Genomic DNA, 117816 nt, shown 5'->3' on the forward strand with positions numbered 1-117816 from the left:
CTCCCCTTCACAAGTGTGGACACCCCCGTCTCACCCGTCTCCATCGCCCTCAGCCTCACACTACAATGTGTCGCACCAATGATATTCACTCTGATAAATGACTTGAGGTTGCCCCAGTTGACAGAAGCAAAACAGGGGTGCAGAAGAGCAAAAACAAAGACACATTCAGGAAAATCATCTGATGGCTTTAACGTCTGCCATGTAGCAGAAAAAGATAAATACATTTTCAAATCTTCCAACATAAAGATTTGGAAGTGGAATTAATCGTCTCGAGCAAATCTGTCACTCTGAGCTGCTTAAATATTAATATCCGTGTTTTTCTTCTGCTTTTTTCCCAGCCTGCCTTTTGTCTCTGTGTGTGCCAGTGTTTGGTCCTCAGCCTGGGGAGGGGCTTGGAGCGCCCCCCTCCCGCCCGCCTTATTGGCTCCTGCGTCCTCTTCTGTCACCAGAATGAAAAGGAGGATTGAGCAGCCCTGCACCAGCCCTCAACTATCACCCTCGCCCCACTCACCCAGCCTCCCCCGTCCTCTCTCTCTCTCTCTCCCTCCTTTCTTGCTTTCATCCTCTTGCTCTCTGACCGTGGAGATGGGTGGTCATGTGACGTTCTAATACCCGGGGATTTTGTGCGGGGCGTGCTCACTCCAGCCTCCGTCAGAACAGCCTCTTGCTGTTCAGTCTCCAGCTCATCTCTGCTTCCCTGAAGGATCTATTGTTGGTGACGTCACCTTGGATGTACCTGACAGATGGACCTGTGTTCCAAGCATTTCATCGAGTGACAGCGCGCTGTTGACCAAGAGGACGTGGCAGTACAGGTGGCAGGTGAGTGATACTTCTTGTCCTTCAAACCGCAGGGCTTCAGCTCAGTGTGGGTCAGGATGAACGGAATAACCTCCCCAGTGTTCCTGCAGTCAAAGCTGCATCACTCCAGACAGTTGAGGGGAAGCAGTGATTTGGATGGACGAGGTGCATCACGGCTGAACTTGACTCAGATGGCAGGGAACAGTGGATACTGCTGTCACACTGGCAGTTGCAGAACCTCACACTGAAGTAACGGCTCTGATGGATGGCCTTTGTTGCTCCTCTCATCGGGTGCTTCCTCAAACAAGTGAGCGTCACTGGACACAGCATTCACGTGTGTTGGCAGTGGAGATGAACATTGCCTTCTTGTTGGTGAATAAGCCTTCGCCAACAAAGCTTTGCCCAGGTGTCCCCGAGACCATTTCCCATGGTCGTACACCACAGAGGGGGAAACAAACCCTAAGATTTGGAGCTTGGTCAAAGATGCCTGTGTCTGTTTTCTAGTTTATATAAATGGAGGAAGTCAGCCGGTTGTTCTGTTTGCGTCTTACGCTGATAAACTACAGTAAATCAAGCCTAGACAGATGAGAGCTCTGCTCTTCTGAGAGCCATCTCTCAACAACTCTTGCCCTCCAGCCAGGATCACGAAGTGCTGAAGCCACTCTCAGCTTAAATGGTGCAAGATAATAGCTGCCAAGTGAATCAGCCAGTTCTGATGAAAGAGAGACTGCCTTCATTCATGGAGTTTCCCAGCTGTTATTTTAGGGATCAGCAAAATGAAAAGTTGTGGCTGAAGTCGAATAACATTTTAGTTTTTAAAAAATAAAATTTTTTATAATAAATGCATAAATAGTGTGGAATACATTTTATCCATGTTTTTCAAAGAAGGGGGTTAGATTATTTTTGAAATGAAAGTAGACAACAAATGAATTGTTGTCCTCATAGTTCAAGCTAGCTTAGCCACAGTGTCAGGCTAACATTGTAAACAAAAGGCAAAAGGTTGAACACACAAACTGCAATTCTATTGTTAATATCTGAAAAGTTCAACACTGTATGCAGACACTGGATCACACGTTGGACCGAAGTGTCGCCCTGACAGCGCTGTCATGGGTGGAAAAGTCAAAATCATTTCCACTTGTGTTGAAGCGCTCCTGTTCGGCCACCAGCCGAGCGGGCAGTGAGCCGGGGAGTCGGAGCTGTCACTGCTGAAGTGGGGGTTGCCAGGTTTCTACAGCGGCGCCTCTGAGAATGGTGGAGAGGGTTGCCAGAAATCTGACTATTTTGTCCATCCCTACTGTATTTAAAAGACTCTCTTGAAATAAAAAGGAGACTTTGCAGACTGCTGATGGTAGCTGATTCCAGTTTTGTGTTTTGATAAAGCTTAAATATATAGAAAAAAAAATTATATATATATATATATATAAAAACTTGGAGTCTTTGTCATGTCCAGTTGACAGACAGACAGACAGAGGGATTGATAGATGGATGGATAATAGATGAACGGATGGATGGATGGATGGATGGACAGATGGGCAGAAGAACAGACAGACAGACAGAGGGATGGATGGATGGACAGACAGAGGGACGGATGGATGGATGGATGGACAGACAGAGGGACGGATGGATGGATGGATGGACAGACAGACAGACAGAGGGATGGATGGATGGACAGACAGAGGGACGGATGGATGGATGGATAGACAGACAGAGAGACAGACAGACAGAGACATTTGCCGCTGGTGGGTCCTTCTCACGCGGGTACATGAAAGTAAACAGCCAAATGTCATATCGACTCCGGAGGGCTGATATTTACACTGTTTTTGATTTGCGGATTCATCTCTGTGCTGGTTGCATGTCACCATCACGTCTGGGTGACGTCTGTCGAGAGGCTGCTGTCAATCATATGCATCCATTTGGGCCAACACGTCATGTTACACAACATTGTTTTTGGTCAGTGTGATGGACAGTTCAGTCAATGGGCAGCAAGCATTCACCAGAGCACTGCTGTTAGCTCCCACCAGCCTCTCTGGATCTGAGTTGTGGGAGCGGATGGATCCATCCAGACCTCAGGAACAACAGCTGAATGGCTGGTGAAACGATATGAGTGAAAATAAAATGCAGGCACATTCACTGGGCTATGGCACGAGGAACAGATGTCACTTGTGATATGCAGGTATTGGTCAAGATTCTTGCTGTGTTTTTGCCCACCAAACAAAACTTGGTGGTCGTGTGTGTGAGCAGCATGAACTTCTTGAACCATGGAAATTTTATTTATTTATGAAACTGAAGTTTAAATGTGTTTCACCGTTCAAGCCACCGATGATGTAAGAAGGAGAAACAAACCTTCAAACAGAGAAGCCCGGCCTGCTCCTTCCCAAGCACGCTCAGGGACTCCAACCATAACACCACGCACTTGCAGCCGTTTGCTGGGCGAGACACCTCTGTTATATAAAACCCCACGAGTCCTGCTAGACTCTCACCTCCGTGAAGATCATTTGGGTTCACCTGATGGAGCGGGGATAAGCTCCTGCTCACCTGTGATCTCGGGTGTACTACAATGGCAGTTAAGTACAGAAGATCAGCTGCTTCAGACAGACTGGAAGGAACAGCCATCACAAGGGCAAAGCATTTTCCCCTGTTCTCGCGTTCAGCCGTGTCAGCAGTTTGTCCAGCCGCTGCAGCTGCTGTCGTCTTAGGAATTCATGTTTCGATATCTTCACTTACCAAGTCACGCATAAAAGAACAAATAGTTTCATTTCCAAAATGTAAAAAAAACCCAGCAGCTCAGGTTTTCATTGATGATTTTTGCAGCCGGAGATATGGTGGTGAACGATTGGCAGAATTGTTCAAAGCTACTCGCCGACTGAAAGAGACCATTGACAAGAACAACTTATGTAAATGTTGATGCAAATGGGAGAGTGATTTCATGTTCAGCAGGGAATCATCTGCAATTAGAAGTTTGTGTGAGCAGATGGAGGGAGGTTGGTCGCATCCATTCAATTACAGCCCGCTCATCAAACTCACAGAAGGGACACCCCCCCTCTTTTTTTAACCCCTTGTGGAGCACAACAGATCAATAGGCGGGAGCCATCTGCATGCAATAGCTCAGACCTGGCCGACCCGCGGCACTTTCCCCAGTTTCACGCAGCTCTTTCCCCAGTTTCACGCGGCTCTTCACCAAATGAGCCGCCGAACTGACTGCTGTTTTGGTCAAGTTGCTGTTGAGATGATGGTTTATACAGGAAATAAGAGGAAAAAGTCAGAGCTATCCCAGCGAAATGTCAGAATATTGTACAAAGACTTTGACTTATGTTTAACTTTGAAACATAAACAATAAACTTTGCCGCACGTGCTCCAAGGCGGGACTTGGAGCAGGTTCAATGGCGATGTGAGTGGTGGTCCTCAGCCTCATCAGATCCACCATCAACACCACTGACATGACTCAGTTCCACGTCAGTCCTTCCCTCAACTAAAGGTCTGGCATGTGTTTCACCTGTGATTCACTGTTGATGGAGGTGAAGTCCGTTGAATTCAGTGGGGTGAAGATGAGACGCTCCAGTCTGCAGCGTGGCTCACACACACACAGACCGGGGCCACGTTATTGGTGGCATGAGCCACGTCCAAACATAGAGGAGTCAAGTCAATGGCGCCCACATTTCTATCAATGTCGCTTGATATTTCCAGGAGGATCAGGGTCAAATGGAGGGATTTGAAAAACACATGCACAAGAGACGTACGCCGGACGTGAACCAGCAACCTGGTGACACACAGGGAAGAGCTTTAACCGCTATACTGAGTCAGGTGAGCAGCTGCTCAGGTGAAGCCTCACAGCCTGACGTGTTTGTAGCATGTGGCTTTGTTCAACAACACAGTAAAATTACGGGGCTCTGAGCCTCGGACTGGTTGGCCAGCCCTATAGACAGCCATTTATTCACCAAAATATAAGCTGTCCTGTGATGGCGCGGGATTCTTCCACATCAAGTTGTGGAGTAATTACAGCTCCGGTTGCTTAAGTCAGAGCGGCAGGCTTCTAGATGGGCGTGTCTGCAGGTCATTGGCTGCGATTGCCACATGGCAGCGTTGAGCTAATCCCAGCCAATTCTTCTGCAATCCCACTGGTAGAGCTTACCAGGGGCAAAGCAGGATGAGAAGGCTTTAATTCAAGCTTTCAGCACCGTTCTCTTTGGTGTGTCTGCGAAGAGGTGCTGACACTTAGGAGACGCACAAACACAATAGCAGGAGGGCCAGACCCGGCTCCCCGCGCCACTGATGGGGAGGCTATGCCCTGCTAATCTCTCCGTCATAAGACACTGAAACGTCTTTGCTTCCAGTGGAAATCTTTCAATGTGGAGGATTGCTGTGCAAGTGCATGTGTGAGAGACACTTGAGTATATTTTGGTTTCTTCATTTGCTAATGGCTGACATGTGGTCAGGATTAAGAGGTTAAATACCCAGCCACACATAGATAGTCAAACTCTCTCTCGCGCGCACACACACACACACGCACACACACACACACACACACACACACACACACACACACACACACACACACGGTTGCTTTGTCGCCATGGCAACGTTTCCATTATCATGAGCCTGTCCATTCTGGATGGAAAGGAAAAGGACAAAAGAAGGTGTGGAGGGGGGAGTGAAGGAGGAGAAATTAAGCACAGAGGAGAGAGAGGGGCAGGCGGGATGAGGCGAGTGGTCGTGATGGAGAAGTGAGAACTGTATATAACTGTATATGTACAGTGTGTAAAGCTGGAGAGTTGTGAAAACAATCCCTACCAGACACCTACCATCGCTATATATATATATATATATATATATATATAAATATATATATATGTTTTTATATATATATGTATATATATATTTTATATATATATATATATACCCCAGAAAAATTAGCTCTAATTATACATGAACGCACCTCAGACTGGTGTGTGCGTGTCGTGTTAGTCACAAAAACACACAGTTGGAAGGCAGCCATTCGCGACACAGAGAGCTTGCAGCACGCTATGAGACAAAACCTATTAACAAATCTCTGGAGACAAGAGAAGGAGGAGGCAGTGAGATGTGATGCTGGAGAGGCAAATGCTCATGATCCCATGGCTTTTTCATAGACTCATTAAAGGACTAAAATCACTGAACACGAGTATGTTGCACAACTGAAATGTACCTGGAGGCTTTTCGAGCCACTTAAAAGACAATTAAAAAAATGTGTTTTAAATGTGAAGTAATTTTAGAATATATTAGGGCTGTCAATCGACTGAAGGTTTGAATCTTATTTAAAGTGACAGCAGAGTTAATCGGAAATGAATCCTCCTTTATTTTTAAATCTGACTCAGAGGAAGACTTCATCAACCAAATAGTTGAATTTGTGATTGATCATGAGTTAACTCTGCTTTTGTGGGATTTGTTTTTTTCCTGGAAAAAGTACTTGATTGATTGAAAACACTACAGCTTCTTTCAAAATAGTCATGTCTCCTTCTCATTACAGTATCCGCTGACATATCTACCCATGTATTACTTGATGGATGTTACAAGAGTTTAAGTTTCATACTGCTGTTATGTGTCCGCATTTCATTGAGGAAACAATAAGGCTCTTTTAAATGTCATGAAATCTTACCATGAAAACAAGTGTCCCTTTTGAGCGTTTCTTCTTTGCCCAGTGACGGACGCCATCTGCAGCAAATTGTCTTCTAGCTTACCGCTAAAATAAGTACAGTATGTCAAGTCAAGAGACAACCAAAAACGTCTTTAAAAGCTGACTGTAGCTCAGCACCCTGCTCTCATGTAAGTCATTCATCTGGAGCTGAGCTGAAGTTAACCTAGATCCGTTGGTGTTCTCCTGACCCACATATGAAATTTTTATATTGAAATGAGCCTTACATGTTAAAGCACCAGCATCTATATTTCACCAGAATGTACACACATGGGACTTACCAGCCTATGCTCATGCTAACCAGCGAAAGAGGAGGTGGTGAGCAGAAAGGACAGCTAAACGTTAGCTAAATGTCGAATCCTACAGTCTGCACTGAAACATTTATCTTTAAATATATGTACGTATACGGGTAATATAATATGATTTATGCTGGGTTTGCAGCTTCTCCTTCCATTATGAAGGTGGACTTTGTAATGTCTTACGTTTATTTATTTGGTGTGTCACACCTGTATAACATCCATTAGGTAGTAATTCAAACGTACGTAGGTAGACATTTTTGCGACACCTTTTCCATGTCGTATAACAACCTGGTGTCGTAAAGTCAACCGCGCGACACACGTAAAACAAGTCAAACACACATACCGAACTTCACGTAATTAACACAATGTGAAAATGCCGAATCCATCAAAAGATGAGAACATATATGCGAACAGTTTATTATCTAACACCATTTTATAATGTCGAAGTCCTCCGTTTCCTCGTCATTTCGCGGGGTTTCTCCCAGATGTTGGGAATTGGTTGGGGCTGGTGGCGATGACGTCACTTTGTCCCATCCGTTCAGTAGTTGGTCTGAGTCTGCCCCAGGTGGAGTTCGAGGACGAAAACGCGTCACTGTGGATCAGTTCGAAGAAGGCGGACGGTTTGCTGTGACTGCTGGAGACCGCGCTTCACGTCATTTCGCCGGACTTTCAGTTAGCCGTCGTGAGGTGTCGCGACCCGAGGCTAAGCTAGTTAGCTGCGCAGACACCTGTCTTGGGCTCGCAGCCTCGCTCTCCACGGCTGTCCTGAAGGATTTCATGGCGAAAGTGACCGAAAGAGTTCACTTCTATGGCACGAACGTCCCCTGAGCCCGGCGGCTCTCAGAAGCAAGGATGCGTTTCTACCTTCTACTGGTCGTTTCTGGTGAGTGGGATGCACTTTATTGTCAATGTTGAGCCCCGTGACAAATGATGCTTACAACATTCCTCGCGGACCCTGGAGGTGTTTGCTTATTAGAAGATGTGTAAGATCCACCCACTCAATTCCAGCAGCCAGCCTATGCCTGTCTCACCATAATAATAGCTACGAGTTACATTCACTTTTCCCGGCTTCTCCTCTGACGTCATGCCATCAGACGAGCATTGAGTCTTGTGTTCAGGTCCAGTGTGAAGCTCAGTGGTTTCCTCTCTCTCTCCATCATGCACTCTCTCACACATGTTGTTGGTTGTACTGAATCTTTAATTTTGGCCTGTCAGTGCTCTTTTTTATGGCCTCATAATGACTCACAAAACATATTGAGATTGAACTGGAAAAAATACCTCTCCATAGAGAGTTTTCACAGCGCGTCATCACCGCATCATCCAACTGGGACGCCGCCATGTTGGAGATGCTCTTTGTAAACATCCCCAGAGACTGTGAATGAAGTGGGATGGAAACACACAAAAACCCCCAGAAAGGCTTGTCGAAACGAGTTGGGAGTGACAGGACACACAGAGAGGGACTTAATGAACAGGAAAATGCGCGACACTTGGAGAAGTTGAGCTTTATTGGTGGTGCAGACCCATGTGAGTTGGCTCCGTCGTCATGGGTGAACGAAGATCCGGACACTCTGCCGTCGGTGACCCATCCTGATATTGTCAATGACCTGTTTTTTCGCCTATTCCATCCACCGCCAAGGACCTGAACTGTCACCGGAGTTCAGAGGCGTATAACCAGATGGGGTGCGGATGGGTCAGGGAACTGTTATACCGAGTCATCGATGACATTTGCACCTTATATGAGAATGTGATTTAAATAGTTTTGTGTTTCATTTTGAGTGTGTGTGGGAGAGAGATAGCTTGTAAGGGAACATTCTGAAGACTGTGTGGGTTGGCATCAATAAACTCTTCTGTGTATTCTCTTCCACCCCAATACAGTGCAAATTAACAGTCATCGGCTATACGTTTTCTTTTTTTTAATGAGCAAAATATTCGGATGTCATCCACAGTTTCGCCACAAAGGTCCTGGTTCAGCTTCGCTAACCACAAGTGACTCCTTTCTTCCGACAACTTCTGGCATTGTTCTCCTTGATTTTGTCATCGCTTTTGGAAGTTGATAAAATTCCAAATGTTTTTCACGATCGGAACGATTCATACAACCCAAAACACAACCATAATTCACCATTTTTTAAGGAATCGCTGCAGAATCGCCTTCAGTACCGCTCTCTGCTGAGCAGTGAGTATCTCCAACATGGCGGCTGCTGGGTTTGATGATGCGCCGTGAAAACCCTCTGTATCAGTCCATGCAAACATCTGGGGATGAAACATCACTGGACTTTAAAATAATCTTCCCATATGGAACCAATAATGCCTGTATGCACTGCACTTACTGCACCTTTTATCTAACCGGCCTGCAGCCATAGTGATCAATTATTTAGTGAAACAATTAGCAGACCACATTGTGCACGCATGTATCTGGCACGAGGCACATCGCAGAAGGAAACTGTAGCAGAAGATGCGCTCTCTTGTGTTTGCTGCAGAGCTACGGTTGTGCACTGTCATTAGGTCTCTAGACTGTGTGCTGCGCCCGCACTCCTCCTCCTCCTCCTCCTCTGACCCCCACCCCGGTTACATAACTCCTCACACACACACACACCCTTTGCGCCAGTTCATCCCTCAGTCTGTCCGTGAATGCAGATATGACTCCCTGAAATGTTGTGTGTCTAATCCCGGGAGACAGATTAGCCCATCCTGTTGTGACACTTCCTCTTGGGATTACACTCACATCTGACGCTTTAAACCCTGTATTGCTTATAGCACCGGAATTTTCCATCGCTCTATATCAGTCTGGGAGGTTTTGTCATGTAGATTCTTTGCTACAGTTGCCTGACCCTAAAACTGGGTGTGGACTTCAGGAGGTCAATAAACTGGACTCCATGATGTGGTTGACTCTCTATTATCAAGGCTGGCATTTTGTATGACTCTGGTGCGATCAGTCATCTTCTTTGAGGGTTTAGGGTTAGGGTTAGGTGGAGCATCTTCCAGGGTTGTGTCTTGAGTTCTCATTTTAAACAATCATCTGTCCTCTATATCAGACGTGGTCAATTAAAGGGCCACATTAGAAACTCAAACTGTTCTGAGGGGCCATCATCAAAAGAAAGAAAGCAATGACTACAAAACATGATAAAAAAATATCCAAAATATATACTTAACAAGGACAAAAGTGAACCTAAAAAGATTAAATGCAAGTAAGGATATGAAAAGGTGTAAATATGCCATGAAACCTATTGAAATATTCAATTTTATATGTATTTCAATTGAATATAAAGCAACATATTTATGGACCAGAAGGTCATTTATTTCAAAATATACTTTCAATATTCCTTCAATGTATTTTGAGGAACAAGAAAAGCACACAAGAACGGCCAATAAAAACAAACAAGAGCATGCTATATTTAGTGTTGAAGTGGTGGTGGTGGTGACTAAAAGAGGAGGAACAAAAAAAAAACAGAAAAAGTACAACATATGAGTTATAGTATTAGTCTGACGCCAAAAGGGCCACGAAAATACAGGCATCGGGCCGCATATGGCCTCCGAGCCACACTTTCAATCATATGTGAGCAGCTCCTTCATTGACAGACTGAATCACTTAGAGGACTGATTGTTTTTTGTTTTGTCCAGATTTAGAAAGGCATGTACCTCTAAGTGCAACACTGGACAATAGAAAGGGCTCCGTCTCTGTCATTTCAGCTTGATCTGTCACCGTGACAACACAAACACAAAACACAATAATGACAATATGAAAGCATTTCTCCTATATTCAGGTCGAAGTTTTGTCATGAAGTAATTTGTCTGTGAGGGTCTGACTTCTGGCCCGAGCTCATTCACTCTTCTTCATCATCGTCATCCGGTTAACTCTGTCAAGGTCAAACCTTTTTTATCCGCACATTCCAGAGCCAGGCCACATGATTCATATTGCTGTAAGACTAATGACAGTGGAAACTATCCAGCGAGCCCTCAGCGTCGTACTACTGGGTTCTCAAAAAAAGCATTCTAGTAATTTGCTGTGGTTTGTTTGATAGGACAGATAGAAAGCCAGAGATGTGTAGAGGTCCATCTATCTGTTACTTCACATCCATCCATCCATCTGTCCGTCCTCCCTCACTGATGTCACTGGGTCGCGGGGGCAGTATCTTCAACAGGGAGTTCCAAACAGGCAACATCCACCAGCTCTGACTGGAGGATCCTGAGACGCTCGCAGACCAGTGAAGAGATCTCCTCCTTCCACCTGGTCCGGGGTCGACCCCTGGGTCTCCTCCCAGATGGCCGTGGGAGTTAGCACTTCCTCTGGCTCCTGTCAGCGCAGAGAAGCAGTGGCTCTACTCCGAGTCTCTCCCGTGTGACAGAACTCCTCAGCCTATCTCTGCCATGCTTTGTTTTATTTCCTGCATATCCAGTGTTGGAGACGTTTTGGAAATGACAGCTCCAACGTTTCTGCAACCTCTTGCATCAGCGCTGATCATCTCACTTGGTTTGGTGAACCAACGGAGAAGAAATGTGCGGAGCCTTTGTTGCAGTGATAGATGTGTCAGAGGTGTGAGGATGCTAACGTTAGCCTGGATGCTAGCCCACTGTTGTTTGTTCAGGAGAAATCCAAATCTACTGTTGAACATCCATGTTGTATTGTTCATGTTGTGGGACACGGTGGAGCATTTGGCTGGCTGACGTGTGACACCAGAGGAAGTCAACTAAGTCGAGTCGTCCTGGCTACTAACAGGTCCCTGTGGTCCATTCCAATTATAAATCCTCTATTTCACTCTTCCAACCAATTGATATTGTGTAATTCAGAGATAGCTGAAGCAAAATTCATAAGTACCATGTTTACTGAGAGTTCTGTGTTGTGTACTTCCTTGTGGGATATATTTGGAGTAAAACGTGGTGTGTTGTGGAAAACTCCCGAGTCCAGCAACGAGAAGCTGCCAGTCTAAGCCTGTCTGAAGATTATAGGCTGGGTGAACACGCAGGACCTATTCCTGGGGTTGCACAGTCATGGCACACGCACTCTGCAAACCCTTTTCTCTTCATTTCTCGACATAGAACATTTTTACTCAAAGCGTCATGTGTTTAATCAGACATACGACGTACTCTAACTTTAACTACATTTAAACAGTTAACATTCCATACAGATTTTTACATGTAGACATCGATAACGCACACCTCACTCTTGTACATTAACAACCGTCTCATTTACACATCACAACTAACTCAATATTGCCTCAACATTACTGCAACTATTAAAGCTAAAGCCACACTTTGATAGAATGTGGGGACGATTGTTTCTGTTGTGTTCTGATACCAGAAGATTTTGATAGGTTCCTCAGTGAATTTTCAAATGAATCCTGTGAGCTTATTTTGGAAATGATAGTTTTCCTGTGTTTGTGTTGCTTATTCTCTAAGCAGGCAGGGTGATGCGATTAAAGCTTTGTGTTCGCGTGTGGCATGTATCGTCTTGTCGACCAGACAAGCTTGACTTGGTGCCCTCCAGTCGTGTGCCTCATCCAGTCCCCCCAAACATCTTTCCTCTCTGTCTGGCTCCCTCCACGGCACCCCTCCCAATACACCTGCGTTTGGCTAAGAGCCCCCTCATGACTATCATTGAGTCACACTCAACTCCTATTATTGTGCAACTTCATTGTTCATTTGGTCCACACAACACAGAATTAAGTGGATAAAATCAATAATGGGGAAATGATTTTGGTTCTGTGTCCTGGTTCTAAAAAGTATTTGTAAAAGTAAGGAGTACCCCACTGTCAAAGAATTTATCAATTCTATCTTACTATGATCCTGATATTTTCTGCTCAACATGACATTCACACTCTGATGCTTGAATATGCATATCAAAGTCTGTCTCTTATTTCAAGTTCAGAAGCCGTTTCTCTGCTTAACCTGCATCTGAATCATTATTTCAGGGAGTTTGGAAAAGCAGTGAAGACTTGGCCAAGATCAAGAAGTGTTTTACAAAACAGAGAGCTAAGAGAGAACTTGATTAGATGTGGTGATTTGCCATTATTTTTTTAATGAAAATACTACCTCTACGACGACTTCAGCTCTTTGGACGTGGAGCATCTTCAAGTGTTATTGCAATTGTGCTACATTCCGTGATCTTCAGAGGAACAGTTTAATTGATGTACCCAATGTAAGCTAGTTTTTCAGACAAGTGCCACTTAGCGAGAGCAATGCGTTTGTGCCTAATTTGTGTGGACCGGGGAGAGTTTTTAAACAACCAAGTGTAGCGTAAAGGAAGCTGTTCTCAGCAGCAGAGTGGCCAATAATGTCTCCTCTTATAAACGTGTTTCCCCCAACAGTCCAACAGATCAGATACTCTCCTAAACATTCTTCAGAAGAACCTCAGAGGCTCAGCAACATGCTAACAGCAGAGCACTGAATAAAGTGTAATTGTACACCAACTCGTGGTTTTTGTTTTTTAATTTCAGGCAAATAAACGCACTTTCAGTCTTTTTTGTAACAGACAAAAACAATGTTAATAAAGCTATTCTAAGTTGATCTCTATTACTTTATTTTTTGTTTTCTTTAATGTTAACAAGGATTCAGTGTTATGCAGAGGTGTGCTTATGATAATTTTATAGACAAACGATACGCAACAGAAAATAATTGGGAAGCGCTGCAGTAGAGGATGGGTGTGTCAACAAGTAATGGTGGCTGAGACACCGGCTCCTGCAATCATGTGGAGGTGGAGGTCCAGCTTGTTGGAGGCAGTGTAGCCGAACCACTGTGTTAACTACGAGCAGAAAATCATTACAGCACACTTCTAGCTACAAAACTATTGCGAAACACCCAGCAACTGCTCTCTTCCAAAAAAGGTCAGCGGCTGCACAAACTGTCTGTATTATTGATTCAAGCATGAATATTTTAAAGCCCAAGGTTGACATGAGATGTTATTTTTAAAAGTCCAGCTGCAGAGTGTGGATATTCCTGGAAAACTCTGGATGTCTCCCAAATCCATCCAAGTCTTGACTATGATGTAAAAAATGGTCCTGTGGACGGGGAAAAGATGGCAGTTTGGAGAGAGATGGTGTGGAGTGAGCAGATGTCCCCCGGTAAGGACTTGTTACCTGAGTGGAGAGGGAGAGGAGCAACGAAGGAGATGAACAGTGAGAAGAAAGAGGGGAGGGAGGGTAATTGTTTCGGGAGCTTTGGAGGTTTCAGATTTCTCTTTCCTTTCGATTCCAAGCATGCAGTTTGAATCACTCCTACTTTCTCGTCTCTCATCAGACCAGTGGGGCTTTCTGCAGACGAGCCCATTCCAGCCAAGCCCCAGCATGTTGTAGGCTGCTTCTACCGACTGGAAACCCAGAGGAAGGAGATAAACAAAGACGCCACAAAAAAATCTGAGGGGAGACTGAGACTCCGAAGGTAGGCACTGATACATGTGGTATTTATTTCAACGATTGGAATGGGGTGGAAGCATGGTGGCTGGGGAACTGCTAAGTAAATGATTATTGATGAAACAACGTTGCTGACAAGATTTTGTGTGTGATAGAATGAGCCTGATACATAACCAAGTTTACTGGTTCAACTTCTGGTCGTGAGGATGTGGCAGTTGTTGAGTGTGTAGATGAATTCAAGTCCCATAACTGAATGCAGCTTCAGTGAGAGTTTGCTGAGGCTGAGGGCACCATTCAAGCACTGGTGGTCAGGTTTCCTGCCACAGTTTGGCTCCAGCTTAAGTGTGACAACAGACCACTGCTAGATTAGTGTGCTGGTGAAATTGTGAGTGTCACAACTGGGTCACAAGCTTTTTCGATTGAAGTTGCAGCTATTTTATGCAGCGACAGAATATTTATGTCAAATTAATCCAGTCAAGTTGACAGATTAGACCGAGACTTGTTAGCCTTCAATGTTGCACTGAATCCTCCGCGCATCACTTGCTAAACTGATTATCTGTTTGGTATTAAGGTAGCAGCTTGGGCAGGAAATCCCCTATGTTTCAATCTCACATCAGACCGGTCACCTCCTGTATCACTTTGATATCCAGATGATGTCCTTTGATACAGGCTATTTGTCCCTTTGAAAGATGCAAACCTTTGTGTTCTCTCTTGGTTATTCATTTTGTACATTTTCCAACACGAGCAAATGACTTGGATCTACTTTTCAGCCACTTGGAGCTGATCTATCATGAAATGGTAGAGGTTTTGTTTTCCGGATCTGTTTGATCTCTCGTTTGTGTTTTGATTTGATAACAGAATAACTCCAGAACAGATGCATTTCATTCAAATGGGCTGATTGTATAATGGAGAGATTGGATTGGTCTGTAGACTTGTTTGGATTTACAAATGTTTATAGTTTCCCTGACTGGTTTTCTGACTCAGTCGATGCAGAGTGACCTCACGTCTCGCGTGTCTTTCATGAGCTCCATAGTGCTACTTCAATCTCCTGTATGTTTGAGCTTGCTTGGCATAAAATAGATCATGTTTTGGAGGCAAGTGAGTGGCTATGCCAATGTCTGCTCCGTAACAGTGCTTTTCCAGTTGTGTAGTTGGATTATGGAATGAGACTGTGAGATTCTCCTGCAGCACAATGGAAGAGACGTGTGTCACTCAGTGTACAGTACAAGAAGGTTAGTTTAAGACTATCCAGTTGTAGTTTTACACAGGAAATCTCATTCAAACACACCTGTCACATGTGAAATTTTTAAAGTCAAATACAGAAAACAAGCCATGGCTCCATTTAAAAATTATCCATGTTGTTAATAGCATTTGCTAACACTTTTTATTTGAACTTTGACGGGGAATAAACAGTGGGGTTAGGTTCACCTTAACCCTATCACGTAAACATTTACACACAATTAATGCAATCACAACAAAAGAGCTTCTCTGCGGGACACAATTATCTCTATCCACTTCCAATCTGGAGAAGCCAGCCCCCCACTATGTTGGCATCAGTCTGTGGATGTTGGAGACAGCCACGCTGTGTGCCACCCGGTCCACCTCTTCTCTTGCTAGGAAACAATTTCCTCAGAAGGCTGCCTGGGGTGCCAGCCGTGACATTTTCCTCTTGTGCCTTTGCTCCCCTCTTAGATGCTGCCACTGTACATTGCACTGGTCAAGAATACACACTACAGCATCCAGTGTCTAACAATGGTGAAATAAACAACTTTTTATATAAAAAAGAGAACCCACGCTTTGATATAAATGTATGCTGAGTTTTCAATGAGCTTTCAGTTTATTAAAAATGGCTAAACATTGCCATTGTTTGAATTTGATGGCTTGCCATTTATTCATCATCAGATTTCTATTGAATTAAATTCACAAAGCAAAAGAATCAAAAGCTCTGATTTCTTACACATACTGCAATTACTGTACAATTCTGATGGTGCATTCAAGGCAATCCATAAATCCTCTTCATATTTATAGACACTTTTTTATTAGATTCAGTACATCCCAAGTTGTCCTAAAAAGGGCAGTGTTGCTAGGTCAGATTCGCCTCTTCAAACCTCAGGTTCAAAGGTTTCCAGGTCATGACTGATTTGCATTGAAATCTAAGTGATTGTACTTACTCTTGATTTATCCTGTATCTTGAATGCTGTGTCATTATTCCAAAATACCCAATAAATATGGTCGTCCTAATCCGCTTGTCTAATGTCAATTGGTTCACTGTTGAAGCAAAACCAACGTACCTGCTGCCAACTATCATTTCCTCGAATATAAACCATTAAATTCCCAGTGATTAACTGCTGACCTTACCGCATGTACGACTGCTTCTCAGTGGAAATCCTCGTGCCACCCTGTCATGCAGTGGATTAGTGTGAGAAGATGAAAGAATGAGTGTATATCATATTGCTGTATGAAACTAGATAAATGGAGCGTCATGTCTGTTTGAGTGGGAGAATTGTTGACACCTGTCTCCATGCTGTTTATTTCAGCTGCTCGGATTGTGGTGTTTTAGACCTGAGCTGATCGGCAAACTCAAAAAAACAGCATTCTCAACCACAAGAGATTAGATTAGGTTTAATCTGGATGGTTTATTTTTCTTGACTGGTTTAGTATGCACTTTACTAATTACAATTAGATCAGAACAATGGCTGCAGTCTGATTACTTCTCGTATGTTTAAGCTGAGCCCATAATTGCTTTCGATTGCCAAGTGACTGGAGTCTTATTCAACTGGTCTTGTAGAGCGGTGATTCTTAACCACGGGGCTGGGGCACCTCCCAGAGGGCCGCTAGTTGTTTTCTTGTTTCCCACCTCTGGGCCGTGAGACGCTCTGTTATAATACATCAACCTCGTATGGTGGCAGTAGTGTGTCTGTGAATTGACTTGACAGCTGCAAATCTGTGATAGTTACCAACTATAGAGAAGTCTTTGAAAAGAAAAAATAATAAAGAAAGCAACTGTTGAAGCAGTTTTGAAATGGCAACTTTTATTTACACTTAATTTATATATACTTTGGAGTTTAAGTAAAATGTATTATTTTTATTTTATGATATTAACACATGGTTTTATTATATTTATTTTATTCAGTATTCTATTCGGTTTTTCCAATTTTCAGTTTGCATCAAGTGTGTTTTTTTTATTTTCTGTAAATTTGATGAATATAACTCGCACCTGCTTCTGCTGCTGGTTGGACTTTTCCATAACAAACATCTTTGCGCTGATCACATGGTTTCATGTCCTTTCACAAGGTATTGTTTTGTTTGCGTTTAAGTAGATTAAATATGATTATTGTTCACATATGAAATCAAGAGTAATGAATCAGTTCTATTCCTTGAATGGGCCACGTGACCATTTGTTCAGGGAAAGGTGGGACCTGAGATCAGAAAGGTTAAGGACTGCTGTTGTAGAGTAACAGGTCGTTGTCCTCAATATTCTTGCTCAATGATTTATGATCATCTAACTTTAGCTTTGACATGTCAATTGATGAGTCAAAACAGGAGTCAGGTTCTCGTTTCACTGACAGTCTCTGCTCTGGGTGATTTTGTCTGTCTCCTGCGGCCTGTTTGTCTTGCCTGTTTTGTGTTTTGCTGGGTGTAAACAAAGTTCATGGCACAATCGCGCCTGGTCAGTGTAAAGTTGTCTGGTCTGTAGGAGAGACAACACGTCATTCTCCAGTCAGTCGTAATGAAGCAGAGTTGATACAGGTGCGGGAAGTTGAGTGTGTGCTATGTCTTTGTCATAAACTGTGGCGCTTCTGTGCACCTCCTCCCTGGTGTGTGTTTGGGTGGTCTGTCCTTGCTCCAGGTCTCCATGGAGACGCTGGCACATGATTGGAGGTCCTTTCTGCTTGACATATCAATCCATAAACACCAGTTCCATTTTTATTCAGAGTGTGGGCCTTCTGTAGGCTTGCCTCTGATGACGAAGGCATTGCGGCTCCAATATAGTCAGTTCTGAAACACATATGAGGACATTCACACACTTCACTGAAGTGTTTTGTCAATTTTAATGACTGTTACAATTGCAGTAATAAAAAAAAAATGCTAAAAACCTGGGCCAAATGACATCACCATACTCAAAACCTGGTTATGACTCAATCTTTTTTTCAATCTTTTTCTTTTTCTGGGGAGGAGAGGAGAGGTCTTAAGTTGAAGAAAGCAGATTGTTGCTGATATTTGTGTCTTATTTTATTAAAAGTAGTTTATTTATGGGGCCCCCAGTATCATTTCAAAAGCTCTTGGAATGAATAGAATACATATAAAACAGAGTAACAGACTGAAATAGGGTGTAACGGTACACAAAGAATTGGTATAGCGTTTTTACAGCTTTGGCTTGCAAACAGTTCTATTTATTGAAACAAAGTCAAAACAATAAAAATGCGTGCACTTGCATTTATTAAAGGAATGATTGTTGATGAAAATATGCCAAATCAAACCCCCATATTTTGGCCATCAATTCCGGTAAAGTTAGTCTCTTTATTAATGCGTGTGTTACTGCATTTAACATATCAACACTTTTGTCTTGGAGATTTTTATTGATTAATTTATTTCAGCAACACATTAGAACTAACAAAAGAGGCATTGTAACCCTGCTGCCCTGGCTCACCTAAACATACTGATAAATCTATGATCCAGTTGAGGTATTTCTCATCCGAGTGAGACATCACAGGACATTTTTGCTTCACCACAGTAAGCAATCCAAATCATGATTTGAGATTTTGGACTCGTCAGAAGTGCTAGTGTGTTTGTAGAAAAAAAGTGGTTGAATGGTGGCAGCTACCCGGAGAACAAATCTAATCCATATGTGTGATTAGAGAGTGTTTCCTAGGAGGTAAAGAGCAAATCCTTTCCCTCCAAGACTGGATTTGCTTTAGCTATTTCCCCTTGTTCTAATTCCTCCCATTCAGGACACGAGCTGCACCTCTGGAGTGTCTGAGAGCCAGTGTGTTTGTGTGGGAGTGAGTGGGGAGGTGAGAGTTAAATATTAAAGTGATGGAGGGCAGGGAAGGCTCAGACGGAGAGGGAAGAGGAGGGGTGGCATGTGTGTGACGCTGCAGTGGAAGAAATTTGGAGGGAAAACACAGAGGGGTTTGGATAGAGGTAGGTTTGTTTGTGTTGGTGCATGATGTGGGAGGAAATGAATGACAATAGTTGTGATGTATGTGGAGCTGTATACGATTTCAGCGCTGTACGAAACTGCTTGGCTCATACTGCAGAGAATACACAGCAGAAAATGAACGAGTGGATGAAAGAATGAAGGATAAACATAGTAGCACATGGTATTGATTAGTTGTCTCTGACTCCTGGACTGCAGTGGCAAGGGTCATTACCCCCATGAACCCCCACTAGGATTTTGCTATTAAGACGTGAGGCTGTTGGTCCCTGAGATTAGAATAATTGGCGTAGTTACTCCAGAGACGGCAAAGTAGCAGTGTGTACGGGATAAGATAAAGCAGCATGGGTGTGAGATGGATAGTGAAGCTCAGCTGTTTCATTTCTCCTCAGTGCAGAGCTGCCATGTGCAAAGTACATTTTGCGCATTATATTTAGTCATTGAGTGTAGTTACACGAAGTCATACACTTTTTTAACTGGAGTGGATCAGCATTGTTTCCAAAAATAATTAGCTTATTCATTGAAATAAAACTGAGACCGTTCATTTGGTAGTGAATTTTTATTTTTCCCCCCTCTTATGGTTCACTTTTCTGAGTCTAGTTCCAGTTTTCGCTTCTTCTTTGATCTTTCTCTTTGTTCAAATGTTTTTTTTAAACTACAAAAACAAACTGCATTTGACTTAATGTGGCTCTCACATTTTAAATTAGGGTTAGAAGTTGTCTTTGTATTACCACGACAACATAGTAATTCAATGTTAGCTACACTGCTGCATTGAAACACACATGGGTGGCAATTCCCACTTTGAATATTGAAGATCATTGATAATAAATAGGTAGCGCACTGTTTACAATATAAGGAAGTCCTGAGAGTTGCATGCAAGTTAGGATCAAATTGGCAGCTAAGCGTGTGTGGGTGGGTTCCTGCTCCGTCCACCAGAGGACACTATGACTCAGCTTTCCTCTCACCATGTAAACTGGATGTGAGTGTCTGTTGCCAACTGGGCCAGACGTCTGCTGTCTGTTTTGTGCTTCTGCTGCTGTCAGAGGATGAACACAGAGCGGTGGGTGATTTATGACACACTGCAGAACATCACTTGATATTTGTGTAGTTGCAAGTGTAAACAATTTACGAACATACTTGAGCTCATACACACTGAGGCAGACAGTTTTATTCGCTGTCTTTGTCAGGGAGTTAAATGTTTGTCAGCCAGTTGGTTCCCATCATGACCTGGGATAGATCTAGATCAAGTTGAAGATGATAGTGACAGCATTAAATGTTTATTGTAGCCATATGATCTGCCTAAGGAAATGCTGGAAAAATCCCTGAAGGAAGTCAAGGTGACATTGTGGTCAGATCCAAGATCCAATCTGAGAGCTTAGCTCCCTGCTATACCTGTGACTTGACCTTATTCATGCCCCCTGTTAAACATCAGAAATTGGGAGCTGACTGACAAGCATGTCTCAATATGTGTTTACATCATAGACGCTGGTTCGGTGGGTGCATTGGAGCACAAGCACGCGCAAAGATTGCTGAGCACCAGTGGCGGAGCTTCAGGGGAGCTGTGACCTAACTGAGCAGTCACACACACACTTCTTAACTATGACTCTGCTTCAGTCCAGTCAGACTGAGTCATTGCTCCTAACGACTTCACATAACTAAGTTTTGTCAAGACTTGTCAAGGCACCTGAGTTTAAAACATTGAAGACAATGTTGTGCTACAAAGTGGTTTCTTAATTTCCTTCAGCTAAACCAGTCAAAAACAGAAATATCAGTCTTTCCCTCCCAAACACTCCCTGACAGCAGCCTCCGTCCCTTATCCAAAAACATTGCTCCTTCAGTCTGAATTCTCTGCATCCTATTTGACTGTTCATAAAAAAAAATCTCAGTCCTATTTATGTTAGTGATGAAATTATATCTAAAATTCCACTCATGCTTTCACATACCGACTTAAGAAAGCTGGAACAGTATACCAGAGGAGATCAGAACATGTACCCCCAGCTTTCATTTTTATAGACTAGCATTTATGTTGGAGAGACACTCAAGTATACGAGGTAGATGAGGCGTCATGAAACAGTACTGCAGGGTTGATGAAATATTGTCTGAGTTTTCAGAAACCACTAGATAGTGCTCTTGGTTTAGAAGTATTGTGAGGTTTCATTGAATGAGTTGTGAGCCTCTGAAAGTCAGGACACTGTTTCATTAAACCTCACCAACCCTTCAATACTGTGTCATGAAGCCTCAATTACCCATCACAAATAGCCTCTCTGTTATACTTGTTCATGCTTGTTCTTGTCTAAATCCTGATTTGTCTGTAAAGCACTTCTGTTCTGATAGTGCTATGATTTCTTTCCCTGATGAGACAACCATGACCATAGTGTTTAAACTTCAAAGTGCAAGCAAAGAGCAAGAAACAGTAACACTGCAGAAACTGGACACACTGTTTGTTGTGCAGATTCAGATGTTCTGATGTTGTATCAAGTACAGGCACTACACTCCTACAGAGTGTGAGTAGTTGGAAACTGTCTATGGCCGTGACTGGACAGTACCCACGTTTCCCGGTTGCTGCTCTGGTATCTGGATGTGCGTGTGCATTTCTGTCACGCAAATGAGGCTTCTAGCTGAGTGAATCAATAACTGCACTCCACGATGCAGCAGGTCCAATGAAATCTTTCAGCGTAGTGCAGCACCCCCTGTAGAGCTTTGAGCACCCACTGACCTAAACAACAATCGGCACCCCTGATGAGCGTCATGTACTTGTTCATCAAGTCTTTTTCAATTTCTTCTGTAGTCATCAAATGAACTCATTAAATCACGGGTGGCCAACCAGTCCGAGGCTAAGAGCACCATTGTTTGACTGTGTTGCTGAACAGAGCCACATGCTACAAACACATCAGGCTGTGAGGCTTCACCTGAGCAGCTGGTTACCTGACTCAGTATAGTGGTTAAAGCTCATCCCTGAGTGTCACCAGGTTGCTGGTTCACGTCCGGTGTACGTCTCTTGTGCATGTGTTTTTCAAATCCCTCCATTTTACCCTGATCATCCTGGAAATATTAAGTGGCGTAGATAGAAATGTGGCCGCCATTGATTTGACTTCTCTACATTTGGACGTGGCTCCTGCCACCAATAACGTGGCCCCGGTCTGTGTGTGTGAGCCACGCTGCACACGCTGAATTCTGGGGAAAGAGCCGCATGTGCCTTGCGAGCCGCAGGTCGACCAGACGTGCATTAAATGAAGGAAAGAGATGACAGAAGGTGCTCCATCAGCATCTTCTTTAAAGAGTATTAATGATCTTGTATTTTCCAGTGATGTCATAGCACTGCCTCTCAACTTGAATTCCAAAGGTCTTTCCTTGAAAGAGCTCATTATATAAGTAATTCATATCGATATTCGAGACATTTTGTCTAAGCAGGACCATTATATCAGGAGTTCGATGTCCCCTGTGTTTACTGCACACTGGTGAGCAACTGCTAATTAACTCTTATAAGATGTTGCTTCAGGTTTAAACTCTGCAGAGCGTGACTTAGATCCGGCTGCCTCATTAGAGTAGAGAAGCAGAGGCCTGTTCCCACAAATGCTTCTTATCTGACTCCTCCTTCTCCGGCCTATCACTGGGCTGATAGATAGCTGCCAGAGAGATGGATGGGAACCACATGATGCTGGAGATGCAATTGTGAAGAAATGCTAATGGCCTGCGAAGCAATGTGAAATATGCTCTTACTTAAAAGACATATATATATATATATATATATATATATATATATATATATATATATATATATATATATATATATATATATATATATATATATATATATATATATATGAGACAATTCTTTTCAGGCATTGATGCGAAGTTTTTTCGACAAAGTTTAACAATGCAGCTGTGTGCATTTTCAAAATGCCCCGGGATGATCTGCTGCTCTTCGCATGGCACAACACCACACCAACGGAAATGACATCTTAATTAGATATATATGCCATTGAGCTGCTATTAGAGCCATTCAAATTAAAGCATGATCAGCAGGCATGTATACAGCACACTGCCAAAATCAATACCTGCTGACCCGACTGTGGAGCAGACTTGTTCCTGTCTGTGCCTGCCAGATAAGTCAGTGGAGTTGAATTCATCCGGGGTCTCACTCCGTTTATGATGTCACGGATCTTGCTGGGAAATCATTACATCTAATCTGAAAAAAAAAAAAAAAATTATAACAAGTAAAATGATTTCTCATCTTGTCATTGGTGGATGATCAATATCAATGGACCTCGTCTGTTTTCATAAATCATATCTTAATGTTGTTAATAAATTGAAAGATCGAGTTGAATCCCTTTCATGAAAGTTCTTTGCAATAAGGATGATGCTGATTCTCACGTGGACACAAAATATAAATTGTAGTAAAGATTTTTTTCAATTCTTTAGTGTTTGTTAACGTGGGTTTGGAGACCACACGCTAGGCCTAGTTACAGCTTATCCTTGTTTACTGGTCCAGTTTTCTCACAATTCTCCCATGCCAACTCTCACCCTCATCACAGCTGCCAGTTTTCCTCTGTCTCTGACTGACTACCTTCATTTTAAGCGATAGCTGGCGCCGCCTCAGTATGAGAGTATGCTGCATCATCAACTAGGTAATGTGAATAATAGTATTAGGTCCAGTCACATTGGAACAATGTTGACAACATGATATGCTAATGTGGGAATCTTGCTGACCTCCAGCAAATTCTTCTAAATAATAACCTCAACATATGGTGTAAATGTGGGACCACAAGCCCATCAAGAATCATGGAGTATGTTTCTGGACATTTGTGATGATACGATGTTTGCACCAGGCTGGGATATCTGAAAAAACAAACAAAAAACAAACAAACAAACAAAAAAAACCCATCTGATTATTGATGGTTCTCGCTTGGTTGGTTTGCCTGTTCATTTGAAGACTCATGTGTTCAGTGGTCTTTGTGAGCAGCAAAGCTCGCTGGAGTCTTCTGGAAAACACGCTTTTACTTTCACTTTCTCACCACTTTGGCAAGGTAAGTGGTCAGGTGAAGCCTGTAGAAATAGTTTGGCACGTGACGTGAGCGTGATGGATGGGAGGGAGGAAAGTAGTCAAGGCAGCAGTATATTTAATTTAGTCAAACTGCTTCCAAGTAAATTACATCTGAAATTTCCTCTCCAAGGTCACAGAACAAAATTCAGCTGTGCTTCATCCTAGTAAAGAAAGCTCTGATTTTTATTCCGTTTTGACACACTGTTTTCCCTTTTCCCACCTTTGGTTGGAAAGCCGCAGCTGTGAGGTGACATCTACAGTAGATGTAATTCTGTTTAGATGGAGAGGAGGCTGAGGGAGATATGGAGCGTCATCAGCTTCAATCCGCTGAGTGTTGCACTTCTAGGCGGAAGGCTGAGAGTGTGTGTGTGCAACAGAAGAAGGGTGAGACAGAAGGGTAGAGAGAGGTATACAGGCATGTGGTGTGAAGGAGAGGGGCGAGGACAGCAACGTGGATCTCCCGCTTCATCACAGTCTGTCCAGCTTCGCATTGTCTCCCAGCTGTACTCTGTCTGGACGACCCGTCCCCTGCACTGCTGGTACATGAGGGAGGATGTTGAAGTTCCGTGTGGACAGAAGAGTCAGGTAGGTGGGAGCAGGGGCGGCTGATAGCAATCGCAAGTGTTGTACGGAGTGAAAGAGGAGGGGTGGGACGTTGACAGGGGGTTGTATACCCAGGAGTTGGAGGTCAGGGAGGACTGCAATGCAGTGCCAGGAACAATTCATCCTTGTGTTTGCATTTGTGTGTGTGTGTGTGCATGGGTATGTGTAAACACTTGATAATATGTGTCAAGTGAAAGAAGCAGTTTGGGCGTGTGTGTTTTTTTTCTTCATGTTTGTCTGGCACTGCCCTCTGAAGGCCATTGCTGTTAATGATCACATTTTGAAGTTTCATTATGGATGGGCAAATCTATCCTTGGCCAACTCAAAGGAAGGGAGCGTGAGGCATTCCAAGGCATGAGGGTGTGATTGACACACCTGCACATTATGCCATTATTTATTTGTAAAAAGGCCAGGCGACCACCAACAACAACAAAGTCCAAGACCAGCAAGGCGACTGTGAAGTCTGTATTGATCATGTAGCTCTTGCACAAAAGAGGAAAATGGAGGCAGAGTTGTAGGTGGTGGTGGTCGGTGAGGCTGTAAAATATATCACGACAAGTCATATGTGATCATGTCTTCTTCGTTTCTCATTACTGCTACGTATCGGATAGTAACAGCAACACTGCCCACCAAGGTTTCCTGTGGTACTGCTCTGTTTTGCTCATATCTGTAAGCTTTGTGGAAATGTGCAGAAATCCAGAGGAAATGAGGACTTGTTAAACTGGTCTGACCAGTAGTCACATTTGTTATTACCCAAAACAGCAAATCAGACTGCTCATCTTTTAAATGTTTTAAAAAAAAACAAACCCAATGTATCTTACTCTCTTTTGCTATTTTGTTCATGCAGTATCTATTTTGATTCATAGGTTAATGATTTTCTAACCGTTGCTATTTAATTTTTTTTTGTGCATCAAAACATGGCAGCAATGATGCAAAGTTTGAAAATCCTCCTTTCCCCAATTATGATGTTTGGTTTCAACCTCAGCAAGTTGTCCTTGCCACATCTACTGTCTATTAAACGCATGCAGTTTCTGCCTTGATATATCGTGGATGTTCTCACCATTTTCATGATCTTGCGTCTGAGAGTGGAGGAAACAAGTTCTATTCATGCTTGCTTGCAACTGTATTGTTGCTGACCTGCTTTTGCACTGTTTGGTCTGTTGACTCAAAATCCACTGCTGCATCTTATCTTGACATACTCTGTGTTTTTACGTAAATGCCCTTCAATCCACCTGAAAATAATCCCTTCTTTATTCCACTGATAAAAAAACAACACGACAAAACTGTTCCTGGCATCAGTCCAGCTGCTAAGCTTGTATCAAAGTCTGATCTGACTGGGAAATTATTTTATTGTATTTTTTGTGTGTCTGAGGCGCAGAAATGCTTTATTAACTATCCTACCTCACGTTGTCTGTGTCATCTGTGTTGTGAATCGCATTGTCGTATATTTTGATGTTGCTAAAAATATGTATTCCCACGCAGCTCATGTGCCTGACCATATTGTGCCATTAATGTGTAGTGTTTTGCTCTGTGTTAACCTACAAACCTACAAAGCCACAGCTGTTGTGGACTGTAAGAACTGTGATGCTGTACGTGGTTTCATATATATAATCTCACACTTGTCTTCCTGCTGTTATGGGCATTTAACTCGCCAGATGCAGTAAAAGGAGTAAAATTAAAAATGGAGTAAAAATGCCTTTTCATAAAGGAGCATTATGAGTTGGTTTGATGATGCCGTAATCTAAGATAAAGCTCAGACATTAAAACTGTGTTGTAATGAACGATGATCCTGATCTTTTTGAAAACTGAAATACGTCCACATTTGTGATGCTGGTTGTCTTTTGGGGACTTTCATCCGTTGCTTCCTCCTGTTCCCTCATCCTCATGAGCTGAGGGGGCGGGGCGGGCTTTGAGCAGAGATTTTCTCAGCGATGTTTAACTGACTCTAAGAGTTGAAAAGTCTGAAAAAAAGTAAAATAACACACTGTCCTGCGCTGTCACTATTGCACATCATGATGATAATGTTACAGATAACTGATTATCCTGCTGCCCTATTCTAAATGTCGAGAAACATGACTCCAATGTTGGTGCTCCCTCACCCGTCAGTCAGGTAGGACTCCGCCTTTTAATGTAGCACCTTAAGGAGGACAGCGGAGGATGTACTATGCCCTCTGCCATGGTGTTCCCTGTCGTCAAAATCAAACACATCGCCGCCCCCACCCCTGATCGAGACACCCACTGTGCTGGGAGGGAACCCTGATTATTATTCTGATGAATGTAGAACATGTAAACCAAATGCAGGATTCTTCATTTAAAATTTACAGTTGAGTTTGAATATGAAGTGGAGACAATCCTACCGTGTATTTGTCTTTGCCCTTTAATTTGAAGTTGATACCAGTTTGGTTCTAAAACAGCATATCTTTAGAGCATGTCTTTATTAAAGGGATATAAAATCTTCAAAAACAGTGTTTTTCACTGTCAAGCTCCTTTCATATGAATATATGTCAAAGCTTTGATTAAGTGATAAAAACATTGTATCAACTATAAAATTTGTTGTGAGCTCAAGTTCAATGACTGAAAAAATATTTCAGTGTAAACACCGACAAAATCTTCAAGGTGTTTTTGTGTGAGGGCGTGTGTGAGACTGAGGTTATACGGTCGATGTGTGAGGATGCCTCATATATACCTCGTACAGCAAGAGCCGGATGATGAATGTGTGGTCGCTCTCTAACGTATGCCTGCAACCGCATCTGAGTGTTCAAGTGAGGATGGATGACTAATGCGGACAGTGGCAGTGCTGCTGTGCAGTTATGTCATCACAGCTGTCACAAAGCATGTAGTAACTCAGTGTGAATAACATATTCTGCATGACGTCAACATGTGTCGGTGTGAACACCTTTCATTTTATTCATGTCGAAAATTGAAAGTCGATATTACTCAATACAACAAAAAATAAGACAATGTTTAAAATGTATTATCTTAACAAATGCAAAATAAAGATGTAATTGACCTTAAAGCTATTGTACTTTCCACATGGCTTCAACGGAATCCTTCAGGAACCTGCACACGTCTCTGTTTCAGACCTTCAGATCTTTTCAATTATTATGCCCTTTTTCTTGATGATGTTTTCTTGTTGTCCTTTCAGTCAGCATGACAAGAGCAAACCAGCTGGACCCGCAGTGAGCACCCTCCAGCTGGAAGAGTCTGCACAGACCCCTGCTTATCCCCAGTAAGTTAATAATAGTGCTGTACATTTCACTTATTCATGTCCTGAGAGGGGTCAGTGGCCGTGAAGGCAAATTCTTCAATTGAGGGTGAAACTTTACAGATAACAAGTGAACAGGAACTGAGCCATTTATGACTGCAGTCAGATGAAGATCCTTGTTTTCATCAACACCTAACCAAATTGCTGAAGGGAGAGCTGTAGAACAACTCTTAGACTGCAGTGTGCTGCAGTCTAAGAGCACTTGGTTCATTGTAAAAATCCCGAGGCTCACTACCAGTGGAATCTCAGCCAAAGCACAACTGCGCTTCGTCGAAAGTCCTGTAAAAAATGCCTTTTAATTTGTGAAATATTGTAACTACTGACTCTCGGCTTCTTTGGCATGCTATTTGCAGAAACAAGTTTCAGATAATGTATTTGTTTAAAAATGTCTCCTGAATGGTGGTGGGAAATATGGCAAAATATATGAGGATTTATTTATTTGAATCAACTGTTTACATTTTTATCACAATCTCTGGTGTTTTTGACACTAACTTGCAACTTTCTGGTTAGTGTTAATCCTCAAGGAAAACTAAAATCTAACTATTTAGGCCAATGAACAGATGAGAGCCAATATGTTCATGGAACTTGACTGTAGACATGGATGTTTGCTCTCTCTCACAGTCATTTTAAGTGAGAAAAACACTTAAGAGCTTATTGAAAGGGTCAGATGAAAATACAAATTTAAGACACGATTTAATTGTAGTTTGGGGAATTTACTCATAAATCTTTAACATTTTTCGCCTCAGCTTGCTTCATAAGAACAATAATTCTTTCTCTCTTCAAGTTGTGGGGCACATTTATTTGGTTCTGAGTTTAGGTTTTGGCCAAAACTCTCATGGTCTTCAAGTGTCGATAAAGTTTTGAAATGAGGCGTCAGGTTTGCCATTGGATTTGTCAGCTCTGCAGTGCAGACAGTCTTTGGCGTCCCGGCTCAGACAAGGATCACTCCGTCATTCTGTCATGACGGTGTGTGGTCACGTTAGAGGCACATCAGGTTTAAAAACAACTCAAAGGTTGCGCATTTGACTGGCTTCTTCGCTGTGAATGTGTGTGAGAAGAGGAGCACCAAGCACAATTATCCAATGTCTTAGATTATTTCTTAGATTATACCAACATGACTTAAGTGCAAATGTCCCATCATATACTCCTGAGCTCCATTGCTTTCGTATTGATATTTACACTAAGTGCAGCTTCTTTTAATAAAGCTGCAAAAATATGGAGTCTGCAGTAGGTGGGTTGCTGAGGAATCCTTTCCTGCAGCACCTTGCTTGAATACTGTTAAAAACATGGCCAAAAATGTAATTACAGTTGCGCTTATCTCACACAGAATATGATAAGAGAGTTACCAATCTTGGTCTTCACATTGGCAAACTGGTTCATACGAGGCAAGAAATCACATGAAAAGTTTCCCCTTCAAATTTTGAATTGTGTCATCATAGAGACAAGTAGCCAGCTGAAGGAAAACTAGGCTGGATGCAGACTCCTCTCTCTCTCTTCATGCAGCGAAGCCATGCGGGTCTTATGTAAGACTTGAGGATGCTATAAACATTCCATACTGCGTTATCATGCAGAGACACTTGCTGTCATTAGAACCATTCATTATTCACAAGAAGGCCAAAGACGTCCAAGCAGCTCGCTGTCCATCTACAGTAGATCGGAGTGGAAGAGTTATCTGTCCCCCGGTCAGCAGATCAATGGACCGCCGTCACCATGAGGCACACAAGATGTATTATTCTTTAAATCTGCCGCAGTGCTTTGGGCTGGTCTGGATTGATGTGAGCTGATACAGATGAAGCGGCGGAGAATGCAAGTAAGGTAGTTCTCCTGTGTAACAAGGTGTGAAATGCTGTTTTCTGATTCTGAACCTCAGATTGCTCCTTAACCTACTGACGCACGAGTGTTTCTCAGAGTTCAGATGAGGCTGTTTAATCCATTAAAACAGGACACACACCTGTCCAGATTGTGACGAACCAAGTCATGACTAATGTAACCCCCCCTTTCTCATGTGCAGGCACCTGGGTTTGGATATGAATGGTAAAGTGAACACTGCCGCTGAGAAGAATCCAAAGAGTCCCAACATGGTGTCGGATCTGTCCCCGGATGCTCAGCCGTACACCCGGGTGTGTACCGTGTTCCAGTGTACCATCTGTAGACTCAAACACCACAGTCTTTTAATGTGTCCATTTTCATAGGTTTCTAGAAGAGAGAGAATCAGTGAGCTAATACATGAGTCTATGTTTCTGTTTTCTCTGATTTGCAGACGACCCGCACTCCACGGAAGGCAGCCACATTTGGGAAGCGCTCCAATTCCATGCGCAGGAATCCCAAAGCCGAGGTCACCAAGGAAGGATGGCTCTATAAGCAGGTCTGTCTTTATCCTTCTTAATTTTGTTATTATTGTAACTGTGGTCACTGTATATGCTGAGTCAGCAAGATACTGTCCTCTGGTGATAATGCAGGAGGTATGAATGCTAGCATAAAACTGCCCCCTTGCGTCTCTGTCATTCAGTGTCCCACATTGCTTGTTGATCAAGTCTGGCGTCTTTCTGTTCGGAGGCAAGTCAAAATCAAATTTGAATGTTATTTGCCTTGCATAAGGTCAGCCTGACTCTCTGCAACTATTTTTGCTTGACCTCTTGAAACCACATGTGGTTTAATATTAAAGTAATGCAGTAGAAAGTCATGTTGGGTATCACAGATGCTGTATCGGCGTAATCACGTCTGACAGCGTGATGCCGTCTGATCCACTAAAGAATATGCTTTCAGCAAGAATTGCTTTCACTGCCAGTGTCTATTAGAGGCAGAGGAAACAGATTGACCAATGCACACTGAAGTGCAAATGCAGGGCAGTGAATTACATGTTAATTCATATCGCATCTCATTGTCTTTCAACAGTTTCGTCCATTACGGAATTAAAATCTGTCCGTGTTTGATAAGAGCGTCACATTGAAGTTCTGTACCTTGTGTTCCCTCAGGCCAGCAGTGGTGTGAAGCAGTGGAACAAGAGGTGGTTCGTCTTATCTGACCGATGTCTCTTCTACTACAAAGGTGTGTATGTGTGTCAGTACCTTACCCAAGAGTCGTTTATATGTTGTCAACTCAGATTAAACTCACCCACGGTAATCTGTGGTTTGCATGGTCCTCAGATGGCCATAAACAAGTGTTTCCTTTCTTCTCTAATCTTCCTTGATGGTCAATTTTCATGATCAACTGGATCGAAGGACGTCTGTTTGGATGGGTGATTAGTTTGACTGATGCTCTCTGGGTGAGATGGGATGCATGGATTAATGAAAACAACTTATTGTGCTGTGTGTGTTTGAGTCGGCGCGTGTGCACTAATCGGTACTAAGCACATTAATGGGTCATTGAACATTACCACTAGTGTAGCTTGCTGTAATTGTGTCCTCCTCCTGCGTTGAACCGAGAAGGAAAAACTAATTAGTTTGTAAAATGGAAAGTTCAAAATGGCTGTTTCTTATGTTTAAATAAATAACAAATCCGTTTTTTTTAAGTTTTCAAGAAAAACGATAAAAAAAACAAACACATTTTTACTTGCAAATAAATGCAGACCTGGGATTTGATGTGTTATCATTGGTAGAGTTGGCTGGAATTTCTGAGGTTTAGTTCCGGGTCAACTTCCCTGCGCTTCAATCTGCTTCTGTGATGGGCTACAGTAGCCTGCTAGCCACAGCTAATAACAAAAGATCATCTGTAATCCGGGATTTGACATCCAATAATCAGTTCAATGCAGCAAGGGAATGCAGCAAAACGGGCGCTTGACTAACCTGTCGGAATTCATCGTAAAGGCTGGGCTGGTGTCTGTGTCTGCCTGCTGCGCTGCCTTCACCATAGTATCAATAGCTTAGCAAGTTAGTACTCACACTCAGTTGTTCCGGTTTAAAGTCGAGTGCATAAAAATCGTATTTTACGTCATCCCACGAGGGCCTAGTTGGTGAGCGTCTCCTGTTACTGAGGGCTCAAGGCGGACGCTTTCGGAACAAGAGCACAGACAGGAGACCCTTTCTGTTGTTCTTGTACGTGCGACTCCTTTCCTCAGCCTCTCCTGACCGCAACCTTTTTAATAAAACCAAACTGGCCGCGCAGCATGACAATCGCTCCGCTCAGTGAATTGTTCCCTGCCTGCATTTTTAGTCATGTTTTTTCACATCAATTTCCTTGGTTAGTTGATGCAGAAACAGAAAGGTTGCAATCATTTTGACTCATTAACAGTGTGAACCCAACTGTTTTCATTGAAGGTCTGGTGCACCGATTATCCGATCCCTTCAGAATTAACGGCTCATCTTGTGCCAAAGGCTTCACTCTCTGTTGTCTCACGACTAAGTAGCAATGTCACTAAATAATCCTGGCCCTCGCTTCACAAAACATCCAATTAAAGGCCTGGCCAGTGACTTGATGTGTTGCCCTGGATGCTGGTGCATTTGGACACTCTCTCTTTATTCTGAACACGTTGGTTTTGTCCCCGACTTTCCTCTTCCTCGGCCCAGCCAGCTGTGAGAAACCAGGACAGCCGAAAGAGAAGGAGCGATGGGGGAAAGAATGTTTGACAGTGCAGTTCAGCATCGCCATTGCTATGCCAGTGAGGAACGAAGGCTGAAAAATGAACACACAAGATTCAGAGAAGCTTTTGATAAAAGGGATTACTTGATGGACCAAATGTGCTGAGGTCTGAGAGTCTTTGAAGCTCAGTCAGACTTAAATGGAGCATAGGGATAAATGAAGCTGCACTTGTTTTAAATGAACTTTTGCATATTAATCAGTCAAATCGTACACAAGTAGAACACATATTTTTACTTGTTTAAAATTTTATCGTTCATTGCCGTTTTCCTAGTGACCAACAGTGACTTTTATTTGACATGTTTAAAGCCAGAATCCTGTGGCTTACTCCGGGCTATACTTGGGGCAAATTCTGGGGCTGTTCTTTCTTTACTTTGATATCCGTTAAGTTGCTGAATCCCTGCCGACTCTTCTGTTTGGACGTTGCCATGGAGTGGTGATGTTTGGGTTCTCATGGTGGTTACTGTAGTGCTTTTTAGGGGTCGGCACAGTGAGAACACTCCTGTGTGGGACAGTGTTGTTGTTTGAGATTACATGCTACACTCCTGCACTAGATCCAAGCTTCTGCAGGGAGTATACAACTACTTGAATTAAAGACTAACTGACTGACTTGGGTTTTACCACAGCCGAAACTCAGCTCGCATTTTCATAAACCCTGTTGACCTGTTCCACTAAGGATGAGCCAGGTTGAGAAAATCCATCTCAGTCTCTGTTAGTCTCAGTTCCTTCATGCACTCATGCTTGCCTGGTCAGAACACACAAGAACCAATGTTCTGCAAAATATGATATTTCACATGATGTAATAAAATGCATTGTCCGAAGCAGGTTCCCTTTGAGGACCGGTTTAAAGATCCCTAAACCTATACCTGTTTATCACCATGATTTAATCCATTCCATTATATTCACCTCTAAATGTCTAAAATCCCTCAATTGTAATTTTCCTTTGAAATGTGCGAGCATGACAGTAGAAGATGAAGAAGAAGGGCATTACATTTTCCTCAGATATGTCACAGCTGTGCACCACCGCGGGAGATAAAGAAAGAGGTCACTATTTATAGTTAACAAAGGATTGTGTTTCACTCCCTTGTCCACGCTCTCGATGCAGACAGGTTAATGTTGGGTGTGTACCGATGAGGTCAGAGGTCAGAAGTGCACAGGGAGGCCTGTCTGGTGAATCTGAGTATAACCAGTCAATCTTCACATTTCCTTTGAGTTATCCACCAGAGAGCTCATTGCCTGTGTTATCTGCTGGCGGTAAAGTGAATGAGGAGGACAGGGTCATAGTGATCCACTTTGATGAGGAGACACTGCTTGCACTCAAACCTCACCCGTCAGAATGGCGTGTATACGTGGTTTCTACGTCTGTATTGTGTGTCTGCTGGCTACTACAGGATGTGGTTATATGCTTGTGTGCGCATTATTCCCTCTCTAATATATGTGCATGTGTTTATGTATCCTATGGGTGCGTATCATTTGTGCTGTGTGCGCATGTTGCCCTTGCTTTGTGTGTAAATGTGAATCACAGTGGCCCAGGCCTTTAACTTTGTGTCATTAAATGCTGTTCATCAGATAGTTGTCCAATTCTCCAGTCAACATGCTGTTTAAGAGTCATTTTTACTTTAAGATAAATCACTCACACAGAAAACCACCATGATCCTGCGTAGTGCATAGATCCTGCATTTTTAAAAAGAGAGATTATTCTGAGGGGATGGTGGCTTTTGTTCAAGTCGTGGCCGTGCGCTACGATTGTTCACACGTAGTGGAAATCCTGCCAGCTATCTGCAAATCAATTAATGTATGGCTGTCTTTGACTTAATTTATAACTTCAATGAATATGTGAGTACTCATGACGTTTATTCAATGCCATAAGCAAGAAATACCAGGATCAGACATGTCATGGACTGTTTATCATTATTATTTATTTATTTTGTAATTTGCATTGGTTCCTTTGTTGTCGCTGGTTGCTGTTTACCTGCTGAATATTGAAACCTCTCTTCCAGTTTTTTAATATTTGATGACTTTTTTTTATTTATAGACTCTCCGTACATATCTGACCTGGGTGGTTTTATCTGGCTTCTTTTCTGTATGCAACTCTTCTCGTCTTTGTGGTGCCACCCATTGTATTTATTGTAAATGCTTGCGCATCAAGCCCAATATTGCTTCTTTCTATAATATATTTGAAGCCATTATTTTGTCATTGTAAAACCCCAGCTCCTTTTCCTTGTTTTGAAATTATAAAAAATATTGATGTTATTATTAACAACAGCAATCAGTTTTCTCTTTTTCTGATTCAGCCTTATGTTAGATTCTACTTTACAATGTTATTTGGAAGTGCCTTGTCAAGGCGAGGTAAAGGCAGGTGGAGGCGTGTCCTACATTGTTGTCCGGCCGTCTCATTGGAGCAGACGGAGCAGGTACATTTGGCTGCAGGCCCAAATTCCTGTAGCGATGACTCACGTGGGCTGATCACACACACACACACACACACACACACACACATACATGGGCGTGCTAACACACTGAACGGTAATCGGCGTATTGTACAATTGCACAAGCCCTTCCCCCTACCTCGGATCTCCCTCTCTCTCCCTCTCTTTGCTCTCATCACACACACACACACACGGGTAATAACCAGTCAGTGGCTGAGCGAGAGCCGGTGTGGAGCTACATTCAAGAAACAGGAGGTAGGATGACACACTGAAGTGCGTTCCTTGAAACTGCTGTCTGAGGAGTGTTGACGCTTCATTGGTCTGACTGCACCTGGTCTTCTGTGGTGCTCCTTTCTAAGAGCCCTGGATCCGTTTGTGTCGCGTGTGGAAGCCCTTATATGTGTTTATCAGAGGGACCCTCAATCCATCATGGAGATCTATTCTAGGAAGCTGTCACCGTAGGCGAGCCAGAGGTGCTGCTGTGTCTCCTGCCTTTCTGCCTCTCTGCTGTGGACGTGCTCACACTTATGTTTCCTTCTTCCACAGATGAGAAGGAGGACAGCGTCTTAGGGAGCTTGCCCCTGCTCAGTTTCAGGGTCGGGGGAGTGGAGCCCTCGGACAACATCACCCGCAAGTTTGCCTTTAAGGTGGGTGGACATCTCTGTACGGGGGGGTTGAACTAGGGATTTATTGGGGGCAGCATTTTGTATTAATTGCCATTTTCTCTGCCATCATTTGAAATTTGGTTTATGAGCTGACTGTTGGACACCTTTGACCTGCTTGGTGCCGGAACATGTGAGACCAAGCCGAACGTCTCATCATAGATTTATGAATGTATATTATGAGCCATATATTTTTGTTTTGACTGTTTCATTTTGAGCAATTTCAGCTCCATGGTTCACATGCTTCTACTGTGCATTCTTTCGTCTTCTCATCAGGAACAATTGTTTCGTGTGCGACAACGTGCCTCTTGCAACAGAAGTGTGACTGATGTATGAACTTGCTGCTCACTTGTTTGGCTCGTGTGTGGGTGTTGGTTTGATCCCAGTTGACTGATAGTCACGGTCACATGATGTTATTTACGACTGTCAGAGAAGGCTGCGAGGACAGGAGGGAATTGAAATTGGAGTCTCCTGGTCTCATCAGACCGAGGGCCTAATTCGATTGTCTGTGTTGACATGACCCGTAGTTTGGGTTATTCCTTAGCTGCTTCTTAGACCCGACGTGTCCGTGTCGTGGGAGGGTTTGGAATATGACGGAGTATGTGAAGGTTCCTGGTGCGTGTGACATTAACGCCGCACTGATTTACGTTCTAATTATCTCCCACGTCTGGAGAAATCACCTTGACAGCCATTTTTGGCTGAAAGCAGTGATTAAACTGCTCTTTGGATCTGCAGGCAGAATGTTAAAAACATACATCACCCAAGTCGGTGTTACATATGTTGCCGTGAGATCCTGGTTTTTATTGTTATACTCTCAGCATGTATTAGATTAGATGTTTAGGCGTTATTGGTCCCACGGTGTGATGGTGTTTTGGGTAATGATATGCAAGTGGTTTGCTGTGCTTTTCACTGATTTAGTAGACCAGTTCAAATGTGGCTGGGATGAGAGTCGGCATCTCTGTCTGAAGTTTGTGGACGGCTGCTCACATGTACAGAATGATTTGTGCTTGGTGTGGTGTTGGGTATGAGGGGACCAGGGAGGTACTGTTGTTACCGAACTCTGGCTCTCTTTCAGTAGGTGTGTGCTATTTTAGATACAAAGGTGCCTGTCAGGCTGTCTAGAATGAGCTCTTACCTGGTCGTGTTCCTTTTGAAGTTAGATTAGATGTCCTTTATTTGTCCCACAGTGGGGAAATTCAATAAGAAGTTGGCACCTCCAGCGAGGATGAGCCCCTGAAATGGAACGATTGTATTTTGTAAATAATCTCATGCAAATTTTTCCTCCATGTGACTGAAAACATGATTAATTTATGTGGGGGGAGGTTAATCAATAAGTCCAGGTGTGTACCATGGACCAGCTCTTTAGACTTGCCCAGGTCCCCTCGCCTAGACCACTTACAATATGTTCTGACAAGACAGTCTTCTGCAGCGTAACAAAGCTCCTCATTGATTTAAGCCACCAACTCTCTGCCACCTCTGTGAATAGTATCATTTGTCTATTGTAAGTACACCTCTGGATAACATTGTATCCTTGTTAACATTAAAGAAAAGAAAGAAAGAAAGTACAATATAGAATATCTTTATTAACATTGTTTTAATCTGAAAGTGCATCAATTTGCCTGAAATTAAAAAAAAATAAATCAGGAGTTGATATGCAATTACACTTGGTATGTTCCCCAGGTCACATGCGGGGAACATACAACATGGCGGCCCGCCCCGCTGTTTGAGGAGGACGGGTCTAGCTTCATTTACGCCGACATCTCCAAGTGTTTGAATCTTTAGCAAAAACCCGAAAACCTTTGTTGGTGACTCATCAGTCTGACCCACTTAGTTATTCATTGACATGATTTCGCTGCGACTCCAGCTGCAAGCTTGGTCTGTGTATTCATGATATGCTGGGAGGTAAGGACAGCCACAGACTTGGTACAGAGCGATATGATCGCCCTTCCCAAAAACTCTGTGAGCATTGCAGTGCTTTAACATCAGTATGAAAATGTCAGACATTAACTGTGAGTTAGGTTTTATATCAGCGAGAGAGTGAGCCTGGCGTCCTCTGCTACATCACCATCTCACACAGTGACCGTTCTCCCTCTCTCTCTCTCTCTCTCTCTCTCTCTCTCTCTCTCTTTCTCTCACCAGCGCTTACTGCTGCTACTCCAATCAGTGTTTGTCATTATGAGCTCCCAGGACTTCAGGACACTTGGTGCTTTTTGCCCCGTGCTTTTCTTTGCATTGCGCCTGCTGAGCAAAGTCCATGACATGTACTGAAGCAACACACACACATGCACACACACTAAACAAATACACTGTCCATGACATCCTGCCAACTATCCATGGTAATGTTCCCACTGTTCATGTTGGGTTTGCACACCAGCCGCTCCTCCAAAGAGGGAGTGAATATTAACAGAAATCAAATATATTTCTGCACAATCATCCTGTTAGGAACATGACAAATGTGCACTGAGGAATGAAGATACAAATCCTTCAGTCAATAATTAGAGGGGTTGTAAATTCAAGCAGAGACAGATTGAAAATGAAATTTTTGGTCTGAAAAAAGGAAGAGATTAGGAGAACCTGTGTCTAACCTGTTCTGCTGAAATTAAAATAGAGTCAAGATGGTGGGAAAATATTGTCACATCTCACCCCGTTGCTTTTTCCCAACCTCTGTTTCTTTCTTTTTATCACTCTCTCTCATTTATTGTAACTTAACGCATATGTTGCTGCCAATTAGTGTTTTTCTTAAAAAAAAAGTTTACAAATACATTTGAAATCAACTTATATTTATTAAGGCGAGAATACATTAATGTATCATCCAGTTGTCAGTTCTAAGTTGCTTGATCCGAGTCGTGGCTTGCTGCGTGGTAACATGTAGCAGCGGGTGTCAGCTGAGATACAGAGCCTGAGTCGGCCTGTATCACTTCAGTAGCAACTGGTGGAGACACATGAGTAGCGTTTTGACGGCAGGTGAGGCCTTCTAATCTCTAGGTCCACTCATCACGCAGGTATGTGGCGGCCAACAGACTGGATTACATAACCACACATAAGTGATGCTCAGAGCTGCTGTGGTTTTCTGGACAAAACAGTTTTCTTTGGGTTGGGTGTAGAGTGAACAGGTTGCTCTCGAGTCCCAGCATGTCTGTTTGGCTGCTTGAGTTCAGGAGACGGAAGAGTTCTTTGCCTAAGATGGCTCTGTCCCTCTCCAGACTGTAGGGAATAGTAGTATGGAAGTAATCATGAAATAAAAGAACATCTAATGCCGACCTGGGCAAAGTGCGGCCTGATGCCTGTATTTTGGTGGCTCTTTTGATGTCAGACTAAAGCTATAACTGAGATGTTGTAATTTCACCGTTTCAATCTAGCATGTTCTTGTTTGAATACGAGCATTTTCTTCTTTTCATTGGCCATTTTTGTGTTTTTCTTGTTCCTCAAAATACATTGAAGGAATGTTGAAAATACACTTTGGAAACTGCCTTTTTATCTTGAACATCTTGTTCATCATAGTTTGTGGATTTATATTCAAATTAAGTTCATATGAAATGAAATATTTCAAGAGGTTTCATGGCATATCTACCCTTTTTACTATCCTTACTTACATCTAATAGGTTCATAGTAGGTTCATTTTGTCATTATATATATTATATACGTATATATTACGTATATATTTTTGATATTTTTCTGTTATGTTTTGTAGTCTTTCTTCAATAGCCCCTCACAACAGTTACACTTTCAAATGTGGCCCTTAAGGAAATTTAATTGCCCACCTCTGATCTAATGCATTTAATCGGGATAATGGTGCATTGTATGCCATATCTGTTACTTCTCAGAATTCTCTTTTGATGCACCACATTTCCCACACGCACTTGTAGTGTCACTGTTTGGTTCAGAGACCAACTAACAAAGTCTACCTTCTCATCGGATTCTTCCATTCTTCTTGCTATGGTTCCCCAACTGTGTGTTTTTGATAGTTCAAGTAGTGGAGCTGCAGGGCTAGCTTACTCTGCTGTTGGAGCTGCGGTAGAGTGAGCTAATAGTTTGTCCCGTTGTGGTGACGGACTGATTGTTTCCCTTTGTGCTTTTCTAGCTCTGCTTTTTGATATCTGGATTGTTTTGTGATTGTTTTGCTGGTGTCATGCAAACGCCACGGAAACAGCACTTTTATCACCTCATCTTAGTTCCATTTGTTCCAGTTTAGATTGCACCGCTGCTTTTGACAGCATTACTCGCAAAATTTTACTTCACCTCCTCCCACCGCTTTCGGGTGACACTGCTGTTATTTGTCTTAACAATCAGACAGGACGTCTGCGTCCACCAATACAGTAAATTTGCCTGTGGCGTTCCTCAAGGTTCTATTTAGGACCTATTTTTTATGTGTTTATGTTTCCATAACGCAAAATTTTCCATCACCGTTATACAGTAACGTATTACAAACATGCAGACTTGCATTATGTAATATCTTGTTTACCTGCCATACTACTGCTTCTTTTGAGCTGTTAGCCAATCACCTTCATGTCTCTGTGCATGTTTATACATGTGCATGTGTAGACACTCCAGTCTTTGCACGTTCTTGTTTATGTGCTGTCCCTTAAGCACTTTGTGAAATGTGTTCTGAAAGGTACTCATTTTTTATTTTACTTGATTATTTTTATTATAACCACTATTTTGATTTGGGTTTCTTTTTGTCCTTGTGTATTAATGTGTAATAATGCTTTTGTTGACAAAAGTTAGGTAGGTCAGACTCAAGTTGTTTCGTTGTGTATCATCGAAATACTGGGAGAAACAAAAGGAGAAGTGGAGGGCTACCATCCAGGTTTGTGGATGTAGAAACGGAGGAAATAAACAGGACAGGTGTGAGTTGGGAGGATGCCCCTGATGTTGTGTGTGTTGTTGTGTCTTCTCCCGACAGTAAATGCCAGAAGTCAGACATAAAGAAGAATTGCATGTTTCTGAATTATTTAGTAAAAGTGTTTAACAGTTCAGTTTTTGTTTTGAGCTGCACATGGTTTTATTTATCCTCAGACAAGAAGCGTGGGTTACTTCAAAACTGGCTTTTATGTCCTTTGAGGATAATAAACAGGTAGAAGGAGTGTTGTGAAGCAGACATGAAAATAAGAGCGTTTTGAATTATTTACAAGCATTTCATTGTCTACCTAATAAGTAGGACTATCAGGCTTTTAGCATGGATTTTGGTACACAATGTCCATATTTTGTATTTGGTGACTACAAATGCTGAGTGCTGAAGGCTCGCACCCTCTGGGGCAGTCTGTTTTTTATTATATGAGGGGCATGTTTTGTCTCTACTGCTCTCCTCAAATGCAAATAATGTCCAGTTTTATTTGCATCTGCACAGAAATATCACCAGTAAGACTCCCAACAACTACCTGCGCGATGTGCATATCCGCAAGATTTCACCTGAAAGCCACAGGTTCATGAAGGCTTGAGAATCGATGAGCTTCGAACTAATGCAGCAAAATTGCAGAGAAATCATGGAAACCAGTATGATGGTGCTACAATGAATGCTCCATATAGGCCTGTGTGATGTGAAATTTAGGGCATCCTATTGAAAAAAAACAGGATGTTTGCCATGTTCTTCAGTTTAGGGTGCCCCAGGACACCCTGACGCCTCTCCAAAACTCTCATGACTATATATTATCAGTACAGGACAGGAACTTCCATTTCGCTCCAACGAAAAAATCTCTTGTCTTAAGTCTCATATGAAACAGTTAAAAACCTGAGTTGATTTTTTTCCCACATGAATGGTTTGACAGCCAATCGTATTCATCATCTTCAGACAGAACCTGGACTCTCATCTGATGCAGCACACTCAATGACCCAGTTTTTGTGTGACACATGGCCCATATATAAAAATGGAATATCCATTTATGTGTTTTCACAGCAAACTGCCATCCTGTTCTGAGAGCAGATGCAGACGCTTTTGTGACAAGCTTGTTTTTGTAGCCTGTTGTCATATGCTGGCTCAATATAGTCATATGTTTTACATTTTAAACAACAAATTGAAGGCTTGAGTGTCTGTTTATGTATGGTATGCAGGTTGGTCCTGGGATGAATGGGTGGAAGAATTGACAGTTTGAATTAAAACACTCCACAATGACCATATTTTGCTCCCATTCTAATACTTAAAAAGTGATATAAAGTCATGACTCTTCCTCGAAATGATTCCAAAGCAAACAAAGCTTGGTGCTCTGACGCTCAATTGCACTGATTCAGTCTCAGTCAGTATTGATATGTGTCCATCAATGGCTGAATTACAGCCACTTGCAAAAACTGGTGTGTTGTCTTTCATGGATAAACGGGACTGCTGAGGTTGAGCCATACTGCAAATCTCTTCCTGCCTGGATTTCCCTTGTCACCTAAAATCTATTCTAAACTTTTCCGGAATGTTTCTCTCATGCCTCAGGACAGGAAAACCTGAAACCCAAAGAGCAAAGTTTACGATCCTCACAGTGTTGACTCGGATATGACATGTACCTATACAAATAAACTGGACAAACTGACTTTGGACAAGTCAGAAGTCTTGTGTACAGTACTTGTTATGTAAGACATAACTGTCAGCACAGGAGTTTAGCTCGTGTAAAGAACCAGAGGGACCTCAATTATCTGTCTAGAAATCGGAAAGACCATCAAAGCAGATCATATAGATCATATCATGTCAAGTCTTGGGTGGTTACCAAAAGGATTATCTAGAATTTCGAGCCCTAGTTTAAGATCCCTCTGAGCTTTGTTGCTACTCTATCATCTCTCTTTCCGTCTTGTTTTCATTCTGAAGCTTTGGCAGGAGGCTTCAAAACCAGTTGTACCTGCAACTTTAGTTCCCTGTTCTACAGACAGAGGTGTGTCCACTGCCTCGAGACATTCCGAAAGGATTCCAAAATCACAGGCGGTTACCTTGTGTCACCGCTCCTCAATCAAAGCCGGAACTTTGGAAGTCATATTTATGAAGGATTCTGCATGCCGTGACGCTCATTGGCTGCGTGAGGTTTGAAAACAAATCCAACAAGTTAATAGTTTCAACACCTTTGGCAGATTCATTATCCTCACTTAAGCTAAATCATTAAACAGGGCTATAAAGGTCTGTAACTGAGTCAACAGGGTGTGTGGGAATGGTCTGCCTGTTCTTCTTCAAAATACTTCCTTGTGAGGACATTGTTTTGCAAAGACCCTTTGGCCGCTCCTCACAACATGAAGACGCCATAATAACTAGGTTACTATAGTTGGGTTTAGGTTTCATTAGGAGTCATGGTTTGGTTTAGCCCTGTGTTTTGGATGGATCCGTTCAGGGTGAGAGGCTGGGGAAAGGGTGATGGCAAGAGTGTCCTGACAAAGACAGAGAGACAAACTTGTGTGTGTGAGTGTGAGAGTTCATGGGTGTATTGGCCTGACTCTTGACTCTGAGCAGTTCTGTCAGGTGACTGTGAAGAGATAAGTGTTCTTCCTCAGGGTCTTTTTGGTCTACTTTTCCTCTGTTGTTTTCATGTCACTGACTCGGAGCCAACATCTATCACTGTCTCATGTTACAGAGACTCTCATACACAGTTGAGCGCAGAGCAAGGACTGGGACATTTCTGTAGCCTTCTTGCAGTATGATCTTGGTTGTTTACTGAAAATATTAAAGGCCTCTCAAAATAGCATCCCAAACCCTCTTTATTTCCCATGACCACTTGAATTACACTGCCCCTGATGGCCAGAAACTAGTAGACAGGTGGTCTCACTCGTGATCTTTGTCTACACCAGGCCTGGTCAACCCGCGGCTCCCGAGCCACACAGCTCTTTCCCCAGCCGCCGAACTGGCTGCCATTTTGGTGAAGTTGCTGTTGACATGATGGTTTATACAGGAAATAAGAGGAAAAAGTCAGAGCTATTCCGGCAAAATGTCAAAATATTGTTCTTTCACTTGCGTTTCACTTTGAAACATAAACAATAAACCTCGCCGCACGTTCAATGGCGACGTGAGTGTTGGTCCTCTGACTTGGAGCGTCATCAGATCCACCATCAACACTGATGACTGACATGTTTGACTTCCACGTTTGACTTTGTCCTTCCCTAAACTGAAGGTCTGGCATGTGTTTCACTTGTGATTCACTGTTGGTGGTGGTGAAGTCCGTTGAATTCAGCGTGCGCAGCGTTGCTCACACACACAGAGCGGGGCCACGTTATTGGTGGCATGAGCCACGTCCAAAAATAGAGAAGTCAAATCACTGGCACACATTTTTATCTACGGCGCTTGATATTTCCAGGAGGATCAGGGTCAAATGGAGGAATTTGAAAAATACATGTGCAAGAGACGTACGCCGGACGTGAACCAGCAACCTGGTGACACACAGGGAAGAGCTTTAACCACTATACTGAGTCAGGTGACCAGCTGCTCAGGTGAAGCCTCACAGCCTGATGTGTCTGTAGCATGTGGCTCTGTTCAGCAACACAATCAAACAATGGAGCTCTGAGCCTCGGACTGGTTGGCCACCGCTGCACCACAGTATACGCTTCCCTCTTAAGTGGAGGGTCAAAGGGCTTGGAGAAGGCCAACATCAGTGATTGTTACGTGTAATGAGGTTAGTGAAAACAACTTTTGGTCTCTTCTCCGGGCCAGCTGAGGCTAACGTGGCAAGGGGCCAGTTGCTCTGGCAACTTTAGCCTGGCCTTGTGCACGTCCTTGCATGGCTGTAAAAACCAGTTGACAGACGGGTAGGTTGGTGGGAGGGAGAGACAGATGACCTGCTTTCATCCAGGCCGTTCACTATCTGCACTGCTGACGACACTTTGTCTCCTCTGGCCCAGAAGAACAGGACACATATTTCCACATTCTGATACCAGGCTGACCCACAGCACACTGTGTTCTGCTTTAGTTGCGAGGTGTAACATAAGATTCTAGCTGGGTGTGTGTGAGAATCATGTGAAGCCAGTGATGGGGAAAGCAAGTTGTCTGAAAGAAGTTGAGTGAAAGACCTTTTCTGGTTGTGTTACAAGTGTTGGTCTTGAGTGGATTTTAGAAAACTGCTGCAGGATTTCAGGGTGAGCCTCTTTTTACTCGACGATTCTGTTATCTGCTAACACTAAGTAATCGTTTTTGACTCTTTATTAATGATGTTACTTGAAGCTGTCATTGAAAAACATGTCTGATTTAAGCTCTTACTGCGCATTAACCTTCCTTTGGAAAAGGAAGTTAAACTCTGTGACTTTCTAGAAGTCAATGATTATCTTATTCATCTTTCTTTGAAAGTACTTTTCACTTGCTTGGGTGCTTTCAACCACTTGAGTTATAAAAAAAAGTGTCTCTAATCCAAGTCTACGCTCTTATGAGCCAATGTGAAACGTGCACAAGACATTCTTCTTCATCTTCATCATCAGTAGAAACAACTCACTACAAAACCTTCTAAACACTCCTAGCCTTACACTATTGATTTCCAATCAATGTCTTCCTCATGTCTCAGTGACAGGGTGACGTTTGACCTAGAAACATCCCAAGGTAGATAAGATGTCGTCTGTGTGATAGCTTCACTTTTCACTGTGGAGTTTGAGGCGAGCCGTAAGGGCTACATCAGCACAGTGTTATTGGAGGGCAGACTGCTTGTTTGGAGAAATCACCGTCCTCTGAACCAATAAATCTTCCTTGTATTGGCACAAATGAAAGCTGACAATAATGTGGAATCTAAAGAACATATAATTTTCACAAATATTCTCTTCGGTCATTGAGTTTGGGGTCATCCATGCCAGATACAAACTTCATTTTCCTTCAGTTCATTAATCTGCATCAAAATCATCTTTTTCCTTCCTGTTGTCCTGAATATCAGGTCCTGTGGGAATGGTTGTCATGGTTTCCACAATTTTAACGACACCCCAGGAACATTTTTTTCAGGGACCCATTAAGCTCCAATCACCTCAGATATTATCCAAAACTGAAGAAATTACATGAATAAAATAGGTGATCTGAGGTTGCAGCAGGATGCAAACACCTCAGCAGCTGCAGCCTGTTCATGGATTCATGGATTCTCCACCAATATCAAACACAGGTCCCATCTTTGAGTACAGAATGTTGAGAAATGTGTCCCCGCTGCAAGAGTTACCTTTCATGAATGCTTTAATAAAAATTACACAAAAATCACGTTATTTCCGAAACGGTCATTGCTCTCACTTTTTCAATATTGAGCTTGTTACATTAATTGTCAGGTTGTTTTGTGATGATGTGGATCAAGTGGAAAATGACACGTAAACACAGGTTTTCTGGTGTATAGTTACGGCTGCTCATTTGATATGCAAGCTGAGCTTCACAGGAAAAGGCAACTCTGCTCCGTCGTCTTAGTTGAAGATCTAACAACATCGTGGAGAACTTATTCCAGCCATGCTATCTGTTCCAACTTCTGTCCTCATGGAGGTGGTAGAGGACAGTCTGACAATCATCCTATCACAAACCCGTTGCAATGACAAATACATTTTTAAATTCTGGTATTTATGTCAAATGTGTAGGCTAGGTCTTGCAAGAAATCCTCACACAGGAAATGCCTCTTCATTGAACTGCCGATTGTCCATTCCAAGCGTTGAATGAGTGTTTTCATGGACTGAACTGGAGTATAATCCCAAGAACGGTTCTGGTTCTGTGAATATATTTTTGTGCCTGAACTCCAGCGCCACTCTGGGTGTGAACTGCTTCACCAGCAGGGGGCAATATAATGAAGCCGTCACAAGAAAACATTACATGGCTTCATGTTGTCTTCAGTTTAGTCAAGTTCAACATATTTTAATGTAGTCACTGTGTATAACTAGAATCAGGAGTTGAGCTCTTACTAACTGAGCTGTCATGCGACCTTCAATTGACATCAAATTCATTTTGTATTTGATATGTGAGTTATCTTTTCAGAAAGATAGCGTCGCCTGTTGTTGGCAGGGATTTGGTAACATTTCCTTCGCACTTCTGCGAGCAAACTTCACTGGGTATTTAGTACTGTGACTGATCCCTGCTTAAACACGTATGAACGTAAGAGGATGAAAACACTCACCTACAGCACACCATAAACAGTTTTTTTAATGATCACTTACTCTTTGAAGCATCACATGCTCCGTCTTCTCAAAATAATCACATAAATCTTATTTGATTTATAGACATTCACAATATTTCGTTCATTACATTAAGTTTTAAAAAGCTCCTTTATGTACTGCACTTAACATTGAATTGGTCCGATTTGATTAGTTTATTTACTCGTATTTTTTAAATTCATATTTACTGGTAAGGGCATTATGAAAAGAAAGGATTGGAGATAACCCTTTTATACTGTCACCCCTGCTCTCCTTCACATATCCTTCCTTGTCATACTACCTGAATCCATGGTGAAGGAAGGACAAAGAAGGGTGACTGCACACTAACACGTACACACACACACATGCAAATACACAGTTAGCAGCCCATCCTCTGTTGCTATGGCTACTGGATCTTATTGTGCTGCTGTCTTAACCAACCACATCCCGTCGCTGTCACTGATGGGGGCGGGGCCTCTGTCTTCCACCGTGGAAGGAAGTGAACAGAGGGACGTCATTTCCTCTTTGTTCATGGAGCGGTTTACATCATCATGGATATATACTGTCAATGTAACTAATATCCATTATACCATCCTTTAAAAAAATAAAAATAATTGCATTGCATTTCATGTTTTCTTCTTTCGTAATGGAAGTAGTTGGTCAGGGCCGTATTCATTGGGGGAGTCTGGAATCATTCTGCATATTTCATTTATTGAAATTAGCCAAGATACAAAATAAATAAATCAATTAATATCACAGTTCCTGAACATATACAAATAATGCTTTGATGCTAAGAAATGTTGCTGAATCTCTTTGCTGCTAATCATTTGTTATTTGTCAAATGACTAAGAACAAACATTATTATTCTCATTATTATTCTTATTACTGTTGGTATTATTATTAGTAATGTATTCTGCAAATTGGGATAATAAAAATAATTATATATAAGGTTGTCGTCCTTCGATACTACATCAGGTGAGTGTGTGTGTTCTATTTCAACTAAAACGGTGGTCCGTTTATGCTTATTTCAGTGGCATGTTCCCTGCGCAGCTCACCCATTGTCAGGCTGCTTATCCGATAGTGCCCTCTGGTGGACAGTTGTTGAAGTGTGGCGCTTTTTTATCAGATTTTTGCAATCGTTTAAAAAAAAAAAAACCCTCTTCTGAACTTTGAAGTATAATCCCAAGAGTCTCGAGAGTTTCCTGTAATTTCTGTTATAATTAATAATGTTGTTCACTGGACTTTACTTGTTTTGACCATCACGCCCTCTAACCCCACTGACTTTGTCTCTTTTTTGCGGAAATGAGAGCGTTGCTTCCCCCTGCTGTCCACTGCGGTTAATAGCTGTACAGAAGGTATTGCAAAGAACTCGTGTTTCTACACGAACGCATGAGTGTGTGGTGCATGTTCAGCATCCTTTATGTGGTAATGTGCATGCTACTCTTGATACGATGACGGTTGCATTGCTTTAGAGGTGTGGTGGACGAGATGCGTGTTACACAAGGACCATTCCAGTTCAGACCCCTGTCCCACATGCTGTAGAATGGTCCTGCGGAAATTGCTTTTACAAGAAGCTAAATATTTGCAATCGCTCTTTAGCAGGTGCATGTGTGTTTTTAGTGCATGGTGAGACCGGGATGGTGATGTCACTGGTGTTGTGTTCGACCTCTGCTCTAATGTGGGCTTGTCTGTGTTCTTCTGCAGGTTTGGTTGGAAGAAGAGGAGGCTGAGTTTGGTGAGCTGAAGGGTCCTGTGGTGTTTTGCGTGCAGGCGGAGCACGCCGGGACCAGGACCTACTACTTCAGTGCTGACAGCCATGAAGAGCAAAAGGAGTGGGTTAGAGTCATGACTGAAGCATCAGCGGTCGACATCACACCAGCCCAGAGGTGAGGTGAAAGCTTGCAGAGAAACGTAACGGCATGACTTGGTTCGAATTTGAGGGGAAATGGTTGACAAATATTACAGATTCATTCCTAACAGAAGTTGACAGCAGATTCGAGAGCCTCTAGAGACGTGAAGTTTCATCTGTCATGTAGTGTTTGTCTCTGTCTTGTGGTTAAATGGTGATGTTCACTTTGCACTGAGCCTGCACATTTGCTCTGAAGTAAGGAAACTTAACAAACAGAAACAGACAATGAACATATTCTTATTTGGGACTGGTGTTTTTTTAACTATCAATTCAGACATTCACTACACAAGATACTCACACTTACAAGGTCTGCGTGCTCCCTGATGTTGGAGCAGTTCAGATTCTCTAGACGCTCTAGCCACGGTGGCTTGGGTTACATTCCTGGTCAGGGAATGAAATCAAAGCCACGCCCGGAAAGCAGGAACCAGAGCCGAGCCTTTGTGAGGTCACTGGAGGTCTGAAGGCTCCAGAGCTTCAGAAAAATGGCAGCTGGATGTTGTCATGGAGCCAGTGAGCATGGGAGCCTGTTCTTCTCTCCAGAACATGAAGAGCGTCAGGTAAAACCAGTTGGAAGAATGAGGGACGAGTGGCAACCATGTGTGTTTGGCTGCACCTTCGCCTCAAACAGGTTTGGAAAGCGACTGCACATGCCCAGGGTTTTCCAGCGTAAACAAGCCACGATAGCAAGCTATCAAAACAGCAGAGAAGCTGACAGAAACATGGGTGAGGAGGCGTCAACACTGGACCCATTCAGTCCCACCGTTGACCCAAACGCATGACATGTTCTGTCTGAAGAGAGTTTGACATTGGCATTCTTTATTGGTCTGTTCAGACACTTCATCCTCTCACAATAGTCCAAAGTAAGTACAAATGCAAGCATCAACATTGCCATATTATGTAATAATAATTATAATAATAAAAGCAGTTAACTTTCCTACAGTCAACTCTGTTACATCAATTATATGCAAGTGTCAGCTGTGAAACTGTAAGACCCTTTCAACCAAAAAAACAAATGAAAGCCAGAGCTGCCTCCTCCTGACTTAAGTTCTCATCATGTGGATCCAAAGACTGAAGCTCCAGGGAATCTGGGAGTCATACGTGTGGACATAGCACTGATGCACTCATGCATTCCAGCGCTCCTGACGACAAGATCTTTGAAATGACTAGTTGAGAACAGACACGTGAGCATGATCCTTCGGTTGCACCCGTGAGATAGCGCCCGGCATGAGCTGCTCCCGACGAACTCCTCTTGCATGTTCGTTTCTGGAATATTCTTGTATACCTGTGGTCACCAGTCATTAGAGAAGAGAAAGAAGAAACAGAGGAGAAACACCAACAAGTCTTATTATAAAGAACAGACAACAGCTTTCCAGCGTACGTGCAACACGTGACCTGTAATGTAAAACTTGGTCATTGTTTGTTTAACTTACAAAAGTGAGTCCATTCAAGTACCGTGTCATACGCTCTTCATACACTCATACTATTGAAGTTATGCTGTAAAAATAATATTTGAGAGTTGTATTTACTTAGTCTGTTTGCATGAAATGAAATTTTGGGTTAACTGTGTGATGACCCTGAGTTCATCATTCAGTAATGAACTCGTGCTTTGAACATTTGAATCCACATGGACTTAATGGTTCTTTTCTTTTCACCTGTCTAGAACAAACACAGACTCTTCGGAGGTCAACCACAACATGGTGACACGTGCGCCCGACTCACAGACACCGCAGAACCAGTCGCAGAGTGAAACTGACATTGTACCAACCCCTCAGCGAAAGTCCAACGGGGTGGAAGCCTCCGAGACCCCTCTTGCTTCCACCCCCTCTTCTGACAAGGACAGACAGAAAAAGGATGTGAAACAGGGTGAAGGTGAAGACGAAGGTGGAGGACCGGGTCCTGGCCCCAACCATCATCCCAATGGATGGTCAACCTATGGTCCACCAGGCGCAGTGCCTGTGAACAACAACAACAACAGTAAATCTCTACCATCTAGAAGCCAGGGCAGCATCCGTGGACCTCAAGTTCACCAGGAGGCTGGACCCCCGCATGACCCTAGGGAGCAGCAGGAGCATGTTGTGCTACGGAGGGGGTTCGTCCCAAGGACCGCCCCAGAGAGGGTCGCCCAAAGGAAGAGTTCCATGGCCCAACTACAGCAATGGGTCAATCAGCGGCGAGGCATGGCTTCTCAAGAGGACATCAACAGGTAATACCTACACCCACAGGAGGCACTGCTACTAAGTCCTTAACAGTGTTCACTAAATAGATCCATGTGTGATTTAGAGGAAGTTTGATCGACTGTGCAAGCCTGTGGTTGAGCAGTGAGTTCAATGCATTTGGGTAAAGAAGTATGCCACAGTATAGACACTGAAAAGGTAAAGCGACTTTGTTTCTAGCTGAAGCTTTTTTCAACCAGAAACAATGGATGAAAACCAAATTTCATGCATTCATTAATTTCTGGGCATTTCAACACTGGACAATTCACTGAGCCATCCCCCCTAGTCCCCCTTGATTTTTTGATTCGCTACTCCTCCCAGAGCTTTCGCCGTAGAGACGGCGTTCGAAAGCCAAAACATGCGGCTCGCCAGGGAATCGCTTGCTTTTCTTGGACCCAGGTGCCAGCATTTCCAAGAAATTCCAGGATTTGTGGAAAATTTGGGCCCATTGAAAATGAATGAGTTCGGGATTGAAAGAAGCCAAAAAAATAATTCCCCTAATTCAACGGCTCTCATTCATGGCTAGAAAGTCCGTGAAAAGCTCAAAACTGACCTGCACTCGTCCTCTGTCACCCTACAGAAAAAGATCAGAGCCTAGTCATATTGTTTGGGGGGCTCAAAGAACCAGAGATTTGGCAAAAATTAAAAAGTTAGAGTGAGCAACTAAGCTGGTTAGAGTGGAGCAGAGGAGAAAATAAAGCGTTTCTAAGCTGCGATTGTGGCCAAACAGTTGGGGGCAGAAACATGAAAATCTCCAGTTTTGTAGTCACCTTTGTCCTCTCTTGTAAAACGTGCTCAGAATTACTGTAGCACTTCACAAAGTTGTGTGAGAGTCGTGGAAGTGCAGCAATCGCGGATCCAGCCTTGTTGAAAATGCATTGGTAAGGAGAGGCTGCTGCACGAAAATTGCGGCAAAGTTACTCATTTTCGACTCGCCATTCTGGCCAAACGGTAGACTGGAGACACATCTCATTGGCATTGCAGTGGCACACAGTGCATTAATGAGCTGTTTATTCAAAGATTGTTTATTCATCAACTCAACAGCAGCGTCTAGATTGCCATTGTGTTCCCATGCAACGAAAGATAAAACTTGCGGCACGACTTGGCCCAAGCTTGGAGGACAGACCTCAGTACGGTCTGTCTTGAACAGAAATGCTTTACAGGGCGAATCAGCTTTCTGTCCAGGAGGCTTGCCGTGATTGCCCCTCACCATGTTGGCTTGGATGTCAGCAACTGTTGCACCGTAACCCGAATATGTTGCAGAACATTGTGTCAAAGCAATGAGCTCTAATTCTGCCGACAGCAGTTGGCTCATGACCACATCTTCTCTGGAGATTTCATCATACAACGGAACCTGCGAGTTCACTTTGATCGACAAATCTGCAGTAGCTCTGTCTTGCTGTTTTGACGCAACAGGATGGTGATATACCAGAGTTAAAGGAGTTCAGCTATTGGCCGTTGCACCGTTGGGTCAGCGCCTTGTCACGGACCCATCAGAATTCAGTTGCATTCATGCAAATCTGGACAACCGCAGCAATCCGACTCTGAGGCTAAATTTGACAAGACGTGGAGAAGGCCATGCTGATTGCGGCCCTGAGAGAGCCACATTTTTGGCAAACCCACAAGGGTATCACCACGGTGTGACACTGAAATCTGTAATCAAAAATGAAACTCGGTGCCACCGCCCATATGTGTGGTTTGTTCCTACTTCAATCATCCATTCCACCAAATGCCAACAGCAGCCATTTGATTGGCAGATAAAAGTTTATCATGGATGGATGTTTATTGTTTATTTCAGTCCTCTGATACATTGCACATGTTACGCAGCAGTCATCATACACATAACCTCCATACTCAACGGCGCTGCTCATTACACTTACTAGTGTGGCACCATTTAAAAGGGAGATAAATGAGCAGTATAATTCTACCTTGCTGCCATTTCACATATTAAAATAACAAACAATGGCAAAGCATTTGTCATTGCCTCTGTAGCTAGTGGCCAAGGATAATAAAGGTAACAATAAATGTAACAAAAATTAGAGAAGGATGGAAAATGCTGGAATGTTTCCTGAAAAATGTGGCGGTATCCTTCCTCATACTTGAAAAGAGCTTGTGCATTGTTTACTATAAGAGAATTAGAGAGTCGTTGCTGTTAGGATCAGGAGTAAATCCCTCCAAAATGGTTTGACTTTCATTAGGTTGCTGAATCTGTGCTTCCCAGCTGGAATTCCCCAAAGAACACATGACTACTGCAGGCCTGCTGTTGTCATGGTCTCTTCACAGATGAAAGCAGGTTCACCCTGAGCACATGTGACATATGTGTTAGAGTGTGCAGCTGCCGTGACTGCATGACACATATGGCTGCAGGTTAACTATGTTCCAGGCCGGCGTATTGTTGCAGTGCCATGTTCAGACCAGTGTGATCCCAGACACGGCAAAGACAGTGTGAAGGTTACAAAGTTGACAGTGAAGGCTAAAGTATGTAGGAGCTGGCAAATTCCAATAGTCCAGATTTGATAAATGTAATGCAGGGACAAGACACACTGGCAGAAGATGAGTTTGCCTTGACTTAGACAGAGCTGTGTCAGGTGCTCACATGAAAGCCCACACCATGCCTCCATGTTGGGGAGCAATGCCCTGGAAAAGAAATGGAGAGATAGAATGCTTGCCATTAGGGATGAGCGATAACTTATGGTCCACAATATCCCGCCAAGCAATGCTGCATCTCATGTTAAAGTCGATAAACACACGACTCACTCACTGCATTGGACCTGCACATTGGACCTGAACATGAGGAGACTGTGACGGCACCGCGTTCTCCAGCTCCGCAACGTTTGACAGCCAACACCGGCGTGTGACTGTTGTGGAGAGTGTGGGGTACTTTGGTTCACCATGGTGGTTTGAAAGTGATGTTGAATCCAGGGAACCTTTGATCATGACACTGGTCGACTCTGAGTCTCTGGATCCCTGTTTCTTTGATGAGATGGAGTGGTCCTCATAGGTTCTCTGAGGCACTCCTCTGCCTTGGTTCACCTCAACACATGCAGCTCTCCTGCTGCCAAGGTGACAACACTTGGATATTGGACGTATTGGCGGCGGCGGCGTCCTCTTCCGCGTCCCCATGAGGCTTCACTGTTGGAGGACACACTCTCACAGGCAGCGCTAATGCTAGGAGCCGCCATCAGTTAGGGACCATCAACAAATTCTAAAGCCTCAAAGTCTGAGTGAACTCTTCAATAAGGCCATGGAAAACAAGCAATTTAGGAGAGAGAATTGTGACAAGGTTTTTCATCACACAAGACAAAGGACTGACAGTTTGAATCATCATCTGGAGAATAGTCATGGTGAGCAAAATGAAATCTACATTCACTTCTGCATTTGTTACGTTACCTGTTTTCTATTAGTTCAATATCTGGGCCCCCTGGTAGAGGTAACAGTAGCCTGAAATAATGACTATATGCTGGAGATCACTTAAGCGCCAATGTTTAGAAAAATTGGAATCTGATGGGGATACAGAAAAAAATCAAGCTGTGGTGGCAGATGGATTTGATTATTTTTATTTTTTCCACCAGAGCGATGGCTTCCAGGTAGGAAGACAGTGGCTGCAGAGGCAAAGATATGTAATTTTTTCAAAAAGTTGCAGTTTCAATGACTGAAGAGGCTGGTTTTGTGTGGTCTGTCCAACACACCACTTGTGCAGATGCAATTGACTTAATGTTCTGATGAACGGGCCTTAAAAACACAGGTGGAGGACACGAGAGGGCAACAGGAGACTCGATGAAATGGGAGTAGACTGGCTGAAACATGACAAACCGTCAGTCCGATGGTTGAAACCAGGACAACTGGATGAGATATGAAAGAGAGCAAAAATGTTTTTCTTAAAAGAAAGAAATGAACAAAGGCGGTGCAGCTGCACTGTAGATCATTCCAAATGGATGCATCATTACTGTTTGTAATTGTCTTGAATATAGGATTTAATCACTAACAGGTGATTGAAGACTGATGTGGGACTGTGAGCAGAAGCAGCAACAGCTCTGGCTTGAAAAAAAAGTTAATTCATGACACACATTTGAATGATATCAGTATGATCCTGATTATTTTTTTGGAAAAGCAGAGCCTTCATTCATCTGTATATCAAACTTCAAGCCCGATCTGGTGCCTGATGATTTGTGGATATGGTTTTCAAAGTGTTATTTGACGCTACGCTATTGAAGATGGTTATCAAAGTTCTGGATCTTGTCCTTCGGCTGATCCCAAACTAGTGCAAGGACACACTCCTGCTGCAGATCTGGTTGTTGTCAGGCTTGTTGTTTTGGTTTCTCAGCAAGTGGTATGATGATGCCTTTCTACAGAGATTTTTTGTTTTTATCATTAGTGCTCATTACAGCTTATGTGTCTATTTGCACCTCTGCTAGACTCGCACAGGGTTCTGCTGTACCCTGTTTTATCAAAAGAAGCCTACACCAGACTTGTAATACCAATTTAAAAGCCCCTGAAATGTGTTCAATATGGACTCTTCAAGTATTCTGCCATGAAAGGGTTCCTGTCTTTATTGGTTGAGATTGATGGCCGTTCTACAGCAACCGAAATTCAACTTTGACCACTCAAATACTCACTGAAAGAACCTTTCTGGGAATGATGTCATTTATAAATATAGTTTCCGATGGTAGATTTAGAAGTATTTCATCACTCTAATCGTGAGCACCACAAGGATAAGAAGAAACTGTTACTGAAGTTGTAGATGTAGCTGCATGTGCCATTTGACAAACCATGACTCATTTTTATTTCCAGCCCGTCCCGCTACTACCAGTTCAACCCTGCGGACTATTACGGCTACCCAGGTGGCCCCCAGTTTGTGGACGAATACCCGCTCTATGCTCCGGGCGTTCGACCTGACAGCATCTGCTCGATCTCTGCTGTCGGGGGTTACGACCGCCGCTGGACTATGGAAGAGAAGCGGCGCTCACTGAGAGACGGACCCCACCAGATGTTTGGGCCTCCAACCCCTCGGGACTCGTGGGGCCCGCAGCACTTCAATGCGATGGAAGCATCCATGAGACGCCTGTCCATACAGCCGCGGTCTCGATCTGTGCCCAGGTCACCCTCATTGTCATCTGGGGGTCCATACTCGCCTGTGCCGCACAACTTTGCCTCTCCAGCGCGATCACCATCGACCCGCTTTGACCGATATCCGGGCAGGACGAGGGATGATGTGATTTATGCAGACCCATCCGTCTATAGCATGAGAAGATCCATCAGCTCTCCGAAGGTAAAGACTGCATGGATGCGTTTGTTTGTGTTTGAGGGCTTCCACAACTAACCTTGGTCGTTGATGGTCATCAAATTTGTAGAGATGGAATGATGCATGTTATTTCACTATTAAACCCTCCTTCTCATCCTAAAATCCACATCCCTTTCCTTCCCATTTCTCTTCGTTGCTCTCCTTGTTCCTCTCTTCTCCTCCTTCAGTATGACTTCCCTGGTGATAGACGTTCTTTAAGCCAAGGATTATACCACTACAATTACCCAGTTTCCCCTTCCATCCACAGCAAACTGGTATGTTCCTCTGAAATACAAATCCATCTGTGATGATTCATACAAACATCCGCAACCACCTGGTTACATACATGTGCTTCAAGCCTAATCTTTTTACTCCTGTTTTGAGGGACATGCCCACATCTGTCTTCACTTTTTATCCATGGTTTCCTCCTGCACCTTCTCCACGCCTTTTGTGACTGTTTGCTATTAATGTGTTTTGCTTGAGGGTGTAACGGTGCCTTCGCACTGAACCCATCCATCCAGTTGTAGTGTGGAATCAATGATTGCTTTAGAGTTAGTGCTATAGCTACTAGTTATGCAGAGACAGTGTCTTCAAATAGGTCAAACGTTCTTCAGCATTCATGAGTTTTTGTGGGTTTTTTTTTATCAATAGAAAACAAATATATCAGTTTATCATATACAAATATGGAAAGTAGTGTTGATAATTGAAAAGAAAAGTCATGTAATTTTACAATGTCAAGCACAGAATCTGCCTCTGAATCCTACCAAACCATTATCAGAAACATTTGATGTTAATGAAGAAAGTACATATGGAAGTATTAGTCCTTCGATTCAACATGCTTTGCTCTGCTCTTCTGTCTTACCTCTGTCAAATCTCTGTCTGCATGGCCATCCATTCTGCTATGCCTTACTTAGGAGGACGTTTTAGACCTTCAGCTGCAGCGTAACCTGGAATACCTAGACCAGCAGGTAGGACACCAGCGCATACATGCTTCAGTATTTCTTAACCTGCGGTGTGTTTCATTCTCAGCATTGCAAGTTTACCACGAATCAAGTCTATCCTCCTTCCTTGACTGTCTTTACTCCCTGCTATCCATCCCTGTCTTGATAATCTAAAAATGCTTTGAGTTGTCTGGCACACGTACCTGTTATCAGGTGTAATCTGAGCTGATTCTTCAGGTACTCGAGGGAAGCCACCTTATTGGCTCAGTAACCCGAAGGATGGAGCGGTCATCCTCGGCAGCAAAGCTTTGTATCCAAGTAAGAGAGGAGAGAGCGTGGTAGGGAGGCAGGCTGCAGTTAGTAAGAGCTGGTAACGTTAAGTTTCGTCCTGGTCCCGGGCCAACTTAGGCCAGTAAGTTGTTTTCTATTGCAGAGGATAGCCCTCTCTTTTCCAGGCCTGCCTCTCTTTTCTTCTGTTGTCTCGTCTGCATGCAGTGTGTTCTTCACTCCAGTGCTGGCCATCACTCATGTGCTCGTCTGCAACATCACTAAGTGTTAGAACTATAAGGCACCGCAGCAGCTTCTCAAGCCTGAGCAGAGTGAAGGGAAGATGTATCGACGCATAATTTACTGACAGATAATCTACACACGTGCCTGAGATCATGGACGTGGAATGTGGCATCCATGTGGAGGCATCCAAACATCTTTTGAGACACTATAACCAAGGGGACCAAAGCATATATGTATATGTACATATACTGTATATTGATGCTTGTCTTGTTAAGGCAATAGTAGCTGATTGGATAACATCACTACAATCGATTGTGCTAAAATCATCTTTGTAAAACAAAACAAAAAAAAAAAACTGGAGAATTGTTTTGTTTCCAAACAAATACATTTTCAGCATATAGCACAGTAACTTAGCCAAGTGTCACAAATGAAAAGGGATTTTCTCCCATTTCCATGAAGCACTATTGTGGTCGAGGTTCCTAGGTTTCCAGGAATGAAGTGCGCCGTGGCTTATAAAAGGCGGTAAATATACCAAAGGGCATCAAATCATAGTGTAAGGGACCTGAAGCAGTGGCATCCCATGTCTTATCCCGGACCTTCTTTTCTAACTGTCCAAAGACGCGCTGCCTATGGCGGAGGAGCAGCCACTCAGCAGGGGGTGCTGTGGGTTGCAACATCAGAACAACACCAGTACCACTGAGCCCTGTCAGGCACTTTCCTCTGCTTACAGTACATTCGTTTTTGCCACATGTGCTTGTTCAAAACAAGCACATGTGGCTGATTGAGATAATAAATCTGTTTACTGATTAACTGCTATAATTAAACGTCTTGGGAAAACATGTGCTTTGTGGCTAATAAAATGCATCTATCTGTCGATTAGATGGTTTGAATTCAGTGAACATAACAGCTAACATCTGACTGTTCACCGTCCTCATCATCTGCTCTGGTTTGCCTTGCGTCTGTCAGCCCGCTGGTCTTTTACACTGAGTGTATTGGTCTTTGTCTTTCAGTGCAACTTCCTAACATCATCATGAGAGTTGAAACCTGGCCAGGCTAAACATTCCGATTACACAGGAACTGCTCTGTAATCTGAATGTGAACCATCATTTCACTTCATCCCATGACAGAGGATTTATGTCTGTCAGATCTTCTTCATGCATTCAGGGATCACTTGACATCCAGGAAAATAAGAACAATGACATGCTGTCCTGAAGCATTAAAGGCCGAGTCCTCGTGACTGTTGCTCAACGATGTAAATGAGAAACAGTTTAGAAATGTTCCTGCCTAAATCTGGCTCACTGTCCCGTTGACTACACATAAGACTGCAGCAGGAGAATGATGTTTGTGCTCACAGTCCTTGTATGACTCTGCTTTCCAGAAATCCTGATCGTAGATTGTTACAAATAAAAAAAAAAAAAGGCAAATGACATTATTCAATTAAAAGTCACAGGAAAGCCAAGCAAATGTTTTATCTCTTATGTTTGTTGGATGGGTTAACATCCAAGTGAGACATTTAGAAACATGAGCGACTGACAATAAAAAAAAAAAAAGAAATACATTACCGAATTGTTTTTCAGATTGATAACAGCTGTAATTTCCTTTCTATATCTCTTTTCGCTTGCCTGTTTTTTCTCACAGTTTATCTACAAGATCGAAGAAATAGCAGCTGTATTTTGAATCTGAGTCTCTATCACGCAATCCCAGATCTTTGTGCACATTAATCCTCAGTGAACGGCTGTGGATGTCATGGATCCGTTCACCCTCACCTTTGTGAAATGCACTCTTTATTCTGAGACATGGTCAAAGAACCTTCATGACTTTGCAGTTCTTGATGTATGGGAATGCATTATCATTGGGCCAAATGACTGAAACTCGGTGGAATTTCCTCTGTCCAGCCGCCCACATGGAGTGTACGTGACTACACTTCCATTATTTGCATAACTGATAAAGCGCTGTGCTTTATAACTGTAACTAGCCCTGGTAAGTTCCTCTGTTGGAAGAACATTGTGTGTTTGAAAATTGACCTGTGAAATCATGAACTGCCTCTCAGAATAAATTCCCGACGAGATTATTTATATAGAGCTTTTACTTGTGATTCTAGATTTGACAGTGTTGATTGACGACGCTGTTCACTTGAGTGAGATACCGTCTCTGTTTTCACAGGTGCCTCCTTTCCACGATGTCTACAGCAGAGAGCTGCACCCCACACTGAAGCTGAACGAGATTGAAACCAGTGTAAGAGCCGCACATGAGAGACGTACATTCCACATTACCCCGATATTTGAGCTGAAATACTGTACTTTCCAGCGTACAAAAACCCTCAAATGCTTGACCTTGAACCTTCAGTTAAGATGAACAATGAAATGATAAATTAAAAATGACATCCTCTTAGGAGCTCTGTCACTCAGATTGCAGGGTTTCCGCTGCATTGTATATATATATATATATATATATATATATATAATGAAACAGATTGTTTTTTTCAAATAAAATACATTTTCTGCATATCAAGTCATAGTGTAAGGGACCTGAATCAGTGGCATCCCACGTCTTATCCCTGACCTGGACTCTTCTTTTCTAACGTATGGCGTCAGGAAATGCCTGTTTTTTTTGTAGTAAATAAAATAAATGCAGTTTATTTTTTTCTTATACAATGACGCAAGTTCATCTCATGGTATTAGCGTTTGTTCTAACACATATGGTGGGGAGCTTATGTAGCTCTTTTGATACTGTAATGAAACCAGTCTGTTTACACAGATTCGAAACATTCTCTGAGATGTTTTCCCTCCACTTTCCCCACCATTATTTGTATCCCTTTTTGTGATGCAACTGGGAAGCACTGCAGAGTGTTGAAAGGGCTGCATGTGGTGCAACAGTCACTGGCTGTTCACCCCTGACTTGTTCAACAAAACTAATACCTTAAATGATTTTAAAAGGTGCTGGCTGTCATATATATGCTTAGTCACTAAGCTATGGGGAGCCCCTCCAAGCAATGACAGAGCTGCATGAAGCTCATGAAAAGCAGGCTGGAGACCTCTACTTTCTTAAGTCATGGAAACTTGTTGAACTGCAGTCATGGATTATCAGAATGAGAAATTCAAATCAAAGCCTGGATCTAACAGGCTTTTTGGGAAAGGCATCGTAGTCACATTGTTTAAGTCAAACCAACACAAAGTGAGAATCGGTGGTCATAATGTTGTCCAAAATTGTGGCATATGGCTGTTTGTTCAGACGCTAAGACTAATTCATTGTCTTAGGGACCTGAACACTTTCAGACTCTTTTTGTCAATAAGCCACAGCACATTACCACACTGTAGCAAGATTGATGCATTTACTAATAATGTGTTTTGTGTATGAGCTCTGGTTTGTTAACACCACTCCCTCTGGTGTAAAAATATTTGTTTCATTGACAGACAGGCAACAATCATGTGGTCAACACTTTTCTTTTCTGACAGAAACTTTTGGGCCGACTCTGTGAGCAGAACCGAACTTTGAAAGACCATGAGGCAGTGGTGCACCGACTCAGAATGGATAAGGTAAAGAAACTTGCACCATTATTCACTCCCGCCAGGAGATGGCGATGTAGCGATCTCAATTATGAATGCTATTCCAGCCAAGCCCCGCAAGTTCTGCAAGGTGTGGCTTTCCCGCCGATTCCTCCACTCACTTGAGTCTCCTTTGGCATGTGCGACACCATATTCAATCTCTCCTGGTCCAAATCCCCATGATGGAACTGTAGAATAGAGGGAAGTCAGAAGCGGAAGTGACTAGTGCAGCGACAGCCCAACACTATAAACCAACATGGCCGACCTCCAGCTCCATCTCTCTCCAGGCTGTTTCTGAGCCTCTACATCCCTCACCACCCTGTGGGACACATCAGCAGCTACTGTTGGAATGAGCCGCTCACACACACCTTTACCTCCGTCAGGCTCCGCCCTCGTGAGGTGCTCCGGAACAAAACAACCAGTGCTCACTACGCAGCATCATAAACAAGATGGACTTATTTTAGCATCAGTTTTTATATAGCGTCTACATTTATGTATTTATTTAATATGTGTGTCTTTGCGCTTGAAATACACATCGCTTTTTTCAAAAATAGCATATTTGGTTTAAATCATTGCAGCCTGGAGCTTTTCTGGGCTAAAAGGTGACACTGGTTTTTAACAAGCTTATTTGCAAGGCTGCTCATTTCCTGTCATGTTGTTCCAGATCCATAAATGAACGCAACATTCACCGCAATTTTTGAAAAAGTCTGTTGTAAAATCAGGCGTTTTTGGCCGCAAAATCAGTCAGTCAATGAAATCCTGGAGGAACTTAATATCGCTGAAGACAGAAAACTAGGAGATGTTCAAACTGTCCAGTTGTGTATTTGATGTTTTCTGGCTTTCATTGCTTTGTTCAGGATACCTTGGAGGAAGCACTGGTGGCGACTCACCAGGAGATGGAGAACTACCACAGCCAGCCGATGGCCATGGAAAAGCTGCAGTACAAAAAAGAAACTCTGCAGAACCAGCTCATCAACATCAGAGGAGAGCTCTCCCAAGCCTCAAGTGTAAGTTACAAACCATGTAACACTCCAGTTTCCAGCAATATTTTCAGATGCATTTGTTTAAAAATAAAAGTGTGTCATTTGCATCTCAGAGAGTAGGATAGTTATGCTGCCTCTCATTGAGAAGGTAGTGAGTTGAGGTGGGTTTCTTCAGGACAGTCCAATCCAAAAGTATAACTCCAGCCTGCAGTGAACTGGCAGCCTGTTCAGGGTGTCCCTGGCCTCTCACCCCAAGTAGCAGTGATAGGCTCCAACTTTCCACAAATAGATACGTCAAGCAAAACGAAAGAACCATTGTGCATGTGACCATTCATGCCATTTGTCAGATGCTTTTATCCGCAGCATCTCAAGTGTGTCACACTTGTTTTCTCCATTGGATTCACACCATCACCAACTGCTTCACAGAACTTGTGGTGTGCTAATGACCTGGCATAGACAGATGAAGCAATATTAAAACGTCCAAATACAAGCCAAATATTAGAAAGATCTCTTTAACCACCTTTGCTCAAAACAATGCACCATTACAAACTCTGTCTGTTCTTTGGTGCTTCAAGCATTCCAGTGGTAATCTGCTTTATCCTCACTAATATCCATTTTATTACAAGGAAATACACTCTGTCAGTTGTGGCCAACCAGTCCGAGGCTCAGAGCTCCATTGTTTGACTGTGTTGCTGAGCAGAGCCACATGCTACAAACACATCAGGCTGTGAGGCTTCACCTGAGCAGCTGCTCACCTGACTCAGTATAGTGGTTAAAGCTCATGCCTGTGTGTCACCAGGTTGCTGGTTCACGTCCGGCGTACGTCTCTTGCACATGTGTTTTTCAAATTCCTACATTTGACCCTGATCCTCCTGGAAATATCAATATCAACAGATGGCCAGTCCTCTACTATGTCTTCACCCCACAAAGTTTATAACCAGTGACAAAGGCATTATATACCATACTGTATTATTATACTATAGTTTTATTTTTTAACAATCCACAGGCTTTCACGACTGCTCGCATGGAGTTCGAAGCACTAGAAGACGAGGCTAACGCCATCCATGGAGATCTATGGGAGCAACTGAATGCTGGTATTCAGGTAATGGCCCCTCCTTGTTTCTTTTTGCACAGACAAATCAAAGGACTTGCTCGCCTTTTATCTGGTCCGCCTGTTCTACCTGTGACTTATCCACATCCACAATGGGCCGCACGTTTGTCATTGCTTGGGGCTGCACAGGAAATATATACAAGAGGAGAATAGCGGAACTGTCAGTCATCTCAAATTCAAATCTGTTCAGCAGAGGCCACATGATGGGTAGATGAGGTTTCATGAAACAGCCCTGCAGGACTGATGAAACGGTGAGGCCACAAGGTGGCGCTCTTGGATTAGAAATGATGTGAGGTTTCATGGAATGAGTTGTTCAAGTCCAAACATTATACTGCAGACAGCGCCATCTGGTGGCCTCTGGAAATCAGGACACTGTTTCATGAAGCCTTTACCCATCAGAAGTCCCCACCAAAAGCAGTCACATCTCTCTGCACAGAGGACGACAGCAACAGTATTTTAACCTGAGGTCGCTTAGTGACCCGAACAGAGGTCGGAGGTCATGGCTGCTGACGGGGGCAGGCATTTCATGTGGTTTGGGGTTTTTTTGCGCTGCAAATTTTGAAGCTCAAATGTAACACAGCAAAACCGAATGCCGTTGTTGATGTATCACATTAATCCTTCATACTCTTTTAGAGTGAATTGGTTCGAAGGCACATCCAGAAAGAATTTTGGAGAGTGCAGGATGTGTTGGAAGGACTGCACAAGAATAACTCATCCAGAGGCACCGACACCGCCAAGCACAGAGGTATGAGGGATGCCACTAGTCTGACCGCTCACGTCCATTCATCACGCCACTCTCACTCTCTCTTTGTGTGAGTTTGGCAGTATCACACACTGCTAATACCAAAGATGCCGCCAAAAATAATCCTTTTTTTCCATCTTAAAATGATCACTGACCTGACTGAATTTCCATTTTAATGCACGGCAGAAAAAACAACAATCCACCCCAATTAAAAACTTGTAATGTCATTTACTAATGAGTGCACTTGACTCTGTTGTGTATTGAATTGAATTACACATTACACAACAGCTCAGTCATGTGATCGACATCGTTTTTTTTTTTTTTTTTAATCGTTGTTGTGTCCCAAACTAACCTTGTACTTTTCCTCTTTGCAGTGGCCAGTGGTGCCTCCGGCTCTTTTAGCACCAATAGTCCAGCCAGTCCCCTGAGCTCAGTAAGCCTCACCAGCCCACTCAGCCCCTTCTCCCCAGTGCCCGGCTCCCAGGCCTCCCCAACCAAACAGCTGGGCCCGGAGGTAAGCACCCAGCCGGGGGCCAACCCTAAGTCTGACTCAAGCCCATACTTGCAGCATAGAAACAACCCTGAAGTGCGTAGAAAATCAGTTCCTAAACCTCGTCCTAAATCATGTATCCTGCCTCATCTCAAGACTGATCCCAAGTCTTGGTGTAGACCCAGGAGCTACAGGGAGCCTGACACAAGCCTGGATGCAGAAAACACGTGTAGCAATAGCTGTGAATCAGTTGACCAAAAATTTCTTCAGTCTTCTTTTGAGGGGCTTCGAGGGTCTTTGGGAAGATTGGATACAGTAATGGAGGAATCCGACCAACACCTTTATTGTCAAACTAGTTTTGACGATTACAAGACCAGTGTACAAGAAGAGTATCATGACATGCAAGTTCCATGCCAGAGCAACATGGGGAGTATGTCAGAAATGTACCGGAGTGACTTCAGTCTAAATGACACCAGCTGGGTTACTTCAAATGGTTGCAACCTGGAATTTAAAGTAGGCCTCAGAAAAGACGTCTATCCAGACTCTGTGCCAACATCTTCCGAGTATCGTCATAGTCTGTCTTCCAGCAGGCGTTTTTCTTTGCCAGAGTCTCCCATGTTGCTTCAGCAGGACAGCTGCCCAGCTAAAGCGGCACCATTGTGCCCAAGCCCTGACATCTCCAACCCTCTTTTCTTAAGGAACACTGTTGTCGAAGACTCGATCCAACAATGGGCCGTGTCTCACATGCCGTGCAACTCTGGATCTTGTTCTCGGTTAAACTACCCTGCTCCTCAAGACGACGTGTATACAGAACCGTTGATCTGTGTGGTCAAACAGTCTGAACTGCCAAGGAAACAGTTGGGAAAAATCTTCATGCAGACTCACCTTTAATGTAATATTTCAAGAGTCAGTCGCCTTAAAACTCTGCCTGATGTAATAACAGCCGAGTGAATTGGAATGATGGGGTTAGAATGTGCTTAATTAGAAATGTAGCTTGCACATGTTTCTCTTTTCCGGCTATAATTGTATCCCAATTATCACCTTCAGATGTTCACATATGAGTCTACGTTATTACAAATGTTCATTGATTCATAACTGCTGCGCTGAGATTTCATATTCAACCAAAACTATGTTTCTTGTTCCCAACATGAATGAATACATCTGTTCCGTTTATTTATCTTAAAGAGCAACTAATCTCCAAACCCCGCTTCCCTGACTCAGTCATGGGTTTCGAATGTTGGTCCTGCTCTCCATGACGCTGTGTTTTGAAGTTATTGCTTCATAACGTTCTCCGCCGTTTGAAATCTCGGTGAACGAGGGGTTGCGAGAGCAAAGCCCATTATTATATTATCACAGTGAGCTTGACTCTGTCTCCGGTGCTGCTCTTTTCAGCCTCTGCGTTTTGAATGGCCGGTGCTTGTGTAGATTTTGTGATGTAAATATTTCAAATCATATAGAGTTTTGTGCAGACAGACATGCTGCTGTGTTCAATAACGTTTCATGCATTCGTTGCATAGAGGATCAGAACCAGAGTAGGAGCACAGCCTTGTTCGGAGCGAAACAAGGCTGTCAATTTACATCATAAGCAGTAGGCCTGTGAGCTAGTTTTTACTTGGCAAGTTCCTTAAAAATATGCTCCCTCGATCATCGTGTTTTTCCCCCAGAACAAACCGGCCGGTCTCTCAGTAGAACTTAATCTCTGGCTAGTGAACAGGACCAAAACTGCTGGAGTCAAACACAAAAAGATGTTTCCAAAATCAACCACCGTTCATGATCATCCTCTTTTTACTGTACTGACTGTAAATTCTGGCTTCATTTACAAAAGCACTGCAGACCAGGAAGTAGAATGTGCTATAGAGCTTTGGTATAAACTTTTTAACTTATGTCAATCAAGCAGTGGGATGTGATAAAACCCATATCACGGAACTATTCCGGTGATTGCGCTGAGCTCTGCACCGCCTGGCTTGTCATCACTCCTGATGCCCACTCTCTTCCTTCTTACCCCTGTCTGTCCTTTCCCCTTCCCGTTTCTCTGGTGGTCTAGGAAAATGCCCCTCCTAGGCCTCCCCTTCCTAAGTCCTACTACCCCCTGGAGTCCTCCTCCACCCTCCCACCCTCAGTCCCTCCCCTTCCCTCTGACAGCACCACCTGGCTACGCAGCTTGGGAATCGATGATGCTTTCCTTGATGGTGAAGATTCTTACACGAGAAAGGTACTCGGTGTTTCTGACCCTGTCCTGCCCTGAAGTCATCTCTCACTAACAACTGTCCAGTGTCACCTTTTTAAAAACGCTCCATTTTAGACGAGTATTCCACTCACCCTTTCATGTTCTTTGTCTGCTGGCCAGTTGTTTGTCGCTACGTTGCTGTTCCCATCAACTCACATTCCATTCGGTGTAGGTGTTAACACAGGAAGGTCCTGCAGATGAAGTCGATAGAATTGCTCATTCACTCATGATGTGATGGTTTGGACATGTACAGAGGAGAGAGAGAGAGCCAGTACACTGGTAGGAAGATGTTGAGATGTTGGAACTGCCAGGCAGAAGGTGGAGAGGAAGGCCACAGAGGAGATTGATGGAGGTGGTGAAGGAGGACATGAGGTTTGAGAGAAGAGGAAGCAGAGGACAGGTGGGTGGGGGAGGAAGATGATCCGCTGTGGTCACCCCTGAAGGGAGAAGACGAAAGAGAAAGGAGTTCATTCAGTCATGACTTTCTTGCTCAGCGTGGCTCTTGCATTATGGTCACAGCAGAAATGTCACCAACTTATGATTGGTCCTAGCCTCACAACTCTTGACTCAGAGCCCTATACATGAGGCCAATGCTGGAGTCCCTCTACTGAGGCTGGAGAGTGTTTCAGGCTACCTGTCTGAAGCTGTCTCCTGGCTGATAGAATAAATGATGAGCTCCTGACACTCATCATGTCCATCAATGATGTCCATCTTCTTATAAGTGGAGACGAGTGGTGAGCAGATGAGGTTTCATGACACAGTATTGAATGGTTGATGATAGGGATGCTCTGATCAGGGTTTTTGCTGCAGATACCGATCACCAATACAGATCACATTGACAATGAATTTGTAATCCAAATGATGATGTGAAAAATGAACTTTAAATCATTTTAATTCAGACGGATTTTTATATACTTCTTCAAGGAGGCAAAAAAATAGAAAAAAACCTTGAATGAACCAGAATACAGCAACCATTATGTCAAAAGGACCAACTGAAAAACATTTCATTTGATTTGGGATGTCGCAGTTTGGTGAATCTCTTGAGACTGTGCTGTGTCCGTGACGTATTGACATACTGTAGCGGGACTCCCAGACAGAGAGCACTGCATTTATGAAGGTTTCCACTCTGGACGTATTCAGGTGGTCAGATTCAGATTCAGATGGCTGACGAACGCTGCACCTGACTCCAAAACGGTGACGAATCCGATCGTTTCCGTCTCCTTGAGAAAGGCTGCTTATCCAGCTCGGTGAAATTAATGATTACTTCTGATCATTCCGAATGTGCGCAGCATTTTCCCGTGCATGTGCTGCAGGATGCTAACCTTACAAGTCCGATTGAAAGAACTTTAACGGCAAACACGCGGCTGCCCAGTGAGCAGCGAGGAGGGAGGAGCGGACGCATCACAACCAGTGGTGCTCCACCGGCTGTCACATGTGATCGGTTGTTGTGATCGCCAGTGACAGGTAGTGATTGGACATCCAATGAAACTTCATCGACCCCGTCATTTCTAAACCGAGAGTGCCATCTAGTGGCCCCTGAAAATGAGGATACCGTTTCATCGACCCTGCAGTACTGTATCATGATAGCTCATGTACCCATCACCAGTCGAGACGTGATCAGTATACTCCATGTTTAGGTCTCAAACTGTGTCATGATTTTAACGGAACATGTTTCATGGTCGTGCTGTGCTCCATCCAGACATGAAGCCTGAGTCACAATATTAGAATGCATTCATTGGCTATTGGTTACATCAGATCATTTCACTCGTCACGGATCAACTTTCTAAGAGTCTTATCTTCTGTTTCCAGTCAAATCCGGGAGAGCAGAATATGACTGACATGCCGGACAAGGTGCAGGACCGTCAGTCCAGCATGAATAAAGGTACTTTATCCAAGATCCTTTTGTTAATACACACCACGCCTGACTTCTTCTCACGTTGCAATCAGCTGGCAGCGTTCCCTGATCTTTGTAATTGGGCCTTCCCACACTGAGAGTTTGACCTTGACCTTTCTGTAGTGTTTTGAGCGTGTGCACGTCTGCTTTCCAGTTGGAATTGTTCCTCCGAGAACCAAGTCGCCGGCCAACGAATCAACAGGATTTTCCAGACATAACGGACGAGTTGCCAATGGGATATCCAGGGTATGAACTCCTCTGTTCTCCAACTCTCAGTCCCACAGTTTCCCAACACGTGTTGCTGATATTAGTTTGAGAACGCAGTTTGAGTGAAACCATGCTGCTGTGTTCTACAGCCCTGGAGTTTAACAGACTTTATGAGGACGTTTCCCTGAGCCACACAGATCTTTGTTTTCTCAATCTAAAGATGCAAGAGTCTCGGGTCAAGTTTGCACAATCTTTCTGAAAGTAGTTTCAGTTGTAGATGATTATAACATCATTCATGAGTGGAAAGGGATTGTGCATGCCAAGATAGAGCAATGATTTATATGTTGCGGTTCAATCTGGCCTGTGCACTCGTGATTTAGAAGAAATGGAATTAGTTGGCCACTTAATATTCTCTGTTTGTTGAGAGTGTTGCGGTTTGGCTGTGTGACAAACGCATGAGGCCTCACGGCAACAGTGCAAATGTATTTTGAGAGAAGGGTCATATGCAGCAAGGTGACGCCGAGGAAAATCCTAGGCTCGTCCTCATGCTTTGGGAATTACATGCCTCGGTCTGTCCAAAAAAAACCCAGCAGGTTTGTGGAGTCTGAAAGTGGCAGAGAGCTCGATTGTGAAAAGTGTCCGTCCGCCCCAGTTTGACTGCTGTTATCTGTTATTTCTTGCAGGAGCGTCCAAAGAGCGCTGTGTTTCCTGCTGAGATGAAATCCAAGATGAGCGTGGAAGAACAAAACGAACGGCTCCGTCGAAACCAGAGCAGCTCAGTGAGGGACAAGAGGCGAAGTCTGAATCTCTCAGGCGGCCATTCTCCTGCAAGCTACAGAGTGGTGCGCAGAATTCTCTTGAGCCTAGAGATGTTTGGTTTGTCATGAACCCAGTCTTGCATTCCCTGCAACACAAACAAAAATACAAAACCTCATCTCCCGCTTGCATCTTCGCTTGCTGTAAGACAAGGACTCCTCTTGTTATGACCAGAATATTGACGTGTCAGTGGTTCTCGTGGGTCTCCTCAGATAAATGAAGTGTGAAAAATGTACTGAAGATAAACTTGTTTTTCCAGGTTCGCAGGCGATTAACTGCTCAGGAGATTGATATCAAAGACCTGGAGGCGGCGGTTCGAGGTCCAGGTCAGGAGTCGCCGAGGCAGGAAATCGCTCGCCTGAGGCGGTTACAAGTAGAACACTCGGACTTGGATATCGGGAAAGAGGTGACTTCCTTTAATGGTTCATCACTTTGTGCGTGGGTTTCATCATAATTCATCTGTGTGGGAAATTCCTCACATCATGTTATGATTTTCAGGGAGAAGCATAACCAAAGTTCAGACACAGAGTGTTGTTATGTGCTTAGTGTTCATTGGTGTGTGTGTTATATTTGTTTTTAGCTGTTGGCTCCTGACAAAGTTCTTATTCCGGAGCGCTACCTGGACGTGGAAGATAACATGCCACTGAGTCCTGAGGAGCAGAAAGAGAAACAGAAAAAACTGGAGCGCATCAAGACCCTCATTGCCAAATCAAAGTGGGTTGTTAATGCATTTAATAGTGTTGATAGGCGATGAATTATAGCTTTGTTTGTGTGAAGGTTTCGGTCATGCTTTTTTTTTCCCAAGCCAATTCCATCTCATCCATGTCACGCTGTGTATTCTGTGGCTTCTCTTCCTAACGGTTTCTCTGCCCCGAATTTCTCACATTTTTTTCCCTCAGTTCTTAGAGGAAGATAATGTTCTTGGCAAGATGCATTTTTCAAATCAAAACATGTTGTTATCATCATGCGCCGAGGTGTCTTTGTGTTTGTAGGAGATTTTAGTTTGAGTTATACTGACATGAGCGACGCTTAAGTACTGACCTTGCTCAGTGTTGGTTTTGGTTTTTATCAGTTAAGTGAACAAGTCTGTTTTTCTGAACTTGCTTTCCAAGATTCAAGGTGCTGACCGTTTAATTCTTTTGCATCAGTTTTGCTTTGTGCTTGTGCCACTCTAAACCTGCTCTGCTGCCAGTCGTGTCGGTTACACGACAAAATTCTACATTTCGTGAGTGAAATGGGACCCAAGTCAATCCACCTGTCTGTCTGCTGAATTTCATAACACGACACTCATTTGGTTTAATGTTGCCAAATAATGCCTCAAAAGTATGATCTCCTCTCTGCCCTCGCCTCCTTGCAGCCTTCAGAATATGGTCCCACTCTTGGACGGTCCAGCAGAGGGCGGAGCTGCGGTCACTTCCCAACAGCAGTTGGAGGAGCAGGAGAAGCGGATCGAGATCTCCTGCGCACTCGCTGCAGAGGCCTCACGCCGCAGCCGCATTCTTTCAGGTGAGCGCCATGGATCCATGGATGGGTGAAGCTTCTAATGGTTATGATATTAGCATGACCCTTTCAGAGCAAAGATGTTGTTTATATGTCTCTATTATAAAACACTGCGACTTACTCAACACCTGAAATCTTGAAACCTTTGGGAATTTGTTTAGATGCAAAGGAACCTCTTCTAACGTTCAAATAATTTGATGGGGTCATGATATCTGTAACACACCTGAACATGAAAGTTGATGTTCCACATGTGTCTTTATTTTGCTTATAAAAACTTGATTATCTTGGAAAATGCAGCTGAACTAATGCACTGTTGACTCTCCCACTACTCATCATCTTACTGGCAATGTGAGTGACTAACACGTGTTTGTTGAGCACTGTGTCAGAACTGGACCTTGAGCTGAAGGCACAAGTAAGAGTTGAGGAAGAAAAACTGTCAGAAAACAAAGACGAACCCCAAGTCATGTGACATCAGCACTTAACAAACGGTTGTCTATAATAAAACCATATTTGTCACCAGAGTATTTTTAGTACAAGTCGTTCAGAATGTTCACTGAGTAGCACATGATGTAAAAAACAAGTAAAACCGTCACCACAGCAGCGTGACATCATGAGACAGTAGGGCTGATAGATTTGGACACAATTTCATATCTCTATGCTACAAATCCTGTCCTGGTCGGGTAGTTTTAGCTCTGTAGCTGTGCCACACCTGCACATGTATTGGACCAATACATGGGAGACCCGAATCTCACGCCTGGTAGATGTGTGGATGAGTTCTCACTGGTCCTTTTTTTTTTTTTTTGCTTTGCATTCTCCTTCTTTCCGCTCCTCCCGCCTGCCCTCTGCCACTCTAGCCCAGTGCGCCCCTAGCCCCCCCTCCTCCCCGACCAGCCTGGCCCCTCCCACATCCTCTGATGATTTCCCTGACTCTGCCCACACCATGACTGTGTGAGCCGGACCAGGTGAGTGAACGCGCATCACCACACTCCCCACCCAGACCCTCAGCTGGGTTATGCTTGCTTCTCCACCAGTGTGCCGAGTCAATAGGTCACTGCCAGCCACCACAGACTCCCACTGGGGGAGAAACGGTAGTTTATGGGCTGTCAGCTACTCGTCCTTTTCACATCTTTTGAACTAGAGTTTAAACAGATGAGTGTAGAAGGGATGTGTTCAGAAAAATGTTTTTTGACAACCTCCTACAGTGAGAAACAGCAACACAGTAGGCTCATGTCTGCGGTGCACTGACCCCCCACTTACCGCAGTGTTATCCCTCGGGGCAGCAGTGTTTGTTTTCCCCACTTTGATGTCACTATTTTAAGCAGCTGTGTATGTGCATATCTCAGTGGTGGGACTTCAACAAGTCAATGAGCATTAATTAATTACAACAAAAAATAATTTAATTTAATTGAACAGTGTGCTCTCCAGACAACAGGGAACCTTTGTCAGTGCAGGAGCTCCTGCTCCACTGATCCCACTGATGCAGCGAGGATGAGAACAACAACAACAACAAACATGGAGGAATCCTCCCTGAACCAAAGCAAACTAAAGCATCTGTTGGCTTTGGTTCAGGGAGGTTTTTCACTACACAATGTCCAGGGTTTCCACCACTCTGGATGGACTTGAGATTCTTATAGAAATATTTTCAAGACATGAAAAGAGCTTCAGTTGAACTCAGGTGATATAAAGACTTGAATATAGCCACCAATATTTTGTTGTTTAAATGTATGTATGGCTCCATCATTTGATTCAGTAATATTAAAATTCATTCAAATTGAAAAATGTGGCTTCTTGTGGCAAACATTCTTATACCATTAAACCGTGATCCATAAATTCATCACAAATTATTTTATTAAATAAATTATTTTTTTATTGGAATCCCACCCCTAGTGTATCTGTATGTTTATCTGATTCAATAGTGAAATTCGTCCTCAACTCTGAAGCAACAGTGGTGGTGATGATGGCGGGGACTGTTTACAATGGGGCTGTGTTCACCACTGTCCCACTGTATGATCTCCATCTGAGAGAGTGAACGTTACTCTTTGGGATCTGCTACTGTCTAATGTGCTCTCTCCTACTGTGCAACTGTCTCTGGGACTGGTCTGTTTTCACACTTTCTTTACTGCAAACTCTGATAGAAACACGCCCTCAAATGCTGCTCCCATTGAAGTTACAGGTCTCCACCACCTGCTTGTCTGAAGAAGCACCATCCATAGGCTTCACTCTTGTTTGCTCAGCTGCCATCTGAAGAATCAGGGCACGGTGAATTTTGGCTTCCTTTAACAGACTTGGTAAACATGTAAGAAGGTTCGGAACAGTTCATCACCTCATGACACGGACGTCATGTCTACACGACTGGCCCGGACTGAAGAGAAGTCCCCAGCACCAGGCTAAGCTCCTCTTCTGTTTCTTCTTTCAGCTCAAGCCTTGGCAGCCGTCAGGTTTGACGGCGCGTCCTTCTGAAGACTCCAACTGACCAATGATTTTTCATCACTTGACCCAACAAAAGCACCAACTAGACTGTTGAGGAACTGGACTCAAACTCAAAGGGAATGCTGGCGGTCCCAGGTACAAGTCCTGCAGCGGCTAAGGTGCAGCAGCACAAAGGAAGGTTCCAGATCTCTTACCAGCTTCCAGAGGTGATTTATATCTGTAAAGCTTAGCTCAGGACAGTCTACAAAGTAGATATAAACCAGAATTTTAATGGTGAGATGCTTTATGCATAAAATGACAACGTAGATTTATGACCAATTCCACACCTGAAAGGGTAGGACGAATTCAAGCAGCGACTTTCGGACGCTGGAGATGGATGATCGTCATTCCTCCTCATATCAGCTGTGGAACAGGGTGAGAGGACTCACTAACTTTGGTGACCTGCTAAGAGATTTCTCATGCCGTTTGTAGGATATTATATACAGTATGTACATGTACTGTGTATTAATATATGTGTAGGACCTTCTAAACTCACTGTGATGCCTCTCTCACCTCACTGTCTCCTGATCGTACATCCATCTTGTCGACCTGTCTCTTCCCAATAGCAGCAACATGCCAAAATGACTCGGCCACGCGGTGCATCCGCTGGTATTTGACGTCGTAGTAAACAAACACGGGAGAAACGCGTCAGCCACATGTTGATGCAGTAGTGTCAACTGAAGAGATGCACAACATGAGTTCTGGGTAGAAACCGTAACATTCTGTATTATTGAAGTCATTCCAATGGCAATAGTTGTTTTGCGTTAGGAGTGCGTCAACTATCATGTCGTTTTATATAAAGTCCTTGTTCATGTCCATCTAATTTTAGATTTCTATTTTTTCAATCAACCATCAAGAGCGTCATGGCGTAAGACGGTCTAAAGGCCTCTTTATGCTTACGTACGAAAATGTACCCGCCCTTTTCAAACCATGTTACCGTCACTGATCCATGCGTTGTTTATATTCACCAATATATCCACCGGGGGAGCAGCCCACAGTCAAATGATAATGACAAAAACTAGCTTCAGAAGCAACATGGCGGCTGTGGACTCAGTGTTGCTCATGTAGCTCCTGCTCAAAAGAGAGAAGGGAGGCAGTGGTTGGTGAGGCCGTGAAATACCGCCATCTTTCCTCGTGTTGTCATTAGAGCTACATATCGGGTCGTAACAGCAACACTGCCCCCCCTCGGTTTCCAGTGGTACTGATCCCTTTGGCCCGCCTCCATAAGCTTTGTGGAAACGTTTCTGTCCGTATCCCGATGTAATGTTGAGCATAAATGAGCTTTTAGGGTTTGGAATGTGACAAATATTTCATTTCCTGTTCACTCTTTTCATACATCGACCGTAAAATGTGGACATATTGTCATATATGAGATAAATGTATCCTGCTGAGAAGTCAGTTTAAACAGTTATTTATGGGAAATCACCTATCAACAAGTCCACAGAGACCGAGATGCATTTTTAAGACGCCTGATCACCTCCTGAAGATATATTTACAGTGAATAATGAATATGTAAAGTATGTTGGATTTATGTCGGTAAAGAGTGGAACGTATGTGTACAGTGGCGATAGAAGTGACCTTAGAAGACTGTGCTAGAATAAGAGTCTCTTGTTTAGAGAAGCTGAGTCAGCTAAGGTGATGCCGTGGTTTGAGAGGCAACATGGACCAGACAACATGAGCGTGTCACCACCATTTCAGTTGATGATGCAGTGCCATACATCTGAAACATGTCTGTGTTTACCAGTCGCCTCGTGACTTACCAAGCATGTTTGAGATTTTTATCTTCACAGGACGGGCGGTCGCTCACTCTCCCCAACACATAGAACCACTGAAAATTACAGTCCCTGATAAACCCATTTATTTTTGTACAATTCTTATTTAATTTATTTGTTTTCAGTGAAAAGAGAAAATAAGTTTGTCTGTAAGCAAAGCACTTACTGTCTATTTATGCTTGTCAGACGTCAGCCACGCCCATGAAATGTTTCTTTATGTTTGACACCAACGATAAGCTGCGTCTTAACGTGGTATACACTGTGTGCGATTTTGTGATGGGATAAGGGAGGAAACGCTAGATCGACTCATGAAAAACAAGCATGAATTCAATAAAGAGCAAATGAAATCAAGTCAAATCTGTAGCTGAATGGTAGCAGGACACATCGGAGCCTTTGGATTCCAGACTCAAGTCAGAGAACACGCACTGAAACTTGCGCGAATGTCGTTAAAGTTGCCACATTTCTGAGCAGTTTTTAAATGACTCTCCCTCTGATGACTGTCATCACAGTTGATATGACATTTCTCTCACACTTCACCTTATTCTGAAGCGTCAGACTAAGTTATTTATTGTGTAAATACTCGGGACAAAGGCTACACACTTGGTGTCAGGTTAGCTTGGTTAGCATGTGAGCTGCGGCCACTTCCTGCCGCAGACCTCAATGTTTTTGTGCAGTCATAACTATAAATGGTTTGGAAAAATGAGGGCAAAGGTTACAGTTTTATTATGTCCAAAAGTAATATGACAATGGGCTAACGTTCTGGGCTAGCATGAGAGATGAGACAAGATATAAGCACCAATTGAAGCTAAAGCTAAATGCTCCAAACTCCCGACCGGGAAATATACAGTCCCATCTTGAAGCAAGCCGCTCTCACACTGCACAGCAATTGGGATGAAAAAGCTTTGAATTGTTTTGTGTCCGACAATCGGAATATGAATAAGCAAACAAAACGCGCACAGTGCATATCCAAGACTTTTGCCTTCTGTAGATGATTTTCTGCCAGATTAAGATCACATAACATTCTCATCACATATTTACTCCCCAGAAACAAAAATAACAAGGAACCACTCCCACTTGGCAAAAAAGGCGATTATTTAATACCGGAAAATGTCTATTTTGTTCTGTTTTTCCATTTTTTAAAGAAACGACGTGCTCTTAGGAGGCAGGACGTATTTTTTTAAGATGCATGGGTATCGTTGAATGGATTTTTTACAGACCATTTTCACTAATTCCAAGGCTGCTGTCCTTGTATGGCTTTTCTGGGTCGCTGAGGCAGAGCTGGGTATTTTTGGAATCATTGGAATACGGCGGGTTTTCACAAGCGACAGCCCAAAGCAGTTGTCCAACGTTTGATACATGTTGTAGCATCTGTGCTTGATAAATCGAAGGCGTATATAAATGATGTAAATTTGTGGATGTACATATGTTTTGGATTTTAGCTAGAGTCTATCACACGGTCTATGTAACTACTACTACTCTGGGGAGGGGGTGGGGGGAACGTACAGTAGAAAACACTGCTTGATCTATGCAAACGATAAAAACAGACCATACGCTTGCTTTTTAAAAGCCTTGCAATAAAGTGAATGTAAACAAGTGTCGACTTTCCTTGGATGCTTGTGAATCCACCCCACTGTTTTGTATGAACAGAGATCCTGTCTTGCTGTCTGGAATGGCTATATACTGTACGTGAAGTCACGTGATGATGACATCCACTGCCAAAAACACTGAGACTACTGAGTCAGCCCACTTGTTCCTCACAGGCTCCCTGATGAGAACCTATCCTCTTTGTTATGTTCAACTGTGCGTACGAATAAAGTGAGAAAACAAACGGACTGCTTTCTTTCACGCTGCACTTTAGAATTACACCGCTATTGCTTCACAAACAAGAGTGCACCGTCGCGTCACAGTCCGCCTCCAGCGCAGCTCTGACCACGCCCACTTTCTTATAACTCCGCCCTCCCTCACCGTTGTGAGTTCATTATTATGTTCTATTATCGTTATTATTATGTTCATTTGACGCGACGGTGACGTCACCGTCCACAGTTGGACCTTGTTTGGACCGACACCTCCTCACTCCCACGGTGTAATACACTGACGCTGGGAAACATGGACTTTTGTGTCCTGTACCGACACCGAAGGCAGCCTTCAGTGTTGCATGTTGACGCATTAGGTTTTCAACTGAAGCACGTCACTATATGACGTGGGGAAAGTGGACTTCTGTGTCCTATACTGAGGAGAAAGGCAGCCTTCAGTGTAGAATGTTATACGCACGTTGATGTTTCCATGGACTAAAAGAAGGGTTTCCTTCCAGAGCGTTCCAGGCGGAGCAGTGTGGATCACGTGCTGAAGCTGTCTTCACTGAAGGAGACTGGATGTCAGTTGCTCTTCACGACACCTCACGTGGCTCTCCCCTTCAGTGACAGTGCTCAAACGCACAGCTGTTTGATGGGCTTTAAATCACAATGTGACTCCTTATTAAATAGGAGTGAATGGAGCGCCACCCCATGGCTGAGCCTGACCCCATCCTGCGTCTTTTTTCCCCACATTTCACGCTGCCAGTGGGTCAGCATGCAACGCTGAAGGCTGCCTTTCTCCTCAGTATGGGACACAGAAGGCAACTTTCCCAACATCAGTATACGACGCCACGCTCACTAAGAAGGAGGGGATTGTAAAGCAACTGACATCCAATATGATTCAGTGAAGAGAGCTTCTCTCCGATTCAGATAGACTAATCAAAGTGACGTTTTGTTGCTGCATTTCAACACATTCACAAATCAAAACACAATCGCTAAAACAAAAAAACTTGGTCAAACTGTGTTTTGTTTTGCGATTGTGTATTTGTTTTTGAGGCTGTGTGTTTTGTTTTCGAGGTTGTGTGTCTTGTGAAAGTGTGTTTAGTTTTGCAGCTCTCAGCCACCGTAGGTTGGTGAGGTCTCTGCTCCTCAACAGCACAACTGGTTGGAGATAAAACGCTACAGTCCTGATGAGATTCCTCGAGAAGTTGACCTCTTGACCCCAGACTGGGCGGCGTTCACACAGCAGCCTGGTCAGCGGTGAATCGATCAAGTTAATGTTCAGCTCGCACAGTGACAGCATCAGCGAACAAAGGTCAAACTCGGAGAAACAGAAAGAGCTGCCGGTCTGCGAGGAGTCAGGAGAGCCGGGAGGACAAGACCATGGTGGCCATAACAGAGCTCCAGAGTAAGTGTTTCCCACAGGGATTTTCTCCTCAAGAGTCAGCCACGAACATGCAGCCTCTGATGTGCGCAGCAGGATTAGCTAACGCTGAGCGACAGGGGTGTCCACCCTCTTATCTGCCAAGGGATCCTGAATTCCAAACAGAGAAAGCGCAATAGGAACTAGTCTCTGACCCACTGACTTCAGTGCTTGTTTTGTTCGCTGCTGTTCAGTAGCAGGTTCTGGCTGCTGGTGACATCAGAGGCTCGTGGACTGGTCTGTTTATGGTGCGCAAATCTAACCAAAACTGAATGAAGGGGCTCATGGATGGACTTGACATGGACATGTCACAACAACACGTTGTGTTGTTTGATCCACATGTTTGATCCAGGGCAGTTGGAAGCTGCTCGTCTGTGTGAAGTCAGTTATATATATGTGTGTGTGTGTGTGTGTGTCATTCATTTGTGTAGGTGTGTGTAGATAACATCACTTGAGCATGGATTGTACTTCGGCCCTGTTCGGCCCAAGAGGCCCACATGGATACAAGTCTGTAAGGCACTCCCTCCAGCTCACATTGTCCCACAAGTCTTGGCACCAAGGGTGGCGACTCGGACGTGAAGGATCCTGAACCCTAAACGTCCAAATCCCCATGATGGAACTGTAGAATAGAGGGAAGTCAGAAGCGGAAGTGACTAGTGCAGTGTCAGCTATACACTATAAACCAACATGGCTGACCTCCAGCTCCATCTCTCTCTAACTCTCTCTAACTTTAGATGGGTGCTGGAGTTGCTGAGGTCATGTGAGTTTGACTTCCTGATCCCTTGAAAAGGTGAAGAGTCTGATGATATTTAATGGAAGAAAACAGAAGTAGAGAACGGCACATGTACCGCGTGAAGCGGTCAGGCGTGAAGTTCAGACAAACTAAAACCTTGTTTCCATCTAGTTTTTATGGCAGGCACGGCTCAAACTCGACTCTGATCTGTCTCCAGTGGAGAATGTACGGTCCCTGAAGCCGATCTGTTTTTCTGTTTCTGACGTTGTGAACTGACCCTCGCTCTTCCCGTCACTTCCAGAGGTGGGTGTTGGTCTGGTGGGCTTCGGCCTCTTCTTCCTGCTCTTCGGCGTGCTGCTCTACTTTGACTCCGTGCTGCTGGCTTTCGGAAACGTGAGTTACCCGCCTTCTCTTTCTCTCAGCTGCCAGAAAATCCTCGTTTAAGTTCATGGTGTCCAAGCAGCATAGTCTGGTGAGAAGCCAGTTTGGAACCCAGGGGCAGAAACCTAACATGTTGACGTCCGGGGCAGATGCTCGTGTTCACCTCACGCTCACTGTCCAGAGGGAAAAGAATTCAGTTGCTCTGACAGCTCCGTGTGGTGAAAATGAAATCATGACAGTGAGAAGTGCCTCTTTCTGGACACATGGGAAACAAAGACATTTTCTGCCATGTGTTTCTGCAAACAGCCTGGCAACAGAACAAGCCAGTGTCAGTAGCTGCAGTGTTTCACCAGTGAACAGGGAGTTTCTATAGGACTTGAAGCACCAGTGGCCCAGGCTCCTGTGGTGCTGTGAACCACGGTGCCGTGGCCAGAGACAGGGTGAAGAACACTGGTGTAGAGAAGGCAGGTGACGTGAGTGGCACATGGACCGAGGTGAGTGGAGAAAACTCCCGTGCCTGTTCTTCCTGACAGATTTCTGACCAGTTTGGAAAAAAGGTCAAAACTGAAGGGAGCAAGTAGATGGCACCGGTCCATGTGAGGTCACCAGCACGTTGTCACTCCTGCAGGTCACATGTTGGTTTGAGACTGCCCCGTGAGACTGTGTAGAGCAGAGGTGGAAAATGACATTTCCTAAAGGGCCACATTAGAAAGTGTAAGGGTTGTTAGGGGCCATCGTGGCAATGAAGACAGCGATGACTACAAAACATAACAGAAAATATCCAAACTATGTACTTCAGTGACAAGGACACAATGAACCTAAGAAGATGAAATGTAAGTAAGGATATTAACAAGCTAAGATAAAAAGATAAGAAGGGAATTTATTTCAAAATATATTTACAGTATTACTTCAATGTATTTGTAAGAAAATGTATTAAAAAAAAACGGAGAATCAGAACATTTTAGTCGTGAAACAAGAACATGCTGTATTTCCAGCTGAAGTGGCGGCGGTGGTGACTAAAAGAGAAAGAACAAAAAAATAGTCTGACATCTGAGGGGCCACGAAAGAACAGGCATGGGGCGGAATATGGACCCCGGGCCGCACTTTTCCCAGATCTGGTGTAGACTGAGGCTGGAGGCTGGGGTTGAGTGTTTGACCTGTGACCCGCTCCTCATGCTCCCCCCCTGCAGGTCCTGTTCTTGGCCGGTCTGATGTTGATCATAGGCGTCCGCCGAACCTCGCACTTCTTCTTCCAAAGACACAAGTTACGAGGCTCGGCCTTCTTCCTGGGCGGGGTGGCTCTGGTGCTGTGCAGGTGGCCCGTCATTGGCATGTTGGTGGAGAGCTACGGCTTCGTGCTTCTGTTCAGGTGAGTTTCACACCTGGAGGTCGACAGCAGACACCAAAAGTTCAGTACTTTCATGCAAGTTATTGCGAGAACACGCCGCCTCGGTCGCCATTGGCCCCCTTGGAATATGACCTGTAACGGAGCCTGTGGTACGGGACCTGACTTGGTGCTGATGCTCGCAACCATTCCATGGGTCAGCAGGTCAGCAGGTGGCGCCCACCGTCAGTCTCTTGTGGATTCTTTTTTATTTAACATGAATGCACTTCACCGTGAGACTGTTCCAAATGTCAAACTGAAAAATAGACAGAGGTCGGGGTGAGGGTCAGCCACGGGGTGGTGCTCCATTCATGTTTCTATTTGAAGCCTCAAATGCGTTTAAGTCACGGTGACGTACAGCACCGTCACTAAGGAGCCACGTAAGGGGTTACCAGAGCAACTGACGTCCAGTGTGATTCAGTGAGGAGAACCTCGGCACGGCTCCCCATGGTGCTGCTCCGTGACGTGCGATCCCTGCGCCTGGTCCTGTAAGAATCACTTCACCGACGTCTGAGGAATGAAAGAGGCCTCAGAAGCTCTGCTCCTCCAGAGGCCTGGTCCACCTGCCTGAACTTCTTCACGGCACCTCCGGGACTAATCTGGTGTTTGGGATTAACAAGGAGCCAAAGCCTTGGACCGGCCCTTGAGATGAGAGCCGGCACATGAAAGCCGTCGTCTGCACTCCTGCACTGAGGAAGCTCTTGAAGGGCGGATTACTTCAGGGTCACGTCAGTGGAATAAGTTCATGTTCCAGCTGCCAACTGCACTGCTGACTGAAGTTTGCCCCAGCCATGGCTGCAGGTCGTGAATGACCCGGACTTTGGCTCAAATGTGCTTCCTCCTTCTGCAGCAGAGGGAACCATCCTCCTGTGCTCTTTACATAAAATGGGTCATGTTGTGGAATAGTCTCATCGGAGCTCCTCAGCTGACCAGGGGTCAGGAACCTTGGCTGACATGGACAGCCAAAAAAACCACACATATCTCAGATCCATATTTTTTAATACTGCATACAACTACATGAAAAAAATGTAGATGAATAAGACTTTTTCATTGAGTAGTAACTGCGTTGTAACAAGTTGCTAGTCCGGACCTGGCCGACCCGCGGCTCTTCCCCCAGTTTCATGCGGCTCTTCACCAAATGAACCACTGAACTGGCTGCGATTTTGGTCAAGTTGCTGTTGAGATGATGTTTATACAGGAAATAAGAGGAAAAGGTAAGAGCTATTCCAGCGAAATGTCAGAAAACAATAAACCTGGCTGCAGGTTCAATGGCGATGAATCATGGTCCTCAGACTTGGAGGGTCATCAGATCCACTATCAACACCCCTGAGACATGACTCAGTTCCACGTCTGTCCTTCCCTCAACTAAAGGTGTGTCATGTGTTTCACCTGTGACTCACTGTTGATGGTGGTGAAGTCCGTGAAGAGAAGACGCTCCAGTCTGCAGCGTGGCTCACACACACACACAGACAGAGCGGGGCCACGTCCAAACATAGAGGAGTCAAGTCAATGGCGCCCACATTTCTATCTATGCCGCTTGATATTTCCAGGACGATCAGGGTCAAATGGAGGGATGTGAAAAACACATGCACTAGAGACGTACACTGGACGTGAACCAGCAACCTGGTGACACACAGGGAGGAGCTTTAACCACTATACTGCCGCTAAGTCACGTGACCCGCTTCATGTATCACACTGGTTTTCAAACTTGAGGGGTGAACGGGGGTGTTATGACGGGGGGGCGGGGCTACCATCAACCCTTTTTCATGACTGCGCTACGCTCAGCAGATGGAGCTGGTTTTACTACCGAGCTTGTACTGGTTTATTTGGTGGGTTGGTGAGGTCCTGGAGGACGGCCCCCACCTCAGTTCAGGGCTTGGCAGCGCTGGCGTCTTTGCTCTTGGATCATTTTCATGGTTCACAGTCTTTTTATTTGAGTCCTCTCCAGGTAAGACACCTAGTAGCTGAGGAGGTACGACACGTGAAAACAATGAGATAGTCTCATCTCCAGAAGGGGGCGCTGCTGCGAAGCTGCAAAGTCTGGGCTCCACTGAGGTGGAACATGTCCCACTCCGGCTTGATGTTTCAGTGGTGCCGAGTGGAAACCATTTGTTCTAACAACAGGCTGTTTGCTGAGCAATTCCAGTTCCTCCGGGGCCACATTATGTCCCGTGGCTGTTGAGGGGCCGTCGAACAGAGCCAGTGTAATTACGGAAATTACTTTTACAATTATGAAATGACATTGGTTGGTTGTGTCTTTCATTTTAAAACACATGCCATTTAAAGATCCTTGATGTGTTTCATATGGTTCAAAGTCTATTTGCCATTCCAACAAGAAACGCTCCTAAAACAACATCTGAAACAAGCGACTATTGAACAGTATTAAACAAGGAAACCTCAGTGACACACATCATGAACCCAATAGCATTGTCATGTGTTTATTCAGTTTCAATAGACACTATGTAGCTTGAGCTCCATATTTAAGACAACATCGTCTTCTTCAGCCCCTCCGGCCTCCCATGCCGTCGTATAGTGACGTTGGGAAAGTGACTTTTGTGTCCTATCCTGAGGAAGAAAGCAAGTTACTTTAAGTCAGTAACTTAGTTACAGTTACCAGTCACCTCGTTCAAGTTACTCATGACCTTCAAAGTAACTAGTTACGAGCAAAAGCCCAACCCTAACCCACGTGACTAATGTGGGCTTCTCGTCCACCACGGAAGCTTTTCATGCGTAAAACTTTGTAAAGCGTTGTGAATGTGAAGTAAGAAGCGTGTTTAAATCGCAGTAATGATAAGTGCCTTGGTAACTTTGGCAAAGGTGAACGTGTTATGGCACTGGTTATTACAGAAGATGACCCACTTCCTGTAGCACGTTACTTAACAGCGCGTTAGTCCCAGCACTGGTCAGTCACTGTTGTGTTGTGAGCGCTCAGCTTGGGAACAGCTCCACTTGACCTTGGATGGCTCTTGTGTGCAGGTCTTTCTTCCCCACCGTCCTGGGATTTGTGCTGTCTGCTGTCAATGTCCCTTTCCTCAGCGCGGTGAGAAGCTTTTGATCCTGGCTTTGCTGCAGATGAATGCTTCACAGGCTTTAAGACCTGCTCGGCCTCATATGTCAAAGGAATAATGATATCTGTGTCAGTTCCTCCCCAGCAGCAGCAGCTCCATGGTGTGAAGGCTCCAGGCTCCAGGGTGGAGGGGAGCGGACAGACGAGGACCGGCCCCAGCAAGTGCTATTTGTCTTTCACTGCCGGTGCGTTCAACACTGCAGAGCGTGGGTAGAAAGTTTATATTTATTCAGGTCTCCAGCAGATCTGCGAGAGACTTTATTCCTCACCAGACCTGGAGTGGGACATATACAGGCGGAGAAGTTTATTTGCTTTAGAGGTCGCAGCGGGTGGACCTGACGGATGAATGACAACTGACTGCTGCCATGGTTGAGAACTTTCAAGTCCATTGGACTGTGGGAGGAGAAGTTTTCTGAGAGGAGAAATGCCTCGTGGATTTACACCCGAACTCAACACATGCTCACATTCTTATGGGACGTCGAGCCACAACACTGAAGGAAAGAAGAAAAATCATCTGACATGAAAATTCCTGACATAAATACAATAAACACTGGGAAAGTTCAGTTTATGTTCCAAAAAGGACGGCATATTATTTACGACGTTTATGATGATGACATACATTCTCAGTAATGGAAAAATAATGGAAGATACTTTAAAGTCGCCAATACCTCGGGAGCAAAACCCTGGGTAAAAAACAATAAAAATGCAGGTCCTTTTATCAGTATTTTCTTCAGTACTTGTATTTATTTAATCTGAGGAGGAGGTCATTTTCTTTGGCTCTGATCTCATGAGGGCCACACTTGGCCCCGGGGCCACTCTTTTCCCACCTCTGCTTGAACAAAATGCGACACTCTTTTCCTAAACAGCCACCGGAGCAGGGAACACACTCCACCACACAGCTCCATGAAGCCGCTGACTCCATCATGTTCTCTCTGTAGTTCCCCTCCGTGACCAGGGGTGGCGCCGTGAGCTCTCCAGTCCTGTCACTTCTTCTTAGACAGGCAGCGAGGAGCCGCTTCACACTGTCCTACTGAGCTGTGGAGACAGTGATGGTGCTGACTGATGCACTGGTTTCACTGCAGAGCTCCAGGATCAGTCCAGCCACGGTTCAACACTGTCACCGTCATGGAGCCTCCATCCTCAACACGCTGCCTTCACCAGGTTTCTGGATTAAAGTCAATATTCTGGAGAGTCTGTTGTCCATGCATCACAAGGTCGACAGATGTGGAGTAACTCAAGTACAGAGTGGCGCTTTAGCTCACCGTCGTGAGCCTGGACTAGCTTGGGTTTCCAGCGGTTGCTAGCGTGCAGCTAATGTCTCCTTGAACCAACAAGTCACGTCTTCTAACGTTCATGTGAGAACAAAGGATCCAAACCACCTGACACATCTGCAGGTCATGACCTCTCCCCAAACACCACCAGCAAATGAAAGTAAAAGTACTCATTGGACCAAAGCAGGTTTGGAGGCCACAAATCCACCTGGCCTCTATTGACTGACCTCCTATTGTCCGAGTGCAACTGGACACCAGCTCTCCAGTAAATAATTACCTGAGGAAACAGGTCGAATGCTTGACCGAGGCTTCCCGAAAACACATTGCGGTGACCTTCACAGACTGTTTTGAGTGGATTCCTGGGCGAATGAAGGAGGCAGCGGCCAAATTCCCACCGGTCTGGATTCCGTGCGCGCTCTCGTCGCTCCACCGAGTCCAGGCGGGACGTCAGCGTTAGCCCAACTCGCCACTGAGTCAACGGACGCCCGCTCTCTTACCTCTGCAGCCCCGTTCCCATCAGCACCACCGTTCATCTCCAAGTGTTCTGTCGCCATCCTGGCCGGAGTCTTGCTGCCAAGACCGTGAGCGCTTCCACCACTGAGGTCCGCCCGGTAATTACTTGCCTGTCGTGACGACAGTGGGGGAACTACCACATACTCCCGCCCCCTAAACATGGGGGACCTCTGCCCCCTGAGCCTAGCAGCGGAGCCACACCTGGAATATTTAGCGGCAGTTTCTAGCCGAGGTCCAAAACCCAGCTGATATCAGGTTAGTCATGTGATCACCGCAGACATACATGCTAGCTTAGTCCAGCTACTGGCTACATGCTAGCTTAGTCCGGCTACTGGCTACATGCTAGCTTAGTCCAGCTACTGGCTACATGCTAGCTTAGTCCGGCTACTGGCTACATGCTAGCTTAGTCCAGCTACTGGCTACATGCTAGCTTAGTCCGGCTACTGGCTACATACTAGCTTAGTCCCGATACTGGCTACACGCTAGCTTAGTCCAGCTACTGGATACATGCTTAGTGTAGCCAGTAGTTGAACGTAGTTCATCTATTGGCCGTATGATCCAGGTGGTGGAGTCCCACTCAGAGAAGCTCCAGTTTCTCTCCAGTAGACTAAGCTGTTTACATGCATTTTAAAAGCCGGACTGATGGAACATGTCAGTGTTCTGGGCGTCATGTGACCGCATTTCTAATGTGACTCAGAAAAAGACGATATTCATTTCAGTTGCTTGTGAACATTTGACAGGACGCTGTGTAACGTCATCACATTTTACTGATCGTGTGACGGCTACGTTGCTCTCGACAGTATCAAACGTCCCGCAGCTCATTTCCCATATCGCAGGCCGAAGGCGTTGTGGTTGTACGGGGACAGGTGTCTGTGCGCCGCCTCTGGCAGCACGATGTTGGACAGCAGCCACAGCACCCGAGGACCGACTCTGCTGGGTGAAGCGCCGCGTGGCCCTGGTGAACCACCCAGGAAGGATGGTGGTGAATGCTTCAGATCCTTCAAGGCTTTGAGAATCACTGCAGGGTCAGAGAGGGAACAGAGTGGGTCGTTAGTCAAACACGTCGCAGCTCATTCACATGGATTCACTCTGGATGGCAGAGATCTGCCTCCAAACATTCACACCTTCCTCTGGTGTGAGGCTTCAGAGGGACATCTGAACCTTTGAACAACAGAGCGTGCCGATGCCTTTTATTGGCATGAAGCCATGAAAGTGAAATCCATGTTGAAATGTTGACCACACCTTTGTCATTGTTGGAGTCGAGGTGAAGCGCGTGCTGAGTGGTCAAAGCCAGGAGCGCCAGGGCGACGGTCAGCTGCAGCATGGTGACGGCTGAGTGAGGATCCTGTGAGAGACGCATCAGTCAGAGGTGTTTCTGCTCTTCTGCTCTTTGCTGCGCAGGTGTCTCGTGGTCAGGGAGGAGGGGGTCCAGGGGTCGGCACCGTGGGAGCAGTAGATGGAAGAGCTGAGCAGGACTCTCCCTCAGAGAAGCACTGAGGTGCTGAGAGAACCCCACACCTCCTGGTGAGACGTTCTGCTCATGGTACATCACCTTCTCAGCTACACAGCTTTACGGAGACGGGGCTACTGGCAGACGACTGATGACCTCTGATAACATTTTTCCTTTACAGCCGAGCATCTTCACATTGAAGTTTCTTACCTTCTTAGATGAACCGAAGAATCTTTTTCTGCCTACATGCTAGCTTAGTCAGGTGGTCCCTCCCCCCGTTAGTCAACTATGAAGCTCCCTCCACCGTGAAGCTCCCTCCACTGTGAAGCTCCCTCCACTATGAAGCTCCCTCCACTGTGAAGCTCCACTGTGAAGCTCCCTCCACTATGAAGCTCCCTCCACTATGAAGCTCCCTCCACTGTGAAGCTCCACTGTGAAGCTCCCTCCACTATGAAGCTCCCTCCACTATGAAGCTCCCTCCACTATGAAGCTCCCTCCACTATGAAGCTCCCTCCACTGTGAAGCTCCCTCCACTATGAAGCTCCCTCCACTGTGAAGCTCCCTCCACTGTGAAGCTCCCTCCACTGTGAAGCTCCCTCCACTGTGAAGCTCCCTCCACTATGAAGCTCCCTCCACTGTGAAGCTCCCTCCACTGTGTAGCTCCCTCCACTGTGAAGCTCCCTCCACTGTGAAGCTCCCTCCACTGTGTAGCTCCCTCCACTGTGTAGCTCCCTCCACTGTGAAGCTCCCTCCACTGTGAAGCTCCCTCCACTGTGAAGCTCCCTCCACTGTGAAGCTCCCTCCACTGTGAAGCTCCCTCCACTGTGAAGCTCCCTCCACTATGAAGCTCCCTCCACTATGAAGCTCCCTCCACTGTGAAGCTCCCTCCACCTCATGACAGTTTGAAGGGGTCTGGGCCTCTTTGTTTTGGCCGCTGCCCCTGCGACCTCTGATGGTGCAGGTTTGTCACACTTCACAGAGTGAACTGAGCTGTTGTGGATCTGAGAAACGTCTCATTTCAAGCCACTGCTGTGATGCAAGCACAGCACTCGGTTAACATTTGAAATGTTCTTGACATGAATCAGAAATCTGCTTCAAAGTGCTCAGCTGGCCTTTTCTGTGCGTCAGGCCCAGAGCTCAGTGACATCACCGTCCGCTTCCTGCGGCGGTGGAGGGGTCTCATCCATTATTGATCATGTCCTATTCACCTCCGTGATTTATTTATTTATAGTTTTTAAAACCACCCGGAGCAATCGTTCACCACGTGTGTTTTTAAGAGACACATTTTAATGTATTATCGTCTCATAACCCCAAGGTAACGGGTTCGAGAAAAGTCAAACAACTAGTCATAAACATTTCAACGCAGAATCCTCATCTCTGGTAAATCAACAAATCCATTAACCAATAAATCAAATAACTGCTGCTTAAAACACAGTACATGGAATGAATCGAGCTCAGCTAGAGTTGATGCAAAAATACAAAGACATCATAAGAATAATAGTAAATCTATATTCAGAAAGCATCATTCAGACATGAAGGGTCACATGGTGCTTTACCTAAAAACGGAATTAAAATCAACACATGACGTGGAACAATCAGCTGTGGCATGCGACAGTGAAAGAACAGAGGAGGACCAAGATGGAAAAAGACAGAAATACCCGTCGGCACCTCCAGTCAGCAGACAACAAAAGCCGGTCTGTTCTCCACTGTTGCAGAGCTCCGTCGAGCGGCAGTGCGAGGAGAAGGAAGCTCTCACCTGGTATGAGCAGAGCTGGCTGGGTGCACTGGCGTCCGCTGCCTCCAGGGTTACAAGTGTCTCTGCGTGTCACGGTGGACGTCATCGCTGACCTCCGTCGTCCACAGACACAGCACTCGCAGGCTTCAGTCAGTGTCGCACCAGTTCATTCGTCTCATTTCCCCCAGAAAAACACGATTTAAGGTCGAAGGTCGTGACATGCAGCACTCGTGGGATGGGATATTGAAGTACTGCTGTACCATGTAGTACCAGGTACCATGTCCCAAGTACCACGCTTATGAAGTTGGAGTTGTCTCCAGTTCACAGTGAGGCCTCTTTATCTTTCCAGGACATGAGTTGACTTGAGCAGCAGGCTCTTGGCTTGCTCCACCTGTGAGAGGTGTTCTGTGACTGGACTCTGGTTCTGACCTCCTCCAGGCTCCGTCTGGACGGAGTGGAGGAGGGAGAGGGGCCGTACCCCCGTCTACTCCTGACGGATGATAAGCTCTAAAACACACCTGCTTGTACTTTTCCACAGTGTCGGAAAACGCTTCAGCTGTGTTTGACTTGCTGGTATCCAGTTTGAACTCGGCTTGAAAAAGGGGATTCTGGCGTGGAGCCCCATCTGGCCGGGCCCCAGCCGACCGTTCCTGTGGTACCTGCCCTCAGAGGAGCGCAGCAGACCCCCTTGTCTGTCCAGCGTGCCCCACAGATGTTGGTCATTAGACACGGGGGATCGGGAGAGCGGCTCCACGCTCACACTTCATTCCGCTGCTCCCACATTCCTGAACTGTTCTGGAGTCCGAGCGTGGCTGGCTGGGTGAGCTGTTTCCACGGCGGATGGTCCTGAGGGCCACACTGGAGCATCATCTGAAGACGTGTCCTGGTGGCCGACATGCAGTGTCTCCAAGTCGACCCTGGGCGACGGGTCATTCTCCTGCTCCCTGGAACAGAACAACTTTGGAAAACTGACTGTGAACTGCCTTTGAGTCCCCGAGAACAGCTCTATGTTAAACCTATGTATAATAATAATTACAATAATAATAATTGTTGTTATTATTATTATTGTTGTTGTTTATCAGTAGGATATTACACCATTCAGCCTTCCACACTGTGCATCTGTTGTTGATGGACATGGATGCCCCAGAACAGTGAGAAACCGAGAGGCAAATGGCTGTGAAAAGATACCATCCCAGCGGCAGGAGATCCTCTGAGGCAGTCAGGGTCAGTGGTGTCCCATAGCAACCGCCTCAGGGGAGGAGATTTTCAGTTCTGTTGAGGAGAGAATCAGCCAAATCCAGTGTTCAGACAGGTTTCTTGATGCTTAAATGCATCTTGTTTCTCCCGCACGAAAGTCTGAGATGGTTTGGGAAGACCTGGGCAGGCGGGCAGGCGGGCGGGTGGCTGCAGCCGGTGCAAGCTGGCGAGACCAGGGGGTGCTGCACGGGGTGATGACGAGGTGGGCGGACACTCGCACACAGAGTCTCAGGCAGAAATCAGCTGTATTTCATCCCCAGGTGAGGACTTGTTTCCCAATGATCACACTTGAGGAGCATCAAGGAGACTCGTGAGGAGGAGCAGAAGACTCTGACTCGGAAACTGAAACCACTTTAATAGAAGTGTCACTTACAATACAGTGGTTGTCCCAAACGTGGCTCGACTTCAGGATCGATGGACGTCACAGTCATGACTGACAGCAGCTGTTCAAACCTGCACCTCTCAACGGTCGTGTGGCAGGGACAGAACTGTCACCTTGGCTTTTCTCTCCTGAAGCAACAGTTGATGCACTGCAGAGCTGAACCTCTGGATCCCTGCCGCTGCTCTTGGGTCTCTCTCCAGCTTTGGAGAGCAACGTCGGTCAGAGCCGAACTGTGCGACTCTGGGCGCCCCGTTCTTCCACCACGCGCTGTGCACCAATCTGTTCCAATGGGTGCTTCGTCCACCTAGATCTTCCTGAAGGCTCTTGACCTTGCACTGAAGCGGACTCTGACGCGTCGCTCTTGTCAAAGCCTCCATTTCTCAACATGTCGTGGTGGACCCTGGTGTCTCTGACGCTGAAGCTGGGTCGAGCGTCAGCTTGGAGCAACACATTCCTCCAAGGAACCAGATCCAAAACTCTCCTCCTCTCCGATGATCCGTAAGTTGTCCTCCTCTACCATACTTGGCAGTGTGAGCGCCTCCTGCTGCTAGAGTTAACTCATTATTCTACATTACACCAAATATATAATAAGTTTGCCTGATAAATGAATAAACAAATGTAGATGCTGAATAAAAACTGATGCTAACATAAGTCCATCCTGTTTATGACATTGGTTGTTTAGTTCCGGAGCTCCTCATGAGGGCGGAGCCTGACGGAGGTCTGGATGGGGGCGGAGTCTGAGAGGTACAGGTGTGTGTGAGTGGCTCATTCCAACAGTAGCTGCTGCTCTGTTGATGTAGAGGCTCAGAAACAGCCTGGAGAGAGATGGAGCTGCAGGTCGCCATGTTGGTTTATAGTGTTGGGCTGACGCTGCACTAGTCACTTCCCTCTATTCTACAGTTCCATCATGGGGATTTGGACGTTTAGGATTCAGGATCCTTCACGTCCGAGTCATGACCCTTGGTGCCAAGATTTGTGGGACAAAGTGAGGGTTTGGTGTCACACGTGACTTCAACAAGGAGGGAGGGAATATGGTGCCGCACATGCTGCGGAGAGGGGCGGGGCCAAAGGAGGCTCAAGTGAGTGGTGGAACTGGCGGGAAAGTTTGCAGCACCTTGCAGAACTGGCAGGGATTGGTTGGAATTGCGATCATAGTTGCGATAGCAACACCACCACCTGCTGGAGGGAGTGAGCAGCAGCATCCAACTTGCAATATGCAAAGGTTTGTCTGACCAATAGAAAGTCAGAACGACTGGGCGGCTCGACAGCACTGCGGCGGACAACAAAACAATTCAATCGATAGCAAAGCAGGGCTGTCTGTGACCACATCACATGTCGGTGGAAATCCCTTTCACATGGTGCTAGTTAGCATACCATGCTAATGGAATTGTGGTTTCCACCATGCTTTTTTTCCTGAAGCAGGAAGAACATTGAACAGCCACTCTTCTTTCATGTCGACGGATTCAATAAAGTGACACGGAATAGACGGTCCTTCCTGTTTCCGAGTGACCGTGGTGTTGTTGTTGGGAAGAGAAGCGGTTTTCACACATATCTGGTGCTGATGTCTCCCTCTGGAGTGGAGCTCTCTGGCCATGACTCTGCTCCGGACCATCTTCTCGCCCATTCATGAGAGGCAGCACCGCACACATCCAACACACATGCAAGAGGAAGGCTGTGCTGATATTTAATGAAGGAACACAGACACATTCTTACAATATAAAACATATATTTCCATGGACCTCTTTTACGTTAGAATCTGTGCTGGAGACAGGCAATACATTCTGACAGGCTCAGAGAAAGCAGTTCCCAGGCGCCTGGCGTGCCGCTCCACTCCATGGACACCTGCTGCTGTCCAGTGGTCAGCGCCACACGGGGACATCTGTGGAGAGAGGGGAGGTGAGGGGGGCCGCCGCCAGTCCACCTCTCACGCGTGGAGGCGGGCCTCTGCCTTCCACAGTTCAATACACAACACAAACTGAATTCGAAAAAAATAAACCCGAAAAATGCTGTTTTGTTGCCCTGTTATTTAGGTTTGAATACAAAAAAAATACAGATTTATATAGTATTAATTTGATTTAAGTTAGTAATGTGAAGAAGTTATTTTTTCACAAATCCCAAAGTTTTTTTTCCAGATTTGAAACTTTTTTTACGATGACAAGTCTTATTTTACGAGTTCAAAACAGTGCGGCACAGAAACGGCGTTGGGGGCGTGTCCTTGCTCTGTGGGCGGAGCTGACAGCGCTCAGAAGCGCAGTGTGTGAGGTGTGATGTTTACATGCGACAGGGATGTTGTGACGCTGTAAAAACACCTGAGTATGTGGACGAGTCACGTGGATGTGGGAGAAGAAGAGCAGAGACAACACACTGCTCCAATCTACACGCTGTTTAAGATGCGGCTTGACACCAGACACCATATAAAGGAAGTCAATGATGCCACGCTGTGTGAGTCTGTGGTCACGTTTCAAATGTCCAATGTCCTCCAACGGCATGGAATGCAACATCAGTTGTGGTTTGGGGAGTTTTGAACTTGAAAAAAAATTGAATCTGAAAAAAACTTTTGAATTTGTGAATACAATTTGAAACCGAAAAAAAAATCTTTATATTACTTAATTTTCATGATGTATTGAAAACTTTTTAAAATACGATGTAAATCTTTAAAAAAAAACCTTGTTTTTGTTGTGCATTTTGTGTGAAAAGGAGTGGTGGAATGAAGAAACGCATTTCTGTCTCCTTACCTCATGATACACGGGTGAAAACCAAGGCTAGCAGTGGGCGTTGCCTGAGCACAGATCACCTAAAAACAAAAACGACAGAAGTTTATCAATGTAAATTTGGCGTTTTACAGCTGAAAAACAAAGTCCTCCGTCTGTGCTGACAGAAATGCTTTCAGGGAAGCCCTGAAGGGTTCGTGTGCTGTGGGACTGGCATCGTGGCTCAGTGTGGAGGCATGTCTCTGCCATCCACATTTGAATACAAAAAACTAACTGAACTTGAAACAAACAAAAAAAACAACGACAATTTTTTCAGAAAAATAATGTTTTGATGCCCTGTTATTAAAAGGTTTTCAATACATTATGGAAATTAATCTTTTGATTTAAGTTAGAAATATAAAGATTTTTTTTTTCACTTTCAAATTGTATTCACAAATTCAAAAGGGAAGTTGCCTTGAAGTCAGCACTTTTTCTTCCACATCCATGTGACTCATCCACATGTTCAGGTGTTTTTACAGCGTCACAACATCCGTGTCGCCTGTAAACATCACACCTCACACACTGCGCTGCTGAGCGCTGTCAGCTCCGCCCACAGAGCAAGGACACGCCCCCAACGCCACTTTTGAACTTGTAAAACAAAGATTTCTGATCGTAAAAAGAAGTTGAAAATCTGAAAAAGATTTTGAATGATAAATACAATTTGAATCTGAAAACAAAACGTCTTTATATGACTCACTTGAATCAAATTATTAATTTTCACGCTGTATTGAAAGGTTTTTAAAATACGATGTAAATAAATTTTTTGTGTTCAAACCTTAACAACAGGGCATCATTATTGGGAGTGAATGATATGCAGAGACCCCCCTCCATGGCCTCGCTGGCCGACTTGGCAGTGCAGCACAACACAGGTATTTCAACGCAGCGGCGGCATGCACAGACCTTTTTTCTCGGAGACACGGATCCTCTCTGTGACGGCGGTCCCTGTGGCGGGAGTAGTTTCCGCCTCCTCCTCAGCAGCGTACTCTTCTCGACAGTTCCACTTCACGTAACCGTTATTTACTGTCATCAGTTTCAGGTACATTTGGAGGATGCTGCGCACCTTTCTCAGAGCCTCTTTTGGGGACGTCTCCATCATCCTTGTGAATCGGACTGGACTGTCCTGCAACACACGAGACGAAGCATTCAGTCGTGGAGCCAGGCAGATGCCAAGCTTCGAGAGGACCTGTTCCGATTCGAATTTAGCTCCTCCTATATATATATATATATATATATATATATATATATATATATATATATATATCTCATCTCCTCTTCAATACTGTGTCATGAAGCCTCACCGACCCATCACTAAACTGCTACAGCTACAGCTTTCACCACCACTGACTCCAGGCAGAACCTCTTTATCAAGGCTGGATCAGGTCACATGGATCTCGCTCTGGTATTTGGATTAAAGGCGTGTGTGAAAGCGAGTGGGAGAACGGTGGGTCAGAGCACAAAAACACTTTGCTCCTCGAGTTCCCACCTGTGGAGGAAACGGACGGATGATTTGGACCTAGTGCGTGGATCTGGCTGGAATCGCTGACGTGCTCGCTGAACTTGTGAGTGAGAGTGAAAACCTTTTTTGTTAAATCGGCGATAGTGATCTGGGAACCTCTCCATTCCCATCACAGATGCTATCTCTCATGAAGCCGTTTGGCCGTCCTGATGTGGAATGACTGGATGTTTATCCACTGCACCCCAGAAACAAGCTCCAGCTCTGGAGCCGCGTCCAGAGTTGCTCATTCCTGAAAGGTCCTCAGAGCCCAGTCAGCATGGCAGGATCGCTCTGTTACCGCCGCTGCCTTCACCATGAAACATGCAGAGATGAAGTGTGTTTTCCCTCACTGCGGCTCATTCTTGCATTCCTGGCGATTCTCATGTTTGACAGTTTCATCTCTTCCTCTGAAGCTAACTGAGCACATATGTGCGCATAAAACATGTTTATAGCCCCTAACTTAAGCGCTCCGGTTGCTCTCCTCTCTGTAATCGTATACGCCTTTGGAATGTGGACAGTCCGGGTCTCGATGGTCTGCTGACACAGCGAGATGGGACTTGATACCAAGTCAACGTGAAACATAGCAAGTTAAACTGGCGTTTTGTCTTTGAGATCTTGGACTGGCTCCTTATGTCCCGCTGAGATGAGACGAGTTCTCAGTGTGGGGTGACCAGTCTCGGGCGGTTGGTCGAGCCCACATTATTCCTCGATCACGGAAGCTGTTCTATTGAACGCCATGCTTTACAAAGTGATGTGAAGGAGCTGCTTGGTGGAAGCACGTGTGTCCGCGGTAGGTGGCTTGAAATGTGATATGGTTTGTCAGAGGACAGTGAAGTGAGTTGGGGAGGTCAGCTGAAATCCCTCCTCCTTCACATGGCGTCATATATTGATGTTGGGAAAGTTGCCTTCTGCGTCCCATGCTGAGGAAAAAGGCAGCCTTCAGCGTCGCATGTTGACGCACTGGCAGCGTGACACGTGAAAAAAAAGACATAGGGCGGGGTGAGGGTCAGCCATGGGGTGGCGCTCCATTCACTCTACATTTAATAACGTGTCACAATGATATTTAAAGCCCATCAAACAACATTCAGTACCGTCGCTAAGTAGGAAAGCCACGTATGAGGTTATGAAGAGCAACTGACATCCAGTGTGATTCAGTGAAGGGAGCCCTCACCTCTGCTCACACACAGCACAAAACTAGAGCTCTAAACCAAGCCTCACTTCTGTGGTTTCATCAGTGCCACATGACAATCCTCTAGCCCAGTAGACTTCTCTGGGTCCCTCTGTAAATAAAGCACCTCAAATGCTTCAGTCACGGTGAGACACTGCTATCTATACTGCAGGTGGGGACGGGCCATAAGTGATGGTCCACCATGTCCCGCCAAACCTCCACCATGACTCCTCTGCATCTCAGGATCAAGTGGATAAACCCGTGGCTCACTGGCTGCATCGGACCTGCACACGTGAACATGAGGAGACGGTGACGGCGCCGCGCTCTCCAGCTCCGCGGCGTGTGACAGTTGTGGAGAGTGTGGTGGACTGTGCTTCACCATGGTAGTTTGAAAGTGATGTTGAATCCAGGGAACCTTTGATCATGACACTGTTGGACTCTGAGTCTCTGGATCCTCATAGGTTCTCTGAGGTGCTCCTCTGCCTTGGTTCACATCAACACATGCAACTCTCCCGCTGCCAAGGTGAAAACACTTGGATATTGGCGGCGGCTGCGTCCTCTTCCGCGTCCTCATGAGGCTTCACTAATGGAGGACACACTCTCACAGGCAGCGCTAATGCTAGGGGCCGCCATCAGTTAGGGACCATCAACAAATTCTAAAGCCTCAAAGTCTGAGTGACATCTTCAATAAGGCCATGGAAAACAAGCATTTTAGGAGAGAGAGAATTGTGACAAGGTTTTTCGCCACACAAGACAAAGGACTGACAGTTTGGATCATGATCTGGAGAATAGACTCTGACTCCATGGTCATTTCTTCACCTGATGGTTTCTCATGTTTCTCCAGCAGCATCTAGGAACTGTGTCCAGACTGCTCCATAGTTCAAGTGTTCAGAGACATGAGACACAGCAGACAGACAGACAGACGGCTCCATTGAAGCCCTAAATAAAGCTGGCAGAGCAGCCTGTCAGACACCAGCGGCTTCTACCAGAGACCTGAAACATTGAGTTGCTCATCTCTGCACTGCAGACTTCACTCTTCTATTGATGCTGGAGACAAACTCCACTCCTGAGTTCCATCATCAAACAGTGTCCAGAGAGACTGTAGTGTCCGACACATGGAGGAGAGGAACATGGATAACTTTTCTGGTCCATATGGCCCAGTCCTAATAGCAGGGTAACATCTGTACTGTAGTAGTCTTGAGGGCTCCCGATCAACACATGAGCTCATGTGTGCGTGTGTCTCTGTGGTCTGTCAAGTGTTACAGTGAGTCTTATCTCCCCTGGGAACGCCGGGGATCCTATCAAGAAGGTCGGCCTTGCTGAGGAAGATGTCATGTCTCATGTTGGTCTACAACACGGTGATGACCTGGAGGACAGACAAATGAGGCGCGTGAACTCTTACCTCAACCTCTTCGTCGATTGAAGGTATGCAGCGCTGAGAGTAGAGATGGAAAATCACCTTCTCCAGGGTGTTGACATAGCGTCTGTTGTCGGAATTGCGAACGTAATGGAAATGTGAATTCAGCAGCTCGAGCGTCAGTGGAAGTGCTGCTTTGATGTAACAAGTCTTGCTCTGCAACAGACAGAAGGGTATGAAACTCGGTGAGACAGAGTCAACAGAAGTCCTTCCCACTAGGTACTTGATCTTTGGCATTGTACTCACACTCACTCCAGTCATTAAAGACCTTCAATATTGGCCCCAAAAAGTCCAACTCTTGTGTGTGTTCTGCCCTACATTTAGATTACTTGTATTTGGGTGCGGCTCCTCCCTCGCATCTACTGGAAGTAGCGATGGTTGCAGGAGGAGTCATGACACAGTGGGGGGATGAAACCGTGTCCTCGTTTTCAGAGGCCACTAGATGGCGCTTTGGTTTGGTCATGAAACCTCATCCACCCTTCAATACTGTGTCATGAAGCCTCATCCACCCTTCAATACTGTGTCATGAAGCCTCATCAAGCCTTCAATAGTGTCATGAAACTTCATCTACCCTTCAATACATCTAGCGTTCACTAACTGTCATAACAATAACAAAGCTTTGTTTATGTGGCACTTTGTCTGTGTTGCTTTACAGGCAGAAGAGCGAAGACTGAATGAATGGACGAACAGAGTAAGTGCAACAGGATGTCTGCGTGCACATTTGGTCCAGGTGGAATGAGGTCTGCTCGACTGAAGCCATCACGCTGTTCAGAGTCAAAGACTGACTGCATGCGGGTGGTATGAGGGCCAGATGTCCAAAAGTAGGTCCTGTTCTCACGGCACAATGTTGTTATTGCCAACTTTGGTACACGACTAGAGACTCTGTGATCTCCCCAGGTGAGCGAGGCTTCACACTGAGCCCATGTCAGAGAGATGAGAGGGTTGGGAGTCAGCTGCCCGCAGCATCCTGTGCCATGCTTGGGCTATGTGTCAGTGGCTGGCCTGACTCTCTTGTAGAAACATACAACAACCAAGCAAGAGGACTCAACATTTAACCGTGTTGCAGTCTGATCCATCGAAACATGACCTGCTCTCATGGGAAATGACATGTCCTCAGCGGCCACTCTCTGTCCTGCACCCTTAGAGACAGGGTGAGGAGTTGGGTCATCCGGTAGGAGCTCGGGGTGGAGCCGCTGCTCCTCCACATCCAGAGGAACCAGCTGAGGTGGCTCGGGCATCTGATCTGGATGCTCCCTGGACGCCTCCCTGGGGAGGTGTTCCGGGCATGTCTTACCGGGAGGAGACCCCAGGGAAGACCCAGGACTGGCTGGAGAGATGATGTCTCCGCTCTGGCCTGGGAACACCTCGGGATCCCCCGGGAGGAGCTGGAGGAGGTTTGAGGGGATCAGGAAGTTTGGGCTTCCTTGCTCCGAATGCTGCCTCTGCGACCCACCTCCGGAGGTAAAGTAAGGTAAGGTAAGTTTTCATCAAAAATTGTACCAATACTTGAACATAAATCCTCTCCGTAAATAATATGTTCGACATGTTTGGATCTTAAAGAACAAACCTACAAAGCAAAAGGAGATAAATGTTTCACGAACGGACCAGAAGAAGCAGTTAGCTCTGTGTTGTCAGCTCACCCAGAACTTCACTGCAGCCGGACCTTCAGGTCGACGAGTCACATATGTTTCACAGTATTTGACTTTGATGTCTGACCACAAACCTTGTCAGGAGTTAAAACCGCTGCCATGATAAACCTCCCCCTGCTGAGGTTTGTCGTTCTCACGTGTCAGTGACAGCACTCACCAGATTCAGACGCTCTGTGAACGGATAGATGATAAAACAGCCGTGGTCCAGCTGATTGTCAATCTGTGGAGGAAGGATCATGACATTATTCTCACTCACCATCAAACATGTGGCATTCATTGCATCCCTGAGTCCATGATCCCCAGTACTCATTGCATGAGCCGACTGCATCTGCATCCCTGAGCCACAGCCGTGTTGCATGACCAATATGACCCAGGTTGAAACCTGAAGATCAGGCTTTTAGCTAGGCTTTTGAAACAAAGCCCCGCCCCCTGCCCATAGCCCCGCCCCCTGCCCATTCTCCTCCAGACACGCCAAGTCAACGACTGACTTTACAACTGGCTTTTTAAAAATAACAAAAATAACTTTATAAAAACAAACATCAGAGTCAAATAATGGTCAACAGAGATGATCTAAATAGCTCTGACTACAGTTTTGTTCATCTTCATATCGTGATGCAAGCTAAACTGCCCTTGTCATGAGCAAAGCGCTGAGTTTAAAGTTGAAGTGCCAAACGCGCTGCTGACCTCAGAATCAGTCGCGGCTGCTTGAGTGGTGTCGAAATACTGTACAAATACCTGGCCAGGAAAAGAACACACTGTATATTACCGCCACTAAGCTCCACATTTATGGGTCTATTAGCAACGTGGCAGCCTGCAATTCCTCATCATCATGAAACAGAGATCAGCGCGCTGTTTATCTTAGCAATGCTCTGTGAAGGTTCAGTGTAATTACTGGTTATTAACAGTGAACAAGCCTGTACATGGCCCTGTAATGCGTTTCCCCAGGTTCAAGCCTCTCACTCCGGGACCTGCGGTAGTGTAACTGCAGGTCACCAGGGATTCCGTGGTGTGGAATGTGGGGTTTCACTGAGGAGGTGGAGTGAGACAGGAGAGACATTGGCAAAATAAACATGGCCAAGTTTCTCTGTATTTACAGTAGACATGCCAAAAACCACCACGGGCAATTCAATGGCCTGACGCTCGCCATCGTGATCGGGAAACACTGTCCTGGCTTCCACAGCCCACTAGGTGGCAGTAGCCACGCTGAAGTCTCTGCATTCAAACTATCACTTCAATGAGACGTCAGACGTGTACTTGGATAACGTGCACTCTCAGAGAGACGCCAAGGTGAAAAGCCTCAGCGCTCTTGAAGAAGGTTGTTTTATTGTGGGACAAGTCGGTAAAGACTGACTGATCTGCCGCGGCTAGTGAGTCCACAGTCAGAAAGCCTTTAGTTCACGTCTTCTGGATGAAAATCGTGACTCGTTTTTGTCATGATTCGCTTTTATTTTGCCCTGTCACTTCCATGTGTGTGTTTCCCTGGTAATAAAATAATAAATATTTTTTAAATTAAATTTTTAAATAATAAAAATATTATCCACTGTTTGCTGCCGACTCGGTCGTCTTTAGGGCAAAGTTGTCAGAACCTCCGAGGAGCAGACGCTCATCCCAGCTGCTTGTTGAAGATGTTTCGAAAGCCAGTGATAATTTGGAGGAGGACAAAGGTATAATAACACTGGCTCGCGCTCAACCTGAGAGAGGGGTGATAAAACCAAGCGCTCCTCGTCCTTCATCCCGCTGCAGACACGCAGGGATGCTAGCGCTCAAATATGGAAGTGACTGCTTCATGATCTCATGAAAAATGACCAAAAGAAGCTTGGAATGTGAAATCACATCTGACCAAATCAGAACCACAGAAAAAACTTAAAATATTGTCTCCTGTCTCCACTGTTCTCTACATAAAGCCAGACCATACAGACTGGTGTTTCTAGAGAGAAACAGTTCACCTACACGATGAACTGCTCAATTATTATTTGTATTGTACTACGAGTTAATTATGATTAATTACAACATTATTACCATTAATTTAATTTAATTTAATTTGTTCAGGGAGGTTTTTCACTCCACAATGTCCAGGGTTTCCACCACTCTGGATGGACTCGAGATTCTGATACAAATATTCTCCAGACACTAAAAGAGCTTCAGTTGAACTCAGGTGATATAAAGACTTGAATAGAGCCACCATGGTGATTTATTGTGTTGTTGTCAGACTGATGCAGAATCAACAATATTCTGCTGTTTAAATGTCTGTGTGGCTCCATCATTGGATTCAGTCATGTACCACATTCATTCACGTTGGAAAGTGTGGCTTCTTGTGTTGTGGTGAGGCAGAGAGCACAACTCACCAGGCGATTGAGACTCAGAAGGTGATCCTGCGTTACCGAATGTCGGCATGGACCGGGGACGCCAGCAAAGGCTCGGTACACACATAGGAGGAGCAACAAGCAGAGAAGCTGAGCCTGGAAGACGAAGGGAAACAGGTCAGAGCTGCAGCTTCACAGCAACAGAGACATGGCATTTCTTTACATCCACCCAAGTGCGGCCCGGGGGCCAACTGCGGCCCTTTGACTGTGTTTATGTGGCCTCCTGGTATCAGAGTAAAACTATAAAAGTCGGACTCACATGAATCTCTGACATTTTTGTCTTGTGCATTGGTTTTTGTTCATTCTGATGCAACTGAAACAAAAGTGTCTCATTTGATCATTTTTCTCAATTGTTCGTCTTTTCCGTTGACTAAGCAGCTTTTGAAATGTGTGACCCACATCGAGAATCTTTAAATGAAGTGTGGTTTAAATTAACGTGTCATCACGCATGACGTCATCACGGGATTTTTATTTCAATGTTCTCTGACCCTCTTTCTTTGGCTTTGTCGGCCCCTCACAACATAGAACCTGGCTCCTCAAGAGTTGCCCACCTCTGGTGTGGTGATGTTTGTCCACATGCAACATGCGCAGGAGGAGGGGTTTGTTTAGGTCAAAGGTCACCAACCTTTTAGTGAACCGCGAGCTACTGCCAGGGCACAGTGTGACCCGACATCGGTTAAGTACACACCTCTGAAATCCCCATGTAAAACAGAGGAGAGACGATGTTCCTCTCACATACTGTCTCACTGCTTGTTGACCACTAGTCTTCACAGTAATTACCAATGGCGTAACAAAGGAGGAATCACATTCTCAAACATAATAAGGCGGTTATTACATGAAAATGCATTTTATTACTGTTATTATTATTATTATTTAGTGGCCTGAGGGCTACTGCCTTGGTGTCTGTGACCCTGGTTTAAGGAGTGACGTTCAAAAAGGAGAGGAAAATAACGACACTTTGGTGAAATTGAACTTTTGTAGCATGAATCTGACTCCTCTGTTTTCCAAAGCCCTTTAAAAGACATCAGAGTCAGACTGTGCCAGTCACATTCAGCAGGGGGCGACCACAGGCCCCGAGACCTCAACATGAAAATAGTGACTCTCAAATGTAGAAACCCCCTCAACAGTCAGGCCAGCTCTGTCCCCAGACCCCAGTCTGGAAGTGACACACTGCTAATGCTGTGCTTCCGAAAAAAACAACTGGGACTCAACGTGTTGGATTGTTTATCTAGTTTTAAACATGGATTTCTTACTGCTGGTGCTCGACTTTCCTCTGAACTCCACCATGTGTTTTGTGTCTATAATCGACAGGAAATCTTAAAAAGAGGGAGATAACTGTTAACATACGATACTTTCCATCGGTGTCTCATTCATTAAATCTTGTGACTAACAGTGTTTATTGTTGATCTTATTCAAGCGTGTTGAGAACAACAACTCATCAGTCATTTACTCCGCCCTCTTCAAACCAGATGTTTCATGCTGTTTTATTCCAGTGTGTGACCGAGTGGTGATCCAGGCTGCCTCTGGAGCAAAGGATCATGGGAGTAGGGCTGAGGTGCAGACACGGACACTTGTTGTGTCGCGTGTTTAGCGTGTTTGCATCTGACTGATACAGTAGCACCGTAAGTTGAGTTGGATGTGTGTGGAGAGGACTCGTCTTCTGCTCCGTCATGCCAACGTGTCGTAGCTAGCTGTGTCTACCAGTCTCTACTGCAGCGTGTTTTGACAAACTACTTAGCTTATGATGAGGTCGCTTGCTTCACGCTTACTTTGCTTGACCAAAACTATCGTCAAGTCATTTCCTGTTCATTTGCATCGATTCCTAGATTTAAAGTGGCCAAATTCATTCATTTTAAGTAATATATATTTGATAATAGCTCACTTTCAAGCTACTTTTTAAATGATCTGGAATTTTTATTATTACTATATAAAATGTAGTATATGGTGCTTATTACACAGATCCAATTCTTACTTCAGGTCCTGAGCTCGATGGTTTCAAGACTTGTCCAGTAAAAATATCTCCATCCAGGCACCAGATCATTTCACTAATATCCTGCGCTTTATGCTTGATATTAGTGTCATTCGCGTTGGACCCTTTCTCTTCCAGGGCGCAACTCTCGGTTCACATCGGAGCAAAGCTCCTCTGGCCTTGTTTGGCAGCGTTTTTTCTGTCTGTATTCACACAATGGATTTCAAATCACACACAAACCAGCAAGTCTGAATATGAAAAAAAAAGTTTTTGCTAAAACGCAAACATAACGTCCGTGGACCCCTCAGGGATAATGTGGCGCAGCAGACACAAACTCAAACCAGTGGCTGTATTTGGACCTAGAAAGCAGGCGTCCGACCAGCCGCCTGCACGCTGGAGACCTGCCTCCTCCCTCACCGTGCTCAGCCCTGCAGGGCTTCACAAACCTCAGGGAACGATCCCGCACATGATGTCACGCAGCAATTTGCGTTACAAGAAAGTAAAAACCTAGCTTTATCCAACATTATCAATATTAACCACCACGTTGACTAAAGCCAATTCATAAAACTGAATTGTTCCAATGATGATTTGTAGCTTCAACCCCACTGATTCAGTCGCATTAAAATTGTCTTTTCCTGGAACGAATGTATGTTCATGAGCAGACAGGACAAGATCCACTGATGCATTTAAAGACTGAATATTGATTTATTTTTGTGGTGGGACTTTAACGAGTTATCTACAATTAATTAATGACAACAAAAAAAGAATAATTTAATTTAATTTAATTCACCAGACACATGGCAGCTAGGATGAGAACAACAACAACAAACATGGAGGAATCCTCCCTGAACCAAAGCAAACAAAAGCATCTGTTGGCTGTGGTTCAGGGAGGTTTTTCACTCCACAATGTCCAGGGTTTCCACCACTCTGGATGGACTTGAGATTCTGACACAAATATTCTCCAGACACTAAAAGAGCTTCAGTTGAACTCAGGTGATATAAAGACTTGAATAGAGCCACCATGGTGATTTATTGTGCTGTTGTCAGACTGATGCAGAATCAACAATATTCTGCTGTTTAAATGTCTGTGTGGCTCCATCATTGGATTCAGTCATACACCACATTCATTCAAATGTGGCAAATATTCTGATACCATTAATTCATTAATTCATCCAAATTCTCAACTGAATTTGATTCATTATTTTACTCGAATCCCACCCCTAATTTATTTACATTTTTAGCCCTTCAGTGACTCGTAGGTTGAAATAGAAATGGGTTGATGTGACGCTGTCGACCCCCTGCCTTCAAAATGCAGCACCTTTTGACCTGTTGTCCTTGGAAGCTTCATATCATCTATCTACCGTGATGATAACGTATCATTTACTGGGACTCACAAGAGTCATCACAGTAAAACAATGCACAAAAAAAACTCCTGCAGTTAAACACCTGCACCTTTAACACGTCTTCATTTGAGCCTCCATTTCAGTTTCTTCTGTGACAAACTCATGAAAGATGCTGTTTTCTACGATTCTTCAAGACAGTGAAGTGACTGTCCTCTGTCCCACATGTGGTCACGTGACCCGCTCTGTTCCTCTTCCTCCTTGGAAAACACATTCTATTTGCGTATGATGAGAGAAGAAATCTGGTCAGACGGAGGCCGGCTCCACTGTGACTGTGCTTTGATCGGACAGAAATGACGGAACAATGGGAGCAGAACGTGGAACAAGACAACCGTCTTTGTTGTTGATGCCAGTGCACTGACGAACGTTTGGAGCACGTGAGCATTGTGCTCGTTGCTAATGTCACACCAGCAGCTGTGTGAGGGCCGTGTACTGCTGGGAGGACTTGCCGTCCAAGCCAGGGACTCACACACTGCCATCCGGAACATGGAGCATCAGATGCCCTCGAGCGGAGCGCAGCCTGAACTACAGGTGCAGTTGGACCGTCTCCCCCCGGCTCTCATGAAGAGGCTTGAGCTCCTTCAGTCTACTCCAGGGCAATTTCCTCGTCGGCAGCGCTCTTGAAAGGGGTGGCCATGGAGGACACACGGCCTGGTCTCCGTGCCGGGGACATATGGACGGGTCGGTGCTGGGGCTGGAGGGCCTTCGCCGACCGCCCCCCTCCTCAGAAGTGTGGCCTATATGAGGGCCATGCTGGAGGTGAACCAATCCCCACGGTCGAGGTTTGTCACCAATAGCGCCCCCTAACTGGTCACCTAGCAAGGCCCTGTTCGACGGCGGCGTTCAAAAGGAGGACGTGTAAAGGCGACCGGGGGAGAGCCAATCAATGGCTCTCAGGTGTGAGGCGGGGCCTCAAGCTGAAGGTGCACCTTTGAAAAGAGTCGACCGGCTTCTCCTGTGCACATCACATTCTGTCCTAAACCAGTGCCTTATTTGAGCACCAAGGGGCCCAGCTCTGGAGAAGGACTTGAACCGAAGGTTGAAACGCTTTTGGCAGGAACCAAAACAAACCACATCACCATGACAACAGGCCAGGTACAGCAGGAAGAGGATGAGAGGGAGAGGCACAAGGGGCGATGGAAGAAGCCAGTGAGGGCGACTTGAACTGGAGGTACACAACTGTCAAGGTGCCACAATGGAACCAGTGCTCCCCCCCACCCCCTCCCCCAAATAGGTCCAGACTAACAACCCAGCCAACATGGCACTCACTGGACTCACAAAGGAAATGACAACCTGATTCATAACAAGGATTTTCTTCAGTCGGTCATGAGTGGTGAGGCACCGTGACTTCAATTATGACATGAATATTTTCATTTATATTTATAAATATTTTTCATTAAGGCTGTCAATCGATTACAATTTGTCATCACGATTAATCGCACTCAAGCTGCAGGGAACCCGTGATGAATCGCACATTAGTTGTCTCAATGCAAGTGGGAGGAAGATGTTATCAACGCTGGAGAAGCGAATTAATAATCCTTTCCTCACGCAACTCAACAGGACAGATACTGTACAGAACATTCTTGACAACAAGCTCAGGGGCTCTGAAGAGGCTCAACGTGGTCAAGGCCTGTCCTGAAGAACCGCACCACAGTGATGGAGAACACACTCTGGAAGGAAGCTCACATTTGGATTGAGGAGGAAGTGACCACATGCTAGCTTAGTCCAGCTACTGGCTACATGCTAGCTTAGCCCAGCTACTGGCTACATGCTAGCTTAGTCCAGCTACTGGCTACATGCTATCTCAGTCTAGCTACTGGCTACATGCTAGCTTAGTCCAGCTACTGGCTACATGCTAGCTCAGTCCAGCTACTGGCTACATGCTATCTCAGTCCAGCTACTGGCTACATGCTAGCTTAGTCCAGCTACTGGCTACATGCTAGCTTAGCCCAGCTACTGGCTACATGCTAGCTTAGTCCAGCTACTGGCTACATGCTATCTCAGTCTAGCTACTGGCTACATGCTAGCTTAGTCCAGCTACTGGCTACATGCTAGCTCAGTCCAGCTACTGGCTACATGCTATCTCAGTCCAGCTACTGGCTACATGCTAGCATAGTCCAGCTACTGGCTACATGCTATCTCAGTCCAGCTACTGGCTACATGCTAGCTTAGTCCAGCTACTGGATACATGCTAGCTTAGTCCAGCTACTGGATACATGCTAGCTTAGTCCAGCTACTGGATACATGCTATCTCAGTCTAGCTACTGGCTACATGCTAGCTTAGTCCAGCTACTGGCTACATGCTATCTCAGTCCAGCTACTGGCTACATGCTATCTCAGTCCAGCTACTGGCTACATGCTAGCATAGTCCAGCTACTGGCTACATGCTATCTCAGTCCAGCTACTGGCTACATGCTAGCTTAGTCCAGCTACTGGATACATGCTAGCTTAGTCCAGCTACTGGATACATGCTAGCTTAGTCCAGCTACTGGATACATGCTATCTCAGTCCAGCTACTGGCTACATGCTAGCTTAGTCCAGCTACTGGCTACATGCTATCTCAGTCCAGCTCCTGGCTACATGCTAGCTTAGCCCAGCAAGTCCAAACTTAGCCGGACTAACACAGTAGTTCTGTCTTCTGGGCGTCACATAGCCACAGTCAATGTTGCAAAAAGGAAACAAACGAATCAGCCTCATTACTTGGTCCAACTATTCCCAATGTTTGGACACATGGTCCTTGTTGAGCAGTTTTAGTGAATGGATTTTGTGATTCTTGGAATAAAACACTGCTTAGTGTGCGGCCACCTCCATTTGAGTTTCTTCAAACCACATGACAAATTCTGCCAGCGAGCGCTCACTTGTCAGTGCACAGCCCTGACAGTGGGTGGCTCAGTCCCAGGCTGGAGGGGGCAGTGGTGCCGCGTCACCGGGCCAAAGACACAGCAGCACCTGGACCAAAGCAGAGAGCAGCGCTTTTCTGCCAGATGCAGGTCTCATTTGCTGAAGAAGTGTAATTCATCCAAACTCCGCTGTAGGTTGCCTTTATTTTCACGGCGTGATGGACGGGACGTCTTGGCTCGCGCAACACAGAGACGTTTGTTGAGTTCAGGATCTCATTGTTGTTGTTGCTCTGTCAAGAGAGGGACAGCAGCCAGATGGGAAGCTTCTGGAAACAGGCTCAGCAGATCTGGCCGTGGAAAACCTCTCTGGGTACTTGTTCTGGAGAGAAGGATTAGATCACCTGACACATCGGTGCAGTCATGCCGATGTCAAAGCTAGTTTTCTCCGCCTGGCGACCAGACTCTCCTGAGGAGAAGGACATTCGAAATAGAAGCGCTGCTCCACCTGTAGCAGGAGCAACCAGACCAGACCCGGGGTGGAGCGGGTTTTTGTTCCAAGCCATCTAACACACACAGCTTCACCCATCAGGTGTCTGAAGACTGAGATCAGTTGGTCAGGTGCACCATGTTTCACCATGTTCCATGAGGGTCCATCATGAAGCAGTACTGCAGGGATGAACCGTCACTAGTACACGCACTCAATACTGAGTCATTGAAGCCTCGTTTACCCGTCAATACTGTCATGAAGCTTCATCAACTGTTCAATATTGTGTCATGAAGCCTCAGCTACCCATCAGTGCTGTGTCATGAAGCCTCATCTACCCTTCACTACTGTGTCATGAAGCCTCAGCTACCCTTCACTACTGAACCGCACATGCTTCGTGCTTCTCTGGCGGCAGGAATAAGTGACTTTGCTGTTGAGCTTTGTTCAGTTGATATAAGATGCTGGCATGCGCTTCATGAGCCAGAAACATTTGTAGTTGCATTGCTATTCATCCAGGCTCCATGTGGCTGTTGACGTGGAACTGGAAATCTCATCAAGACCCTTCTCTGGCAAAACAGAAGGAGGCTTTCTAACTGCTGCCAGCGTAGCGTGGCCTGAAGTGGTGGCACTGCCATTGATCTGGCTTCACTCCGGCGCTGCCGATGACAGACGCGTGCTCCGAGATGGACGACACAGATGCCGCTCACATGCTAACTGAGAGCAGCTGCCTCTCTGTGTGCGTGTGTGTGTGTGAGTGTGCGCACGTCTGCTAACAGGCAGATAAGCATTAGGATTTGTGTGGCTACACTGTTATTCACGGCGCCGCGACCCTTCCGTCTTCTTTTCCCACGCCGCTTCCAAAGAGACAAACATGTACCGTCGCGGTGATTCTTCTCGCTCATGATGGACTTCTGCTCTGACTCGCAGCCTTTCATTTCCCCAGCCATGTCTCTGTTTTGGCCCTCGCAATTGATTTAAGGAGTTATGTGACTGAAATGTTGCTCCACCAATCGCAATCTGGAGGTGCTATATATAGTGAGATCCGGTGTGATTGTATCGGCAGAACGGCAGAGAGTGATGGGAAACAAGGGCAGTGGTCTGATCTTCTTACCGGTGTCATGTGAAAATGATGGCGCTACAAGCTTGTCATACGTCTCTCATCAAAGGGAGCATTACGTGCCATGTAGGAATGCGCGTTGTGGTTGGTCGTGGATAGGACGGGTAATAAGTGGGGGACATCTGGTGGAGATGGTGGAAGACTATTAAGGAAGTGCTGTCATAAAGAGGTTGTTAGTTCTTCTGCCAAATCCAGCTCCAGGCCACACTGGTCCCGCGTCCTGTCTCTGTGGGGTTTCTATGTTCTCACTTTGCTTGGACTCGCCTGCTCCCTTGCCCAGTTCAGAGTCTGCCGTGGCACCGGTCCCAGGTCTCACCTGGACTTGTGTCTCTCAGTTTAAGGATCTCAGGGTCTTGCTCTCGTGTGAGGGGAGACGGAGTTTGGTCGGCAAAGTGGCGCAGCAGGTGGTGTTGTCGCTTTAGAGAGGAACTCTGTCACTTGGGAGAGACTCGGAGTAGAGCCGCTGCTTCTCTGTGTGGAGAGGAGCCAGATGAGGTGGCATCTCATGAGGACGCCCCCTGGAGGTCTCCCTCTGGAGGTGTTTCAGGCACGGCCAGCTGGGAGGAGAACCGGGGGTGGACCTCCCTGTTGGAGCTGCTGCCCCCGCGACCCGGCCACAGATAAGCAGGAAACAGAAATAGAGCTCTGCCTCTGAACCTTTGTACACTTTGGTAACAGCAGTTATCTGGTGCTGGGCGTCAGTCAGTCAGACTGGATCAAACCATCACAGGCACCACCTCAATCCCCAACTCCGTCAAGATCACAAATTTCTACTGACAAGACAAAGATTCTGCATCACATCGTCTCCAAAGAGAGAAGCTGCAGTGACAGTTAGGCTGATACAGACATCTAAGGATGATACCCAGACCCGTGATTCTCAACCATAGGGCTGAGGCCCCTGGTTGGGACCAAGCGCCCCCTAGGGGGCCACTAGAAGTTTTTTGTTTCCCACCTCTGGACCGTGAGACGCTCAGTTTGAATCCCTGAGCCACGTGTGGTGGCAGCAGTGAGTCAGTGAACTGACTTGACTGCTGCACATCTGTGATAGTCACCAACTATGGAGAAGTTCTTGGAAAGAAACAGTGATGAAGGAAGTGATGCCACCTCCACAAAAGTAAAAACTAAAAAATCTAATAATAAATTAATAAAATTTATGTGAATATTTGTTGGGGATACTTTCATTTCTATTTTAGTTTGTTTATTTTGAAAATAAAATATTTTATTTTATGATATTTAGGCAGTTTGTATTACATTATATTTTTATATTTTATTCAGGATTTTATTCATGACATACAATTTTATCACTAGTTTGCATCCACTGTTTTCACCACATTTTTTTTCTATTTTTCTCTAGTCTATTTGATGAATATGACTTGGACCTGGTTCTGCTGCTGGGTGGACTTTTCGATGACAAATAAATATTGTTGCAATGATCACATGGTTGGTTTGTTTACGTGTGAGTAGATTAAGTATGGTTATTGATCACAGATGAACTCTAGAGTGAAGAATCAGATCTAGTCCTTGAATGGGCCCCGGGGCCATTTGGATTGGTGGATGGATTTGAGTTTCGCACGAGACCTTTCACCAGCTGCAGAGCGTTTATAATGCAGGAGTATATTTGCAAGATCAAACACCGAATGTCAATGCTTCGCACGCAAGATTTACTGATTTATTTGGCCCCGTTTGTCACAGTATTAGGTGTAAAATCTGGCATGAACGTCGCATTCCTCTGGTCGCCACAGGAGGTCAGTAGAGGCACCTAACGGACCAGGGTGACGCGCGACTCAACACAAACCAGACTGATCATTGGCCTTAAAAAAAAACTGGGATTATTATTGTGTATGCTGCTGACAGTTTCTTCTGAACCATATGTTGGAAGCTCCTCTAAACACACATTCCTGGACCAGCAGCAGTGAAGATCATAGTCAAGCATGAAAACAACATACTCGGCAAGTCAGAGTTAAACTGAAAGAAAACACCAAATGCAATATACTAACTGAATAAAAGCTTAAACCTCATGGCCCTTTGAGCACATTCACGCAGTAGATCATGTTTGCTAGACTCTCAGATTCCAATGCAAACAGATTTTCACTGCAGTTTGGTGGAAAAGAAGCGAGTCAAATGTGAAGGACTGAGTCCCATCGGTTGCAACGCTACGCCTAGTTCCAGCTCCGGTCCAACCGTGGAGAGCAGGAAGCCTGGAGCTCTCGTCAACTATGGGCTGGAAGGTGAGCATCTGCTGAAGGAATGATGAATGTCTGAGGATTTCCCAGCGGCGGGTGAGTGAGAGGCTGCTTCACCTCTCAGATGTGCCACACAGGTTGAGCAGCCAATGAGACAGAGGAATCGAGCGCGATAACGCTGGGAGTCACATGCTCTGCAGGCAGAGGAGCAGGCTTACCTTGGCTGTAAAGTGTAGCGTGTGTGTGTTCATCTGGCTGAGGTGGCAGGACCCAAAAGAATAATGTCCAACTGCTGCGTCATGAGCCCAAGGATGTTGACATGGTGGCTGTAGAATCCCACTGAGGACGGCAACATGGGAGTCGCTTCTGCGGATGGGCTCACGTCCGGCTCTCCAGCTTCTGGCCACCTTCATTCATCTGCAGAGGGAGGGAAAGCGCTGGAGCAGGAGGGTGGGCTGTTGCTTCTGACCGCCCTTCTGCCCCGCTCCTTCCCCCCCCCCGATCTATTCTCAGCTCCACTCCAGCGCATCTTACAACTCACTCACACCAATGTTGAGCCAATCATTTGCCTCAAAATTCACGAGAAAATACACATTTTTTGAAATTGTCTGTTAGCTCAACTCAAATACCTTTAAATGAACATTGACCAGTTTAAACTTGCTTGTTGTTCAGTTCTTGTTCAGCGCTCTCACTTGTGTTTTCAAACAAACAAAACAAAACAAAAATCACACAGACAGTGTTAATATAAACAGGTGAACCCTGAATAATAGACTTTGGCAGTGTCCCATGTCTCCCCCCTAACACTAGCACTTGCTTCTGAGCCCCCTCCACTGTGAAGCTCCCTCCACTATGAAGCTCCCTCCACTATGAAGCTCCCTCCACTGTGAAGCTCCCTCCACTGTGAAGCTCCCTCCACTGTGTAGCTCCCTCCACTATGAAGCTCCCTCCACTGTGTAGCTCCCTCCACTATGAAGCTCCCTCCACTGTGAAGCTCCCTCCACTGTGAACCTCCCTCCACTGTGAAGCTCCTTCCACTGTGAAGCTCCCTCCACTGTGAAGCTCCACTGTGAAGCTCCCTCCACTGTGAAGCTCCACTATGAAGCTCCCTCCACTGTGAAGCTCCCTCCACTGTGAAGCTCCCTCCACTATGAAGCTCCCTCCAATGTGAAGCTCCCTCCACTGTGAAGCTCCCTCCACCGTGAAGCTCCCTCCACTGTGAAGCTCCTCCACTGTGAAGCTCCCTCCACCATGAAGCTCCCTCCACTGTGAAGCTCCCTCCACCGTGAAGCTCCCTCCACTATGAAGCTCCCTCCACTATGAAGCTCCCTCCACTGTGCTCCCTCTGATGACCAAGTGAAGTGACTGATGTTCCTCGATGAGGTCACGCGTAAAGACGGTGTGTCATTGGCTGCTGCGCTGTGGTTTGTTTCCTGCATATCCAGTGTTGGAGACAACGTTTTGGAAATGACAGCTCCAACGTTTCTGCAACCTCGTGCATCGGCACTGATCATCTCACTTGGTTTGGTGAACCAGTGGAGAAGAAATGGGCGGGGCCTGTGTTGCAGTGACAGACGTGTCAGAGGTGTGAGGATGCTAACGTTAGCCTGGATGCTAGCCCACTGTTGTTTGTTCAGGAGAAATCCAAACCTACTGTTGAACATCCATGTTGTATTGTTCATGTTGTGGGACACGGTGGAGCATTTGGCTGGCTGACGTGTGACACCAGAGGAAGTCAACACAGGGAAGAGTGGTCCTGGCTACTAACAGGTCCCTGTTGTCCTGTCCAACACTGTTGTGAAATCAAGTCCTTTGGTCTCCTGGACATCTCTCCACACTTCATCTTCCCACTTGGTTTCAAGTCAGCTCCGGAGCTCCCTGGGTTTGAAGGGGTCATGTGATCAAGTGGTGAACGGCCAGTGAGGAGGAGTGGGACACGCCACACTGAGCCCAGTGTCGGGGGAGAGATGGGACACAGCCTGACCCTCTTAAGACCCGAGCTTTTCTTTTTACCTCAGTTTTGCTTGCCGAGTTACAAGGAGTAACAACTCAACTTTGTCTCGTTTTGCAAAGAAGAAAGACCTTCTCTGTGGACCATTATTATTGTTCTGTTATCAATAATAATCCAGTTATCACTCACTTATGTCAGATTTCCATGTCTTATGAAGCACGGACAAAATGTGATCGGAATGTTCTCTCTGGTTCTGTTGTCATTCAGGACTTGAGTCTCCGTTTGTGCTTCCTTCTTTTTTCTCACTGAAATGGCTCGGATGTTGTCGTATTGCGACAAGATGGCGCAGGCTGTGGCCGAGTTGATCAACGTTTAACATATGAGCACGGGAGAATTCTGAGAGACCAGACTTTCTTCACAACACACTGACAACAAATGTGAACCCAAACCAAAAATACACTTTTTGGGGGGAAAACTTTCGGGGGTTTCCTGTCACGGCTGTTTCTAAAAGCCTCTTGATGCCTCATGAATCGTATTTTCCGGCGTAATTCATCAGCTACCGAAGACCCTTTGGAAGACGGTGTTTCAATAAAGACATGACGGTCATCACCCATTCATTTATTTGCACGTGACTGCAACACAAACACGAATCACGAATACCATCAAGTCACATGACCAACACGGCATGCTCAGGTTCTCAACACAAGGCTCGTTTGTTTGCCGACTAACATTTAAACGGCTCATCTGAAGCCACTACACGATAGTTTGCTGGTGTTTACTGCAGTTGACAGAGTGGCGATTCTGTAGTTTTGTGATCATTGACCCATCATCAGTATTGTTTAACCAATAAAGGAGATCAATGATTGACAGAAAAACTTTTGTTGCCAGCAATAACATGCTGTTTAACATTGTCCTGTAACAATAACAAGCTGCTCTCATGCTGAGCTCCAGCGAGCGCACGTAGATCCACTGCCTGTCTGCCCCCCCTTCCTTGTTAACACCCGAGGAACAGCGCGGGTGTGAGCCGCAGACGGCAGGCTGCTGATGGGGCGACCCTAAAAGCGCAGTCGCAACGGCCAGCGTGCTGCTCTTATCAAGCTGAGGACAATAACTCTGCGTGAAAGCGATGGCCTCATCAGCCTCGGGCCATCTCTTTCATGTGGAACCCACTTGTTTGACTGAGGGCTCCATGAAGCGCAGGACTCGCTGTGCTTCAACAGAGCAACACGAGACACGTTTAAACTAGGCACCAGCAGTGCATTTTCAACACACATTCAAGACAACAAAATGATAAAAGAAGTGGTGGGATTCTATTTTTAAAGTCCATCCAGAGTGGTGGGAACCCTGGACATTTTAAATCCGTGGACGATATGGCCCTGGTGCCACACACACCCGGGCCCTGACGGAGCACCAGCAGGAGGTCCACACCGCGGAACAAGCTGAGCTGTGGACCTGCAGGGAGGAACCCAGGCCTGTTCCAACCCATACAGATCCAGAGCTCTAGGCACCTGAGGACGGAGATCGAGGTCCATTGGACCACTCGTGGTCTCTGTCTATGAAAAGATGAAGTAGCGTGTGTAGGACAAGTATCTGCCTTTGCTAAAGAACAGCCGAACATTTCACTACGGACAGGTTCAGTGACCAGACCCAGAGAGGCTCAGTCTCGATTCGTCCTCCCTCAGAACATCAAACGGGGAGTAAACTGTTGTGAGCATGGCTGACACTTACACATGGACAGAAACGACCTGCTTAATTCAGTTCCCATACGAGAAAAATAGGCTTTACAGAATAGAAAAGGTTGAAAGATGAACCACAACATGCTTCTACATTCTAGTCGCTTTACCGGGTCCATGTTTCATCTGGCGTTTTACCATGTCGGAGTGTGGTTTTAAACTTTGTTTGTTGTTTTTTCAACCTCTGCCCAGATTGCACCAGTGCATGGTGGGTGGGGGGTGTTTGGAGCCCTGGTCATAAATTCCTGGAGGGGAGGGAGTGGAGTTCCAATCATTTTCTCTTCCCACCACACAGAGATGCAGTTGGTTAGCATGCTCTCCTGGACCCTCTTCATCCCCGCTGCTGGTTTTTGTCCCCCCCCGAGGCTCCCATAAGCCGTGACCTTGCTGTGTCGGTGATGGGGAGTGGAGTGTGTCTGGGCCGAGATCCCTCGTTGGCCTCGCACCAGTTGACCAGGTGTCCCACCTCCAGTGGACTTTACATCCTGGTTGGTGGTGGACAACGTGATGCGTCATCAGCGTTGTGGTGGTCCTAGACACGCTCTACTCACCATGTTCAAATGCAGAACCTGGGCCAAAGCACAATTGTACTCCGTCGAAGGTCCTGCAGAAAATCCCTTTTAATTTGTATGACACATTTAGCGACTGACACTCAGCTATTTTGGCACTTTTGGCGATGTTTGCAGAAAGAGCATTTATTTATAAATGTCTCCTGAAAGGTCTGGGCCCTGTGACAAAAATAGGTCCCGATTTATTGATTTATTTTAAAGAACAGTTTTGCCGGATTTGACTCTCGTTTGAGGACTTTCCAAACACGTCTTTAACATTCTTTGCCACAGCTTCATAACAAAGCCATTGACTTACCCACACGACGCTCATGTTCTCAACAGCTGTTCCGAGGCCCTCTGGAGCTGTCAGACCATGACGCTCTGGGTGAAGAAAGGGTCAGAATATAAAGTGCAAATCAGGCGCCAGAAGAGGGAAACGAGAAGGGGCTTCATTCTCACGCAGGCTCTTTCAAAAGAGATGGATTCGGAGAGCAAATTGAAATAATTCTGAAAGTGATTTGTCACAGAGAATTATCCGGGGGTTTGTCTGCATGCACTCGGGCTCCAGTGTCTTGCTCAAGGACACAAGCACGTCAGGAGCCTCTCAGTCACAGACCCTTCTGTTTCACCTCAACTTGATCTGAGGGATGGAAATGGAGCAGAGCGATGAACGGTTCTTATTTCTGCCCTTTTTTTCACCCATTTTTGCATCTTCTTTTCGCGGTATTTTTCCATCTGCCTTTGGTTTGACGTGTGTTATGTTCTGTTTTCTAAACTCTGTGTGTGCCTAACATTTTTCTCAGCCGCCTCCTTAGTTACTCTCATTCCTCCGTTCCACCTTTTCTGTTTTCTCCATGTTACAGTCATTCCTCGTGTGTGAGTGAGCAGATCCACTACTTGGGCCTCGTGAGCAACCTCCGAGTGCGTTTTCCGTGGTCCCCCTCAGTCAGGCTTCATCTTTTTGGCCTGTTTTCTGTTCCAGGTTTTTCTCCGCCCCTGCTCGTGTTTCCTCACTCCGTGTTTTGGTATTGACTCCATTGGTTCATCGTTCCTGTTTTGCGTCGCTCTCCCGAGTCATCTGTAAACCCGCACCAATTCAGCTACTGCGCTCCATCACCATGACAAGCCATGACAACTTCTTTTGACTTGACCACTGAACTTGATCCACCATCTTTCCCCGCCATATTCTCCGCTTGCATACACATTTCTTCCGTCCATTCTGGTTTAATCTGCTGAATTTGAGATGAAACGCACTCTACATTATGGTGACTCTCATTCTGAATGCGGTTTGTGTCAGACACTGGCCTTTTTAGCTTCGACCACAAATCTCCAACCAGCTGTTTCTTTTCTTCCGAGGTTCACACTCTCCACCACATCTCAAACACAGTTGTGTCAAACTTTGCTTTCTGCAACACGATCAGATCACTCCGTTTCCTCTGCTGCGTCGTGGTCAGCGTGAGCCTGGGTGCCAGTTCAGCCTCTGTGTTGTGGACAGAACTCATGAGTCGCTGGTGTTTTGGTGTGGTCAAAGGTCACCGCAGAGGAGTCAGACGATGGTGTGGGTGCGCTAACCGAGCAAAAATGTCGTCGATAGAATCGTTTTCAAACCATAATTCACTCAGTATGTGTGGATTCGGACATGAATCGGATGAACGTGTCCCAGAAGAGCAAACATCTGAGCGTGAAGCCTGTGACCCATCTGCTCTGTAATCCACTTAAAGGAGGCCATATATGCTTTTCAATGTTCTCCGTTATCTCCCCTGTTAGCAGCCGTGTTAGCAGAACCATGCTCATCCAATTCTAAGAAATTTACCTTTAAAATGAACCAGCAGTCAATTTCACTGACTTGTTTTGTCTCATTGCAGGGTCGGAACGGACGTCACA

The 117816-nt window shown here is 45.1% G+C and overlaps 3 protein-coding genes across 16 annotated transcripts; 2 read left to right on the forward strand and 1 right to left on the reverse strand.

Annotated features, from left to right (window-relative positions):
• Positions 1-22656: 22656 nt before the first annotated feature.
• plekha6 (pleckstrin homology domain containing, family A member 6) lies at positions 22657-77520 on the forward strand. Of its 11 annotated transcripts, none has more exons than XM_053868352.1 (27): positions 22657-22724; positions 28059-28142; positions 30190-30298; positions 30439-30543; positions 31154-31226; positions 35729-35829; positions 48574-48755; positions 50439-50981; positions 55783-56260; positions 56461-56547; positions 57187-57240; positions 57451-57531; positions 59887-59958; positions 61179-61259; positions 62126-62275; positions 63258-63353; positions 63996-64107; positions 64479-64618; positions 66639-66806; positions 68631-68703; positions 68870-68961; positions 69606-69764; positions 69998-70144; positions 70319-70452; positions 71096-71244; positions 72093-72200; positions 73655-77514. In XM_053868352.1, the coding sequence occupies exons 1-26, from the start codon at positions 22699-22701 to the stop codon at positions 72188-72190; spliced, it is 3594 nt and encodes a 1197-aa protein (XP_053724327.1). In that variant the 5' UTR covers positions 22657-22698; the 3' UTR covers positions 72191-72200; positions 73655-77514. The 11 variants fall into 11 exon arrangements, 10 of the variants coding, with proteins under 10 accessions (XP_053724327.1, XP_053724333.1, XP_053724328.1 ...); XM_053868354.1 differs by lacking the exon at positions 22657-22724 and adding an exon at positions 23158-24895 and having other exon boundaries at positions 48640-48755; positions 73655-77515; XM_053868351.1 differs by lacking the exon at positions 22657-22724 and adding an exon at positions 23159-24895 and having other exon boundaries at positions 73655-77515.
• A 965-nt stretch (positions 77521-78485) lies between these two features.
• Positions 78486-85845, forward strand: golt1a (golgi transport 1A). Of its 4 annotated transcripts, none has more exons than XM_053868363.1 (6): positions 78486-78680; positions 79730-79821; positions 81000-81178; positions 84170-84233; positions 84346-84445; positions 84505-85845. In XM_053868363.1, the coding sequence occupies exons 1-6, from the start codon at positions 78656-78658 to the stop codon at positions 84597-84599; spliced, it is 555 nt and encodes a 184-aa protein (XP_053724338.1). In that variant the 5' UTR covers positions 78486-78655; the 3' UTR covers positions 84600-85845. The 4 variants fall into 4 exon arrangements, 3 of the variants coding, with proteins under 3 accessions (XP_053724338.1, XP_053724339.1, XP_053724340.1); XM_053868364.1 differs by having other exon boundaries at positions 84349-84445; XR_008414861.1 differs by having other exon boundaries at positions 78487-78680; positions 84335-84445; positions 84505-84560.
• A 6763-nt stretch (positions 85846-92608) lies between these two features.
• Positions 92609-112100, reverse strand: csf1a (colony stimulating factor 1a (macrophage)). Its single transcript, XM_053868362.1, has 7 exons — positions 111922-112100; positions 101693-101806; positions 99505-99567; positions 97684-97854; positions 94519-94738; positions 93604-93662; positions 92609-92747 (listed from the first exon to the last, which is right to left on the reverse strand). The coding sequence occupies exons 1-6, from the start codon at positions 111952-111954 to the stop codon at positions 93631-93633; spliced, it is 633 nt and encodes a 210-aa protein (XP_053724337.1). The 5' UTR covers positions 111955-112100; the 3' UTR covers positions 92609-92747; positions 93604-93630.
• Positions 112101-117816: the final 5716 nt, after the last annotated feature.

Source organism: Synchiropus splendidus, chromosome 6, assembly GCF_027744825.2.
Source record: "Synchiropus splendidus isolate RoL2022-P1 chromosome 6, RoL_Sspl_1.0, whole genome shotgun sequence".
Taxonomy (NCBI): Eukaryota; Metazoa; Chordata; class Actinopteri; order Syngnathiformes; family Callionymidae; genus Synchiropus; species Synchiropus splendidus.

Excerpts from the sequence above, each read along its gene's own strand:
- plekha6 (XM_053868351.1), top strand. The coding sequence starts at position 24,864 with ATGTTGAAGTTCCGTGTGGACAGAAGAGTCAG. Across the intron at positions 31,227-35,728 it reads ATGTCTCTTCTACTACAAAG|ATGAGAAGGAGGACAGCGTC; the intron begins GTGTGTATGTGT and ends CTTCTTCCACAG. Across the intron at positions 66,807-68,630 it reads AAGATTCTTACACGAGAAAG|TCAAATCCGGGAGAGCAGAA; the intron begins GTACTCGGTGTT and ends TTCTGTTTCCAG.
- golt1a (XM_053868363.1), top strand. The coding sequence starts at position 78,656 with ATGGTGGCCATAACAGAGCTCCAGA. Across the intron at positions 79,822-80,999 it reads TGCTGCTGGCTTTCGGAAAC|GTCCTGTTCTTGGCCGGTCT; the intron begins GTGAGTTACCCG and ends CCCCCCCTGCAG. Across the intron at positions 84,446-84,504 it reads CTATTTGTCTTTCACTGCCG|ATCTGCGAGAGACTTTATTC; the intron begins GTGCGTTCAACA and ends GGTCTCCAGCAG.
- csf1a (XM_053868362.1), bottom strand. The coding sequence starts at position 111,954 with ATGAACACACACACGCTACACTTTACAGCCAAG. Across the intron at positions 94,739-97,683 it reads CAATCGACGAAGAGGTTGAG|GACAGTCCAGTCCGATTCAC; the intron begins GTAAGAGTTCAC and ends CGTGTGTTGCAG. Across the intron at positions 93,663-94,518 it reads CCGTGTCTCCGAGAAAAAAG|GTGATCTGTGCTCAGGCAAC; the intron begins GTCTGTGCATGC and ends TTTTGTTTTTAG.